The sequence below is a fragment of the Tamandua tetradactyla genome, chromosome 23, assembly GCF_023851605.1.
Source record: "Tamandua tetradactyla isolate mTamTet1 chromosome 23, mTamTet1.pri, whole genome shotgun sequence".
NCBI classification, from domain to species: domain Eukaryota; kingdom Metazoa; phylum Chordata; class Mammalia; order Pilosa; family Myrmecophagidae; genus Tamandua; species Tamandua tetradactyla.
The window spans coordinates 32722459-32828955 of NC_135349.1; the positions used below are offsets into that span (position 1 = coordinate 32722459).

A 106497-nucleotide genomic window follows, 5' to 3' on the forward strand; every position below is an offset into this window, starting at 1 on the left:
CAGCTATGCACATCCTGATGGGGATTTGGGAATCCCCCCCAGCCACCACCCATGACTTTTAGTAAAGTCCTCTTCCAAGGAGGGAAGAATGTGGAGGTCCTTCCAGTAAAGAAGGAAGAAAGGAAAACATCTGGCACAGATACACAGAGAGAGGAATGACATTACGGGATTGGCTTGAAGAGTTATGGAGGGACCGGGCCTTGGAGAGTGGGGGTAAAGTGTGGGAGAGGGCTGAGTCCATTTGGTTTCATTCTTTGTAAAAAGTAATACCATCACTAGGACCATGCCATGCAACCTCAGAGGCATCTCTGTACACTTCCCCAAGGGCTGCGCTGGCCACGGGGCAGAGGTCGGAGGTCAGTTCAGACCGGCGTGGTGCGCCTGTTGGCCGGATTATTATGCAGTGAATCTTTGAACTCTTTGGGAGTGGAATTGTGGAACTGTAGAAAAGTGTGGTCCCGGTCAGAGTTGAGGAGGGTCCCCATGGTGATCTTTGAGGGGTCCCGGGAGAGGGTGAACATTGAGATGTCAGTGGAGGGGATGGTGTGGAAGCCTTTGCTGATGGGGGACAGGTCTCGGGATCTGGGTTCTGTGGAACGAGAACTCGACCGCCTCCGGAATCTATACCTATAGGGTGGAAGGCGGGCAAAAGTAGACTTCTTCAGGAACTCCGAGTGGGATTTGGCACGTAACTGCTGATGTTTTTCAATATAGATGTGCACAGCCACCACTCCCACAATTTCTGCAATGATGAACGAGAAGGCTCCAAAATAGAAGGACCAGCCATAAGAGTAGCTTTTTTTGGAGTCACGTTGCCCAGGGTCTCCTGCATTTGCTGATATATAAACTATGATGCCGATGATGTTGCTTAACCCTATGAGAAGGGAAGAAAAAACCATATCGTTCATAAGCCCCAGAGGTAACTGTTACTTTTAGTCTTGAGATATCTATAGAAAATATGGAAGTAACAGGGATAGAGGAAACAACAGATGGGACATCCTACCGTAGTGCTCTGCTTATATGGTCTGTTTTTTGCAAAATGAAAAATTCTGCTCTCAGTCCCAGGTAGTATGTATTAAGCTGAAAAATATATCCTATTCCTACAGTAATGCTGGGCAGAACTCAGAATGCATACATTTTCTCTTTACAGGCAGTTTGTTCTATCAACACTTAGTCTTCAGCATTAAGTCATGAGGATAGTAAAATGAACAAGATACAGGTCACTGCCCTTGAGAGACTGACATGTAAATGCAATTACAGCAAAATGCAATACAAAATGTCTACCAAAGACATACATAAAATGGCTCAGGAGCAAAGGGAGAGAGAAGGACTAAGCATCACTTTGAAGATGAGGTGACATTGAAACCGGTTCCTGAAAGTTGAGTTGGGGTGGGTCAGGAGATGAGAGGCTATTGACTTGAAGGGTAAAAGAGGAACTTGAGAAGACTTACTAGGGTCCTAGCATGGTGGATTGGGAGATTGGTAGACACTTAAGCTAAAATAAGAGAAGCAGTAGAGAGACCAGGTTTAGAGAAAAGGAGAAATTTGGGTATACTCAGTAGTTAGAGGTGTCCAGTAGGCACATATGGGTCCAGAGCTGTAGTTGAAGAACTAAAGAACCTATAGAGAGTGGACAGTAGTGTACCAAGTCTTTTTATCTGCATAGAGCAAAATAGTGCTCTAGATTAGAAGTTAAGGAACATGAAGTTGTTGTCCCTAATGGGCAAAGACTCTCCATTTAAACTTCCTTAAGTGTCCATTGAATAGCATTGGAAAGGGTTGTTCAGCTCTATGGAATAGTGAGAAGAAACAACATAACTTTACAGCACAGGGGCTATGTTCATCTCCGGCCTCCTTTCTCACATTATTTCTGTAAAGGGGAAATGTCCTTTTTGGTCCCTTTGCTTCAAGGGTCTCCACCAAGGCTTGGTCCCAACAATGACTCATGGAGGTTGGTACCCCAGCCAGCAACTACTTGCCCCCCAATAAAAGCTGCCTGTAGTGTGTCAATAAATAGAGCATGTCCCAAGACCTGTTGGTAAATAACTAATTCCGGGAGCCTCCTGTATCTCCTCTCCATTCGTTGGATATCCTAGACTCCTCCCAGGGACCCTCAAGTCCACTCATAAATGGTTAAGGTTTGGCAGAACCAGGGTTTCGGGACTCTGCTCCAGTGCTATCATTCAGATTGGCTGGTACAAACACATTAAGGGTTATTAATATTTGGAACATGATTTCTGCCTGTATTCTGTGTAGGACTTGTCCTGGGGGCTTCCCTGTCTTTTATTGGCATTTGCAAGCACAGCATTCAGCAGGTAGACAGTGTGTCCTAACCACTGAGCTGTTTCTTCATATGGGGATTGACACTGTCAGTCCTGTGTCAGGTCTTAGGAAACCACAGAATGGAAAATGGCTTCTCTTCCAGGCTGTCAATTTGGCTTGAAGATTAGTAGAGAAGACACATAGTTTTATATTAAAATGAGCATGGATATAATAAGGAGGAGAAAGGAGAATTCACATGAATTTTTAAGTTTGAATGGGAGGCTGATATCAAAGACATATCAGCAAACTGAAGGCTACTTCTAGCAATGCTCCCTGATTCCCCAAGGACATGGTTTCTCTCTCCTCAATGAGCAGGACAATTTTGGCAGCAAACTTTGAGAAGCTCCGAAAGGAGGCCTTGAGAGGAGGAAGAAAAAGTTCAAAGACAGGATTAGATGTCAGACAAAGTTAGAGGACGAAGAAAGCCCAGTTAGCTGCAATTTATGGGGTGCTTACTCTATACCAGGCACTGCACAAAAGGCTTTGTGTGCATCATCTCAATTAATCATTCCAATAAGCCCACTTAAAAAAAAATTACCTCCATTGTACAGATGAGAAAACTGAAACATAGCGAAGATAAGTAATTTTTTGAGTCTATAGATCTAGGAAATGGTGGAGATGGGATTTGAACCCAGGACTGTCCTTTAGCCCCAGGTGGATTTAGATTTCAACAGCAAGGCGCAGGAAGAGTAAGATGGGACCAGGCAATCACTGTCTCCCAGCCACCAGCCCATAAGCAATCTGAGAGCAGTACTAGGTTCTTCTTATTCAATGCTATGGTCCCACCCCAAATCCTAGTCCAGAGCTTGATGCATAGCAGCAGCACAGTGTATATTTGTTGAATAAATGGATAAGTTGGATTGACATAAGAATTAAATAGTATAATAATGGTATATAATAACAGCTACGCTGTATCGAGCACTTACTATATACTGAGCACTACTCTAAGCAACTCAGTTAATCCTCATAACAACCTCAAAAGGTTAGTCCATTATTATCCCTACTTTTCAAACGAGGAAACTGAGGCACAGAGAAGGTAAGTGACTTGTCTGAGGCTACACAGTTGGAAAGTAGTGCAGCCAAGATTCATACTAGGCAGCCTGGCTCAAGGACCCAGGCTTTTAAGCATTACATACACAGTGCCTAGGACGTAGTGGGTGCTTAGTAAAGGGCTGTTGATTGCTTGCCTGAAACCACAGAACCTTAGTATAGCTGAGCACAGAAAGAGCCTGAGAGAATGCTGAATCCTCCAATCCTTTCTTTCTTTGCTTTTTAGAATCCTTTCTTTTTACAGGTGGAAAAACTGAGGACCTTAGAGTTCCTTTGGAAGATTAGTGGAGGGTCTTGGATTAGACCCCCAACTCCCCTCAGGGCTCTGTCCATTGCCCCACTTTTCCCAGTTTTCAAGTGTCTAATCAGCCCACCATCTCACTCTTGTGAGAAGAAAGTTGTTGGTGACACATTCTGCCTTAACAATCCCCTTGGGGGACAAAATAATGATCTCCAGTTTGTAGGAAACTCTCATGTCAGCGCAACACATCATTCTCTGGGTCAGTGAGAGCCCAGGGGATCTGTTCAGGGCCACCAGAGACTGGAATGTGCCTCAAAGTCAAACAAGTCCCTGGGTTTGCCAGTTCTGAGCACAGTCGGAAGCCCGGGTTGCCTTTTGGGCCAACAACATTCCTTGAGGCCAAATGGAGCTTTCTCCCTGGTCTGATGCTTGAATTGGTTTCCAGAAACTCAGAGCGTAGTGCAGTCCAACTTCCTCATTTTAGAGAAGGGGAAGCAGAGTGGGGAAGGAACCCAAGCCAGGTCTTAGAGGGGGCCAGGGTGCTGTGCCTCAGACTTCTGATCTATATTGTTACTGTATTTCTATTACTAAAGAGTAATATTGGGCTTTTTATGGCGTACTTTTCCTCACAGTGACCCTATAAAATATAAACCATTAATATTTCCTATTTTACAGTCAAGGAAACTAAAGTATGGTGTGGGGTGGGGGGCTAATAATGTGCCAAGATCACACAGGTGGAACCAGGGTTCAAACCCAAGAAGCCTGGGTATAGCCCCAAATTCTTACCCACCATCTTATACTCTCCTCACTGTTCTCACTCCAATAAATCTTCTACCATTTTTGCTCAAAGTTTGAATGTCATCAACAAGAATCAAGACCCTTGTCCCCACCCTGATTTTTGCTTCTCTGAAGTTTCCATCCAGACTTCATCGATCTGGCTGACAGCAGTGAGGAGAGATGGGAAAGAGATGAAAGGAGGGACGGAAACCCGAAGGAAAAAGAGGAAGAGGAGGAAAGCAGAGGGAGGCAGGAGATAAAGGGAGACAGGGAAGGCAGAGAACAGGACACTCTTCAAAGACGGTCTTTCAGTCCCTTTGCCACCCTGTGCCTTCTTGAGGTCAAGGCGGCTTGTTGGTTATGAAGTCTTCCCTGAGAGCATCCGGGGCCACTGGCCTTGCCTTGTTCCCAGAAAGGCTTTGGAAGATGCAAGGATTTGAGCACTCAAAGAGATCAAGTGAGTCCCATCGGACTTCACTTACAGAACACACTTAGAGAAAACTAGCGAATGCATACCTCAAAGAGCCAGAGATAGTGTGTTCACCAGCCCAGGGGAACAGAAAGTTGGAAATTGGGCTCCTTAAAAACACCGCATCGGTGCCTCGGGCTTCCTGCACACACACAAACATGCACATGCACACACATGCACACACACAAACCTTCTGTGCTGTCCTTCCCCATATGTGTAAGTACATACTTACACACCCTCTTGTTAGTCAGTCTTTCTCTCAGCTGGCCCCACCACCCTCCCTCTTCCTCCACTTTCTTTCATGCCATCCTCATCTAGAGTTTCGTATCTTCAGTTCTAATGACAGTCTCTTGGCCTTTCTCTAATACAAGTTGAACCTATTACCGCTCTTTCCCTGGAGGGAACCCCGCATGACATCGCTTTTCCCACTTGGTTTGGTGCTTGGGGAGATCTCAGGGCTGGGGCCACACGCTCACCTGCTGAGACAAAAAAGATGCCGGCGCTGAGGATGACGTTGTGCCTGCTGCGGTGGAACTCGCTGGCCGCCACGCAGAGCCCGCCAAAGAACAGCAGCGTGACGCTGAGGATGGGGAAGACACTGGAGGCCCGCACGGCCCCTGCGGAGAGAAGGAGAAGGTTCTGCCTGCACCCAGCTGGGCCCCAGGACCCACCCACCTGCGGGAAAACAGCACATAAGCGGGAACAACGAACCCACCCGGGCCACGGACGTGTGTGGTGACCAGGGCCCCGGGGCTGGAAGCCCCTCCTCCCCTCACTGTTGAATGCTTGGCAGTGGCCATCTTGGAAGTCTTAGTCATTTATCCTTGATTTTGTGTTTTGTAGGTGAAATCCGATGGGACAGTGCTGCGTGCACTGGGGACTTGGAGCCTTGACTCACACCTGCTCAGGACAGGCTCTCAGTTGCCCAGTTCCCCACAGTGACCACTGCTGCCCTCTGCTTCAGACAAGGGCCTGAGCATGGACATGGGAGGGCACAGAGTCAGGCACAAACCCACAGGTGCAGTGCCTGTGGGGATCTGCTTTCAACCTATAAATACCCCCATGACTGAAGGAAGGTGACATTAAATAGCAACTAAAAAACACCGACACAGGTTGGGGGGAGAGAGGGTAGAAGAAGGGAAAAAGTTTCTCCCCCCCTCCACCTCCCTGCTCTTTGGACAAAGGTCCCAGGGTTTTTATTTTGCACTGAGCTCTACAAATTATGTAGCTGGCCCTGCCTCCAAGGACTCCCATCAGACTCGTCTATTCATCAAAAGGCAGAATCCTTCCCAACACGTACCTAGAATTGCAGAGTATGGAGTCTGGCAAATAGTATGTGTTTAATACCCATTTAGTCACTGAACGAACAAATAGATTTATTTACTCATTGAAAAAATATTTATTGAGCAACTACTAGATGCCAGGCACTGTGCTGGGTACTGGGTATGCAATCAGAGGAACTACTTGAAATGTTTTATCAACCAGCAAGGCACAGCAGGCCCAGCCCTTCAGAATGCACACTGGCCAGGGGGCAGCAGCAGGGTGAGGACCCTCATTTTAACTCGACACATGCTGGACATGGAGAGGCCCAAAGTTCATGGGGGCCGGACCTTAAGGTCGGAGACCTGGCGTTTACTAACCAGTATAAGAGTATTTCAGTATTTTAAAATCTGCTATGTCCAGGCCAGACTAAATCAGCTGAATATCAATTCTGTATTCAGTGGTGTACAAAAGAGCCAGAGTCCCTGTCCTCATGGAGTTGACCTTATAGAGAGGCCAAACTAGTGGCACAATTTGTGGAGCCTCATGCAAAACAAAAACATGAAACCCCTTGTTTCAAAATGATGAAGAATTTCAAGGCAGCAATAGCAAAGCAGTAAACCAAGTGTGGTGCCTTCTAAGCCCAGGACCCCGTGTGATGGATAGTGTTGTCATAACCCAAAGGAGAGATGATGGTGGCTTGGGCTTGGGTGAGTTAGAATAGGATATATTTTGAAAGTAAAAGAATAGGATTTGCTAATGGGTTGGCTGTGGGGTGTGAAGCTTGAGAGGACTGAGGATGACTCCAGTATCTGGTGCTTGAGCAACTGCGGGCATGGTGGTATCCTCGACTGAAATAAGGTCCATGGAGAGCAGGTGCTGTGTGCTGGGGGAAAGGCCACCAAATTCACTTTTGGCCATGCTGAGCTTAAAATGTCACACTACTCAATGTCAAGGTTTTGACCCCACATTCATCATGCATTTTCCTGCGTATCCAGCTCTAGATGTTTTTATTTGTTCAGAGGTGCTAAGGCTCCACCCCCGTGCTCTTCCCACAACCCCATGATTCTTTTTTTCAGTCTCATGAAAAAATTCCCTGGCAGTTTGGAAACTGATGTAGCCAGTGGGAATTAAGTGGGAGGGATGATGGAAGAGAACGGGGGTGGGGGGTGGGTGAGAGATAGGAGCTGAGAGACCACAAGGATGAGTGGGTGCAGTAAGGGGGGATAATGAGGTGGGAAATTCACTTCCACGAGAAATTAGAGGAAGAGTCCTTGCTTTTGTTTGCAGATGGCCATCCCAAATCTCCCAATGCGGGGTGGGGGGAGGGGTGCTGGGCAAACCAGAGTCCCAGATAATTGCCCCACCTCCCACCCCTGGGCTGTGTTGGTGACTGGGGAGGCCCTTCAAACTGCCCAGAAACCCAAATGGGAGAAATGAGATTTGGGGAGAGAAATGTGGCGCCCTGGGGCGTGATTGGATCAGTCCTGGTGTCTGCCAGTCACCACCCAGGGGGGTGCAAATCTCTGCTACCAGGCAGGCCTGCAGACAGCAGGGCTGGCTCCGGGGTTCCCTCAGCCCCCGCACCGCGAGGGTGGGCCCCTTGGAATAGGCTGTGCGTCCTCAACGGGTCATGGGCTTGGCTGCTGGCATAGGAAATTTATAATTTCTAAATATTTTTACCTCTGACCTGTGGTTTTCCATTTGGACCCTTGGCCTGGGTCCCACACATTTTAAGGGTGGATCTGCCTCCCATGGTTTCGAGCACCATCTTAGAACTTTAAAACAAACCTTTAAAGGGGTCATTTGCATTGCCCATTGATGGGAATTGTTTGAAAATTCTATGTAGTGAGTTTCTTTGATTGAAAGAAAATGCCTGTTTTATTCTCCCCTTTATTTCAAAGGATGACTAACTTTTGAAATGTGCCAGAAAGAAGTAATATGAGCATTTGAAGCAGTTGAATGGTGCTGGTTGTCAAAGTGCATATTTGAATATGTGTGGATAAACGTAAATGTATCCTGCTTGCCGTGCAAATGTGGTAAACAATTGATGGTCAGATCCCATTCTTTCTTTATTCTGCAGAAGAGATGCGAGCAGATCCCATAGGCTCTGGCCATAAGTGTCTGTGACCAACAGGGCACCTTCCTGCAGTCATCCTGTCCTAAGCTGGTTGAAATCTACCCTGTGTATGTTCTAGCCAAGCAGACATTCTGGGCTTCAAGAAGTGGGGACAGAAAAGCTTGCTCGAGTGTCATTCCTGGTATCTGAGAAGGAGTTTGTGGACCAAAAGCTAATTTATTAGGAGCTTCCAGTCAACACAACCTGTGGGCTAATAAAGACTCTCTTGGAGGCTTAAGCTATAGCCCACGCCAAACACCACGCGAGAAAGAGGAAACAGCAGAAAAATCAACGTGCCGAGTCTCAGTCCCACTTTCGTCGTGGTCCCAACGGGCACTAAAGGCACACGCTGGTCTGCCCAGGAGACCCCTGCAGGAACGGGCCCCTGGTCCTATGCAGCTGGGTCAGGGATTCCAAACTTCCCAGCAGGAAATCTCTGGGGTGGTGACGTGGCCCCCCTAATCTGAATCTGATTCTACGATAATTGATGAAGAACAGGTGGGAGATGGGACGGGGCTGAGGCGGGATGAAGGCACAGCGGCATCCCCACCTCCTGGGGGAGGGAAAACAGTGTGCTGGAGAAACAGAGACCTCCTGAAATAGCTTAAAATCAGTCTTGCAAGTTGTGAAACAGAAGTCACGGTTCTGTTAGTCTCCAACAGGGCAAACATCAAAATGCTTCGTTCAAGTATGAAAAACAAAGAGAAGATGAAAAGCCATGGGTCCTTTGGCAGCAGCCCATTGGTGTGGCTTCAAAGCCACTGTCTTTGAGGAAGTCCAAGTAATCTGTGTCAGGCCCAAATTTTCTCAAACTAGATTTATAAATGGGCCCTTTAGTCCCCACACCAAATGTTTTTGAACTGCAGGCGTAAGGGATTTGGATAAATTCTAGGGGATGGATAGCGGTGAAAAGCAGAATGGTATGTTTATGATTAGAGGCTCAGATATAGACCCACCAGCCAATCTACAGACTGGCAAGCACAAGCCCCCCAAGGATGGAGCTCAAAATGATTTTAATCTTAAAAACACTCTCTTTGAACTATAAGTCACAGACATCGTCTGAATCAGACAATTTCTATTAATTTATAATAGTTTTTAAAACCGTAAGTTTTATACCCCCTAGTATTAAATTAGTCATTGCCTTAAAACTTTCCTTTCTAGTGATTTTGACACACATTGTTAGTGAAGAAATTGCATGTATTTCCCAAACCAAGTTGTCTCTGTGCCTAGATAGACTTAAGGTCCAAATAACCTTTGGCTTTTGCTATTCACATGCAACAAAGAAGAGCTAATATGTATTGCTTCACTACTATGTGTTGGGCCTGGGGCTAAGTGCAATGGGCATAAGTTAAAATTAGTTAAATAATTAAATTAATTATTTAATTTTCATGATCCTGCCAGATAGAGAATATTATAATCTCCATTTTGGACCCAGAAGAAGAAAATTAAGAGAGAGATAAAGCAACTTGCCCCAAATCCAACCCAGCTAGTAGGGAATCAGCTCAGAGTAAAATTGACCAGACGCCTGGGCTCTTGTTTGAAGCTGCTACACACGACTGCTACCTGTTGCAGATGTGTCAGTCCCGTGTCCTATCCAGGCTACTGACCTTGGAGAAAACCTGAGATACTGGCCCTGCCCCAGTAGGATGGAAATAGAAGAGAAGTCAATTATTCCCCAGGCCTTGCCACTTAGTGCCTTGCCCATTAGCACTTCAAATCAAGTCTCTAGAGGAAGGTGAAAACTCATATTCAAGTTGAAGAAAATTTCTTAGATTTTTTTCTAAGGAAGCTACAAAGAATCTTTTAGTTTTGACTCATCTACTTCTTTTTTTCTTTTCCATTTCTATTCATTGACATTAAAGAAATTTAGATATTAGAGCCACTCAAATGTCTCTGTCTAGTGTCAAAAGTCACCCAAGTTCCCTTTCACTTTTCCACTGCTAGGGATGGGTGCTGCGGAGCTGCAAACTCAGAGGAGCTGGGGGATGGCTGGGTCTTCTTCCCTCCCCCAGGGGAACCAAGAAGGCAGGAGCTTACGCAGCAGGTACTCGGCTGTGTCCTGCTCGTAGTCAGCATCTTCAGGGAAGTGATCGATTTTCTTGCACACTCCTCGGAAAGCCCCTGTGGAAACAAACCCGATTCTGAGCCAGGAGAAGGGGCAGAGCCCCTGGGGCCCGGCTTGGATCCTCATCTTCCAAATCCTTCAAGATCCAAGACTATAAAAGGAATTAAGAAAAAAAGTAAAGTAAAAGACATTTTCTGCTTCCATTGCATGGTGTTGGCATCTACTTAGAAGCATGAAGAACTATGAAGCATAATCACCCATAAGAGGCCATATTATCTTTTTTTCCACCAATCAGTAAAGGGGAAAAAGAGGAATTTAAGTATATTGATTTATCTTCCCATTCTACAGATAAGGAAAATGCACATAAGAATTTTGCTTGGGATCCCAGAGGGAGAGCCAAATTCCAATCCAGATCTGCTGAATCCTAGGTGCAGATTTATTCAGGAATAAATAGCCCACTTTCCCCGGTAATGCTCATATCTAACAACTGGACCTTCCCCTACCCATCCTTTCTCCCGTCCCCCAGGATCACAGCTCACCATCTTTTGCTCCTTCAGCAGTCACAGGATTGCTATGGCTCCCTCTTGGGGGGAATGACCATCAGCCTTTGCTTCCTTTTCTTTCTTCTGCATTAGCTTGACTTAACTGGTTTTGATTGTTTGATAATCGGTAGGTTTTTGTTAAATAGCCAATTAACCAATCTTTGGGGCAGTTAATGGCTTTGCCGCTTCCTCTAAATGACAGTTTCAGAACTTCTTACCCCAACATAACAGAGAATTATGCAGCCCCCTTGGAAGGGGAAGATGACATGGGGGTGAAGGGCAGTGTGGTGTCATGGAAAATGGGCACGATTCATAATCAGAGTTGGACTTGTATTTCAGAGTAGTTATTGTATGAATTTCATAAGGTCATATGTAATATGAAGATGAGATCATATCTGCAAAGTTCTAGGAACATCATAATGATAGCTGACACTCGTCAAATGCATCCAATGGGTGAACCATGCAGCTGAAACCTTAAGTGCATATGTATAGTTTAATCTTGTCTGCTGTCTAGGAGGTAAGGTTATTAAAATTGACATTTCATGATGAGACAACCAAAGCTCACAGAGGAGATCATGATGCCACAGCTGGCAAGTGGTGGATTTGATAGTCAAACCCAGGCTCCAGTCTGTACTTCTCACCATTTTACTATGAATGGTAGCCTTCACTATTCTGTTTTTTGTTAATAATAAAAATGCCTTCTGTTTAACCCTTAAGCAGGGCTCCAGGCCAGTGTGTTCCACAATGAATGAGATGGAGCATTTGTGTCCCCTTGGTTCCGATTATCTACTCACATGCAAAGAATGGACAAAGCAAGAAGAAGGTTCTAGAAAGAGGATTCAAGGACATTCTTGGTAGAAAGATGAATCCATAACTTCTTCTCTGATGTTGAAAAGAGGCCTCCATTTTTGTTATTCAGATTTTATAGTCTCATCCACATATTCCTGTTTGTTTTTAAGTCCCAGCCCTTCTGGTTGGCTGGCTGATGAGATAATAAGTGAGAAAAGCATTGAGTACTTACTGTACACCAGAGACCATTTAAAGCACTTTACATGTTTTATATTCCTTATCTCCCAAAACAGCCTTATGAGGTTCCTGGTATTAGCATCCCTAATTTACAGACGTGGAAACAGGTTTAGCAAAGCAAATAACTTGCTCAAGGACACAACCAGTAAGTGTTGCACACTCAAGCACGCTGGCTCCAAAGCCAAAGTTCTTAACCACTATTATGAATTGAACTCTCCTCAGGAAGCGCTAGATTGTCAGCAGAGTCCTTTGTCAGGTGGCTTTATGATAATTTTGTAGTCCAGTCACTGCTATCAGTGGTGGCAATAAACTGGACCAGTGGTTTTTCCACCAACCATGGCTTTTCCATGAGTTATATCAGGGGAAATAGGACAGGGCAAGGGGTGGGTGGTGGGACCACTGCACTGTTTTCTGTTTTATGTACTCCACAGAAAATTTCATAGGAAAAAGAGGTTCAGCTGAAGATGAAATGTGAGCACGACTAAACCAGCCCAACCAGAAACATTGCAGGACTAAGGAGCCGTAGCAAGCCTGCATCTGCTGTGAATTGGGCCTTACCCAAGGCAGCCAAAGGCAGCTTGAAAATAGAACCTAGAACCAGAAAACACCAGTAATGCCTGGAGAAACACTAGCCAGTTTGTTTTTTTAATTGTGAAATATAACATATATACAAAACAGCAATAAATTTACAAGTACATTTTAACAAGTAGTTATAGAAAAGATTTTAAACTTTGGTATGGGTTACAGTTCTACAATTTTTCATTTTTTCTTCTAGCTGCTCCAAGACACTGGAGGCCTAAAGAAATATCAACATAATGATTCAGAAGACATACTCATTTGTTACATCCTATCTTCTGTCTTATACTCCTCCTTCTCTTTTATTTTTCTTTTTTGTGAAAAATAGCATATATACAAAAAAAGCAATAAATTTCAAAGTAAATCGCAACAATTAGCTGTAGAACAGATTTCAGAGTTTGGTATGGGTTATAATTCCACAATTTTAGGTTTTTACTTCTAGCTGCTCCAAGGTGCTGGAGACTAAAAGAAATAGCAATATAATGATTCAGCACTCATACTAATTTGTTAAACCCTACCTTCTCTGTATAACTCCACCACTTGCCAAATTTTAATGGTCCTAAAGCAGGGATAGCCCACAGTCTAAATCTAGCCTGCCACCTGTTTCTGTACAGCCTGTGAGCTAAGAATGGCTTTTACATATTCAAAATGTTGAAAAAAATTAACAGAAGAACATTATTTTGTGACTTGTAAAAAATATATATGTAAAATTCAAATTTTCATGTCCATAAATGAAGTTTTACTGGAGTGCGGCCATGCTCATTTGTCTACATATTCCCTAAGATGGCTTTTGCTACAATGTGAGAATTTGATAGCTGTGATAGAGACAGCAAAACTAGAAATATTTACTATCTGGGGAAGAGTTTGTCTAAGGTTTAAAGGTGTCTGTCCTGCAGGGTGGCACAAACTGTGAGAACAAAAGTGGAAAACAAAGAGAAGTTTGGGCCTTCCTGGGACCTAATCTAGTCTGGTGCTTCTAAAGCAGAAGATGTCAGACCTCCAGGGCAAATCTGGGTTGCATGATGTTGTGTTTTATTTTATGGTGGTTGTTGCTGTTGTTGTTTTATTGTATATTTTGTTGTATTTTAAAAAACTAAATATGTTGCTGAAATTTAGAAATCAGAACATTTTGCACAGAAATCTGGATTTACAGTTTCTCTGGAAAAAAATGGGGATGTGAGCTCTCCAGTTGGCAAAAGTCCCCACCTGGCCACATGTTACTTGCCTGGCTCTGTAGGTATTTGAGTTTGCAACACCTGAATCAAAATGTATTTAGTAAGAGCCCAGTCTCTGGAGTCATACTTAGGTATGAATTCTGACTCAGTCACTTACTGTTCTAGTTTGCTAGCTGCCGGAATGTAACACACATCAGAGATGGATTGGCTTTTAATAAAAGGGGATTTATTTTGTTAGTTCTTCAGAGGAAAGGCAGCTAACTTTCCATTGAGGTTCTTTCTTATGTAGGAAGGCACAGGATGGTCTCTGCTGGCCTTCTCTCCAGGTTTCTGGGTTCCAACAACTTTCCCCGGGGTGACTTCTTTCTGCATCTCCAAAGGCCTGGGCTGAGCTGTGAGTGCTGAGATGAGGTATGCTGAGCTGCTTGGGCTGTGCTACGTTGTGCTCTCTCATTTAAGCACCAGCCAATTAAGCCAAACGTCATTTATTGCAGCAGGCACGCATCCTAGCTGACTGCAGATGTAAATCAGCAACAGATGAGGTTCATGTCCATTGGCTCATGGCCACAGCAACAGAACTAGGTGCCTTCACCTGGCCAAGTTGACAACTGAATCTAACTACCACACTTACTTACTAGTTGTGGGACCTACAGTGAATTATCTCTCCAACCTCAGTTTCTTCTTCTCTAGAATGGAGAAAATAATCTTACAGAGTTGTTACTGGGGAATAATTGAGGAAGTAACATTAGTTACAGCGCCAGTGAAGCACCTTATGCACAACCTTTTTTTTTTTTTTTTCATGGGCAGGTATCAGGAATCAAACCCAGTTCTCCGGCATGTGCACAACTTTTAAAATCAGGTAATGATGTTGTGTTAGTTAGATTCAGTTGTCAACTTGGCCAGGTGAGCATACCTAGTCTTGTTGCTGCAGACATAAGCCAATGGTACATGAACCTCATCTGTTGCTAATTACATCTGCAGTCGGCTAGGAGGCGTGTCTGCTGCAATGAGTGACATTTGACTTAATTGGCTGGTGCTTAAATGAGAGAGGGCAATGTAGCACAGCTAAGCAGCTAGGCATTCCTCATCTCAGCACTCACAGCTCAGCCCAGGCCTTTGGAGATGCAGAAAGAAGTCACCCCGGGGAAAGTTGTTGGAACCCAGGGGCCTGGAGAGAAGACCAGCAGAGACCATCCTGTGCCTTCCCACATAAGAAAGAACCTCAGTGGAAAGTTAGCTGCCTTTCCTCTGATGAACTAACAAAATAAATCCCCTTTTATTAAAAGCCAACCCGTCTCTGGTGTGTTGCATTCTGGCAACTAGCAAACTAGAACAGATGTAAAGCCCTTACTACTGTTCCTGGTATGTACAGTAAGAACCTAATAAATTATAGCTCTTACAACCATTGTTTTTGGCAGATATTTAGGGCCAGAAGAGACTACTGGATATTGAAATGATATTGATCTTGACTCCCCAGTACATTGTAATCTTATTGACTACAATTAGAATGTAAACAAATTGAGAAAAACATATTTTTCTAAGAAGTGATAATCAGAACTTCGTTTGATTATGGACTGGTTTGATGCCTGTCGGAAGGACGCTCCCTTGATAAGAATATTGATGACCAGAGTTCTGAGGCATCAAAACCCAGTGGAAATACCACTTCAGGGAGTCTCAGGTAGATGCAGATTGATACCCGCTCACTCTGGCTCCTGTTTCCAGTGTCAGAGCTGTGCTAGAGGATTGCTGCTGTCCTCTTACCATGACCGGCACCTCCTGCCAACAGCTTCAACCTTCCAGGTTGGACTGGCTTGGCCCTCAGGTCAATGACTTCAGAAACTCTTCTATCTTTCACCTTTAAATGGGTGGTGTGCCCTTGACTTAGTAGTTGCAAATTGGTTGTCTTGGCAGTTTGCGATTAAGCAAACAAATAAATGGCATCAAGCATCCAAACTATAGTTTTGCTAAATCTGCTTTTGATTTGCAGTGTTTTCTCAGGTCATTTTATGACAGATTTACAGTGCTTATAGAGACACATTGATTTCATGGTGAGATCAAGAAAGCAATATATAAAAACAAGGAATCAGAATTTCCCTGAGGAAAAGTCCATGCTGGAAAGGAAGCTGTTGGCACCACAAGTCATACACTCATCACTTTTCAAAGTGAACTTGGCCATTCGTATACGGAGCATATTGCGATCTCCCAGAAATAACCACTCTTTAATGTTTCTGTATATTTCCTTCCCGGCTTTCCCCCCAACATTATCATATGCAAATGGTTCTACAAAATTGGGATCACACTGTTCTTCTTCTTACTTACATTTTTTAAATGGGTATTTCCCCATATCAGCAAATCTAAAAAAATGTAATGGAGTTCGACTTGCCCCCAAACTGCAGAGGATGGAACCAAGAGAGATGTTGAAAATACGTATCTTGCAAGAACAAGTCACAATGCAGAGACAAGCCTTTTAGCAAAGACCCTGGGACAGAGAGAGAGGCAGAAACCAGAAACAAGAAAAACCAGGAAAAAGGTCATGGAAGTTAGTCTGGAAGACAGATCCAGTGAGTTTAGGTGAGATGGGATTGGAACCTGGGATAGGGTAGATGTGAGAACTGGGCTGCAAAGAGTGGTTTATTAGGCTTTGTTCTCTCTAGCCCTCTCTCCTCCCTTCCTCCTTTTCTCCTTCCTCCTTTTCTCCTTCCTGCTTTCCTTCCTTCCTTCCCTCCTTCCTTCCTTCCCTTCCCCAACATTTATCAAACAGCCTGTTTTAAGTATTAGGGATTCAAAGCTGAACAAAAAGGAGACGATGCAGAATTTATTTTCTAGTTGGGGACATGGGCTATATAATTAAATGAACAAGATAACCATGAATTAAGGAAAAAAATCAGGGTGATGTAATGGTGACAGTGTATTCGGTAGGAGCACATGGAAGGCAACTTTGGATCAGGGAAGGCTTCCCAGAAGAAGAGTCATTTGATCTTGGACCTGAATAAAGAGAAGGAACTTATTATGGCGAGTCAGGAGAAGGGCTTTCGAGGCCAAGGGAGCTACAAGAGCCAATGCTGTGAGGTGGGACGAGCTTGGCGTGTGTGAGGAACAGAAAGAAGGCCATCAACTGACCTTCTGTCTGTCCCATCACCACAAGCGTCTCTGGAATACCTAGGTTTCACGTGGTCCAAGGGCAGTTCCATGTCTTTCTTAAGGTTGGGGGCATCCAGGGGTCAGCCAAGGTTGGGATGACGTAAAGGATCTTCATGAGCCCACATAAATTCCAAAATGCAAAGGCGAGTGGGGCTAAAAGAAAAGTGGTACTTCCAAAATGCTTGAGATAAATCTGGGGTTTAGCATCCCCATCCTAAGTATTTCCTTCCAGAGCCCACCAATATGGGCAACCAGTCTGATTCTGGCAAATGCCTATCAACACTCAGATAGGGGGAATAAGACTGCTCAGTTATGAACATTTACAAACACACTGGATTTTTTCAGTCTGGGGGAAACATAGGTTGCCCCTTCTTCAGCAGACGTGCATTTGACCCTAGAGGAATTGTGCAGTGTAGTTGTAAGAACACATACTTTGAAGCCATCAGTCTTCAGTTCAAATTCTTGCCCCACCACTTACTAATTGGTTGGTTTGATCTCCTTGGACAAGTTTCTTACTCCTCTGTAGTAAGTAGGTAATGCCCAAATTGTCCAGAGTATCAAAATAAATAATTACATGATCCAAGAGCTTTTCAGAGATTTCCCCAAAACTCTATGAAGCATAATGGAGATACTGTTTCTCTGTAGGGAAAGGTAAAGTTCTGGTAATGGATGGGGGTGGGGTGGGGATTGCAACATTGTAAATGTGATTTATATCACTGAACGGGATATGTTTCCATAATTTTTCTTTAAAAGAGACAGTGATAATTAGATGCAATTCATGATCCTGGACTGTGTCTATGTTTTTTGGGTATTTGTTGCACATGGGCAGGCTCCGGGAATAGAACCTGGGTCTCTGGCATGGCAGGCAAGAACTCTGCCACTCAGCCACTCTTGCCTGTCCTGGCCTGGATCTAATAAGGAAGGAGAAAAGGCTCAAAAGACATTGTGGGATATATGAAAAAATGGGACTATAAACTATAATAAACTGTATATCAATGTTAAATTTCTTGAACTTGATAACTGTACTTAAGTTAGTTACATAAGTGAATATACTTATTTTTAGGAAATACACATGGAAGTATTAAGTGTTCAAGAGGTATGGTGTTGTGCAATGCTCATAAAATAGTGATAGATGGATAGATAGAGAGAGACGATGGATAGACAGATAGATAGATGAAATGATATGACAAATGTGGTAAAATGTTAAATCTGTGGATCCTGGGTATCTGGGGGTGGAATATATTGGAGTTCTCAGTATGGGTTTGGCATTATTTTTTAAACTGTCCTGTAAGTTTGAAATTATTTCAAAATTGAAAGTTAAAAGACAGCCCCAAGAAGCAGGCATTACTATTAGGGTGCTCATAGGGTAGGGTGAGAAGCAGGAGTTCTGGAAACAGATGGCCTGGATTTGAATCCCTGCTCTGCCACATACTCCCTGCATGACTCTGGCCTAGTTACTTAACTTGTGTGGGCCTCAGTTTCTTCATCTGTAAATTGGGAATAAAAATAATACCTACTTCATAGGGTTGTTATGGGGATTGGAAGAGTTAATATTTTTTTAGTGCTTTAGAGGGATGCTTAGTACATACTAAGTATTATGCAAGTGTATGCATGTACAGAAATATATTCATTTATATATGGGGAAACTGAGGCATAAAACCAAGGTCTTTCTGACCCCAGAGCCTCAGTTCTTAGCAAAATCCTCTTACTCCTTCTAACATAGTCTTTGGCACTGAAAAGATTGTTAATAGGGGGCAGCTTTGATGCCATTATCTCTATTTGGGGTGGGGTGAGTAAAAACCCATGGGAAGCTGGGGACCTTCACACAGACACATACACCCATGCAGACCTGTAGATGAGTTACATGTATGTGTGTATACACAGATGAGGACGCCGAGGTGCCATCACTCACCAAAGGGAACTGAGCTAGACCATCTTCTATGCCAAGTTTGGCCAAGGGCCAGACCCAGATTTTCTGAGTCATCTGAAGGCAGCTCTGCATTTAGTGTCATTGGCCTCAAGTCAAGAAATGCTGGACCCAGAGCAGAGATATCTGAGAAAGTGAGACCATCATCCAGGGCCCAACTTTCCAAGTTTCCAGTTTTGAAGAGAGATTCTGAGTCAGGGGCAGCTGCTGCCAGAGTGTCTCAGAAATAGGGGTCTTTCCTCCCTTACCACTACTTCCAGCTCTATGGGAGGAGAGGGCATCAGCAGAGCCTCTCCATGGGTCACCTCTGTGGATCCTCCAAGGTCACCTCTGTGGATCATGGGGTAGCATGAACGGACAAATCTCTACTCGGCCACATATTAACTGATGGCCCTGGGGCAGGCAGACTTTGGTGACTCTGGGTCTATATTAGTCAGGGTCTCTAGGGAAACAGAACCGACAGAAGATATCTGAAATATTATGAGATTTTATAAAATTGCTTCACACAACTGTGGAGATGCCCAAGTCCAAATTCTGTAAGGCAGGCTGCAAGCTGGGAACTCCGATGAAGCTTTTCAATGAATCCCCCAGTAGAAGCTGGCTGGCTGACCGAGAGATGAAATTCTGACTGCTGAAATCATCACTTTTCCTTTTAAAGCCTTCCACTGATTGAATGAATTGCTGAAGGCAATCTCCTCAGTTGATTGTAGATGTAATCATCCATAGATGCAATCAACTTACTGATGATTTAAGTCCCTGAAATGTCCTCACATAACAATTAGGCCAGTGCTTACTTGATCCAACAACTGGATGCCACTACCTGGCCAAGCTGACACATGAGCCCCACAATCACAGGACCTGTCTAACCTACCAAGTGCCTAACAAAGGGATTTTACTTTGGAGCTGGCTCCGGAAAGTTACCCTGTGCTCAGCGTGAGGATGGGCACTCAGTGACCAGAGCTGGTCCAGCCCAGAAACAGGGCCGACCCAGTGTCCAGAGCTTGGCCCCCTTCCCACCCATGAATCCAGCCAATGCAAACAAACCCCAGGCCTTAAAAGCCCGGCTTAGAGCTCAAAACTAAGGCCAACTGTAGACCAGAATCTATGTCTAGTGCTTTAGATCTTTTGTCAAGTTCCCAACGTGATTAACTTGCCTTGAAATATCAGGAAAGGAGAACAAATATCAAGGTTTTTTAAGCCCCAGGAATACTGGGTTAAGAAAGCAAAAATAACTATGTAACTAAGAATGTTTAGATTACTGGTGGCATAGCAAATCTTTGTTATCTGAGGATAAGGATGGCTTAAAAAAAAAGTGGTTTTCTACATCAGTTGCACATGAAATTACTTGGCAAGGGAGAGAGATTTGAAAATACTGATGGTTGGCTTTCATCCCCAGAGATTGTCATTTAATTAGTATGGGCATCTGGAGTTTTCAAAGTTCCCCAGACGATTCTAATATGCAGCTGAAGTTGAGGACCACTGTTTTCAGGTGAGGACACTTATGATAAGGGCTATTATTTCATAGAAAATAATTAAGTCCAAAGATGTGCTTCCAATTTTATCTTGAATATGGAATTATAATTTTTGAAAATATGTTCCTTTAGTCTCATCTTTTCAAACTATGCACTAGGGTAATCAAAACAGTAAGTGATGTTGATATTTTGGAACATACATTTTCTGACAAAATTGCATGATGGCTTGCTATGAAATCTTTCACTTGCCATTTAACTTTCAAGCAGGAAAACAAAGTGGGTCATTTTTGCAAAATATAATTGAATACGTCATCTGTTTTCTCAAGTGCCTCTCCTAACCTTTAATATTCAGATCATTCAGTGTGCCTATTATATCATCATTGCTATTGATTTTCTCTTCTTCCATTGTAACGTGCCTCCTTCTGCCAAGTTTCATTTACCCATGGCTTGCACGTCATTTCAGCAGTTCTTCAACACCCCTCACTTCCATGACATAAAGTCCCGCATATTTTGCTAGAAATGCAATCTCACTTTGCAATCATTTTGCCTCATATTTGCATTGTATTGTCACATGTTGACAACAGCTGCCAAAGACTGTGAATTGCAGAGTTGGAGTGTTAAAATGTGGGGAGGGGGCGGTGGCTGATTAGGGACTGGCTGTATGAGTGAGCAGGTCGTTATGCACATATTCATGTCAAGACAGACGGTGCTTGCCCACCCAGCCTTGCCTATGCAGGGATTTGGATAACGAATTCATGGATAATGAGGACCCTGAGCTAAACTTGGTCTTTCTGAGCAAGATGAAGGGCTTAGGGTATCGCCATTATACGTTACCACTTCTAATAAGAGAACCCTAGGTGGGAAGAAGTTAATGAGAAATAAGTGTCCTCTTCTGATGTAACAGAACTGCTGTGATGCACAGCCTGATACGTTCTTCTGTTCGGCAGATGTCTATTGTGTTGCTCATTTTGTTAGACACTGCCCTAGGCTCTTAGCACTTATCAGTGAACAGGAGACTGTGTTCCAGACCTTAAGGCTGTTATATTCTGGTGCGGAAAGATCTAGAGTGAAAAAATAAATGAAACAAATGTTTTAGTAAAAAAAAAAAGGTCATTTTAGTAGTGATAAATACCATGAAAATAATAAAACTGGAAGAGATGCCATGAGATTGGGTAGACAGGAAAGTCTTCTCGGGGAGGTGGTCTGAAGAACAACAGAGAGCCATCTTCAAAAACATTTGGAAGAGGTGGATTCCAGGTGGAGGGAACCACATGTGCAAAGGCTTGGAGGAAGGATGACACTTCAACTGATTCAAGACTGAAAAAACTCCAGGGAAACTGGAGCAGAGAGAGTGAAAGGCAAAGTGGAATAATACCAGGGCGGAGACACAGTGTTTGCCAGATCACGGAATGTCAGGGCTGTATGGGTTGAATTATGAACCCCAGCATCTCACAAATGGGGTTGGAAAGCTTATTTGAAAATAGGATTATTACAGATGGAATATGGTGAATTAACATGAAGTCATACTGGAGTAGCATGGGCCCTTAATCCAGTATGGGTGGTGTCCTTGTAAGGAGAGATTAGGCTATACACAGAAAGACAGAGAGAGGAGCTGGCCCTGTGAAAATGGAAGCGGATGCCTCAATTAGCCAAAGAACACTGGGGACACTGGAAGCCAGGAGAGACTTAAGAGAAAGCACGGCCCTGCAAAGGTCTTGATTTCAGAATTCTATCCTCCAAAACTGTGAGAGAATAAATTTCTGTTGTTTTAACCCACCTCGTTTATAGTACTTTGTTCCAGCAACCCTAGCAAACCAATACACAGACCATAGTCAGAACCTGGAAAGGAACTTGAAGTACATGAAAAATACAATCTAATTTACAGTTTTAAAAGATTTCTTTGGATGCTGGAGCTTGCAGAGGGGCATGAATGGGAGTGTGTCTTCAGAGGAACCACCGAAAGCCATCTTGAGCCCTTTGAAGAAATAATGGGTGGGGGGTGGGGGGTATAACAGCAGCTAAGCCAGAGTTAACCACATCCAACCAGAGGGAGATGCCCAGCTGAGTGAGTTTCTTGCCTAAGAATTTAATTGGGAGGGGTAGGCTATTGGTGCTACTTGTCCTTCTCTGCACCCAATGTCCTCTACTTTACTTGTGAAGAGCTGGGTGTTGAACATAATGTGACCAGCCCACAGGATGGTTTTGGGTGATTTGGGGTAAAATGTTTTCCCTTGTCCTTAATTATTTAGTTAATTGAGGGCCCAACTAGAACACCAACTCTGCTCAGACCCCTAGATCCCAGATCCCAGCCACAGACCACAGAGCCAAGAGCCCAATCCAGTGCCCAGTCCATCCCAAATTTCTGCCCCAGCCTGAGTCCAAACCCAGAGCCTGGAGTCAGAGCCCCAAGTCCATCCTGTCCTAGCTTAGAGGTCAGAGAATATTCTAATTCATCTTTGTAGCCCTCACATCCCACACAGTACCTGGCTCCTCACAGGTCCTGGGGCAGCACTAACCAATTAGACAAAATAATCATGTGCTTAGGATATCAGTGTGGAGGGGTACAAAAGGAAGAGAGAGAGAGAATTGGAAAGTATTTGATGTTTGACATTTACGAAAAAGCGTTGAAATAGCATGGAAAAAATCAGAAGTTTGTCAATCTTATTTAATAGCTTAGTATTGTTATTTTAATGTTGGATTATCTATGAGGGTGGAGTGGGCATCATGATCTTTTGAGTACTGAGAGCTACTAAAAGCCTTGCCTCTTGCTTTGATGACATTAAATAGTCAAGAATTTATCCCATTTTCAGACTATGAAGGCTGCTGTGGCTGTGTCAGGGACTCTGGGAAGAGGGTTGGATGAGAGTAAGGGCACCAGCAGTTATTCCTTTACCTCTGTTGCTTTTACATGGTTCTCCCTCTCTTATAAAGGTGTCTGGAGAAGTTGAACCCACCTGTATGCAAATCACTTGGGCTGTTATTTACAAAAAAGAAAGCACATTCCCAGGTCACATACTTAATGCACTGAATTAGAATCTCCAGGTGGGGGAATGATAGGGGGATGAAAATCTGCCCTTTTAACATAGGCACCTCCAGGATTCTAATGCACTGAAGAGTTTGAAAGTAATGGTCTGCCTCAAGGAGGGGCTCCAGCCTCTGTAGCAAGGAAGCTCTTCTAACATTGGACAATCAGATGGACACATGAAACCATCATCAAATCCAGAAAGGATTTGGCCTCTGTGACTATCTGAGAACTTGGCTGGAGGACAGCAAGGTGGGTTCAGGGATTGGAAGGGTTTATGGGGATTGTTATCCCCTCTCAAATGATTTGGCATTGAGGCTACACAAGACTGGTTTGAGGTCTTCCAGCAAGTGAACCTCACAGCCAGGGTGAGTCCTGAGCTCCTGACCCTAGCTATGAGTACAGAGCAGACTCATCCCCTGCAAACAGACTTTAAAATTGTTTCCAAAAGGAGGCTATGATCAAAGTCATGGGGTGCACTGACAGACAGAAGGACATTCACCCTGCTGCTTTCAATGGATGTCTTAGTAGTGGACCCCACCCGTTGTTTTCTAGATCCTGTAAGTAGCATGTAAATTGCACATTTATAATGTAATGGGTGGGGGTTTGGAGTTCAAGAAGTTAGTTCTGAAACCCTATTTTGGGACTTTCTTTACTTAAAAAAAAAATCCAAAAGAGTGGGGAAAAAAGGTGATGTCTCAACTCCTGAAAATCCTGGGCTTAGATTTCTGACTCCTGCAAACCCCACAAATGCCACGCAAAATCAAACCCACCAAACTGTAGCCTGTCTTTAGCTGTCAAGGCAGTGAGCCACACTTTTTGATATTTTGTGCTATTCTGACTGTGCTCAATCAGAAGTGAAGAGACAGGCCCTGGGTCTGCTCCACGCTAGCCTGGACTGCCCATTACAGCCTTCACTGGCCACCTCTGCCCAGCACTAACAGATTTGCTCCCAAGCAAATCCATCCTGGGCTCTGACATTTATCCAGCGTCTTTTACTCTCTTCTATTCATTAAGCATGGGTAGTTGCCATGGCAACCATTAACTGCACCTGACATCCAGGAATAGTTCTGGCTTTTTGAGCAAACACCACACTGGGATTTAATTCCACGAGGTACAGAGCCCGGTTGCCTCGTTCTAATCTGCCTGGCCATCTCGATGTCCTCCCCTGAATCCAAGCCACTCTCTTAGGGCCCAGGGCAGAAGAAAGAAAGGTGGGGGGTCTCCTCTTCCAAATCCCCCATTCTTTCTACCCTCATAGTCACCAGAATCTTGCAAGTTGAGAAATGATGGTGGTATGGCGGGGTGTGTCTCTAGGTGGGGTGCATCTAGGGAGATGGGTAGTGTGTGATGGGGTGGAGGGGGGCATCTGGGGTTGTTAGAGTTAGTTGTAAATGTGTTCCTGAGCAAAGAGAATGTAAATGGGTATTTGGTGCCTGTGTGTGCATGTGACCACATGTGACCACATGTGAGTGTGCTGTGAGTGTGCGCTGGTTTGTATGGGTGTGTGGTTCCTACACCCTCTCGCATTTGGTCTCCTCTTACCTATCAAGTCCTATCTCATCCCCATCACCACCTCACTTACTACAGCCTACAGTGGTGGTTCTCAAACTTAATGTGCATGTTGCCAAAGCTGCTGAAATGCAATATACCAGAAATGGGCTGGCTTTTAACAACGGGAATTTATTAAGTTTACAAGCCTATAGCTCTGAGGCCATGAAAATGTCCAGATCAAGGCAATAACTTCTTCCTGAAGACAGGCTGCTGGGGATCCTGGACTCCTCTGACACCTGGCAAGGGATGGTGGTGTCAGCAGGTCTCTCCCTTCTCTTATTGGTTTCGTTGCTCCCAGTTTCTGGCTTCCTCTCTGTTTCTATGGCTTTCTCTCTTAGCTTCTGTGTCTTTCTCTAGATTTCATCCTCTTAAAAAGGACTCAGTAAGAAGATTAAGATCCACCTGGGGCATGCCTTACCTGAAATAGCCTAATCAAAAGGTCCCACCCACAATAGGTTTACACCCACAGGAATGGATTAGCTTTAAGAACATGATCTTCTGGGGCCCTTTCAGCTTCAAACTACCACATTTATTATGGATTTAATGATACGACTGTTTATTCCACTATAAATTCCAAGAGAGCATCTCTGTCTTGTTTGTTGCTGTCTTCTCAGTGTCTGGCACATAGTAGGCTGAATGAAACACAGGTTGTTAAGTAAACAAATAGACAAACAAAAAGATGAGTATTTAGCATTTCCTCCAAGAATAGAGTCTTTTCTAGGCTTCTTTTCTTTGCCACACTTAAGAGCCTCCTTTTACTCCAGAGTTTTCCTGAAGCCTGCGCCCCCCGCTTACATCTTTTCTTCTTTCCTCTCCCAAGACTATGGCTATTATTCCTTGGGACCCATTCCATAGAGACTTGCATCTCCCTCCATGAGGAGGATGCTCAAGTTTGCAGTATCTTCACCGCTTCCTCACCAACAGTAGTGCTGCCACCTGCTGCAATGAGTCTCCTGGATATACCAACCTCCGTTTCTGGCCTGAGTCCCAAGCCTGGTACCTACAATCAGATGTCATTAGTGATGCTGGTCAGAATGAGGTGGCAGTGGGATGTGATGGCCCCATGTTGACCACAAAAGTCAAGATCAGTGCCTATGTCAGGACTCTGGTTGGGGTCATCTGGTCTACCTGTCTGAGGAATAGTCATTCTCCTTTCTTCTGGAAACTACCCTATTCTGCTCTATGGAATGACTCCTTTTCTCTTTAGCCTAGGGGTTAGGGGTTGGGAAGAGAGGCTGAGCCCTTGGTCAACTTCAAATGTAGGCATGTGATTCAGTCACAGTCAATCAGAATTCTAAATTCTCCTGGCTGCGGTTGACTAAAGAGTGGGCACATGGCCTAAATTTGGCCAAACAGCACATTCCACCTCCCAGACCAGAGTTATTGGCTCAGGGTAGTCCTAGAACCTTGGCTGGGGTGTAATGCTATTTTCTATTGGGTTCCTAAGTCAGAGGGCTGGAGCTGGAGCTGTTAAGGATACCCCTTGAAGAGGGAAAGCTTGAGGGTGAAACCAGTACAGAATGTAGACCTGAGAGGCGTTTAAGGTCTACTCTTGAGACCATCAGCTGAGTCACTGGATTCAGACATGCTTGAATCACATGAACACCTGGATATTTCAGTTACATAAGTCAAAGACCTCTTTAGCTGCTTAAGCTATTATGACATGGGTTTCTGTCACTTGCAACAGAGAGTTCTTACAAATATAGGATCACGTTCTTGGAATGCCAGCATCTACTATTTGTTAAGCACTAACTATGTAATAATAATAATTTTAAATATTGTGTGTCAAGCCCAGTTCTAAGTACATTACATCTAACCCTTTAAGGTGAATATTATTATTATTATATCCATTTTATTTATGAGGAAACTTAGTTATAGAGAAGTAAATAACTTGCCCAAGATTACTCATCCATTATGGGGCAGACCCAGGATCTGGTTCCAGAGACCATGCAAGTACCACCATCCCACCCTGCCTCACTCTTGACTGTACTTACTGTGCTAAGTGTTGGACACACTATTTCATCCTCACACTGCACCTCTGAATAGAACAGTTCTTGTTATGATTATATTACAGATATGCAAATTGAATCTCAGAGACGTTAAGTATCTTGCCCAATTCACACAACTAGTGAGTGGCCGATACAGAATTTAAATGCAGGTTTTTCTGATTCTAAAGGCTGATTGTGTTTCCATACTGGGACTGCTGTTGTATGGCACAAAAAGCATCCCTTAGATTACCCTTGGGAGCCGTGGGGAAGGACAATCAACAAGTGGTTCTGGACAGTGATCAGAGTGATGAAGAATTTGAATGGGTTGACAGAGGGGGATGATGGAAGAGGGGACCATGTGGCCTGATAGCTGAATGGGGAAAGAACCAGCCCATTTAATCAAGAGCGCACACTCCAGGCCAAGAGAAGTGAAAGCACAGGGTCCTGCGTGGGAATGAACTTGGTGAATCGAGATACCCCAAGGAACAGGAAGGAACCAGGAGAGTTGGGGTGGGGGGAGTCAGAGATGAAGGCCAAGAGGTGGGCTGAGACCACTGGAGGGAGAGCTTTGTGGGCCATGGAACAGCCACAGAACGAAGCTGACATTTTATTCTAAGTATGATGGGGCTTCTAGCAGAGGAGGCAGCTACTCTAGGATGTACATTTTTAAATGATGTCTCCAGCTGTAGGGTGTAGCAGTCTGTAGGGGCAAGCATGGAAGCAGAACCAGCCAGGAGGCCATGCATTCCCTCATCCATCCATCCCAGTGAGAGTGAGGGCCGCTTGGTCTAAACGGGCCACCTTGACATGGGAGAAGGGTTCTGTTGGACTAATACAGTGGTTTGAAGGCGGAACACCAAAGACTTGGTGCGTTGGGCATGGGGAAAAAAGAGGAATCACAAATGTCTAGGTTTTTGGCTTCTGTGATTGGGCAAAGAAATGAGATGGAAACAATGGGCAAGGAACAGGCTTAGGGAGGAAATTAAGTTCATTTGTAGAAGAACATAGTGACATTTAGTATATACCTGTGTTTATGGGCTGAGATCTGTATCTACTAAAAATATAAAGCAAGAAGATGTGCTGGATTCAATTCCAATCCTACCACCTCCTTTGTGACCTCAGACAGTTTTCTGTAACCAAGGATGTGTATCTTTTCAATAGATTTGGCTGTTATTTTTTGTCACTTTGAGAATTAAATAAAATAATGTTCATAAAGCACTTAGTAAGGTACCTGACACATACTGAATACCAAAGAAAAGTTGTTTCATTCTTCTTTCCTCTGCCCTTTCAGCAAAGGTAACACCTCTGTTTGTGTATTGTTATTTGTCAATATCCATCTGTGAAGATGGTTGATCTTGACTTATTAAGAGTTGCTGTGATCCAGCCTCAATGCCGGTGCTTTAAACCGACCTGGGATTGCATCCTCACTCCACCACTTAGTAGCTGTGCATCCTTGGGCAAGTTATTTTACCTCTCTGAGCCTTGTTTCCACATCTTTAAAGCCATCCTCAGAAGACTATTCTGAGTATTAAAGAGACAGTGTAAGAACTAAAAAACCTTGGAAACATCTTGGAAGATCCTTAGTAGGGGAAGGGTTGAATTAATTGAGGTACAGCCATACTGTGGAATGTCAAACAGCCACTGCAGACAGTGAGAAAGCTCTGAATACATGGTGTGAGCAGGAAAGACAGTCATAAATGATATCTATTTTAAAAAAGTTAAAGATCAATATGGAAGGCCTCATTCCATTTCTATAAGACAAAAAATATGTATATGCATGTGTGGTTTATAAAAGAAGTGGTGTCCTTAGGAGTTGACCAGTACACCATCTGAGCAGCTGTGTATGTTATTCCATAGGCTGATAGCTAACTAGATAGATACAGATTTAGATACAAACACAGTTATGGGCATAGATACAGATACTGGTACGTCTCTTTAAGCCACAAAAAGGTTGGGACAGTTACTTTCAACAGTAGTCCAGGGTCATGGAATTTGAGTGGCACAGAGGTGGGAGGATTTTTGCTTCTTACTCTTTTTTAAAGTAGATTATGAGTGAGTTTTGTTTTTCAGTCTCTATTTTCCTATATTTTTCAAATTTTAGAATGTTCAAAAACAGGTAATATATTAGAAAATATTTAGCAGAACAATGCTTGGCACAAAGTTCTCATGCTAAAGGAAAAAAAAAAGGCCATTAAAGGAAGAAAGGGGCAATCAAGAGTGTGTTTGGCGGGGAGGGGGCAGATTAGAAGGTTCAAAGAAATTGTAGTCATGAAGTTCACAGCTTGGCTCAGCGGTTTTCTAGGGTGTACCTGAAGGTGATCCGGGGTTCCTTTAGGTGCTAATGAGGTCATAGAGCTATTCACCAGTGCTGCCTGCACTGCTGCATTTCTCTGGGGTGCCTGGAGGGTGTCTTCTCTTTCTCAGCTATCTAAGGAATGATGCTGAGGTGAGCTGGAAAACTACCTGAGGCCTCAATGTTGTCATCTGGAAAATGGGGATAATCATAGCACTTAACTCTTAGGGTTGTTGTGAGGATTAGGTGAAATTTAATAGGATTTTAATATCTTGTCTGTGGCATGATAGCTGGCACAGAAACCCTCAGCTAGACTAAGATTCGTGTATTAGGGATAGTGTCATTTCTCGGATCTGTAATCCCTTAACCAAAATTCTGAAATCCTAAAAGCCCTGAAAAATTAAAAATGTAGTTTATCTGGCAGCAAAACTATGAGATCATCACAGGAACTCATTTAGTTGGCGGCAAAACCTGCCTTGAGCTGATCTGAGAAACTATTACAGTCTTTGTTAATCTCACTTGTTGGGATTCCTTATATGTTTTGTTGCAGAGCAATTAATGCATTTGATTACAGAGAGCTGCCCCAGAGGTGGGAAAGCATATATGTAAATGTACCCTATTGCCTTCTAACCACCAAAACATTCTGAGCATATGTCTACAGCTACAGCCAGGCCCCTGCTCCCCAACTTTTTCCCTGTCTTTATAACCCATGTTATTGTTAGTCTCCTTTAAATAAGCTAGCTTTTTAAAAAATTAAAAAAAAATTTTTTTTATTTTTTTATTTTTTTTACGTGGGCAGGCACCATGAATTGAACCTGGGTCCTCTGGCATCGCAGGCAAACATTCCTGCCTGCTGAGTCACCATGGCCCACCCTAAATTTATTTTAAAAGGAAACTTTCTTTTTTCTTACTTTTTATTCTTATTATTTTTGTCTTGGTGTTTTTGTTTGTTTGTTTGTTTGTTGTTGTTGTTGTTGTTTTTGGCATGGGCAGGCATCAGGGATCAAACTTGAGTCTCCGGCATGGCAGGTGAGAGTTCTGCCTGCTGAGCCACGGTGGCCTGCCCCTTGTTTTATTTTTTGAAAGAAAACTTTCTAACCCAACTGCAAATGGAAAGCTAGTACCCACTGGTGATAAATAGAAGGCCACTGTAAAAATAAATACAACGGAAGCAAGATCGTGTTATTAAATTCCAGCTAGATACTGTGAATTGAAAAAGAAATGAATTTCTTGCCCTGTGGCGAGATATTATTGACTGCCCCAACTGGGTACCCGGGTCTGGCCACAAAGGGGGCCGCCTGCAGCCTACGGCGCCCCCTGCTGGTGGGGCCGTCCTCTAGGCATCTACCAGCCAGGGCCGAAGCGGCTCAGATGTTCCATGGCACAGGGGGCAGCATGATCAGCCGCCCTTGGTCATATGATTAGAGCAGCAGGAGTGGGCACAGAGCCTCCCTGCCCCTACTGTCACAGAAAATTCCCTCCAGAGCTGTAAGACCCTCAGGTCATGTTGCTAGAAGGCTTTGCCTCCAAGGCTCCGTGGTAGAGTAGGGATCCAGAAGTCTGAAGTTGGTTTTGCCAAGAAGGCAGGACGTCAGGGGTTGGGCACCAGGCAGGGAGCTGGTGGGTGTGTATCCATTCATTCGAAAGTATGTGTTGGTTATATTGCATAAGTGTTTCTACAATTAAAAATAAATAAATAAAAATAAAAGGCACTCTTTCGATTTGACAATTAAATGCAACCCATGATCCTGGGATTTGATCTTGTATAGGAGAGAAGGCCCCAAAGGATATTATTGGGATATTTGAAAAAATGGGATATGGACTGTGTTTTAGCTTCCTTGGCTGCTCAAGCAAATACCGTGTAATGGGTTGTCTTTAACAATGGGAATTTATTAGCTAAAGGTTTTGAGGCCAGGAAAAAACCCAGATCAAGGTGCCACCAAGGTGATGCTTTGCTCCCAAGGTGATGTTCTGGGGCTGGCGGAAAGGGCCGTAGTCCTGGGCGCCTCTGTCACATCGCAGCGCACACGGGGCCTCTCCTGGCCTCTCCCTCCTCTTCAGGTTCCACTGACCTTCAGCTTCTTGTTTCTTGTGGCTTTCTCTCTGAATTTCATTTTGCTTTTAAAGGACTCCAGTAATAGGATTAAGATCCATCCTGATTGAATTGAGCCACACTCTAACAGAAGTAACCTCATCAAAAGATCCCACTTACAATGGGTTCACACCCCCCGGGATGGATTAACTTTAAAAACATGTTTTTCTGGGGGACAGAGCACCAAACCACCACGAACAGGGAGCTCTATATCAATGTGAAATTTCTTGAACTTGATAATTGTACTTAAGGTAGTTACATAAGTGAATATCTTTGTTCTCAGGAAATGTACATGGAAGTATTATGTGTTCAAGGAGCATGATGCATAAAGCTTACTCTCAAATGTTCAGAAAATTGATAGATGGTGGATGGATAGATAGCTATGGGTGGATAAATAGAATGATACGGCAAATGTGGTGACATGTTAGCATGGGTGGATCTGGATATCTGGGAGGGGGCTATGGCAGAGTTCTCTGTATGGGGTCTGTATTATTTTTGCAACTGTCCTGTAAGTTTGAAAGCATTTCAAAATAAAATTTTAAAAGTATATACTGAGTGCCTACTATGTGCATCTTGCAGGCAACAGGGATGCAGAAGAAAAAAGTCCCTGCATTTGTGAATGTGGGAGAGAGAGAAGAGTGAGAATGTTTCTGCCTGGGAGACGTGTTATGAAGGAAATAAACAAGGTGCCAAGATAGATGGCCACAGAGTGGGGCTAGGGAAGTCTCCCAGGGAAGGAGACATGCGCGCTGAGCATGACTGTTAAGGACAAGAGGGAGGGCAAACCCGGCATGGGGGCTGGAATCTTGGCGTCCGATGAGGGCTTCCCTGGGACAGTGTTTCTCAACCTGCAATGATTCTCAGAATCACCTGGATGACGTGTTCATGCCCAGATTTCTGACCTGCATTCCCAGAGATACTGGGGAAGGATCCAAGCTTCTTCACTTCCAAGCCCCCAGGAGAAGCTGATGCTGTTGGTCTTTCTGTTCTACGCATCCCACCCTACTCTGCTTATAACACCGGCTGCCCCAGGAGCCACTTGAGGGGAGCTCTTCACCTTTTCACAGCCACTGGTGCCATGTACAAAATTACAGATGCTTCCCCACCCCTCCAGGGTACAGAGTGACATAGTCTCACTGGGCCCTTAAACCTGTAAACACCCAAGATGGCGAAACAACGCTGTGTCTCCGTGGTTCTCATTTTGCCAGAGTCATTCTATGGCCTGAGTAGAAATGAGGAGACGTGCCTTCTTCAAGGTTGTGGCTCTGGTCTCCAAAGCAGCCCTGCTGGGACCTGCCTGTCTCACCCACCCCTACTGACAGCAGCTCCTGTTTGGGTTCTTGGAGCAGGCTGAGGAGCACATCCAATCCCCTCCTTTCTATCCACCTCACCTCCCATCCCCCAGGTCCTCTGCCATGCACCGGTGTAGTCCAGTGGCCTTAGAGTGGGCCAGCTTAGCTTAGGCTCAGAATCAGCCAATCCTGAGTTTGAAACCTGCCCTGATCTCTTCTTACTCATGTAACCTTGGCCAAATTATTCAACATTTCTAAGCTTCAGCTTCCTCAACTGGAAAAATCAGAACAGTCAGCTGTCTTAGTTTTCTAGGCCTGCTATGACAAATACCATACAACGTATGGGCTTAAACAACAAGAATGTGTTGGCTCACAGTTTGGAAAGCTAAATGTCCAAAAAAATCAGGGGGTCAGCAAGACCACGCACTCTCTCGGAGCCTGTAGCATGCCGGTGCTGGCTTGCAGCAGTCCCTGGGGTTCCTTGGCTTGCATCCCTGCCTCTAACACGTGACCTTTCCTTTCTAGTTTCTCCTTCTCCTGCTCAGTTATTCATATCTCTGTCTAGATTTCTTCTATTTATAAGGACTTCAGCCATATAGATTAAGGCACACCCTGATTCAATTTGGCCTCATCTAAATAGGACCTTTAAAGCTTGCCACCTTAACAATAATGTCTTCAGAGGTCCTATTTATGAGGAGGTTTATGCCCATAGGACCTTGCAAATCTGAACACGTCCTTATGGGGTCATGATTCAATCTTCAACACCAGTTAAGTGAGATAATATAAGCAAGGCTTAGCATGTCCCTGGGACATAGGCCACGTGGGCAACAGTGATGATGATGGCAATTATGTGAGCTGCTGGGTCACCTGTGGGACCCCTCTACTCGCAGGTGCTCCCCAGCCCGAGAAGCTGGCCCTGCTGTTCACACTGCCCTACATACAATAGTGGGCATTTCCCCCAATATGTGACTCCTTCTCCTTTTCATCTATATTTCACAGGGAAGATACTACAAGTCAGAGAGATAACTCCTCTAAGTGTGACCCAGCTACGTAGCCAGGTGGAATTTGAACCAGTGTTTTTTTTCAAGATGCCTGCCATTTCCACTCCACACGGAACCACCACACAGGGATCTGAGGGGATGCCGGACAAACCGGGCAGAGCTATGCCGCCCACTCCCCTGGAGCCAAGAGCTGCCAAGGTGCAGTCTGGGTTCAGGATGGGAGGCTCTGGGGCTGCAGTGGTGGCATGGAGCTTCAAGGTGCCTCGGCTGGGGCTGCTGCAAGGAGGTCTGGGCAGGTGCTCAGAGCACCCGGAAGCCACAGACGGATCCATGGGTTAACACCCCAGCAAGCAGCACGGCCGTCCACTCTATGCTAGCTCCGTGCGGGGAAGTGGAAAAGCAGGCCATGACCTTCCCGCGGGAGTGTTCTGTCTCCCTGGGGAACGGACACAGACTCACAAAGAGGAGCTCCACATTCAGATCACGCAGAGACTACTCAGGGTTCAGGGGAGCTCTGTGCTGGTTTGAAACCGTTATGCACCCCAATTGTGGGTGTGACCTTTTGATTAGAAGGAGATGTGACTCCACCCATTCAAGGTGAGTCTTAATTAGTTCACTAGGGGCCATTAAAAGGGGAAACATTTTGGAGAAAGCTCAGACACAGACATTTGGAGATGCAGAAGATGCCAGAAGCCCCAGGAGATTCCAGAAGCTGAGATAGCCATAAGAAACAAGGATGCAGATGCTTGGAGAGAAGACATCTTTGGCCCCAAGAGATGCTAAGCGAAGAGATGAAACGCAGAGTTTTGCCCTGGAGAAGCTAAGTGAGGGCCCATAGAGGCTTAGAGAGAAAACCACTGGCATCAGAAGCTGGAAGCAACGGAACCAGAAACAAAGACTAGCAGACGCCAGCCACATGCCTTCCCAAGTGACGAGACATTGGCCTTTCTTTGACGTTAAGGTATCTTCTTCTGGATGCCTTAGTTTGGACACTTTTAAGGACTTAGAACTGTAGGCTTGTAGTTTAACAAATCCCCTTTATAAAAGCCATTCCATTTCTGGTATATTGCATTCTGGCAGCATTAGCAAACTAAAACAAGCTCCCAGAGAGCTTCAGTGTTTAGGTTGGGTCTTGAAGGAAAGGATGAGTTCCACTCTCAGCTTGAGCACTGGTGTGGGCAGGGATGGGGTATTCAAGAGCTGGCACAGCCCAGACCAATGGGGAGGAATCTCACCAGGGACAGGAAGGAGATGAGAAAGGAAGATTGAGCCAGCTCTTGATATTCTGCAGAATGGACAAAGCCCAAAAGTCTCCTGAGATCCCCCAAATTGGGAAGTCTTCAAGACTGTGTGGCTTTGAATAAGTTACTTACACTCTCTGAGCCTCACTTTCCTCTTCTGTTAAATGGGGATAATAGTACAAACCCTCCATATTTGCTGTAGGATTAAAAGAGACGATGACTGTAAAGGCACATAGCACACTGCCTGGCACATAGTACATGCTCAATAAATGCTAATGATGTTGATGAGGAGAAGGAGGAGGAGGAGAAGGGTGATGATTAAAGTAGGAAGAAGTGAAATGGCAGGTGTGTTCTGACAGCTGAAGAAGTACATCTGAGAAGTTCAAACCTCCCTTCTTTGGATTCGGAAAAGACCTTTTTCTCCAAATGTCTAGGTGAGATACAGAGATGGGTAAATCTTAGCCAAAAATACGAAGTGAATCAGCACTATGACAATGTGGCCTGGCTCAGGATAATCTCTCAATGAATCCTCATTGAATTAATGGATTTCCAAAAATAATTCTGAGAGGCGTTGAGGAGGGGCTGGGCATGCTGACTTAGGAAGTGGCAGCAGGAACCGGTGGGTTGAAAGCTTGTTGCTGGAGCGATCTCCTTTGGACCTTCAGGTGGGCAAGGCCACACCCATGTTCCAGGATCTTCCCTAAGAAACAGGTGGGGAGTAAAAATAACCTGCAGAAACCCCAGCTTCCTTACACAGAAGCCCGAGGGACCACAGTCCTGCAAACGCAGGGACTCCGGCTTCTCCGTAATCGTCATGCTCAAAGCTCACAGCTCCTATTTTCCACCCCCCATTGCCTACCTGGGTTTCCTGACTGTGGGGGCTTCTGGAAATGGAGGTGAAGGGGAGCGTGGGTTGGGGGAGGAGGTGGAGGAAGAGAAGGAGGGAAGGAGGAGGAGGAGGAGGTGAAAGTCTTTGGAGAATCTGCAGAGTTTCAGAATAAAGCTGCCACATGTCTGCTGGGGAGTCGGTGGGAATGCAAGGACATATATATATCTATATGTGAGGGCTGAGGCGGCCCACACATGCACAGCATTTGATGGTTAATAAATCCCATCAAATGCGCTGGAGAGTGAGGAAGAGCCCTCTCTAAATTCACCCAGGCACCCTATCTTTTCCGCATTGGGGCAGGCGGTGGCGAAAGCTTAAGGCTGCTCCAAACCCTTCGAGCCTGGGCCCCCATCACCCATTGTCGCTGGATGCCCCAAGGGCTGAGGGGGCCTGTCCTTGGGTCAGGTGGGCCTCAGGCTTGTGTGACCTGTGTGAGGCTTGGCCTAACGGTCTGTGGTTGCTGTCTTCGTATTCTTAGTCCTTTTTGAACAAAGGCCTTGGCATTTTCCCTGCCACCGCTGGCACACCCCTAAGCCACACGAGGCACAGAGGAGGAAGGCTCTGTTTTTGGGTTTTATATGACATGCTAGATGCATCTTTCTAGCCAGTTTCATCTTTAAAATTGATTCGGAAATGTGTAGGAAAATCGAGACTTTGAAAATAAGAAAGTGCTGAAAGATTCTTTCACAGCTCAGGGTAGGAATCGTGAGCCTCACTTCTGGAGCCGGAGAGCCTGGATTCCAGTCCTAGACCCTGTTGCTTTAAGCCATGTGACCTTGGGCAAGTCCTTCACCTCTCTGAGCCTTGTCTTCCTCCTTGGTAAGACTGAATATGCTCATAGGATTATCTCAAAGAGTTGTTGTGAGAAATAAGTGAGTTCATATATGTCAAGGTCCTAGAACATTGAAGGTTATATATTTCACTATTATTTAAAAATGGGCCAATTATTATACACACCGTGGTTCTAATAGTTATTGAGTGCTTCCTTGATGCCAGAAGCAACACCATAAGATACATACTATTATTATTGCCCGATTTTTTGCAGATGAGAAAACTGAGGCACAGAGAGGATAAGCAACTTCGCAAGGAAGCACAGCCAATGAATGGTTGATCTGGGCTTAGAACTGAGGTCGTCTGGACTTTATACTCTTAGCACCATACTCCTCTTTGTTTTGCAAATCTCCACGACAGGAGCAGGGAAACAGAGTGCTTTGATGGAGAGGTGGGAGATGTTGAGTTCCATTATGGACATGTGGAGTAGGAGAGGCTGGTGGAAAACCGAACGGAGGCGGCAAAGGAGCCAGCTTCGTATTCAGACCCTGCTAGTGCTGCAGCCCCTCAGCCACGGCACGAAACACAGCAGGCTGCGGTTCCCCACTGCCTGCTAGTCCACAGTCCCAGCCACAGATGCTCAGCTCCATCATTGCTTCTTGCGGACACCGATTTCATATTTAGAGCAAATTGGCAAAGGCTGACTCACATTTCTTCAAATCAACCTCCAAATAGTTCAGGTCCAGGGACACATAAGGTGATCGGTCATGGTGGAAAATACCTAAGTCTGAGGACAATAGTCCTGGCCTGGAGAAGCTTCACCTCTCCCCTGGGCCTTCACCCACTGTCATTTGATTCACTTATGGAACACTTAAAAGCACTTAGCATATGCAGGCACTTTAAAAAATCACTTTCCATTTCATTAACAGAAATACTATATTCTTGTCCCCATTTCACAGATGGGAACACTGAGACCAGAGAGGTCAAGTACCTTGCCTCAGGTCCCACAGGTAGTAAGAAGCAGGGTGAGGAAAATCAGACCCAGGCAGCCTACCTGTAGAACTTTGGCTTTTAACTTTTGCCTGAGACTATGGCTGAAAGTGGCAGCCCAAGTGCCTTTGGCTAGTTCCCTGCTTCCCAGCATAGAAAACAGCTTGAGAATGCCCTAAGGACTGGGTCCCTTCTGTCCAGAATGGGGAGCTGCCCCAGGAAGTATGACCCTGAGTGGTCCCTGCTACTTGCTGCCTGCAGTGTGTCCTGGAGGAGGATCTGTTTCCATCTGACCTCCCGTCATCCTCAGTAGCTGCTCTGTGAAGTCGAGGCTGTGTAGACTGAGTGGCTCAGGACTCTGTGTAGGAGCCAGGGAAGCTCTTATGTTGTGTGCACATTCCTCTTTGGGGAGGAGAGCCCAGGATGGCATCCTAGTGCATGGGCTCTGGAGTCAGACTGCTCAGGATCAAATCCCAGCACTACCACCTACTCACTGTGTGACCTTGGAAAAATCAGTTAACCTCTCTGTGCCTTACTTTATCTGTAAATGGGAGATAATAATATATATTTCAGAAAGTTGTTGTGAGAACAGAATGAGGTAATACATGTTAAGTGATCAGAATGCTGCCAGCCACATAGTAAACGTTATCCAAGCATAGCTGTTTTCATCATTGGGTCTTCCTGATCTCAGAAAAGTTCACTGCTTGATATCTTTCCCTCACTCCCGAATATCCGGTTTGTCAGCAGGTTTTGTCAGCTCAGTCTCCAAAATATGCCCCTGTTTGGAACACTCTTCTCCCTCATACAGGTCCGAGCCACCATCATCTCTTCCTGAATGACTCCTGGATCTGACTACGTGGTTTCCCTGCTCCCAGTCCTGCTCGTTACAGCTCATGTCACTCTCCTGCTCTGAAGCCTTCCAGAGCTTCCCACCCTATTTAAAACAACACCCAATGTCCCTGCCAGGTACCTGAGGCCTGCCGCGACCAGGGCCCCATCCACCGTCTAGCCCTCAGCTCCCACCTCTTCCCCTATTCGGTCACTAGGCCCCAGCCAGGCCCACAGCCAGTGAAACAGTGGCGCAAAGCTCTGATTGCAAGCACTTAACTACAGCTCTGTACCTCTCTATTGTGCCCAAAGTTAAGGCATTTGAACAAAGTGTTTGAATGGGAAAAGAAGACACCAAGCTTTTCCCTGCCTCAGGGCCTTCGCACATGCCTTTTTCTCTGCCTGGAGCGCTCCTCTCACGCGGCTGGCTTCCTATTCCCACTAAGATTTCAGCTCATATGTCACCTCCTTAGAGAGGCCCTCCCTGCCTTCCCACAGCAGGACATGAGCTGATTTACTCTCTAAGATCATTACTGCTTTGTGGAGAAATCATTACTCACACAGCATGTTTTTGCACTGTTTTTACCAAGTCCCACCAGGCATCAGGCACCCCTGTGTGAGAGTACGTGAACTACAATTCATCTGCTCATTCAACGGGCATCGTGCTAGGAACTGTGTGCAAAACCAAGATGAATGAGTAATGTGTCAGCCAGCCAGGAGGTCACAGCCCAAGACACAAGCTGATCTGGTAGTTTTCTCATATTGAAAGCGTTTCACGGCCCATAGTTCTCTGTAAAGAGTGAGGGCGCTCATAAATGTGTATCAGCTGGTATTTTCCCCAATGACCCCTAGGACCCAAAAATGGAGTGCTGCCATCCTGAAAGTTAGCATAGCTATGTAGAATAGCCAAGTAACTGAGATCAGGCCTCAATTTGTTTACAAAAAAGCCAGTCTGGGTAGGTCTAAGGTAAATTAGAATGCAGGATTAAAGAAAATAGTGAATGTACTCTAGACCTTCAGTTACTGTCTGAGATCAATGGCAGAGAGGTTTATTATGTCTACAACCTAAATTTCCTGTAACACATAATCTAAATGCTCATTTGAACAACCAAAAACTCCTGGAGTCCAGAAAGGGAAAAGGCCTTGTAATTCTGTATAGCTTAATATTATACCTGGATATATCTCAGACTATGGTGGGCTGATAATTTAAAAATATTGATAGAGTCCCTTGAGGATCTGAAGGGGAGGGGAATTCTATGTTTAATAGTTATATATAAATATATGTTTCCATACGTATATATTTAATAGTTCCATATGTAAGTATATGCATATGTGTGTGTATGGAACTATTAATGGGAAACACCAGGTACTCTCTCAAGCATTGGGGACTCCCAAGAACATAGGCTAAGTCCTGGATTTTGGGGCTTGTCCTTATGAAATTCATTTCTGTAGTGAAGAAACTAAGACGAACCATTATGACACCTAAGAGTTGCTTCCAGGAAGCCTCTTTGTGCTCAGATGTGGCCTCTCTCTCTCTCCTAGCCCAACTCTGCAAGGAAAATTTTTGCCATCCCCTCTACGTGGTACAAGCCATTCAGGGATGAAAATCTCCCTGACAATGTGGGCATGACTCCTGGGGATGAGTCTGGCCCTGGCACTTTGGGATCAACATAGCTTCCCTGACCTAAAGGTAGAAAAGAAATGTAATAAAATAAGGCATCAGTGGCCAAGAGAGATCAAATGGAATCAAGAGGCCATTCTGGAGGCTACCTTTATCCAAGCTTCATTAGATAGGGCTGATTGCCAGGGTTTGCTACACCCCAATCAATATCCCTCCTGTTGACTCTTGAGACTACCTAGGGCTCAAACTGAGACTTTATAAAGGTTTCAGGCATTAGGTTTGCCTTCCTGGAACATACAATTCCAGGAGGGTTCCTAGGTGATAGAAATCCTGAAACTCAGAGGGACCAGCCTTTCCAGAACAGTTAATTAATTACATGCCCTTATCCTTTAGTGTGGACACCACTTCTGAACATGAAAAAGTCAGAACAGGCATGCCCAAAGATCCCTATAGATTGGGAGAAAGATTAAAGGAGACGGCAGAGGTATAAGAGAAAACGGGATTTAGCAAATGAGTACGGCTGATGAACCATTTCTGAGCATTTACTATGTGCCCCCAGGAAATAACTCTATTTTCTGAATTAACTCACATAACCCTCACAACAACCCTATGAGTTGTTGTTCTTATTTTGAAGATGTGGAAACTAAGACATTGAGATGTCAAGCAAACTGCCTGAGTTCACACAGCCAGTGAAATAGTGGCACCAGGCTCTGATTGCAAGCATTTAACCACAGCTCTTTACCTCTCTATTGTGCCCAAAGCTAAGGCATTTGAACAAAGAGTGTTTGAATGCAGAAAGAAGACACCAAGTAAATGGTATTTCATGCCTAATACGTACTGAGTGCTTTCCATACTTTATATCTTTTACTCCCAACAGCAGCACTGTGAGGTAAGGGAGGCTCAAGAGGTTAGGTAACTTGCCCAAGGATGCGGCAGCAACTGTCAGAACCCAGTCTCAAATCCATATCTCCTGGTGCCTATTTGAGCAACTTCATGCTTTTTTGTTGTTGTTGTTGTTGTTGTTGTAAAATATAACATATATACAAAGCAAAGAAAGAAAAAAAGCAATAATTTTCAAAGCATATTTCAACGGTAGTTACAGAACAGATCCCAAGTTTGTCATGGGCTACCATTCCATCATCTTAGATTTTTCCTTCTAGTTGCTCCAGAACACTGGAGGCTAGAAGGAATATTAATATAGTGATTTATCACTGATAATATTAATCAAGTGCTCCCAGTGGGTTCAGGCCTGGAACAGAAGATGTGGGAATACAGAAGCAGGTAAGACACGGCCCAGCTACATGGAATGCTTGTAGAGATGGTAGAGGATATGGACCACAGTGGAGCCATACAAGGAGATGCGTATAACCCCATCCCGGACAGGTGTAGGCACCAAAGGTTGGCATGGGGCACACCACGGGGTGAGTCTTCACCAAACCCCCACCACATGTAGTCATTGCACTCTGACCAGTCCATTTCATGGGTTCTTGGCTCATCTATTCATTCAAGCAATATTTTCTGAGTGTCCACAAAGTCACAGGCTCTATCCCATGTCCAAGCGTTTGGACACAAATAAGCATTGGCCCTACACACAAGAGTTCAGAGTGTGGTGGGGGCATGAGACCTATCAGCACACCAACAGCTCGCTCAGATGCAGATGAGAAAATACAGGCCTTGTACCACTGCACTGACAAAGAGAGATTCTTCTACTGCCGGAGGGATAACAGCTGCTCCTGCTCTAGGAGATACCACTTCACCACCCTGAGTCAGAAATGCAAAGATTACAATGAGCCTCCACCCATCATAGGCCGGGCAGGATCTTCCCTGGCCATACATTCCCTGAAGCCATTTTATTATATGTTTGGATCCCCAGTTCTCCAGAAGGTGCACAGAAAATTTGTGGGGCTTGAACTTCTCTGTCCCTTACTTGTTTTCTGGGTTCGGTAATGGAGAGATGCACAGGTGCAGTTTACAGTAGAACATAGAAGTTCACTGTTCTTCCTTCTGTTGTCTTGGGTTCCATTGCCCATGACATAGACCCTGACACACAGATCTGCATGCCAGAACTCTATCGGGGATGAGCTTCCGGGGACAACCCCCAGAGTGGGTGAAGGAAGCAGGATTGCATGGAAGGATGAATTGAACAGCGATGCAGCCACTACCGTGGACTCAGACAGTCCTGTGTGGGCTCTAAAGCTGAGATGGCATTTTAGAAATGTTCTGAGTCAAGGCCAGGAGACTGGGACTTTGTACCTGGCATTGACTGGCCCTGTAACGTGGGATGCCACTGGGAAAGTCATGTGACCCGGGTTGGGGCAGCACCCTGGGCTGAGGGTAACTCCCAGAGAGGGACTCAGTTCTGAGCAATCAGTAGGCACAATCCCAGCTGCTGGGAGAATGAGGGCTTAGGAGAGATCTTGTCAGTGCACCCCAGCTTCAACCACTCAACTCAAACAGACCAAGCGAGGTGCCCGTCCTGGCCCCACTTCTTACTAGCCAACCCACCAGAGCCTCACTTTCCCTGTCAGCCTCTTAGAGCTTGGGTGAGGGCTGAATGAGGGCACAGAGGAAGCTCTAGCACAGGGCTTGGAGGTCATTATTGAAGTCATTAATATTAATGATTAATTCAAAATTAATGAGGGTTCATTATTATTATTCTACATGATCACACAGAGTCTCACGCTCACAAACTGCAATATTCATGTGTCTAAGCAGGTTAGGGGTGGGGTGGGGTGTCCAGGAAAGTCTCTTACAGTGGGGGACAATTTACTTCTGAAGAAGGTGTAATAGCTGTCATACAGGTGAAGGAAGAGGGCAAGGGAAGTATAAAGTAAATGAACACAATGTGGTCTATATATACAATGGACTATCCCTCAGCTGTAAAAGGGAGCAAGTTCTGATATGTGCTATAGCATGGGTGAACTTTGAAGACATCATGTGGGGAGAAATAACCCAGACACACAAAAAAAGTATTATATGTGGTCTCATTTGCTAGCTGCCGGGATGCAGTCTACCAGAAACAGAATGGCTTTAAAAGGGGGGTATTTATTAAGTCGCAAGTTTATGGTCTAGGGCCGGGAAAATGTCCCAATTAAAGCAAGTCTATAAAAATAACCAAATTAAGGCACCAACAAGAGGTTAAGCTTCACTCAAGAAAGGGAGATGAAGTTCAGGGTTTCTCTTGCAAGTGGGAAGGCACATGGCGAACATGGTGACGTCTGCTAGCTTTCTCTCCAGGCTTCTTGTTTCATGAAGCTCCCTGGGGGCGTTTTCCTTCTCCATCTCCAAGGGTCTCTGGCTGTGTGGGCTCTCATGGTTCTCACAGCTCTCAAGCTTTCTCCAAAATGTTTCCTCTCTTAAAGGAGTCCAGTAAACTCATCAAGACCCACCTGGAATGGGTGGAGCCCCATCTCCCTCTAATAAAAGGTTAATACCCACAATTGAGCATGTCACATCTTGTGGAGATAATCTAATCAAGTATCCAACCTACAGTACTGAATCGGAATTAAAAGAAACAGCTGCCTCCACAAGATGGATCAGGATGAAAACATGGTTTTTGCAGGGTAAATAATCCTTTCAAACTGGCACAGTATGGTTTTATTTCTATGAAATACCTAGAAGAGCAAATTCACAAAGACAGAGAGTAGATCATAGGTTATAAAGGGCAGGGAATGAGAGGTAGGGGTAATTATTGCCCAACATTTGCAGAATTTCTGTTTGAAGTGATGAGAAAGTTTGGGTACTGGATGGCGGTGATGGCAGCACCGTGTTGCAGATGTGATTAATGCCGCCCAACTGTATAACTGAAAGTGGCCAAAATGGGAGATTTTGAATTGTCTGTGTTACTAAAAAAATATTTTTAAAAAATAGATAGATGGAATAGTTCAGTGTGAAAAAAGACCGTGACTGCCAGACAGACCACATCTTTTGGGGTCAGCACCAAACACCTCCCCTCCTTTACCCCCCACTCCGGCTGTACAGGAAACTGTGGCTTCGCAGCCTTCTCTTCCCCAACACTGACATTCAGCCTTCTCAACTTGCTCAGCACGGCTGCTCCATCAGCCAGAGGGAAAAGAAGAAAAGTCCAGAAGAAAGAATAGGAACCCCAGGTGTTCACAGGGCTAAATAGAAACTCAAAGAAATCCAAAGGGCAGTGACCACACAGCAGCTCCAAGAAAAGCCCACTGGTGGGACAATTCTTGCTAACGCGTGAAGAGCTGTGATGCAGCTGGACGAGTGACACCAGGGGCAGAGACCAAAGCTACCTGGGGGGGTTCCACAAAGGGCTCCCACTAATCGGACCTAGTAAATGCGCCAGTCAATTGCCTCCAGGCTGAGAAGAGGTTGGGAGGTTTGAGGTCAGCCTGAATCCATAATTTTTTTTTCTTTTGCTCATTGTTGACAGTTCAGTTTCTGAGAGCCCCAGTCCCTGGATGCCCCAGAAAGGATGTGTGTGAAGATTATTGAAGGAAATTAATAATTAATTTATCAACCAGTTTATTCAAGTATTAATTGAGCATCTAGTATTTGTCAAACATTGCTGTACTCACTGGGCTGCTGAGACAGTGTGGTAGGCCAAAACTTTCCAAAAATCCCCAGTCTGTGCTGTTAGAAGTCAGGTTAGTGCACTACCAGACCTGGCGCTGGCCAGAAGAGACAAAGGAAAAGGTTCTGGGGTGCCTGACAGGAGCTGCTGCTTGATGTGGGAGCTGCTGTTACATGGGTGTGCTCAGTTTGTGGAACTTACTGAGCTGTATGCTTATGATTCATAAGTTTTTTCCGGATGTATGCTGCATTTTAATAAAGAAAGGTTAAACTTCCGGAGAAGATGGCGGCTTAGTAAGACGCGCGGGTCTTAGTTCCTCCTCCAGAAAAGCAACTAAAGAAACAGAAACAATACAAAACAGCTCCCGGAGTCACGACAGAGACCAAAAAAGACAGCGTACCCCATTCTGGAACGGCTGAACGGGTAGGGAGAATCCGCTGCTGTGAGATACCCGAGGGGTGCACGTTTTCCCGGCTGGGGTGGCTGGCGTCTGGGGTCCCCTCCACGCACGTGGCTCCCCGGTCTGACTGGGAACATTGGATAGCGGGGCCCTCCCGTCACGCTTGGCGTCTCGGGCCAGCTGGGCAATTTGGACCGGCACTCCCCCAAGCCACGGCCAGCGGCCCCCGCCCCCACGCGCGGTTTCCCGGGCCGACTGCCCCGCAAACAAACGACCGCCACGAGCGCCACCTACTGGGCAGGAAAAGAAAAACAGAGCCCAGAGATTCCACAGAAAAACCTTTCAACCAGCTGGGTCCCACACCCAGGGAGATCTGATCAAATGCCCAGACACCAGCAGAAAATAATGGATGGCGCTCGGAAAATTGAAGATATGGCCCAATCAAAGGAACAAACCAATAGTTCAAATGAGATACAGGAGCTGAGACAACTAATGCTGAATATACGAACAGAAATGGAAAAACTCTTCAAAAACCAAATCAATAAATTGAGGGAGGACATGAAGAAGATATGGGCTGAACAAAAAGAAGAAATAGAAAATCTGAAAAAACAAATCACAGAACTTGTGGGAGTGAAGGACAAAGAAGAAAAAATGGAAAAAACAATGGATACCTACAATGGTAGATCTAAAGAGACAGAAGCTACAATTAGTGAACTGGAGGATGGAACAACTGAATTCCAAAAAGAAACAGAAACTATAGGGAAAAGAATGGAAAAACTTGAGCAGGGAATCAGGGAACTGAATGACAATATGAAGCGCACAAATATACGTGTTGTGGGTGTCCCAGAAGGAGAAGAGAAGGGAAAAGGAGGAGAAAAACTAATGGAAGAAATTATCACTGAAAATTTCCCAACTCTTATGAAAGACCTAAATATACAGATCCAAGAAGTGCAGCGCACCCCAAAGAGAATAGACCCAAATAGGCGTTCTCCAAGACATTTACTAGTTAGAATGTCAGAGGTCAAAGAGAAAGAGAGGATCTTGAAAGCAGCAAGAGAAAAACAATCTGTCACATACAAGGGAAACCCAATAAGACTATGTGTAGATTTCTCAGCAGAAACCATGGAAGCTAGAAGACAGTGGGATGATATATTTAAATCACTAAAGGAGAAAAACTGCCAACCAAGACTCCTATATCCAGCAAAATTGTCCTTCAAAAATGAAGGAGAAATTAAAACATTTATAGACAAAAAGTCACTGAGAGAATTTGTGACCAAGAGACCAGCTCTGCAAGAAATACTAAAGGGAGCACTAGAGTCAGATACGAAAAGACAGAAGAGAGAGGTATGGAGTAAAGTGTAGAAAGAAGGAAAATCAGATATGATATATATAATACAAAAGCCAAAATGGTAGAGGAAAATATTATCCAAACAGTAATAACACTAAAAGTTAATGGACTGAATTTCCCAATCAAAAGACATAGAATAGCAGAATGGATTCAGCTTTAAGACAAGATAAACTTATGAACCATGTAATAACATGGATGGACCTAGAGAATATTATGCTGAGTGAATCCAGCCAAAAACTAAAGGACAAATACTGTATGGTCCCACTGATGTGAACGGACATTCGAGAATAAACTTGAAATATGTCATTGGTAACAGAGTTCAGCAGGAGTTAGAAACAGGGTAAGACAATGGGTAATTGAAGCTGAAGGGATACAGACTGTGCAACAGGACTAGATACAAAAACTCAAAAATGGACAGCACAATAATACCTAATTGTAAAGTAATCATGTTAAAACACTGAATGAAGCTGCATCTGAGCTATAGGTTTTTGTTTTGTTTTGTTTTGTTTTGTTTTGATTTTACTATTATTACTTTTATTTTTTTCTCTATATTAACATTCTATATCTTTTTCGGTTATGTTGCTAGTTCTTCTAAACCAATGCAAATGTACTAAGAAATGATGATCATGCATCTATGTGATGATGTTAAGAATTAATGATTGCATGTGTAGAATGGTATGATCTCTAAATGTTGGGTTAATTTCTTTTTTTCCGTTAATTAAAAAAAAAAAAAAAAGAGAAGGGATAATTGGAGATGAAGGGATACAGACTGTACAACGGGACTGGATATAAAAACTCAGAAATGGACAGCACAATACTACCCAATTGTAATGCAATTATATTAAAACACTGAATGAAGCTGCATGTGAGGTATAGGTTTTTTGTTTTTGTTTTTTTTGTTTTTTTTTCTTTCTATTATTGTTTTAATTCTTATTCTGTTGTCTTTTTATTTCTTTTTCTAAATTGATGCAAATGTACTAAGAAATGATGAATATGCAACTATGTGATGTTATTAAGAATTACTGATTGTACATGTAGATTGGAATGATTTCTAATTGTTTTGTTAATTCTTTTTTTAATTAATAAAAAAAAAAAATGGACAGCAAAAAAAAAAAAAAAAAAAAAAAGAAAGGTTAAAATTTTCTGAAAGCTCTGAATACTAAAAAGATGGTGCCCTTTCCCATGTGTAATTAAGAAAAAAAAATCCCTATTCTCAACATATGTATAAGGAAGTCCAACAAATTCTAGGTTTTTTTCCCATGATGACTACTTTGATAAAATTTTGAAATATCAAATCTCATTTAAAAACTTTTTCTCTCTCCACCTCTCCCCATTCGGACATTTTTTATAATGTTCTTACCCAAAGAACACGCTTAGTTTTGTCTATAAATCTAGCTCTGTCTTCAAGGAATTGAAATTCTTATGAAGGAAAACAGCCATTCCATAAGCAAAGGAACACAGAAACAAGTTAACTACAGGTGGCAACACATGCTATGAAGGAAATAAAACAGCCCAATGGGATGCTGACCTGTTGAGTGGTAGGAACCGCCTCAGGTGGAAAAGGAAGGTCTCACCAAAGACTTGACACTCAAGAAGAGTCCTAGGTGATGATAAGCCAACCATGAGAAGAATAGCTTTCTGGGCAGTGGGAACGCAAGGGCTGGGGACCTAAGAATTCTCCAGACTATGAAAACAAGGCTGACAGGGCTGGAGTAGATGAATGAAGTGGAAAAGCAATAGGTGACAAAACTGGTGAGGAGAGCAAACCACAGATCATGCAAAGCAGTTGTCTTGAACCCTGCTTGCACCTTAGAACCCCCTGGGGAGCTTTAAAAATATACCAGCACCTGGAAACCACACCACAAGATGAGGCCCAGGCATTATGTTTTTAAACTGGGGTTTGTGCTGTTGGGGTGAAAACCGCTGGTGTGGAGCCTTGTAGCTAGAGCTTCTTAAGCCTTCATGTGCATCTGAATCACCAGAGGATCTTGGTAAAATGAAGCGTCTGGATTGGATTGGATTGGATTCAGTAGCTGCATTTCTATGAAGCTCCCGGGTGATCTTGGTACTTCGAAAAACAGAGTTTTTAATTGTGATAAGGAGGCTTCTCCCTCCTCCCTCCCCCTGCCCTCTTCAGGAGCTATGGGAAGCCACTGGAGAATTTCAAGCAGAAGGACAGCATGACCTTGTAGATGCTTTCAAAAGATTGCTCAGACAACAATGTGGAAAATGAACTGGCGGGAGAAAAGAGTGGAAGCTGGAAGACCAGTAACGAGGAATAAAAAGGGAAGGCTGAGTCATTTCTCTTGCTTTCCATGTTGCCTGAGACATTAGGGCTCTGGACACCGGGCTGGCAGGAGAAGAATTAGAAGCTTACGGACCCCAACCCTCAATCCAGGCCTCCTCCCGATGTTACCTCACATACTCAGAGCTCTCTCAGGAGGAACAGTTCATCTGGGTGATAGCTTTCACACCCGTGTCTAACCAAAGAGACACAGAATTAGGGAAGGAAGAAGACTAGAAAAATACGGAATTGTTTTCAAATGCAAGAAAATAATCATTAATGTGTCAATTTTTCTGTTGCCAATTAATACTGTTTTCTTGGGTGAGACAATACAGTCTGTAACGCCAAGATGCAGGAAGGAAGGAAGAGGCCTGACATCTGCCATGTGAGCAATAACTTCCCCTTCCCACTCTCTGTCTTGGAAGAGGCCTCTAACCAATCTCCGCAGCCCTGAGATAGAGTCAGAAGTTCCTAAAAGCAAAGAAGCAATGAAGACTGCAGAGGAGAGATGTAGTTGGGCAGGCAGAAGCCTTTCTCTCCCTGCACACACTCTGTGACTGTTTTGGCTGTGGGACAGCATAGCTCTCCCAGCACTGCAGGGGGAAATTGACTGGCTCGGGTTGTTCTGCTTCTAATGGTTTGCTACGTTCCTGTGATAATTCCTCAAACTTTAGAGAATCTAGATTCCAGCTTGTCTGGAAACTCATCAGCCCAGGAAAGAAATAAAAGCGAATGTTTTCACAAGAGAAAATGACAAATTGTTAACCAGATTTTCTAGCATGTGGGGCTCCTTTGAAAACGGAAAGGTATTCATGGCCCACCCCCCGCCCACACACATACACACATAATTGATTTGGTAAATGCTATTTCTTTCTTTCTTTCTCTTTTTTGATTTTCAAAGTACACTTCAATAAGTAGACACAAAACAGATTTCGGAGTTTGTTAGGGGTTACCATTCCACTATTTCAGATTTTTCCTTCTAGTTGCTCCAAAATACTGGAGGGTAGAAGAAATATTTTTGTGTGTGTGAAAAATAACATATATACAAAAAAGAAATACATTTCAAAGCACATCGCAGCAATTAGTTGTAGAACAGATTTCAGAGTTTGGTTTGGGTTGCAATTCTACCATTTTAAGTTTTTACTTCTAGCTGCTCTAAGATACTAGAGACTAAAAGAAATATCCATATAAAGATTCTGCACTCATTCATTTGTTAAACCCTACCTTCTCTGTATAACTCCACCATCAGCTTTGATCTTTCCCCCACTCTTTAGGGGTATTTCAGCTATGCCCATTCTGACTTTTTCATGTTGGAAGGGGTTGTCGATAATATGGGATGGGGGATAGAACTAGGTGCTGCCCTGGAGAGGCTGACTCCTCTGTATTTCAGGACTCATCTGGTCCAGGGACCAATCTAAGGTTCTAGGTTTCTATAATGTTACCCTAGTGCATGGAAACTTGGTAGAATCTTATATAATGCCCTAGGTGCTCTTTAGGATTGGCTGGAATGGTTTTGGATGGGGTTTGGAAAGTTATGGTAGGTAGCAATGTCTAACTAAGTGACCTCCAGAGTAACCTCTTGCCTCTATTTTAACTCTCTCAGCCACTGATACCTTATTTATTATACTTCTTTCCCCCCTCTTGGTAAGGATGGCACTGTTGATCCCATGGTGCCAGGGCTGGACTCATCCCTGGGAGTCATCTCCCATGCCGGCAGGGAGATTTTCACAACTGGATGTCATGTCCCATGTAGTGGGGAAGACAAAGGTTTCACCTGCCGAGTTGGGCTTAGAGAGAGAGAGACCACATTTCAGCAACAAAAGAGGTCCTCCAGAAGTAACACTTAGGCACAGCTACAGGTAAGCGAAGCTTCTCCACTACCTACCTAAGCTTTACAAGAGCAAGCCTCAAGGTCAATGGCTTGGCCTATTGATTTGGCGTCCCTAATGTTTGACACAGTATCAGGGGTTTCCCTGGTAGTAAAATGTAATAGTTCCATATATTCTCTCCCATCCCTGCAGGGACTTTGCTAATACTTTTTGATTATCTTCTTAATAACTCTGGGTTGTATCCAGGCATTACATTAAGATGTACAGGATTAAAGGCCCTCATTTTTATTCTGGGTTCCCTGTGTTTGGATTGTTTAAATAATCTACCCAGACAGGTTGGGTTAGATTATGTGCTATAGGAAATTTAGGTTCTGGACAACATAAACTTTTCTTCCTTTGGTCTCAAAAAGTAGGTGAGTTTCTAAAATATGGACAATGTCGTCCTTACCCCTGTGGTCTGAATTACCTTAATACTGACACGATTGGCTTCCTTCTAAATGCCAAATTATACATACACAAAACAGCTTTTCAAAATCCAGAAATAATAATTACCACTCCACACTAAATGTGACTGCTATAAGGGCTTACAATCTAGGCCCCTGTTTTCTTATAAGTATTTTCTAAATGAGACCATACAATAATTGCTCTTTTGTTTCTGGCTTGTTTTGCCTCACCAAATGTCCCACAGGTTCATTCACAATGTTGCATGCCTCACAACTTCATTCCTTTTTGTAGCAACGCAATATTCAATCCTATGTGCATATTATCATTTGCCAATCTACTTCTCAGTTAGTACTAAATGCTTTCTATTAGCGAGAGAGTACAGACACCAAGGCCCCAAGTGGCAATCTGTGGGTTTTATCCTGCCAGAGGACATAATTTGGTTGGCTCTTATAATGTTTTGGGAAGATTGATAATCACAGTCAACATTTAAAAATTGCCAGAGTCCACACAAAATTTGGGATTTGGGGCTTCTTCCCCCGAATCAGAAGGCCTAGCTATAGTTATGTCCACATTCTCGCAACAGGCCATGTGATTTCCGGTTTGCCATAGTCCTCACTCACCCACTTCTCTCATTTGTAACCTTTCCAGCTTCTGTAGACATCTGAGTTTGTGACCCTTGTATACAGACGCAAGAGCCCATTGCTTGCCCCACAAGGTCTGTGGCCCACACATTGGGAACATACAGACTTGCTCTTTATCTGGGACTTAAAAACAAATTGGAAGCAGTTCAGATAATAGGGCCTTAGTCGTAGCTCACAAGAGGACTATACGGAGTGAGAAATAAACATACAGAAGCAACCACAGCACTTCACCCGGAGTTACCGGGCAGGGTTCTCAAAGCAGATGAGTTGTGAACACAAATACTTGTGGGTTTTGATCCCCCCAGGCAAAAGGAACCGCGTTTCTCAATCTGGCATGGATGCATCATTCTATCCTGTGTGTATAATCAACTTGATTAGAATCTGAGTGGCAGCAAATGGGTTCAGGGCACCCCCTCAAAAAAAAATGTTCATGGAAGGAAATATGGCAATATAAATCAAAAGTCCTTAAAATGGGGCGGGCCGCGGTGGCTCAGCGGGCAAGAGTGCTTGCCTGCCGTGCCGGAGGACCCCGGTTCGATTCCCGGCCCCAGCCCATGTAAAGAACAAACGGACAAACAAAATATAATAAAACAAGAAAATGTTTGAAAATGTTTCCCTTTCTTCCTCCCTTCCTTCCTTCTATCCTTCCTTCCTTCTCTGTCTTTCCTTCCCTTCCTCCCTTAAAAAAAAAAAAAAAAAAAAAGTCCTTAAAATGTGCTTAGTTTCAAGATGAGGAAAAGCGAGAATGAATCATATGATACTGGATTAGAGTGGGAGATATCAGGATGAACTCATGTCTAGTGTGATAGAAATATAGATCAGTAAATATAGAAAAATATAGACATGTCTATATGCATGGATTAATATACACATATTTCTAGCTCTGTCCACTGAGAGGACCTAGATTGTGATACCCGGTAGCAATGAGTACACCCAGTACCCAGATCTTAGTTTTAATACAATTCTCCAATGAAAGGGGAAAGGGGAGATAATGCTCAATTGGTATAGAGTTTCTCTTTGGGGCAATGGGAAAGTTTTGGCAATAGATGATGGTGATGGAGGCACAGCTTTGTTCATGTAGTTAACATCACAGCTTTGTTAATGTATATAATTAATTGCATATTTAAAAAAGGATAAAAAGGGAAATTTAGGTTTGTTTATAAATTACCACTTAAAAAATCTCATAGAACTGTACAACACAAGAAATGAACCCTAGTGTAAAAGTGGGCTAAAGTTAATAGCATAATCATAAATATAAACATAATCATAAATATTGTTCTATCAGTTGTAAACAAAAATTCCACACTAATGCGAAATGTTAATAATATGGGAAACTGCATATAAGTGTGGGGTATTTGGGGAATTCTACACTTTCTCCATGGTTTTTCTGTAAATCTACTACTTCTCTAATAAAAAAAAAATAGAGCAGTATGACATATTTAAGGTACTGAAAGAGAAAACTGTCAGTCAAGAATTCTTTATCCACCAAAACTGTCCTTCAAAAATGAGGGAAAGTTTAAAATATTCACAGATAAACAGAAATGGAGAGAGTTCATCAACGAGAGATCTGCCCTATGAGATATACTAAAGGGAGTTCAGCGGGGTGAAAGAAAAAACAGGAGAGAGACTGTGGAAATGAAAATTGTCAGTAAGGTAACTATAAGGGTAAAAAGAGACAAAAATACGACATGACATATAAAAAAAATGAAATAAAATGGTTGAAGTAGCTACTGACTGTAATATCATTGAATGTTAATGGATTAACTCCCCAATCAAATGACACAGATTGCCAGAATGGATTTTAAAAATAGGATTCATATCCATCTATATGCTGTTTACAACAGACTCACCTTAGTCCAAAGGACGCAAACAGGTTTGAAAGTGAAGTGTTGGGAAAAGACACTCCATGTAAATAGTAACCAAAAAAGAGCTGGGGTAGCGATACTAATATCAGACAAAAAAAGATTTTAAATGCGAAACTGTTACAAGAGACAAAGAAAGACATTATATGTTAATAAAGGGGGCAATTCACCAAGAAGAAATAACAATTATAAATATTTATGCAGTTATCTAAGGTGCCCCCAAATACATGAGGCAAATACTGGCAAAACTGAAGGAAGAAATAGATATCTCTACAGTAATAGTTGGAGACTTCAATATGCCACTCTCATCAGTAGATAGAATATCTAGACATTGACAGAGGATCAATAAGGAAACAGAAAACTTGTATAATGTGATAAATGAATTAGACTTAACAGACGTATACATAACATTGCACCCTGCAGCAGCAGGATATACATTCTTCTCAAGTGCACAAAGATCATTCTCAAGGAAAGACAGGGTGTTAGGTCACAAAACAAGTCTCAATACATTTAGAAAGATTGAAATTATACAAAGCACATACTCTGACCATAATGGAATGAAACTAGAAATCAATAATATGTGGGAAACCAGATAATTCACAAATATATGGGAGCCAAATAACATACTCGTAAACAATCAGTGGGTCAGAGAAGAAATTGCAATGGTTGGAGATGAATGGAAATGAGAACACAACATATCAAAATTTATGGGATGCAGCAAAGACAGTGCTGAGAGGGAAATTTATAGCCTGAAATGCCTACATTAAAAAAGAAGAGAGAGCTAAAATCAAAGACTTAACTACACACCTGTAGGAACTAGGAAAAAACAAGCAAACAAACAAAAAACCAGAAAACTAATACCAAAGCAAGCAGAAGGAAAGAAACAAAGATTAGAGCAGAGAAAAATTAAACTGAAAATAAAAAACAATAGACTCAACAAAACCAAAAGTTATTTTTTTAGAAAATCAATAGAATTGACAAACTCATAGCTAGACTGACAAAAAAAAAAAAAAAGAAGACGCAAATGAATAAAATTAGAAATGAGAGGGGGTGATATTACTATTGACCCCACAGAAATAAAAAGGGTCATGAAAGGATACTATGAGAAAATGTATGCCAACAAATTAGACAACTTGGATGAAATGGAAAAATTCCTAGAAGCACACTAACAACGTATACTGAATCAAGAAGAAACAGAAGACCTCAACAGACTAATTACAAGTAGAGAGATTGAATCAGTCTGAAAAACCTCCTAAACAAAGAAAATCCCAAAATCAAACAGCTTCACAGCTGAATTCTACCAATCATTCTAAGAAGAATTAGTACTAATCCTGATCAATCTCTTCTAAAAAATTATAAACCTAACTCATTCTATGAAGTCAACATTACTGTATGCCAAAGTCTCCATGGAAAAGAAAATTACAGAACAATTCCTCTAATGAATATGAGGTGCAAAAATCCTCAACAGATACATGGATATCGAATCCAACAATACATTAAAAATGTTGTACACTATGATCAAGTGGGTTTTATCCCAGTTTTGTAAGGGTGGTTCAACACAAGAAAATCAATTGATGTAATATGCCACAATAACAAACAAAGGGGGAAAAAAACACATGATCATTTCAATTGACATAGAAAAGGCATTTGACAAAATCCAGCATTCTTTCTTGATAAAAAACCCTTCAAAAGATACGAGCAGATGGAAACTTCCGCAATATAATAAAGAGTATATATGATAAAATCTACGGCTAACATTGTACTCAATGGTGAAAGCCTGAAAGTTTCCCTTTAAGCTCTGAAACAAAACAAGGGTGTTCATAGACACCAATGTTATTCAGCACTGTGCTAGAAGTTCTAGTGACAGCAATTAGGCAAGGAAATGGAATAAAAGGAAACCAAACTGGAAAGGAAGAAGTAAAACTTTCACTATTTGCAAATGACATGATCCTATACATAGGAAGCTCCCAAAAAATCTACAAAAAAGCTCTTAAAGCTAATAAACAAGTTTAGCAAGGTGGCAGGATGGAAGATAAACATGTAAAAATCAGTAGTGTTTCTACACACTAGTAGTGAGCAATCTTAGAACGAAATCAAGAATATCCATTTACAATAGCAACGAAAACAATCAAATATCTAGGAATAAATTTAACCAAGAATGTAAAGAATCTGAGTGCAGAAAACTGCAAAACTTCTAAAAGAAATCAAGGAAGACCATTTATTTAAGTAAGGACATTCCATATTCATGGATTGGAGAACTAAACATTGTTAAGATGTGAGTTCTACCCAAATTGATCAATAGATTCAATGCAATCCCAATCAAAATTCCAACAGCCTATTTGCAAAATTGGAAAAGACAATTATCAGATGTCTTTGGAAGGCTAAAGGGCCCTGAATAGCCAAAAACATCTTGGAAAAGAAGAACGAAGTTGAAGGACTCACACTTCCTGACTTTAAAGCACATTACAAAGCTACAGTGGTCAAAACAGCATGGTACTGGCATAAGGATAGATATGTTGACCAAGGGAATTCAATTGAAAGTTCAGAAATAGACACATATCTTTAGTCAATTGATTTTTTATGTCTCCCTACATATGTGTTCCTGTATCTATACATACACACACACAGAGGCAGATATGTGATATGTATATCACAGGAAATTTTATTCACAACATTTGGGGGGAGGAGAGTGCATGGGATGGGAATTGAACCCTTATCTCCTACATGGCAGGCGAGAATTCTACCACTGAACTACTTGTGCACCCCAATCAATTGATTTTTGACAAGGCTGCCAAGTCCACTTAACTGGGAAAGAACAGTCTTAGAACAGATGTTGTAAATGTTTGGAGATGAATAGAGATGATGGTAGCACTTTGTTGTGACTATAATTGGATATCCATATTCAAAAGAATGAAAGAGGACCCCTATCTCATACCTTATACAAAAATTATACATTTCATTCTTATACAAAAGAATAAAAGAGGACCCCTATCTCACACCTTATACAAAAATTAACTCAAAATGGATCAAAGACCTAAATATGAGAGACATAAAACTCCTAGAAGAAAATGTAAGGAAGCATCTTCAAGATTTTGTGGTAGGCAATGGTTTCTTAGAATTTACACAAAAAAGCGCACGCAGTAAAAGAAAAAAACAGACAAATGGGACCTCCTCAAAATTAAAAACTTTCGTGTTTCGAGTGACTTTGTCAAGAAAGTGAAAAGGCAGTCTACTCAATGGGAGAAATAGTTGGAAACCACATATCTGATAAAGGTTTAATATCCAGAATATATAAAGAAATACTGCAACTCAACAATAAAAAGACAAACAACCCAATTAAAAAATGGGCAAAGATTTGAATAAGCTTATTTCCAAAAAGAAAATATAATTGCCTAAAAACCACATGAAAAGATGCTCAATCTGACTAGCTATTAGGGAAGTGCAAATCAGAACCATAATGAGATATCATTTCACACCTACTAGAATGGCCACTATTAATTAAGAGAAAACCTCAGGAGTTCAAAAGGACGTAGAGAAATAGGAACACATTCACTTCTCATGGGAATGTAAAATGGTATAGCTGCTATGGAAGACAGTTTGGCGTTTCCTCAGGAAGTTAAGTATAGAATTGTCATATGATCTGGCAATCCCTCTACTCTGAAAGCAGGGAGGTGCACAAACATTGCACACCAATGTTCACAGTGGCATTATTCACAATTGCCAAAAGATGGAAATAACTTAAGTGTCCATCAACAAATAATGGATAAACAAAATATGGTATATGCATACAATGATCAACCTTGAGTATACTATATTTGTTGAAAAACAGATGTAAAAGAACAGACAAATATTGTATGATCTCACTAATACAAACTAATTACAATAAGCAAGCTCATAGAGTTAGAATCTAGAATATAGGTTACCAGGAAAGAGAATGAAGGTAGAGAATGGGGAACTGATGCTTAATTTGTGCAAAATTTTTAAATGGTTGATTGTAAATGTTTGGAGATGAATAGAGATGATGGTAGCACTTTGTTGTGAGTATAACTAAGAGCACTGAATTATGTGTGTGATTGTAGTTGAAAAGAGAAATTTAGGGTCATGTATGTCACTAGAAGGGGAAAAGAGGATAAAGCATGGTATTATATAAAATAGTGAACCTTGTTGTGGACAATGACTGTGCTTAATAGTATTGAAATAAGAATGTTCTTTCATGAACTAGAACACATTTTTATATACAAGGTGCTAACAATAGGATGGCACATGGGAAAAAAAATACGCCTAATGCAAACTGCAGACTATAGTTAACAATCATATTTTACTATTCAGCAATCGTAACAAAGGTACCACACCAATGCTAAGTGTCAATATTAAGGGGGTATAAGTGGTTTGGGGGGGTTTCTTTTTGGAGTAGTGAAAATGTTCTAAAATTTATGTGGTGATGAATATTTAACTCTTTGAATATAGTATTCAAATTGTACAGTTTGGATGGATGGTATGGTGTGTGAATATATCTCAATTAACTGCTTTAAAAATATCAAAAAACAAACAAACAAACAAATACAAATAAGAAGTGAAAGTTCTTAGGTCTAGGGCAGAGAATACACAAAATGAATCTGGAGCATTTTTTAGTGCCGGGAATCCTAGGAAGTGCTCAAAATGCAAACAGAGATATGTCAAAGAGACACAGTTAACAACTAAAAGAGTACCCAGTGGCCAAAGATGGGACCATTTGAGTGACAAAATAAATTAACGTAGTATTGAATTATAGCCCAAAGTGTAAGATAAATATATATGAATCCATATTAATATAAATAAATGATTGACTATTTAAGTAAATGGGGAAGGATAGACAAATCTTCCATACAGAAGAATTCTAAATAAATATGTAGATACTCCCTCTTCAAGGAGGGGCAGCATAACTCCCTCCTCCTTAAGTGTTGGCTGCACTCAGTGAATTTCTTCAAAAGAGTACAGTACAGAAAGGGAGGAAAAAGAGTAACTTTACAGTGGAGAGACTTGACAGACACTACCTGAGTCAACCAACACCAGCCCTGATAAGTCATGTAGTCAGCATGTGACCTTGATGTGATGTGGTGAGAATGAACTTGACCTCTGGGGTCGTCCTCCCCCAAGCCCCCAACCACATCGAGGTGAATTCTGCAACGTACCTGGTCAGCATTCCTCGAAACTGCCATAAAAAATGAGGAAAGTCTGAGAAACTGTCACAGGCTGGAGGAGCCTAAGGAGACATGACAACTAAATGTAATGTTGGATTCTGGATGGGATTGTGAACGGCAAAAGGACACTGGGGAAAAGCAAGGAAATCTGATTGTAGTCAGTAGGAGTGCATCAGTATTGGCTCATTAATTGTGACAGATGTATCATATTCAAGTAAGACCTTAAAGGAGTAATTGGGATTATCTGTGAACTCATAATATCTTTATAACTTTTCTATAAATTTAAAACTTATCTAAAATAAAAGGTTTAGTTAAAAATATGCTAATTTTTTGACTCAGTAATTTTAGTTCTAGAAATTCCATCCTAAAGAAATTATTATGAAGGTGTGAAAGGATTTATTTATATTTATATAAATATATATATAGTTGCAAATATATATGTGTATATGGCTATTTTTTAAATTGTAAATAACTTAATAACAGGGGAATAAATAAATGTAAATAATTTATGATATATCAGACAACGAAGTTCTATCCAGTTGTTGAATATTATGGTATAGAATATATTGATGTGGAAAAGATATCACAATGTTTTCATAAACGAAAAAAGTACATTACCAAAAACTCCCAGTATGAACCCATTTTGGTTCAAAATAAGGATAATTACAAAAAGTAGAAAATGTAAATATGCATATAAAATATATATATTTTCTGGAGTTATCTCTGTGTTAAGAGAATACAAGAATAATTACTACTTTTTACTGTCAATCTAATTTTTATTTCCTAAGTTTTCTATGGTGAATATCTATTGCGTCCTTGGTGAAGAAAAAAGCAATTATTTTTTTTTAAAAAAGCAATTATTTAAAAATTATTTTTAAAAAAGCAATTATTAAAATATATATATATATTTTTTTCAAATAAAATTAAAGATAGTCACAGGTCTCCAGACCCAGGCTGGGCCCCTACTTGGCCCCACTGTGACAAGTTGCTTTGGGGTCAAAACCAGTCTTGCCCCTCTCCCAAGGCTACTAGAAGAAAGTAAGGAGGTCCTTTTTAATGCAATGTTTTTTTTGCTGACTACATCTGGGAGTCTGGAGAACAGTGAACGAGGCAGCTGGTGTGGGAGTGGAGAGATTCTAGAAACCTACAGAGATCTACTCGTGCTTCCTCCCGAGTATCAGTCTCTGCTCCCTTCCTTAGGTCATTCTCAGAGGTTGGCGTCTCAGAGGCTGCAGCAGGTTAGAGCTCAACTGCTTAAACTGCAGCCCAAGAGAGGCTTCTGTGTGTGCTCAGGCTGCTGAGTCTGGGGGATACTTTCCATCAGCGAGATAGTAGGTCTTCCATAAACACTTGTTCAGTGAGTGCATGAGCAAACAAATGGGCCCGTTCTCTGTTCTGGGCTTCTCTCATTTGCAGGTCCAACCTGAGAAGGTTTTTGTTTGGTTTTGATCTTGGAGGCCCTCTCCCTGCAGCCAGCATCCTCACTCCGCCTGCACACTCAGCTCCTGTCCCCGTTCGTGGGCCAGTTACAGATCAGGGACATCCACAGCCCTAAAATGACTGGCAGACTCTGAATGAAAGCTGAAGCTCTCTCTGGTCCAGGGCATCACCTTCTCAGGATTTGTGGCCCACGTGGGTATCAAACAGCCCCACCTCCTGTCCTTGATGATGGTTCAAGAACACTGGTTTTATAATAGAAAGCTGTGCTCGTTACCCAGACACAATACTAGCTGACAGGAATACCAAGGAATGAAAAGTTTAATTTATTTAATATCTTCACTCAAGAGGAGAGAAAAAGAAAACATATTTCAGGGAACCTGTAGATCTTGAAGCATCCCCAGGATGAGCACACATCCCTAGCAAGCCCAGAACTTCCTTTCCAGAGAATGATTGAGGAGTGTCTTCAGAGATAACAGCAGTATTGCCACAGCCCCCTGAGCTTCTCCTTTGCAGCTCTTATCTCAACGGTAATTGATTAATTTTTTTTGTGTGTGTGTGCACAGCTGTGTGTCTGCTTTCTCAGAGGTTTTTCTTTTTCTGCAAGAGAGACGGTTGATATGTAGTTCTGGAAGAGCTGCAGGTTCAGAAGACAAATTTACAGAAAGAAACGAAGGTGCAAAGTTACAAACTGGTCCAGCCACTGTTGTGGGAGGGTGAAATGAACCCCAAAGGCAAGTCATCAAAACAGTGGAAAGAGACAGAACCAGAGCACTGGCCTGCTGGATCCTGCCGTCCTGAGGGCAGAATTGGGCATGAATCCTGTCTTACTCTTGATGTGATGTGCCTCATGTGAAGTCACCCTCCTCTTAGAGGCAGCAGAGTCTGGTAATTAAAGATGTTGGCTCTTGAACCAGATAGTCTGGGTTCAAGTTCTGGCCCTGCCACTCATTAGCCGTGACCTGGAGGAGTACTTTTAACCTCTCTGCGCCTCAGTTTCCTCATCTGTAAAGTGGAAATAATCCTAATATGGACCACAGAGTGGTTTTTTTTAAGGACTAAAGGAATTAATGTATGAAACATGCTTGGAACAATCACTAAGTGACTCAATAAAGGCCAGTTGTTTTTATTATTCACACGTTACAGAACCTGGCTGCCTGGGTAGAAATTGCACTGCTTCTAGAAAATGAGCCTTAGCTGCCATCACCTCCAGTAGTAGCTAGTTGAGAATCTTTTGGAGTGTTCCTGTTCCCCAGTAGGGATGCCAGGTGGCTTGGCAGAATGGAGTCCCACCTCGGTGGCTGTTGTGACTTAACATAACCTCTGGAGGTGCATCTGGGCTTCATTTCAGGCTGCAAATCTGGAGAAAAACCAACTGAGCACTTGAACCTCAGGCTGTAACCTGAAGACTCCTGAAGAGGGCTGAGAAGTGGAGATCTAGGACTTGGCCTCTGGAGGGCGCTCCTAAGCAGCCATCACTCAGCTCGGACTCCGCATTGGCACACTTGTCCTCCCCCCATGCAGGTAAGGGCAGTTGCCTTTCGTACCTGCTTCATCACTCTCTCTCCAATGCCATCCCAGGGCTTGGCACCCAGGGAACACTCAACAACTATCACTCGAATGGATGAATGAATGAAGTATTATCAAAATCCTTCTACACCTAGCCTCTCATAATAGCGATGTGAAATATAGAGGGCAAGAATTATTTTTCTAATTTTGTCAAATAAACTGTCACAGGACTCATAACCAGCAGGACCAGGATGAAATTCTAGGTCTCCCTTCCCCTATCGTAGATAGAATGACTCCTTGTTCTATCTATTATAGCATCCTGCTTCCAAAACATCGTTGTTTGGCTGTTTTTCCAGGAGTCAAGTAGAATATGGTTTCATCATTGTTGTCTGCTCAGACTTGTTGGAGTGTATAAGGTCACTTGACCTCCTTCCCAAGAGTCCCCTGGCTATAAAGACAATTATCCCCTCCAGTGCCCTGGAACCTGGACCTTCTGCCCCATCAGTGCAAACAGACTTCTCCCTCAGCCTGCGGGCAGCATAAATGAGCAGCGGTTGGGAACCCGCGGCTTTGGCACAAGGTGGCTGCGCCGCCAGCAGTCACCCTGTCACGTCCCTTTGTACTGGCCAATTCAGGGGGTTTCTTATTCCCCAGCCAAGAGAATGTTTGCCCCGTTGCCTAGAGGGGAAACATCCTGGTGCTTTCTTCCAATGCTCTGTCTTAGCTCTCTGAGAGTTGCAGATAAGCAAAAGGAAGCAATTTTGCTCCATGGGTTTGCCTTCCTGCTTCTGCCTATGACCAGGTACGGAACAGGTAGGCTTGTGTGAGGAATACATCTTTTTCAGAAGCAGTGAATTTCCTCAGAAGGGAAATAAGGCAAGAGCAATTTTCTATGAAAACACATTCTGCGGCTGAGGTAGAGGCTGAGAACATGGATGAAGACAAGAGACAAGAGAATTGGAAGCTCCTGAACCAAGGATTTTTTTTTCTACCCATAAAGTTCCCAGTATGGACCCCAGAGCTAGACATCGTGTCTGCGAGTGGATTGACTTCCCCTGTCTGGGACCTCCTTCGCACTTTTAGCAGCCACTCAAAACATCTGTTCACTGATGCTGGACGGGTAGTTTTGTCTCTGAGGTCCTCAGCTTTTTCAAGATGCAACTGAAATACACCAGCTCAGAAGAGCAATCAAATATCAATTATAGAGTATTTCCCTGTCAGTTGTAAAGGGTGTCCAAGAAACTCATGACCAATAATAGTTTAAGTCCTGGAGTGTGCAAATGATGTACCTTTAATTTTTATAAAGGAGAGCTGGTTCTACTCTCCTTCCATTGTATTTTGATAAACTTTCTTGAGTGGGAGGAGACAGAGGGGAATATACAGCTCTAATGTTATCCATTTTCAGATGCAGACACCAAGGATCCTGGCAGTTCCCAATAACTTAGTCAAAGATCTCGCCGTTGCCAAGTTTAAAGCCAAGATTCCGAGGCAGGCAGTGTGGCTCTCCAGCCCATGCTCTTACCTGGCTGTCAAGTAGAGAGACAAGGTTAAAGAGAGTCACAGAATAACACCAGTGTTGAGGAGCCCTTCAATCCTCTCATTCTGTGAAGAAGGAGACAAGGATCCAAAAGAATATGATTTATTTCAAGGCACAGAGTAAATTAGGGGCAGACCTGAGGCGAAAGCCAAGATTCTGGCTCTTCCAATAGAGAAGGTTTCAAATATTTTCTTTTCCAGGACGTTTAAACCCAAGGGACAAGAGCTTCTTGACTCGGGCAAGGACGTAGGTCCACAGAGGCCAAGATCTGAAAGACCACATCGACCCAAGCAATCATCCAGATGTTCTCGATCGCCGGATGCTTGGCTCCAAATAGATTATACATCCAAGTGATCAAATAAAATATTTCACTTTCTTTCTGCTAGCTCCCAGGTCTTCTAATCAAACACTTTGTTCCGGTTTTCCTTTCTAGCACATGGGTCTCCACATCCCCTCTGACTGTTCCTCGTTTCCCCTCGTTGCCTGGAGTAGTTTAGGCTCCTTTCCCTAGTCCATTTTACAGGATTACTTTTTGTTTCATTCTGGCTTAGATTTTACCCAAATTTCTTAGGACTGACTCAAAGGAAAAAGCATTTTGTTAAAATAGCTGCGTTGCTTTTAAACAATTTGTCCTCCTACTCACTTTTTCTTTTTGGAAGACAGAAACTGAATATAGATTTGTGGGAGAGAGATAAAGAGGGAACTAGAAAAGAGGAGTAGAGAGGAAGGAGGGAAAATGGTAGAGAGGCTAGGACGAGGGGAGGGGAGAGGAAAGAGGTGAGAAGGAAGAGCAGAGGAGGGGAGGACCAGGCTGAAAGGAATGTGAGCTTCAGGGGTGATGCATGGAAATTAACCAGGACCATTTTCCATCTATGGCTGTCTACAGGCTCTGACTGAAGACCAGGCCTTGTTGATGTCAGAGAGGAATAAATGTCCAGCTCCCCACTGACCCACTATCCCTAAAAATGTAGTTGAATTTAACAAAAGGAAGGAAGGAAGACCCTTCTCTGGCCACCTGAAGACGGCCTGGGGAAGCTGGTAGCCTAAACCCAGAAGGAACAGGCACAGACTGAACTCAACGCCGGAGTTCCTGTGGACTCTACTTCCCCCTCCATGACGCCCTATGAGGAACATTGAAAAATTGAGCAGGTTGGCACAGTGGGAGGTCAGTACATGCATATTCAAATCCCTTCCTTCCAGCTCTAAACTTAGCTGCCACCGTGCTCTTCCTCAATGTCTTCCTCATCTGCTTGCCCAATTATCCGCCCCACCTGTGCCCAGAAGCCTGCCTCATCTGTCACACCCGTGTCCCTACCTTATCAATAACCACTTTCCATCTCTCTCTCCACACTGGCTCATCCTAAACAATCTGTTCCATTCTGCCTTTCTTCAAAGTTACATCTTACTAAACCCTTTCCTGCACCCCCTCCTGCACCTCCTCCTGCACTCTCTTCATTTCCATTCACTTCTCTATAACAACAGGTAACGATTAGATTGGCTTTACTGTGTTCTGCACACCCAGCATGTCCTAATTAATTTAAGTCTTATTACAACTGTAAGGTATGATATTGGTATTAGTATTGTCCTTTCCCTTTTTCTTTTAATAGATGAGGAAATTGAGGCACAGAAAGGTTGAACAACTTGCTCAAGGTTACTCAGCTAGTATAGGAAGCAGACGTTGAACCCAGACAAGTTTAACTCCCTATGCCATGCTTTTAACCATTAAGCCATAATAACTCAACCCTATGAATCTGGCTTTCACCAACAAGATTTTTCTGAGGAAGATTCAGAAATGGCCTTTCAATCAGACCCAGCTCCTTATAAGGACCCTTGTCTTCCTCTTCTAAAAGATATTGCTTTCATCCCTCACTTGAATATCAGTTTAAGCCTATGGGTTTGTACTCAATTGACAAGAAAAAATAGTTATACTTGAACATTTTCTGGACAGTACGTTCTTTAAGTGCATTGCCAAACAGTAGTAATCACAAGTATAGTTGAGAGGAGCAATATCCGGAAAGGGCTGCAAAACATTCAGACCATCCACTTTCCCAGATATTCTGAAACTAGAACAACAGCAACAAATTACAGTGATGTCAACAACAGTCACAAAAATAACAATACGCCATTCAATCCTAACTGCATGCAATGACTATGCCAAGTGCTTTACCAATTATCTCATTTAACTTCCATAAGAATCCTATGGAGTAAATACTATTGTTTTGTTCCAGAGAAGTGAAATGATTTGCCTAAGGTCCACAACTACGAAGTGGCAGAGCTAGGACTCAAACCCAGGTGTGCCTATTTCTGTCAACCCCCTAAATATTGTGTAAAATTGCTTTGGAGATTTTGCCATTAATCCATGTTGAAGATGCCATGTTTTGCTGTAAAAACATCATCCTCTTAGGAAGGAAGGCATTCCTATCTGATTTTTAGGGGAGTGGTGTTTATCTACAAATTTTAAATTTTATCTATTTGACTACAGTACATTGAACATTTACGCAAGTGGCTGGCATGATGATGCACATTTCACATGTATAATTTCATTTTACCCTCAAAATAATACCATGGCTTCACTACAAGTGAAGAAACTCAAACTTGGCAATATTAAGTATTTATACAAAGATAAGCCATGGACCCTGTTTGTGAGTCCAAGTCCACTTAGCCATGGTTTTCCTGCTATTCTTAGCACTTTGGACATGCAATTAAATGACCTGGCTTCTCTTTAGTTCAGGGGCTCCCAGGAAGCTTGGTTTATGGCCAACTTTATGAATCACTTTAGCAGGAATTAATGCATGTTTAGACTCATTCTTAGCTTTTCCTTCATTAGCCCCAGTTAAAAACTAGCCTATCATGTCTTATTTTGTGTACTTAGAAATCTTCTTAAATCATCTCTGGAACAAAATAAGTATAAATCAACAAATAAATAAAATACTAATTTTGAATTAATGTTCTGACACATGGTAGGTGTTCCCTAGATCTATGATGCTTTTATCCAAATTTCACTTCTGCCTTGCTAGCTTCCAAACCCCTCTGATCCTCCAGGACTGGGCTTCCCTCCATTCTTAGTCGCTGCCCCAAATCTCTCTCCTTGCCCTTGAACTTTCTCTACTGATAAATTACAGCCAACATCATTGACCCCTTCCCATGTTCTCAGTACCGTGCTAAGCACTTTCCAAGAATTAGCTCACTTGATCCTCATAGCACCTCCATCAGGTAGCTGCTGTCCCCACTTTACAGATGAGGAAACTGAGACACAGTGGAGTTGAGGAAGTTGAGTAGGAGCCTACCGTTTACAGGCAGTGGATCTAGGTCTGCAAACCCAGGCAAGTCTGGTTCCACAGCCCAAATCCTTAACTGCTGTGCTATGTTACCACCCGCCATGGGGGCCCTTTGGAGGGTAAAGGGGAAACCTTCATATTCTGACCCTAGAGTGGCTCTGAAAGCGAGCTCTGCAGGTAGCTGGAAGGGAAGCCGGGACCCTGGCAAAAAGGGCTTCCTGCAGTGGGCAGCCACCCACTGTGCGTAGGGCGCAGGCCCACGGGCTCATCAAAGCCCTCTGAAATGCAAGGCTCCCACTCTTGTCAAATCGAACCAGCTTTGCAGATTGCAGTTTCAATCCTGCCAACTTGAAAGTTTTAGCATTTCAGCTGTTTCAGAATTATAAAAGCCTACAAATGTGAAGGTGCTTTTTTTAGAGTTAAAAAAAAAATGTGTCTTTCCCCACCATCACATAACAATCTGAAGAGAGTTTTTTTGCAGATTCTTGCCAAATGTGTATTTTTAAAGATTGCATTTGGCCTAAGACCAGGAGTGGAAAATCTGAGAGGAACCTTGAGGAAGTTCTAAGGTACATTCATAGAGGAGGAGAGGGGAACCTCTTTCTTTTCTGAAAAGCCTTAAGTCTACTGGGGTGGAAGCTGTGCATTTCAGCTTTTTTGCCATCTTTATTGACAGTGGTTCTTTAAGATGCTGACACTTGTGCTAGCTGGACGGCCCAGGGGACGTGTCACCTGCAACTCTGGCCAAGGAAGACCACCCCTGCTGCCTGAAGAGCTCCAGCCTGACAGCAACCGTTCCAGAAAGCCAGATGGTCTTTCGGTGGACAAAATTACCACACCAATTTGCACCAGATCAATTCTCACTAATTAAGTGTCTGGTGTATGTCTATGTGTGTGTGTGTGTGTGTGTGTGTGTGTGTGTGTGTGTTTATTTGTCACAGACTCTTCCCCAGTGTGAATCAGCTCAATCATCATTTTTGCAGTGTTTCAGCTTCAGATTGCAAACATCCACCAACAAATAGGAGCCTTGCTTTCTAACGAGCTGGGGATGTGTGGAAAATAGAATCACTCACAGTAATAGTGAGCCACAGATGTTCCATGGAGGCAGCAGGCTGTGCCAAGCACAGACGGTATATGCGGCTACGAGACAGGATGTGGAATCTTGCTGTGAAAGTGCTGCCCACAGGGCCTTCAGACACAAAGACAGGCGGGGATGGGATCTGGTTTCTCTTGACCTTTTTTTGCAGCTGCATAACACTACATTTGCAAGGGTTTCAGACAGTTCCAGGTTTAATTCGAATAACTACTGCTAAGGCCTTTATTTCCAAAGCAAGGGTAAGAAATGGTTCCAAGAATCAGGCAGACTTGGGTTCCAATCCTGGCTCTATCATTATTAACTGGGTGCCCTTGACAGGTCACGTAAGCTTTTGGAACCTCAGTTTTTTCATCTGTAAAAGAGCATAATAATAGGACTGACCTTTTGGTTTTTGTGAGGATTAAATGAAACAGTGCAAATAAATCTCTTCGCATAGGGCGTGCTCGTAGTACCTGTACAGTCAGCAATAGCTATCATCAATATCATCCTCCTTTCCTCCTCATCATCATCATTTCTAGCTCTAAATTCTAGCAAAGTGATCTTGACAAGCCCATGTTTTATTTTCTCCCCTATAAAATGGTAATAATTATGCCTGCTTCACAGGGTTGAGTTAGCGTTTAAGTTCCATAACGGTCCTGACACATATAAATGTGAATTCCTTTTCCTCCTTCCCTTACGGGGCCTCGATCTTACTTTAAAACACTCTCGGATTTAATTATTGAGCATCAATGTTTGAAATACTATTACGCACATTCCCTCAGTGTCCTGTAAGTGAAGAGGCACAGACATTGTCCTGTTCCCAACATTATGATGCTCTGGTAGGTAAAACAGGACACTGAGTAAGACAGTTAGGCTGTCACAGAGACCACAAGGCCTAGAGAATTTCAGGAAAATTGCTCAAGGTTAATAACTTGGTTTCTAGCCCAGGTCTTTCTGACTCCAAAGTCTACAGCTTCAAGCACAACTATTTATCGCCTATCAGGAGAGCATGGAGAAAAAATCAAGGCAAGTATTCCCGTAAAAAATCTGCAGTTTCTTTTTTTGATTGCTTCATTTATCTGCCTGGAGAAAGAAAGAACAAGGGAGAGAGACAAATAGAGAGAGAAGAAAGCGGAGTTGCACACAGGAGCAAACAAACATATTAACCAAAGCCTCCCGAGAGTCACAAGCTCACCCATTTTCCTCCAAAGAGAAAGCTCTACCTGGTAGAGGCTCAATGCACGTGCCTGATAAAAGTATATTCTTCCATCAGTAGGAGGTAAGGCTTGACCTCTGTCGTTGTTCAAGGTGAATGTCAAGTTCACATTACCTTGAGCTCCAAACAACCGTCTCAGCAATGGTATTCTTACATTAAAGTGAGAGTAAAATGAAAGACATTCACTTAAAGCACTAGCGTATTGTGTGGGAAACGATTGTTTTTATTGTTCTCAGAACAGTGTCCCCTGGGGACCGGCATGGTGGTGGCCACAGGGAATGCCTGGGACAACTAAAACTCGGGGCTCATGCTTGAGCTTCCAACTCATTCTAGGGAGTCTCATTTCAAGGAAAAACTCTCTGAATTTGTGGGAGAGGGGTTATTTTAATAATTGAGATATTTGGTTGGTTAACCTTCTCCCCTTGCTACAATCTTTTAGAACAACAATCTGTCGATATCAATTAAGATAAAAACCCTACCCTGCTATTGATTCAGCAATCACATTTTTGGTAATCTGTTCCATAAAAATAAAAGCACCAGTGAATGAAGAAATATATATAAAATTCTCCCTCCCCCCCAAAAATTTAGCCTGGAAACAAGGTGAATACCCATAGATAGGGAAATGGTTGAGTGAACTGAAGTGATTCCATTCCATGGAGCATTATGTAGTTATTACAAAGATAAATTAGATCTGTATCTATCAACCTGGAAGGAAACTCATGATATATTAAGGGACAAAAGCCAGTGGCAGAGTAATATCTATCAGGTGAATCAATTTTGAAAAAGTAAACAGCCCCCATTCCCATGTGCATGTGTTCATGTGTTTTGAATATAGAGGAGGGTGTGGGGTGAGGTGGGGGGGCGATGGAACTAGAGCAGGGCATATTATTACTTCTTTTTCTATTTTTGGATAGTTTCACTGGTTGTAGTGAACACATATTACTCTCGTAATTTTGGAAAAGGGAACTTAAAGAACCTGCATTTACAGATTTAAAAAAAATAATAATAGTGTGAGGTAATCGTGTGATATAGGAAATCATATAAATAAGAAAGAATTTCCCCGATATGTAAGTCCTAAAGGCAAGGACCACATCTTTGCAACTTCGCATCTCCAAGACCAGCATAGAGTAGACTTTCAATGACTGCCAGACACATGAGTGAATAATATTTGCTCAGCCAGAGTTAGGGAACCTGTCTCTTCAGCAACTCTGTGAACCTCAAGTGGTTTAAACTCAGATAGACCTTTCTGATGGTCATCACGCTTAGCTATTTCTTTACCACAGAGCTACGTCCTTGGACTTTTTCTGTCCTCTGCTTTTATCAATGACATGGGTGAGAATCAAAGTGGCAAGCAAGTCAATTACATTGGCAGATGATACTCAGCTGTGAGGTCTAGTGGCTTTACTGAATGGCAGTTAGGATCCCAAAAAAAGATCTTTTCACATTAGAACATGTCAACCTCAGCAAGGTGCAATCTAAAGTCTGGATTTAAAAATCCCAAGAGCAGAAACTTCTTGCTCAAAATGGTATTTGGCTAGCTGCCTTCCCAGCTTCTTAAAAAATACATGGAACCACAGAAAGAGGTGAAAACTCACAGTTTAAAAATTGAAGACTAAAAAAAAATTGAAGACTGAATGACAAGTTAATTGCATAATCTTGAAAGAAATGACACCAATTATAAATGCAGTTGGAGATGAAATGATAAAATAGAGGTGAAAAAAATTTGGAAGAAAAACTACAGGCATAGTTCAACTCTATACTATACTAAAACATTTGCACATTTCTATGAAGTGAATGGTTTTCTACAGAACAAAAAATGACTTCATAAAAAGCCTAGATAGACATTAACCCATCAAAATATGAAAGAAGTTGCCAAAGAACTGCTTTCAGAAAGTCCCCAGGCCCAGAGGGTTTTATAGGAAATTTTCCATGCTGTTTAATGTGTTTTAAAGCATAGAAAACCATTTCATCAAGCTATTACAATTTTGATATCAAAATCTATTGAAAATAACAACCAAAAAGCAAGCTACAGACTAATTTCATTGACAAATATGTAGGGAAAAATCCTTAATTATATTATAGCAAATCTATTTCAGGTTTATATTACCAAAAATACAATATGCCCCCAAAAGTTTTAGTACGAGAAAGAAAAGTGGTTTCTAGTGTGAAAGGCTTCTTCTATTAACAAGTCAAAGGGAAAAAGCCTGTAATCACAATAGGTGAACAAACAGTTAAACCTTCATACCTGGTTAAAATTCCTAGTTAGCTTGACAATGATAGAAACATCCATAGCATAAAAAAGAGAGCCTATATAAATCAACAGCAAATACCATGCTCCTTAGTGGAACCCTGGAGCACTTGTACTTTAGAAGGAGCAGAAATCACCTAAGGAGTTTGCTAAAATGCAAACTACAGGGCTTGTATGAATACTAGGGTTTATATAAAGGTACTAATGTTTCTAAAGCATTAGAGGCCAACTGAGAGGCATTACCATTATATATAGGAGCAAATCCACAATTAAAACAAACAAGAGCAAGGAAGAAAAAGTTGTTTACCTGAAAAACCAAAAGACATTAATTAAAATACAGTTTGCACTAATAAGAAAGTTACAAAAGCTAATAAATAGATAATTATAGATAATGGCTTCCTCACATACCAGTAATACTAACCACATAGGAAATATCTTGGAAAACATCACCCATTAGTATTAATAACTGAAAATATAAAAACTCTCTAAAAATAATATACTCAATAAATGCACGGGATTTGAACAAGGAGAATGTCAACATTTCTTCAAAAGACATAAAAGCAAAGGTTAATAAATGGGAGAGATACTCTATTTTTAAATGGGAAGGCTCAATGTTCTAGAGGTATTGATTGTGCCCAAATACGTTTTTAATTAAATTTTTACTAACATGCCATTTTTTTTCCTGGCAATTTGAGACCTTGGTCAGAAAATTCACTGGGCAATAGAAATATAAGGACTAAGCAGATATTGATAAAGAAGTATAAGGAGAACATGCTCTTCTAGTATTAAGAGTCTTAAAAAGCTACATTAATTCAAACAACAGTAGAGTAGAATCTCAGAAATAGGAATATAGATTAAAATAATAGAAAGTTCAGAAATAAATGTATTATATATGTAATATGTATACATATATGTGTGTGGATTTAATAAAAGATGTAAGTCGTAATTCAAATAAATACAGTTGAAGTCACTGAGGGCAACTTTGTGTCCAAGTTCTTGGGACGCCCATATATTTCCTATAACAAACACAAGAGGAAAGTACCAAGGATGCAGCCCAGAGGTAAAACATTCAGATGAGCCTGTAATAAGCCCAATACAAGTCTCCAGGTCTGTCTGGCTTCCTGAACATTTACTAAGGTCTTAGGCTACATTATTACAGGGTCGGAAATGACTGGCGTGGGGTCCTAGTTCCCATCCCGCTGTTCACTTGATGTTTGACTTTGAGCAAATCATTCAATTAATTTAAACCTCATTTTCCACATTGGAGAATGAGGATAATGCTCCCAGGACCTGACTCATTCATAAAATGGTTGTGAGGAAAGATGAAATCATGTATAAAAGCCTTCTGTAATCGTGAAGTGTTGAGCTCACAGATATCTGGTAGCCCTATTCTAATTTAGGGCCGTATAATAGTGTATGGATTAAGAGCAAGGCGCTGATTGCATGATGGCTGCATCATCTGGGAATGTGATTTCACCTCTCTGTACATTTTTTTTTGTCATGGGCAGGTCACTTAACTTCACTGTATCTTGGCTTCACTTGACCAAGACTGCCTTAACATCCTCTTAGACTGCTCTAACTACCCCTTAGCTTGACTAAACTTTAGACGGACTTCTGACTCCAGGCCCCTCCCCGTTACCCTGGTCTTTACGTTATCCAACCACCAGGCAGACATCTGACCAGAAAGCTGTATATCTCCCTTATCCTTTCTCCTGGGCCTTACGGGAATAACAACAACAAAGAAAAACGTTCCAAACCAAGTGTCCCTAATCGCAACCTCACCAAATCCCTTCTCACCTGTCTTAGCGGAACCAAACAGTCTTTGCTGCAACCTCAGTAATTCAAACCCTTCTACCCTCTGATACCTTTTAATTAACCCACTTCAGCCTTTAAAATGCTTGCCGTCCTTTGCTTCAATGGAGTTAAGTTTAGACTTGGTTTCTGTTCTCTCTCCCCTGCTAAAGCAGCCCCTGAATAACATTGCATATTTAACATTGTCTGGTGCAGTTTTCCTTTGACATACTCATCGTTAAAAGCATGATTTCAGTAGTGCCTACCTCATAGGATTGTTATGAGAAGCAAATAGATTAAGTCTATACATTGTTTAAAACAAGTCAATATGTTTGTTATTTAGTATCAAATTACCTCTGGGTATCTATGCCTCACCCACTCCAAGGTAGGAATAAAAAACCAGACCTAAGCTAAGCAGCCCTGTGAGACCCCTTGTCTCCAGTAATTGTTTGAATAATGGACATGTAATCATGCTGGATGAAAACATAGAAGAATATAACCCTGAGAACTGCTGTTAGCCATTTTATATCCATGAGTCTACCATCCATTTCTCCAAAATGGAAATCTACAGAGAGGTAGAGAGAAGAGAATGGTGAAAGAATTAATGCACTTGTGAATTTGATCTCTGCATCAAGTCACCTCGACTCTTCAGTTATGTGAGCTCATAAGGGTTTCTCCTTTCTCCTTAAGTCAGTTAGAATAGGATTTTCTGTCCCTTGCAGCTAGGAATGCATTCTGGGTGATACAACAGTGTTATTGTACTATTATGATCTCAGCCAAAACGTTCCCAAATTCTCCAAAACGGACTGGGTCTTGTTATTAGCAGTAGCTCGGCACCTAATACACCGTTCATCCTCAAACAGTATGTGGTCATGCAATTATGAAAGCGTTCCTTCAGCCAAATGATGGACATTTAAGGAAGAAAACAACGCTGCCCTTTTCCAAATTCTGGTTAAGAGCACAGGACTAGAGACAAGTCAAGGGCTTCAAGCGCATGACCTTCCAGCAGCTGCCCAAGGGCTGGAGTGGAAATTAGCCAGAAACCATCATTTCAAATTTCAAAAGGTCACCATTATGAAAGGATTTTTTAATGTTTACCCAAAACCAGATGACAAGTCAGAGTGGAAGGAATGGGGTCTGAAATGATGGTTATGTACAACTTGCTTTCCACGACCCAGTAAACTCTGTCTGTGCCCAATTAGAACGGAAGTGACCTCCTGATACTGCATTCACACTCTTAACATCAGTTCATTAGTCATACAGAGCCTCATCTCATGACCTTTCACGGTTGCCTTTATTAGAATTAACAGAGGTTGGGATGTACATATTTGACTATCCCCTGATCAAAAAGTACGGCCTTCTACATGAGGAAGCAATTATACAAGACATCCCTCATGAGCCCTAGACTACTGATACTTTCACTTGAATGTTGAATAGAAAGCTGAAAACTCAGTATTTTCAAAGCTGAACTTACCATATCCCCCCATAAATTTTCCATCAGTAAAAGACATTGCCACCAGCCCAAAGGTGAAAGTCAGAAACACAGAATTTGTGTTTCAAAATTCAAAATCTCTGAATTTGTTCTCCCTCACCCTTTATATACAACAATCAGGAAATTCTGTTGAGTCCAGCTTTGAAGCATTTCCCAAAGGGAGAGCCAATATCTCCATGGCTTCTGCCCCTCCTTAATATGGGGATCCGTCACTGTTCCTGGATTGTTGCATTGGTTTCCCAATTGCCTTTAACTATTCCTCTTCGACTTTCTCAATCTAACACCACACTCCAGCCAGAGTGAGCCTCCAAAATGAAAATCCAGTCATATCAGATGCTTAAACTCCCATCTTAAACCTTACAAAGACTCCCCATTGCCCATAGAGTAAAGTCTAAGTTGACAGGTTTTCCAAGAATCTGTATAATATGGCCCCATCTGCTTCTCCAGTGTCAAATCTTGCCATTCTCTGCATTCATCCCATCTCCGAGTTTGTACTTTGTTCTAATCAGTACTGAACATTTTGGTTTCTTTATTATACTCTGCTTTCCCTAGCTTCCAGGCCTTTTTAAGGGCTGGTCTATCTTTCTGGAACATTACCCCATCCCTTCATTTCTCTAACTCCTGTTCATCCTTCAACTCTGGTAAGATTTGTATTTTTCTTTTGGAAGATTCTTCTCAGTCCAGGAAGGCAGCTTGGCGATTAAATGGGAAAGTCATGGAGTCAGATATCTTGAGTTCAAATTCTGTCTTGGATAATAGCTACATATGTGACATTGGGCCAGTTACTTAACCTTTCTGTACCTAAGTTTTCTTATCTTTAAAATGGGGATAACGAACATTGTTAAAAAGGGTTTAATGTGATTATGCAAGTTACTTAGCATGGTAGCTGGCACATAAAGTCTCAAAAATGTTAGATGGTATTATTATTACGGCTATAATTGATGCTCCCAAAGGCTCTGTCCTTGGTTCTATTCTCTTCTTATTTTCCACACCCTTATTGGAGGTTCTTATTTTCACTCAAAGCTTTACCTTTTACCATTGACAATTTCCAAATGTACATTTCCAGATCAGATGTCCTTCCAAACTTAAGGCATCTTGTCTTACCAGGGTTATTGCAAAAGCTTCCTGGCTTAACTTCCTGCTCTACTCTTACATCTCTAAAATATGTCTCCACTTGGCACAAGACTATACTTTTATTAAATGTCAATTCAGATCACTTCGCTTCTCTGTTTAAAACCCTTCAATGGCTTCTCCTTACCTTTAGATCGGAGTTTCTCCAGCTCAGCACTATTGACAGTTGGGGCTGGATAATTCTGTGTCTGTCCTGCACATTGCAGCATGTTTTGCAGCATCCCTGGACTCACCCTCTAGGTAAGATACTAGTGGCACATCCCTAGATGTGGCAATCCAATACATCTCCAGACATTGCCTAATGTCCTTTGGGGGGAAAGCATACTGTTGAGAACCACTGCCTTAGAATATACTGCAGGTTTCTTATGATAACCTTCAAAGTCATTCCCTAGGTCATATGCTCATCCTTAGAGTCAGGACTGGAGGCAGCTCTACCCAAACCATATAGACTGAGGATAGGGAGAAAAGAAAATTAGAATACTGTTACCAGAGGAAGGAGGAATGGATGTGGGCTGTCAAAAAAAAAAAAAAAAAAAAAAAACAAGAAACAAACAAAAACAGACATTCCTTAAAGCATATCCAGGTCTTCCTTTTATTTTCCATTTTTCTTTATAACTCAGGGCTGGGTAAATGGTGCCAGGGAAATGTTCATTCAGTGACTGCCCAATAGTCCCTTCCATTCCCTAAACTCTCCATCCTCAGACACAGCCTCTGTTAATTATAATTTAGTAGGCAGCCAAATTATAAATTTAAACTCATATCCATAAAAAAAAAAAACTGAGGAATTGCCTCCTATGTAAGGAAGCTCTCCACAGATCAACTCTTTGTGGAGTTTGTCCGCATGCAAACACAAAGACACACGGCGTGACTTGAAGCCCTGTCAAATTTCATACGTGCAGGATGCATTTTAATCAGATTCCTCTTCCAGTGCCTGTTGAAATCTCACGTTGCCTCTTAGACTGTTCAACGATGGCTGAACAATGGCTTAACTTGGCTACAACCGAAAAGGACTCAAAAACAGAGAGACCAGACCCCTCCAGGGAATCATGTTTCAACATCCACTGGAGGAGCAAAAGCAAAACTAGAAGGAATCTTCTGAAAAAAGTATGAAAATGGTTCCTCCAGTTTCCTCAAGCACTTGAAGTTTATACAGAATTAAAATATAGCTTTAGCAGGAGTGTGAGGATAGTTTAGTGGTAGAATTCTCCTTGCCGTGGTGAAGATCCAGATTCGATTCCTGGCCCATGCACTTCCCAAACAAAGAAACAAGCAAAACAAACAAACGAAAAACCAAACCAAACAAAAATTCAACAAATGGTGCTGCAATAAGGGGATATGCGTGTGGAAAAAGAATGAAATGTGACCCCCCGCCATACAGCATACAAAAGGAAAAAACAAACACTGCTTTAGTAGCTGTCCTTAAATATTTTGGTCTCAGGACTCCTTTACACGTGAGCTTTTGTTTATGTGGGAAATATCTGTCAATGTTTCCTGTATCAGAAATTTAAAAATTTTTAAAGTGTGTATGTGTTAATTAATTAAAATGATAAACTCAACTACACATGACATATTGAAATAAAATAACTGTATTTTCCAAAACAAAAAAATAGTGAGAAGAGTGGCATCTATGTTTACATTTTTTGCATATTTCTTTAATGTCTGGTTTGATAGAAGACAGCTAGATTCTCATGTCCTGCTTCTGTACTTAATCTGAAATGTTGGTTTGGTTGAAGTATACAAAAAAATAATCTAGCCTCATGCAGATATGCGGTTAGCAAAGGGAAGAGATTTTAATAGCATTTTCAGATAATTGTGGATATTCTTCTTTACTACTACACTAAAAGTCAACAAGTGGTTGCTTTTTAAAGGCTAATTATAATGGGGCGTACAAAACCATATCAATTAACTTTTCATATTCCAGTATATTAAAACCCATTGAATGGATATTTTATCCATGCATTATTTTGTAACATCATACACTGGTCATTTGGAACATATTAGTTCACTGAGTCATACAGATCTGCCAAATGCTTGGCACATTTCATTACACAATATTAAAAAGGCACATTTGTTCAAGGGGGCAGATAAAAGTTTTCCAAAATTGTAATTTTCATTTGAAACCCTGAATTGGCAGCAAATACTGTCGATTGCTTTCCTCGAAGTGACAGGCTCACTTAGCTCATTTTTGAGAAAATGTCTGCCAAATACTCACATCTGAATAACCATAATTTGTCTGTCAATCCTTCTCTCAAATAAATATGGTGTTTCATGATAGAAAGTAGCTAGTTCAGCTGGCAACTCATGGGCATGAGTGCTTTCCTTAAAAGCATTGGTGTACTTTGGTTTGCAGCAGAAAGACTTCATGTGCACTTTCCATTTTGTGACATAGAATGTTAAGAGTGATGTGTCAAGGTTTGAAATTTAATAAAATTAATACTTGCGTATGCTTCATAAACACATATTGAAGTGAAACTAGCATTTTCTTTCACTGCGAGTGAATGGCGTTAAAGAACACACGGTCTCCTAGTACGGTTTGATGCCATTGCCTTGATTTGTGCTAAAGTGCCAGCATTCTTACCCATCATTGCTTTTGCAACATCGGTGCAAATACCAACACATGGAAAAGCACCAATAACATTTTAGTTTTGCTATGGAAATAGTCTTGCCTTTGCAGGCTCCCTAAAAGTTATCTCGGAACGCTGCCATTTACCCTAGGTATTGACAGACCACTTTGGTGAATGCTGGTTTACAGAATCAAAATTAAGGTCATGGATTTTCAGATTTTAGAAACCTGTTTGAATACCGCCTTTACCACTTGCTAGCTATGAGAATTTCCCTGAGTTTTCATTTGCTAATCAATAAAATGGGTATAATACAACATAGGCCTCTCAAGATGAATAAATGAGATGATACATGTAAGTGCTCAATATGCATTCATTGTTATTATTTAGTAAGTATTAATGGTTCCCCAATGAGACTTATCTGGAGAATATTCTGAAATACAGAATCCCTAAGGTTTTGACCAATTTTATTTCTCATTAACAAAGAATCTGGCCCAAGCCCAATCACCTAAAGACCCTGATTTTTGTTTCCTGGTAGGGTCTCCATGGCTTGGATCATTGACTATGCTTCAGTCTTCCCTGGGACTACTGAACATTCTTGGGGAACAATAGTGCAGAAATAACCAACCCCAGAGGATTTCTTGTTTGTGATGGAGCAAGTGCAGATGGGAAGATTCTGACTAATTTGGATCTTACAGGAATATAATAGTAACCTACACGAAACTGGTATTTAATGTTCTAAGTGCTTTACAAATATCAACTCATTCAATACACAGCATGTACACAGTAGGTACAAGGATAATCCCCATTTTATAGGTGAGGAAATTGAGGCTCAGAAAGGTTAAGTAACTTATCCAAAGTCACACAGCTGTAAAGGGTAGAACTGGAATTTGAGTCCAAGCAATCTGGCTCTAGAGGCTGAGTTCTTAACTACTACACAGCTCTGAAGAAACAAAAATAATGGGGGAAGGAGTGATTTAGCTGGAAAGTTGCTTTTTCTATCAAGTACTTGTGTTTAAAAGCCTAATTTTACTCTTACATGATGCAGTAAAAAGCCCTTTGAGTCAATCAGAAACTCCAGGAAAAATGGAAAACTTCACCAGAAAATCCAAATGTGATGCAAACAAATATACATGATTTTGAGCAACTGGTTAAGAAAGGAGGCCCCATTTGGACAGTTTCTTTTGGATGACACCGAGACTGTGATATTGAAACCACAAAGAAAGAAATGTAATCCTAGAAAACAACCTACTGCGCATTGATAAAATAATATCTATATTATCATCGTGATAAAGCTCATTGGTTTTCAAATTTCAGAATCAACCAGTAGCTCAAGCATGGAAGACTTCATTATAGTTATGGAATAGAATGTAAATGGAATGAATCCTGACAATAAACAAGTAAAAATACAACTGACAGACATGGGCAGGTGGAAGGGGAAAGGTGGGTGACTGCATTCTACAAAGTAGGAAGCTAAGAAACTGTAACCAAGGTGGATAGAAAAAGAAAGTAAGATTTATGTTATTTAGAAAGATAATCAATACAGAGGATGGAGTGAGTCAGCTAAATCCTCACCTATCACAGCAGGAAGTCAATAGTTTATATAAATCATGAAATGGAGATAAACATATTATTCAGAGCTATGGAAGTAACTACCAGAAGAATGGAATCAACTATGTTAAAAAAAAAGGATGTTGTGAGAGCAGGACTGGCAGTTGGGAGGGGCAGGCAATGGATCACTGCTTGTCATTACAAGCCCTTCTATTTGATTTGATTTTTAAAATAGTATGCATGATTAAATGTCTTAATAAATTGTAAGATAATATTTAAAAGCTTTTGAGTAGATTATGAAGAATTTGAATTTGCAGAGAAAATATAGCCTCTCTAATCTCTTAGGCTTAAGAGAGCAGAAAACCAGGGAAATGATATTTATTAGATATTCATCAAGTTGGAAGCAGTTATTTTGGGGAAGGGGGATGAGATTGTAGTGAGGGTACATGGGAAATCTTGCTTCATCTATTTTTAAATTTTTATTGAGAATGCGCTTTTGTATTACTTTTATATTAAAAAGTGATTTGATTAAGAAAATATAATAGGAAAGATATGCCCCCTCTAAAGAACATGATAAAAATGAAATATGTAAGGCTTTTTAAAAAAAGAAAGTTCAAAAATAAAAAAAAGGGATAAATGTGTAATGACTCCATTTGTCTTCATAGATTTCTAGATGTAGGATATTTTCTTGTTCTCTTTTCCCTCTGCATAAGTATGAGAACCCAGGAGATCTGAATTCATTTCTGCACCAACCCCCAGCGTCTAGGAGAGGTCAGTTCTCCTCTGTGTGTATGCTAACACAGCGTCTGACACGTAGGACACACTTAATAAACATTTGTAGGCCAGGAAACACAGGCTGGAGGCCCCCCAAATGCAAATCACTCACTTCACATCTATTAGCTCTCCAGGCTGAGAAGGATCTGCACAGGAGATGTCAGCATGAGCTGCAAAACCCAGCTATGGGTTAGGAAGGGGCTGCCTAAAAGAAGCCATGTGCGCTGGTTTGAAAGGAAGTATGCCCCCTAAGAAAAGCCATGTTTTGATATAAATCCCATTTCTTAAAGGTAGAATAATCTCTATTCAATGCTGTATGTTTGAAACTGTAATCAGAACTGTGAATGATGCGATTTAGTCAAGAGTGGTTGTTCAACTGGATTAAGGGATGACATGTCTCCACCCATTTGGGTGGGTCTTGATTGGTTTATTGGAGTCCTATAAAAAAGGAAATATTTTAGAGAATGAGAGATTCAGAGAGATTCAGCCAGAGCAACACTACGAAGCAGAGAGTCCACCAGCCAGCGACCTTTGGAGATGAAGAAGGAAAATGTCTCCCGGGGAGCTTCATGAAACAGGAAGCCAGGAGAAGATGCTAGCAGATGATGCCGTGTTCGCCATGTGCCCTTCCAGATGAGAGAGGAACCCTGACTGTGTTCGCCATGTGCCTTCTAGCTTGAGAGAGAGAAACCCTGAACTTCATCGGCCTTCTTGAACCAAGGTATCTTTCCCTGGATGCCTTTGATTGGACATTTCTATAGACTTGTTGTGATTGGGACATTTCCTCGGCCTTAGAACTGTAAACTAGCAACTCATTAAATTCCCCTTGTTAAAAGCCGTTCCATTTCTGGTATTTCCATTCCAGCAGCTAGCAAACTAGAACACCATGACCCTAAGTGCTTTGCAAGATTCGGTATGCATTTATAACTTCCACATGCCATCTCTCTCTTTTTTTTAAACCTTTTTTGTTGTTAAATATAACATGTATACAAAGAAAAAAAAGAAAAATGCACTAGTGGCCAAAGAGAGGGAGGGGTAATGGTATATATGTATTTTTTCTTTTTATTTCTTTTTCTGGAGTGATGCAAATGTTCCAAAAAATGATCGTGGTGATGAATATACAACTATGTGATGATATTGTGAGCCGTTGATTGTATACCATGTATGCAACGTTCGTATGTTAAGAATGTATGTGCTTGTACGTTCTTGTATCAAAAAACTTGGAAAAAAAGAAAAGAAAAAAGCAATGATTTTCGAAGTACACTTCAACAAGTAGTTACAGAACAGATTCCAGAGTTTATTATAGGTTACCATTCCACTATTTCAGAATTTTCCTTCTGGCTGCTCCAAAACACTGGAGGCTAGAAGAAATATATTTTTGCTTTTTTGTGAAAAAATAACATATATTTTAAAAAGCAATAAATTTCAAAGCACATCACAACAATTAGTTATAGAACAGATTTCAGAGTTTGGTATGGGTTACAATTCCACAATTTTAGGTTTTTAATTCTAGCTGCTCTAAGATACTGGAGACTAAAAGAAATATCAATATATGATTCAGCAGTCATACTCGTTTGTTAAACTCTACCTTCTTTGTATAACTCCACTATCTCCTTTGATCTCTCTCCCACTCTTTAGGGGGCATTGGGGCTATGCCCTTTTAACTTTTTCATGTTGGAAAGGCTGTTGCAATAGGGGGATAGAACTAATTGATGTGACTTCCACATGCCATCATTTTTTCACACCATTTTCCAAAGCAGTAAGGGACCGTGAGCTTGTCTTTAGGGAAAAAAGGAAGATAGTGCTGAAGAGATGCTGTCCCACTGTACCCTGTCTTAAAGAAAGATGGGCATGGGGTGGGGTGAAAACTTTAAAAACAAAATGCAAAGTTCTTGTCTGTAGGAAGCAAAGGCAGTCACAGGACAAGGAAGTGCTTCCCTCCAGGAGTCAATAATGCATCTGAGGAAAAGACTTGGACATGGCAACCTCAAAGACATGTCATTCTTAGTCTCAAAATTCTCCAGTGGTCTCCGGTTTATTCAGAGGAAAAGTCAAAGTCCTTTCAACTTTGTATAAGGTCATCTCTGATCTGGCTTCCAGTATCCTCAACTGTCTCGCCTCCTTGCACCCCACTCTTCAGTCATACTTGCTTCATTACTTTTACCTCTAGGTCTCTACACTTGCTGTCCACTGGCCTGGAATGCTCTTCCCGCAATGAGCTACTTAGCTTGTTTCTTCACTTCCCTCGTACTCTGGTATAATTGTCACCTTCTCAACGAAATCTACCTTGATCGAACTATTTACAATTTCATACTCATACCTACCCCAGCACATCTTCTTTGCTTTAGGACACTTTGGTAGAAGTCCAAAATACTGGGCTAAGACTCTCCATTTCCTAAACCTGAGATGTCTCTGCAGCTGTGCACCAAGGGACTGTAATCAGAAAATCATCTTGGTGCATGGTCTAAACCTAATTTCCCTTGCTGCAGAACTTATCTCCTGGAACTCCACCTCTGCCATCTCCCCACTGCTCAGGAGCTAAGCCATCACTTACTACAGGGTGAAAAAGCAGAGAAGCACAATTATTGGGCCGTGCAGCATAACTTTGCTTCAGATTAACATCATTGTCTTTAAATTAAAAAGATCTATCAAATCAGATCTTTTTATTTTTCACTAAACACCCTATAGCATTTCAATCACATGGCAGACTCACCTTTGGGGAAAAGCAATATTTTGAAAAATCAGGACTTACGTGATAATATATATATTAAGGCACTTAAAGCTACTGAATTTGTTCTGCTGTCCTGTAATTTACAAGGGGTCACAATGATTTGCTCTAAATGTGCATCTTTATTAACTTCTCTATGGCAAAACCAATTTCCACAGGTAACAGTAGAATTTTATAATGGAGTAGGTAATGGAAGATACCTCAACACTTAGATGTGATTTTTTGAATCACTTTAACAGGTGGATAATACTATATTCCAGGACAGCTATTTATGATGCTGAGCAGCATATGCTACAGAATACAGTGGTGGAAATTCCATTTCCTAAACATACAGGTGACCAAATTTATATATAGAAACTTAAGCACAATGGATGCAAACAGTGTCTGTTGGATTTGTGCACAATATGTCCACATATCATGTATTTTCTTTATTTATCCCCTAATTTTAAACTTACGATATTGAAGGACTTTTAAAATCAGATAATTGAACTATTCTGGATGAAAAAAAATTGGAAAATACAGATGGAAAAATAATGTTGAGATTTTCAAGACTAGAAAGTAGATTCCCTTAAACTACAAGTTGCTGTATTACAAACAACTGCAGCCCGAGTTCCAGAATATATTACTGAGTGTGGTTTGCAAGCATTTAACAGCAGATTAGTGATCGCTAGGGCTTAGCATGGGCTCATAGGAGAAGTTCAAGGTAACTGAATTGCCCTCCTTCTAGCCACAAACTCAGTATATATTTATTGAGCTCCTATTATGTGCAAGGCTTTTGTCCAAAGGGTTCTAGATGGTGATTTTGAGAATTGTGGTGGATAAAGAGAAATTGGATGGCAGCAAGGTATTTTATGATATTTCTTACAACATGCAGGTTAAAAGGTATGGACTGACAGTGTGAAGCCTAACCCATCTCAGTCTCATCTCAGCTGCCAATTTTGTATCTAGCTTTGCTCCAGTTCAAGGTCAGTAAGAACCAGGATGATGGGTCCTGAGTTTATTGCATGTGGCAAGTATCTGGTGCTTTTGAAGATGGTCTTCGTCTCTGACGCCACAGGGGGATTAGGCTGCAGATCCCCTATATAACACAATTATCCACGTCAGAAATCAGAGTGAGGGAGACCTCCAACTCCTGCCTGACACAAAGACTGAAGTTCAAAGACGTCAAATAAATCATGTGTCCAAGCTCACTGATCAAGAAGTGAGGCAACCATGAAGCTAACAGCTTTCCCAAGTTTGCGAACAATTCAATGTAGGAAATGCTGGAATCTCTGACAGTTTGCTCACCTGTTTCTAGTCAGACTCATTGGGAATGAAATGTTTTTTCCTCTCACTCCCAAATGACTGGTATTGCCCTCTTGTCTTAGTTTACATAAGGTCTCCAGAAGTGGTATTTCTTTGCAGCTTAGTACTACAACGTCTAAAGGTTGTTGGCACTGCCATTTCTGTCCTTTGAACTTGCCTTCTGGATTTGGAATAAAACTTTGCAAAGGTGGGGTTATTTTCTTTTCACCTTATTCCCAAACATTGAACGGTTCCAAGCCAATGGGTGACACCAAGCCCTCTTTGATAGGGGATGCACAGGTCAAAGAAGATCCACCCCACCAGGTCTAGATTCTGAAAAGGCAATACAATGTGGTGGTTAGGATGAGGCTTTTAGTGCAGTTTCAAGATTCAGCCCTGCCACCACTTGGTGAAGAAATATTGTACAAGCTATTTCACCTTTCTGAGCCTCAGACTTCTTGTTAGTGAAATAGGGCTACTAGCTGCACACAGGGCTATTATGAGAATTAGTTGAGCCTGTTGACATTAAGCACTTAGCCAAGTGTGTGAGCTATAGCTAATGAAAGATGATACACAGTAGGGGTAATAATCATGGATTCTGGAGTTTGGGTTAGAATCCCAGCTCTGCCTCTTTCTAACCATGTACCTCTCTGGGTCTCCATTCCTTCATTTGTATTATGGACTTATTAGAAGCATTCACCTCTTGGAGAAGTCACAAGGATTAAACAATGTTTGTAAAGTGCTTCACTTAAAACAGTGTCTGGCATATAGTAGGTGTCTATTAAATAAATGAAAGAATGAATGTTCTGGTGCTGGCACAGAAATGAGTATTCAAGCTGGTACAATAGCTGAAGCTTGGCACACAGTAGGTGTTCATTAAGTGTTAACTATTTATTATTTTACTATTTCCTTAGCACCTCTTTCCAGGGTTTTTATGGCTCACTGTCTCCTTATACAGTTTCATGGAAGCAGCAGCCAGGCTCCATATCAGCATCTCAGCTGCTTACTGATCCCAGGAATAAAGGCAGACTTAACCCTGGGAGTAGACCCCCTCAGCCCAAACCAGGAAGTAGAAGACTGGGGAGTCTTCTGCATCATGGAAAGCTGTCTTAGACTGGGGAGTTTCTAGTACTAGACTTTGCTATCACTCATCTGCATAATTTTAGAGCAAGCTTCAGTAGACCCTCAAAATATTAGCTGAATCCTGAATTCTCCTTCTCCTCCTTCAGCTCTGGTTTGTTTGTTTTTTTTTCTCTGAATTTTCTCTGTCTCTTCTTCCCCTTGCCCCATAAATGTTAGCGCTACTCAGGGTTCTGTCATTTCCCTTCTTTGCATTCATCAGTTTTTCTTTGGCATTTCTTATGCGCTTTCAATTCTTCAGTTACTATCTGTGTTTGGATGATCCTAATTGTCATTCCAGGTTTCTCATCTGTCCTAAGCTCTATATTATTGATTCTTAATATTTTGGGGGTATGAAACTCTCTCCAGAAAAGTACCCACTCATAAAATACTTTTACATGAAGGTTTTCATGAACGTACTGAACCGGATCTGTAGAATAATATAGATGAGTCCATCTATTTAGATTTCCAATATCAGCTGCCTCTTCTAGACCTCAACTCCTTCATTGTTACTCAGTCTAATTAAAATCATGTCTTATGATTTTAGGTCTTATGAATCAGGTCTTATGGACCTTCAAATATCTCTCTAGTCACACTTTCTTTTCACTGCCAGTAAGAACACTGATTTCCAAGGCTTTCTTCTTTCGCTGCCCTAACAAATACTGTTCCCTGTTTACCAGATGGGGTCTACATTTCCCTGGAGCCCAGCAGAGAGTGTAAGATCTCACGGATTTCAACTTCTTCATGTCTCAAGAAGGGGTTAAGAGTCACCTGGAGAGGGTGGGCCATGGTGGCTCAGCAGGCAAGAATGCTTGCCTGCCACACCAGAGGACCTGGGATCGATTCCTGGTGCCTGCCCATGTAAAAGAGTTACCTGGAGAAAGAATCTTGAGGAAAGAAAAGAGGGCTCAATAGAATGCATAGTTAGATGAAGAGTCTATGATAAAAAGCAGGTAGTGCAAGAAATAAAGCAATTCAATACTCCTGGAAAAACAGTATTTCTAGAAATAAAATGTCAATATAGCAAGAGTCAGCAAATATTTTCTTACAGAAATACAGTAAGCATTTTAGGCTTTGTGGACCAAGCAGCAAAATCAAAGATGCTATGTAGGTAATTACATAACAAGAAAGAAAACAAATGTCTATGAATTTTTGCTGACAAAATTCATAATTTTTTATAGATTCTGAAATTTGAATTTATTACTTTACATATCATGAAAGATTATTCATCTTTTGATTTTTTTCAACCATTAAAAAATATAAAAATCTTTCTTGGGGGGGGCAGTACGATGGTGGCTCAGCAGCAGAATTCTAGCCTGCTGTGTTGGAGACCTGGGTTTGATTTCCAGTGCCTGCCCATTGGGAAAAAAAAAAAACCTGTCTTAGGAAGATCTAAATAAATGGAGAGATATTCCATTTTCATAACTAGCTCTCCAACTCAATATTGTTAAGATGTCATTCCTTCCCAACGTGATCTATACAGCCAATGCAATCCCAATAAAAATCCCAGCAAGTTATTTTGGCGATATCAACCAACTGATTCTAAGGTTGGTATGGAAAAGCAAAAGACCCAGTATAGCCAACACAATACTGAAAAAGGATAAAGTCAGAGGATTGACATTACTTGATTTCAAGACTCTATAAAGTTACAGCAATAAAGACAGTGTGGTATTGGTGAAAGAATAGACAAAAGATCAATGAAACAGAATAGAGAGCCCAGAAATAGACCCATATAAGTAGAGTGAACTGATCTTTGACAAAGGAGCAAATGCAATTTAATGGAAAAAGGATAGTCATTTTAGTAAATAGTGCTGGAACAGTTGAACATCTGCAAGCAAAAAAAAAAGAATTGAGACACTGACCAACTTTTCACAAAAATTAACTCAAAATGGATCATATACTTAAATGTAAAATGCAAGACTATAAAATTTCTAGAAAGCAACATAGAAATTCTATGTGACCTTGGGTTTGGCAATGAGTTTTTATCTACAACATCAAAAGCATGATCCATGAAAGAAAAATTAAAATTAAAGTTCTGCAAAATCTACTGTTAAGAAAATGAAAAGATAAGCCACAGACTGAGAGAAAGTATTTTCCAAAAACACATAGCTGATAAAGGACTTGTATCCAAAATAAAGAAAGAGTTCTATAAACTCAACAAGAAGAAAACGAATGATCTAATTAAAAAGTGGGCAAAAGATCTGACAGATACCTCACCAGAGATGGAAAATATGCATATGAAAAGATGGTCAATATCATATGTCATTAGGGAATTGCAAATTAAAACAATGAGATACCACAACACCCCCATTAGAATGACTTAAAAAAAATGACAATACCAAATGCTGAGGAGGATGTGGAGTAACAGAAACTCTCATTCATTGCTGATAGAAATCAAAATTATATAGCTGTATTGGAAAATAGGCAGTTTCTTACAACAGTAAATATAGTATTACCATATGATCCAGCAACCATTCACCTAAGTATTTAACCAATGAGTTGAAAACTTATGTCCACCCAAAAACTTGCACATGAATGTTTATAGTAGCTGTATTTACAATTGTCAAAAACTGGATACTACCAAAATGCCAAAGGTGAATGAATAAATAAACTGTGGTACATCCTTACAATGGAGTATTATTCAGTGATAAAAACTGAGTTATTAACCGCAAAGAAAGACACAGATGAACCATAAATGCATATTTCTTAGTGAAAGAGACCAACCTGAAAAGGTAACATATTGTATGAGTCCAACTAGATGATATTCTGGAAAAGGCAAAACTATAGAAACAGTAAAAAGGTCAGTAATTGCCAAGAGTTGAGGGAAGGGGGAGAAATGGATAAGTTAAAAAATAGGGGATTTTAGGCAACAAAACACTACTGTATAATATTGTAATAGTGAGTAGATGACATTACGCATTTGTCAAAACCCGCAGAACTGTACAACACAAAGAGTGAACTCTAATGTAAACTATGGACTTTAGTTAATAATTGTATGTCAATATTGCTTCATCAGTTGTAACAAAGGTACTGTACTAAAGCAAGATGTCAATAAAAAGGTAAGTTGTGAGTAGGGGAAAGGGGATTTATGGGGACTCTCTGAATCATCTGTTCAATCTTCTGTAAAACTAAAGCTGCTCTAAAAAATAAAGTCTACTACTTAAAAAAAAAAAAAAGCCTCAGCTCATGGGACATACGAAACTACGCAGTGGGCCAGATTTGGCCCATGGGCTGTGGTTTGCCAATTCCTGAGATATAGTTACACATTACAGTAATATATATACATCATTGAGTTTTCAATTTTTAGAATCACAGAGACAAAGTGTGGATGACATATATCCTGTTTATTGATGAGCCACAACCTAGTCTTAGTATCAACATACAGCAGTTTTATTTTGCTGTTCATCTATGTTATATTGAATCCTTCACTTCCTTAATGATATTTTGGGCAGATTTCATAACTCTCCACTTACTTTTGGTTGTTAAAACTTCCGGTTCTGCTTAAAACTCCCAATTGCATATCTGATTCAAAGCTCTATCTGTTCTCCTCGCATATTTAGACTCTGGATTATTCAATATCTTGTGGCAGAGAGCATGGAGAAAGAAAAGGCAAAATGTCACTTCACTTAACTGTGTGACTCGTCTGTGATTACTTTTTCTTCAGCTAGCACTGATTATTTGCGTGGTGGCATCTACATGTTGACCTTCTTGGGAAGGCTCATGCATGGGTTATTTGGAGGGCCTACTGCATATTTCCCTGACACAGGAGATAAGTCCTTAGCCCAGCCTTTTTTTCATCCCACTTTGGTTCACACCATTGGCAACTCACCACTTCTTGGTTCTGGGATTGCAGCTGACTCATACAGAATCTTGCAAAAATTTTTAAAGGTCCTCCTTCCTTTGGATGGATGTACTTCCTACAGTGCATGATTTGGTAAGTGGAGCATGAGCCGCCTTTCAAGCCCCTACAGACCCCTAGGCCAGGTAGCCTGGAGCAGGGCACAGCCACACAAACATCGTGCAGCACTGGTTAGCTTCCTCTTACCTAATGGGCTGCTCTCTTGGGTGGGATACTGACAAAACGATTCAAACTCAGCTATCTACCACCATTCCAAACAGGCTACCCCAAAGCCATTCCATCTCTCAGCTTTGCTATTTCCCTCCAGCTCTCTCGCTGAGGTAGGCACATGAGAAGTTGAGCAGTTTGTTGCTTAGGCAGGTGTTCAGCCCAGAAATGAGATGGAGCCTATCTTCTGCCCAGGCACTTTAAGTCTTTTTGAATGATTCTCCTTGGAGCCACAGGTAACTAATATAGGAACTAAAAACATTGGGAAGAATGGGTTAAGGGGATTAGTGGCTCAAGAAGGAGTAGTTATAATTTATCTTAGCAGGAAGTCAATGGCTAATTTGTAGAATTAATAAGTCAAGAACTAATGGCCAACATATTATTTAGAGGCATGAAGGAATGGATGAATTGCCAGGAAAATTGAAACAGAAATAGTTGAATGTGTTTGCTATATTTGTCTCCCTTTTTACAGGTGAGGAAACTAAGGCTCAGAGGTCAAGCACCTTCCAAGTTCTCACAGCCAGGAAATGGTAGGATCCAGGTAAGAATCCATGTCTACCTGACTCCCAAACCCCTGATGTCATCCAATATTCTCTGTGATCTCTCATAAATTATTAAAGATCCATTTGCTCCCAGGGCCTCTATTAAAAAGATAGTGGGCTCTGGCAAGGTCATGGTCATGGGTAGAGGGGTAGAAAGGGGCAAGAAAACAACCTGGGAGTTTTCCAAGCTTTTCTTTAATCTCTGAAACATTGGTTTCATTGGGGGGTACTTCTGCTGTCAAAGTGTAATTTTCAAATAGTTAAAAGCCTTATTAATATATAGCGAGTTGGAGCCAAGCCTTATTTAACTCATCAGTGAGGGAGTTAGCAAAATGACAAAGCTGGTTCAAAGGAAACTATTATATATTTTTTTCAGTGAAAAAAATTCTGAAATAAAATTGCTCAATTAGATACAAAATGAATTACTTTCTTAGATGGCAATAAATCCACAACATTTAGGGTCCTCTCCGCTACTGAACAGAAACCATTTGCCCTTCTATTGAACAAAAAATTCACTTGCATCTTCCCAATTTTTTGCAAGTTTAACATCTAATTAAACAGCAATTAGGTCAAATCAATTATTAAAGCTAAGTCAAACAAGGTCACATTCCCCCAGAGAACAGAGCACCTTCAGGTAAGCTTGTTAGACATTGCTGTACATTAAAAGGAAACAGTCATCTTTTTTTGTCCGGTTTCCTTGTTTTACTTTTTTCCTGACACACACTAGTAACCACAATAGACACCCAACCTGGGGATCTGGGTCACTTGCCTCTATTCTAATTAAGAAGATAAAATTTCCAGTGATGAAACAAACAGTAGTATTTTCAAAGATTCTATTTCCTATAATGGGTAGAAGCCTAGACTCAGAAGGTAAAGACCTGGGCTTGAGATAGCAAAAAGAGGACTAGGTCCTTTCTGCCCATGATGACACATCTAGGAGTAAGATTCAAAATATTTAACAACCAGTAGGACATGAGACCAGCTAATCGGACTGGATGCTGCCATAGGGCTGCCTCGGGGTGGCCCTTGATGCACCAGGTCTTAATCCTTCATTTGACAGATCGTAAGGATGTCTGGGAGGTCCCAGGAAGGGCTAAAGGAGCAGAGATGGGGGTAGAGGGTTGTTGGGGGACTGGCGCCAGATGTTAGGTACTGGCAGGTAAGGAAGTATTGTAACATTTTAACAACTAGTGCGGTTATGTGACCCTGTTCTAGCTGAATAACCCACATGCTCACATCTTGACTTCTACCCTCAATCCTGGTCAGCCCCACAAACACAGGTGTGCTACCAAGTTCGGGTCACTCAACTTCGTTTTGCCTTTAGACTCCATCCCACCTCTCTCTCTGTCTCTTATCCCCCTCCTGGTTCTTAAAGGAGAGAAGAAAGAGTGCAGGGAAAGGAACAAGAAGGTCAAGAGTTAGCAAAAACAGCAAGAGAGAAATCTGGCACATTCTGTACCCACATCTAAGGGAAGATCCAGCATTAATACTAGGACTGGAGGAGCAGAAGTGACTACTTGGTGCTGTTACTAAGTTCTAGGGATATAGCACTGCCCTAGACAGACAAGAATCCCTGTCCTCACAGACTTTTATTTTGCTGGAGGGAGGTAAGCTATGAATAGCATGAGTTAGCCTATGTGAAAGCACTCACCACAGAGTCTGGCACATAGGAAATGCTTAACCCATGTGATGTCCTTCTCTGGTCCTTGTCCTCAATCACATCCTTGCAGCTTCCTCAAAGGCTTCTGAATGCATAAATAAAGCTGGAACCCCATCTGGCTGAAAAAGTCAACCATCTGGAGGTTCGGAAATATAGGGGAAACATCTAATGACTGGATCATTTTGTTCTGCTTTTCAGCCAGATGTTTGGTGTCATCTGTAGGAGGAATAGCAGTTTGTTGAACCTCTTTTTCATAATTTTGTTTCCCATCCTAAAATTCAAAGTGAGCTTTCTTTGCTTATTAGGTAATTTAAAAATTTTTTTTACGTGGGCAGGCACCAGGAATTGAACCCGGGTCTCTGGCATGGCAGGTGAGAACTCTGCTTGCTGAGCCACTGTGACCCACCTGTTGTTAGGTAATTTTTTTAAGGAATTGAAAAAGTGACTAGTGAAGAGCAATTCAGGAATCAAATTTGGATTAAAAGGGCATTTTAGATCATTTCCAAGGCTCAAAACTGGCATCTTCCAAATTCAGTTGGAAGGGGTTGGTTTGGCTGACAGTGTTTTTAAAAAGTTGAATTAATTGTCAATATCTCAAAAATCAGGGGATTTTATATAAAAATCCAGACATTTGGCTTTCCTTTGTTTGGAATATTGGACCGCATTTGGTGCACATTTTCCCAGGGCAAAGATCAACTCAAGCCAAGTAGTGGTTGTCCTTTGACTGGGACTTATCTCTCCCCGTTTGCCGCAGTCCCCACCACTCCTCATTGCTCCCACACTGGGACCTAGTTTCAGTGATCTCTTATCTTCTTAAATCTAATTACTCCCCCTCCCCATAGAATTCAGTTATGAGAACTGTGAAGTGCTTGTTTTACACTTTACATTACCTGCCAGGTCTGTCTGGACATTTGGATTTATTACTCCGCAATCTTATTTAAAGTTCTCATTTTAGAATTGGGTAAACTGGAGTGCAGAAGAAGAAAGCAACGTGCATACTTCAGTAACTGTTAGTGACAGAAATGTGATTAGCACCCAGGGTTGCTTGCTAGTAGTCCAGTAGACTTTCCATTTTCTAAATACACTGCTTTGATTGCATCTAGGACTTCAAGAGGTTTTCTTAATAAGAGAATCATATATTGAACGTGTTCTCATGCAAACTCACACGGTGCTGTTGAAAACACGCAGCAGGTTGGGGTACTACTTTGTGAATGCTTTGCATGCTTTCCAGATAATGAGTCAGGCATTCGTTTTGGTTTCCCAGTGTGGGTGTCTCTACATAGGTCGATTGTTTTTTTCATTCAAAATGTGTCCTTTGCTGCCTCTGAGTTTGTGCTTGTCTGGTGGCTCCTGCACCCCTGCAGATGCTTCACAGGCAGGCTGACTGTTCTGAGATCTGGGCCTTCTGAATGGAAAAATCCATATGTCTGGATATTTCTTGAGCTAACATTTGTACTGATAGCAAACTATTAACCGAGCATGAATTAATGTTCTCTACAAATACTCTGAGAGGCTGCATGGCCTAGGTTATGGATTGCCTGGGTTCAAATTCCAGCTCTGTTGCTTTTAGGTATGACCTTGGATAAGTTTATATAACATCTCCAGGCCTCAGTTTCCTCACTTGTAAAATAAGAATAATAACAATACCTACATTGTTGACCCTCTGTGAAGATAAAAGTTAATTTTTCAAAATAATTAGAACAGTGCTAGCACACAGTAATTGATACATATAGTGACATTCTTGTGGGTTATAGAAATGAAAATTGGAAACAACCTTTCTCTCATATGATGTGATTCCCAGACCCATATTCAATGAATATTGGTTTTGACATTATAATTGTTTGGAGGGGAGGCCTTTAAAAATTTCAGATTCCAGAGATTTACTTCAGACCTATGAAAGCAGGGAATCTAGGTGTGCAGTCTGAGAAGCTATTTTAAAAAAAAAAAGCTCCTCATGGATTCTGATGATTAGACAAGTTTGGGAACAATTGATGTCATTTTCTTATACTTAAATATCTTTGGTGGGGGAAAACTCACCATTCCTAAACCTTCCCATTCCACATTGGATAGTGATTTATATTAAGGTAAAATCTATTTTCCCCTAGTTCCTCTTTCTGCCCCCTTGAGGTCAAACAGTACATTTCAAGCCTCTCTTCCATCTGACAGCCCTTCAGATATTTGCAGACAGCTGTCATGTCCCTCCTGAGCGTTCTCTTCTTTTGGACAAAATAGCCACATTCACTCACAGCTTTTAAAAAGTATGGTAGAACTAACTCTTCTAATTTATCCTTAAGAAAATCGAGCTACAAGACTCCCTAGTTGCCCTTCAAGTCTTAAGAGACCAGAATATGAGGATATTGAGGCTCTGGGATAGACAGAAGATGTTGAATGCAAGACAGCTGTAAACTTTCATTCCAGCAGAGGATGGAAATACCTGGGATGGATGCTGCCTAATGCATGTCTTCCCATGCAGAACTCAGAGGCTCTAGCAAATTCCTTGAGCACTTGATGTATTCAGTACAGGAAGACATAAACATCTTTGCTTCAAATTTCAGCCAAGCTCATCTAGGTGTTGGTTTTATGGGTGTATACATAACTAAAAAGTCATCATGAACACTGATATTTGTATGTCTTACTGTATCTAGTACTTAAAAAACTGTAAAACAATTATAGCTGGGCTAAATTTTAGGGAATCTGCAACAATTTTCACAAAAGGATTCAACTGCCTTAGGACACATCTTAGATTCATTCAGTTCCTTCTTTTCAATTCTTTCTTGATGCAATTTTCACTTCTCCTACTAAGGACAGAGAATTACTGGATGGGGTTACAATCTTTGTTCAAATTGTGGGTGTAAGGCACAATGTTGGAGGGAAAAGAAAGCATTTTTTGAGAAATTCTGGACAAGGGTTCAGGATTTTAGTTTCTACTATTGCTCTGATAGATTTTTTTTCCCATAGAGCATGATGGAGGAAGCCAAACATCAGTGCCATTTTGGCTTGAGGGGAACCCCAGGGATTTTTAAATGCCATCCCTAGAAACATGCAGACCTCAAAACATTAAGCAAACCAAAGATTTGCAAAAGGTAAGCTAATTCTTTGTTGACCATCTATGAAAGGGAATCCTGGAAATTCTCTGACGTGAATGACTTCACCATACCTGATCACAAATGAGCATATATGCTAATATTTTTGTCAAAGTTTGGAAAAAGAATTGCTAAAGAATTTCTCTCCATTTTCTAGATACTGTATGAGCATTGGATAGTGCTAATTCAAGGCTACCTGTTCCAAGATAAACCAAGATTAATAAACGGAGGGCTGGAAATGGTAAATGTCATAGCCAAGGTCACACAGAAAGTATGGGGCATTATCCAGGTCTTCTGACTTCAAGTCAGTGGCCTTTGTTGCAGTTGAATAGCCTTTTCATGCCTGGGCTTCCCACCAGTTGCAAATTTGCATTGGAAACAGAATCTATGGTAGTAGTGCTTCAGTCAGGAGAGAAGTTGTTCACAGTGTCAGGACATGGGAAGAAGGCCAGAGAATGATGCAATATTACACTAGCAAGTGATGTCATAGCATGATTTCCTAAGCAATTTACATAAATGCAAGTTCCCAAGAAGCTCTGACAAATGCCAGCCAGTGGGAATGCAGGAATGGAGAACCAATGGCAAGCAGGGATGGGGAGCATAGAGGAAACCCAGATTTACTTGCCCATCACCGTAACAAGCTCCTCAGACTCCTCAGAAGCCTGAGAAAACTCTCTATTGGCCCTCTAATTCAGTGATTCTCTCAGGCTTCCAGGCTCCAGAGAGCCTTAATTTTCTTCTGTATCTTTCCATTTACTCCCATTGACATCAGGCATTGCCCGGTGATGGTCAGCATGACTACCAGTGTGGTGAAAGCAAGTTTAAAAGGGGGACAGGCCACCCAAGAGCTTAACAGTGTAAGATTGGTCAGTCTTCTTAATTATCATTTATAAATAATCCTCCAATTTAAAAAATTTAGAACCAATAACCTGTGGTTATGAGAGAACTGATCTCATGGAAATATCTTGGCAATGTATTTGTTGGGTTTGGAGATAATTTATGAAAATGTACAAGTGGATACTGAATATGAAGACTTCAGTTTTGTTTTTATCCAAAATATTGAAACGTTTTAATAAGAAAGTTTTCGTAAAATTGTGTGTGTGTGAAGGGTTCACAAGAACTGGTTGTCAATGGAAGTTCATGAAAATATCTAGGTAGACCAAACTCAGAAGAAACTGATTAGACCTTGTTGAGAAATAAGAAAATAGCTCAAAGGGTGCCAGACCAATTCAGGGAGTTTCTTTCTCTCTTTCCCTCCCTTTCCCCAATTCCCCCACTCCACCCTTGCCACTAAAATACAATTTAAATGGAGCTAAAGATCCTATATCAAGCAAAAGATCAAAGCAATTCACAATATACCGAGGAATTTTGTATTTGAAGACTTTTCTCAACTGCAGAAGCTACACAGAATGCCAAGAAATCTTATATTATGAAGCTCATTCCAGAAACAATCAGCAAAACCCAACCCCTTCATCCCACACAGCATCAGTCTTGCTGGGAACAGAGTCTGGACACCTGCGCATTCTCAGCAATAATTCGAACTGTTCCTCTTTCCCCATCATCACCTCGATCACCCCAAACACCCACCAGAATATCAGAAACTGGAGCCATTGAGAGGAATTGTAAATACCTTCTAGGCAGCAGGTCCTCCACAGCCCTGAATGGGTCATTACTTCTTCATTCTTCCTGCTGGTTTCGTTATCACTTGTAGATTTAGTCCTGCACACACCTCTGGAATATAACCAGTAGTCCGTGCCCACTGCAATGGTCATTAAACTAAAAGCTGCGAAGGCTCCCACAGTGGTGATCAACATCTGGATACCTCTGTCACACATCCTCATAATTCTTCATGGTACTCTGGACGGCTGGGGGTTGGAGGGGGAGGTTCAGTACCAGAGGGGAAAATCACTCTGCAGCTGGGTAACCTAGGGCAGGCTCTTCCAACAATTCGGGTCTCCTTTTGTCGGCATCCACAGGGACTTTGGGAAAGCTGGGATTTCCTGTCTGGAGCTCTCTCCAGTTCCCCGGGTCGCCTATGGCCCTCGGAAGGGTGCAGGCTCCAGGGGTTTGGTCCACATCACTGCTGCCTTCTGAGGCTCCCTGGGTTCCTTTCATTCCTCACGAGCTTGGTAAAGATGAGGGTCCGTGCAGGACATGGCTCCGGAGCTGGGAGCTGCCAGCTCGGTTTGAGATGCGCCTGGCTCCTCACAGCCCCGGGAGACTCAAAGCAAAGAAATCCAGAGAGGTCTGTGTGTGTGTGCGTGCGTGCCTGTGTGTGCGAGCGCGTGTGCTGGGAGTGAGGGCGGATGGCAAAAAATAGCACTGCTGGGAGGCGAGTCGCTGAGAAGAGTGTTCACTGCTTCCCCAGCCTCCCAGGAAAGCTCTCCGCCTGCTCCCGACACCCCCGCTCAAACTGGAGAAAAGACAGTCCTGGGGCGGGGGCCGGGCGGTTTCATTGGAGGGCAAAGGTCTGCGGTGCTGAAGGGACCGTTCTCGCCTGTTGCCCCGCCTCCACCTTCCCAACGCCCAGGCGTTGAGGTCCGTGGTGCTGAAGGGACAGCTCCTCGTCTGCTGCTGCACACCCCCGCCTTTTAGCGCCCAAGCTGGAGACCTGGGGTGCTAAAGGGACAGTCTTCCCCCTTCACCCCCGTCTCTTCCCAGGCCAGCCAGCCGGTTCGGCTCTGCCCAGTCAAGCCCACGCTCCGCGCAAAGTTTCGGGAGCCCAGGGTAGTCAGCACCCCGGCTCCTTGGCATTTCAGCACGACCCTGTCCCTCCGCTCCGGGAAGGGTTAAGGAAAGGGGAAGGGGAAAGAAGCCCGCAGCGCACTCTGGCGCTCTCTAGGCTCCCACCCAACGCGGCGTTTTTTCCCCTCCACTGAGCCAGGCAAGTTTGCCTTTTGCCGCGGGCGCCTTCAAGCCCACTGGGGAGAGAAGACCCGAAAGACCGAATCTTCTTAAAGGGAACCGCGGCCCCGAGAGACGGTTCTGTGGCTCACTTGGGCGTGCAAAAAGTGCAGTACAGACACATCTGTGTATAGTCTATCTCAATTTGGTTCCCCAGAAAACAAACCAATATGTCTACCCTCCTTTCTCTGTACACGGGAGACAACTGCTCAGATCAGACCCGGAACTGCTCATGTACATTTGACCATATATTCCTAAAAGAGGCAGATGTATATAGACTCTATTTTACACATTTCAGGGACTTCGAGCAGTGAGTGTGAGATTATGGTCTTGCAAAGCACCTCTTAAATATTCTAACACTCCTAAATTTGCGGGTCTGGTGGATTAAAGGTGAGGGTGTCACTGAAAATGTCAAATCCTTTCCAAAGGTCCCTGGGTTGTTAATTTGTTAACATCCAAATCAGACCACGAGGCAGGGGTAGTTAAGTTTGTTTTCCTCGTTAGTCCAAAGTGCAAATGACATTTCTCACCTGAAAGCTAATGAGCCACTCCCTTGAAAATAGCCAATGTTGCAAAGAATTGGCATTTAACTAGCTTTTTATTTCTGTGTATTCGGGTTTATTTGTGGGCACACACTGAGTTGACTAAGAACAGATCACATAATTGCCCTTATTATTTTCTTTTCCCTGTGGCCTGATGTGCACAGATTGAGTGTTTGGGATTGAGGTTGCATAGACTGTGTGTGCAGTCCCTTAGATATGCTCACAAGCAATTGTAGAGTTTGTATGTTACTTAACTGGGCTAGAAATGTAATGGGAAATAATCTCTGGCACACATTGCCCTGGTGCTATCTCTGGCTATCAGTCTGAGTATCAGCGACATAATGAAGAGTTTTCAAATGCAACTAATAACTTCTCAGTGACGTTGCTACTTTTATTTTGGTGTTAAGGTCACTTAAAGGCTGGTTCTTGGTGTTAGATATAAATATAAGTGCATGTAGTGGTTTGAATATAGTTATGATGTGCGTGTGTTCGAATGTATACCTGTGTTATGTTCAATTTGGTTATGAGTTCTGAATTCCTGTGAATTTGTTGCAAAAGTAAAGCAGATATGTGAACATATTTAAATACCAGCATGTACTTTTGTGGGTCGTGTGAATGTGTTCACTACAAACGTATAGCTTTGTACATGTGTGGGCATGCATGCATGTATGTGGGTATAGTGTAGGTTTGAATATGTAGGTGTGTGCACTTATATGAATTTAGCTGCATATGAATGCGTCATGATTCACAAAAGCTGATTTGTGGGAAGGAAGTAGAAATTCTGAAAATTTAACAAATCGCCAAAAAGGAACAATAAATTTTGGCCCAGGACCCCAGCTAGTCATACCAAAGAAGAATGGCAGGAGATAATGGGGAAGATGCACCAGATCTTCAACAAATTACTCAGTGGTTTTTTTTTTTTCCTAAAAGGAACATTTGCCTTTCAATAAAATTTCTTGCCTTGATTTTAAAATACTAAATTTTAGGAAAAAGTCTCAAGTAACATGGAGATGAAATTGGTCTCTCCTGGGAGGTTTTATTAAATTAGTGAAACATCCCTTTTCTATTCTCAGAAACTTAAATAATATGAAATAATGACCAAACTAGCTGTTGCAGAGTCTGGTTAACTCTTCTCTTACTCCAGCGGGGGTGAGAAAGGACTTTCCTCAAAGCAGGACAATGCTGATGGAAGCTCGGGGGACTTTGGACTTAGGGACAGTATGCCCCAGTCATTCCATTTAACAGACACAGGGCAAAACAAAAACAGCTCCATCTCTACCCCTCATTTCTATAATAGAAGCCCAGATCCTCAGAGTGTGGTGTGCTGGAGGTCCAGCAAAAGGAAACAGGTATCTAGGTAGAACAGAGGGAAAGGGCCAAGAGCTCAGGCAGATGAGTGTGACAATCATGGGTCAGATGTGGACGATCAAGCTGAAGAGGAAGAAGGGGCACCCATTTCAAGAACGGAGCTTTCTACTGAGTGTGGTGCCAGGCGGTCTGGTGAGGCAGGATTGCCCTTTGTAATTCTGCCCAGGGCCAGTGCTGATTACAGGGTGTGGGAAGTCTTGAACCTGCATTTGGAGCATGTCAGAACACCTGACTGGAGTGGGAGTGAGGAGGAAGGGAAGTCGTCAGTTCGTTGTTGATGATGCCTCCCCACTTACTAGGGGGTGACCTCATCCTTTCATTCAATCGAATGTGTAGGTTTGCGTACACAGTGCATGGAGTGTGCTTCTCAGCCTAGGTATAATTGCTCCTTCTCACCACCAGAGGGCTCTTTCACCAGATTCGTCAGGAACCCAAAAGAGTCAAAGCATCCTCTTCTTTCACTGATAGAGCCAAACTGTTTCCCCCTGTGTTTGTTGAGGACCCTCTCTGATCCTACTCAACTGGCAGGAGACTGGGAGTTATTTACATAGCTTGAATGATGTTTGATTCTCTTATTAAGGCTCTTTTCCCGCCACTAGGCTTTTAGTGGTGTAGCTGGTTTGGTGTCTCTACTTGTGCTTTTCATGTCCATCCTGCCATTCACCCAAGTTACCCCCACCTCAAAAGGTTTCGGAGCCCCTTGAACATGGTTGAGTCATTGAAGGAGGCATGCTGACAGCTGATTCAATTCGATACATGCTTCCTGGGCACCTGTTATCTGCAAGGCATTCTGCTCAGCACTTTGGAAGATACAGAGACGTGGTTTCTCTCTCCAAGGAGCCCATTATATAGTAGGTGATAATTTATTAGTATATTTTGGCTGTAAACAGCAGAAACTCACTAGGACCAGCTTGAGAAAAGAGGGAATTTGGCATAAGGATGGGAGAGTGTTATAAGGAACCTAAGGGCAAAGATACAATCAGGCCTCAGCAAGGAACTAGAATCAAGATAGAAAAGCTATCAAGAGTCTTGAGAATCACCACATTTTTTTACCTTTGCCTCCTTTTATATTTTTAATTTAAAATTTGTCTTGTCTTTTCTACTCAGGTCCTCAAGATAGAAGCTAGGATTTGAATTTTTATGTCATCTATATTCAAGAAACCCACGTGGGTCAATTTGGGCAGTTTTACTACCAAATTTAAAAATTACTGGAGAAAAAAATCTTTTTGGCCTCACTTGTGTCATGTGCTGTCTCCTGGCCCAATCAGCTGTGGTCAGGGAGGCAGGGTCATGTAGTAGACACCTGGCCATCAGGACGAGTTCTTGCGAGTTGGGGAAAGGAGAACAGTTCCCAGAGAAGGAGGACTTCCTATGGTTCTTCATAAGACGCCTCCTGATCCACCTTCGGAGCCATTCTGAACACGATGCCCATTGGTTCAGCAGAAAAAGGTTGTCATGAAGATAAGACAAGCTAACCTTAGGGGCTCAGAAGATACGGAAGCGCTCTGCTAGAAGAAGTACTGGGCCAGGGGTAAGTGATACAGAGCCAGTCCCATCTTTTGTCTGTGCTCTTCTTCCAATGAAGAAGGATGGGGCATGTGCTAAAAGAGAAAAATCCTTCTGAGGTAGATGTGCCCACATTGGTAAAAGTCAAGGAGATGATAAAAATCAAACACACATGGACTGAATAGTGAAGTCCCTGCCATTTTAAAATTCCCCCTTGATGTTCTCCTTATGCTCTGTTTATTTGTATTCTACTTTCAGATTCAGTCTATAGAAAAAGCATGAAAAACTTAATATGGTGATTAAACACATCCTTTCATCATTATTTAAACTTCAGCCTTACTAACCTTCTTTCAGTCTGTGAAACCCCATAGACTTTCTCTTGCACGGTCCTATTGTCTAGAAAAGTGAATCAGTTAGATGGTTGTAGAAGGAGGGAGGTATGTTACCGTACCATATCAGGGTGCAATATCCTGATATTACAAAGAGCATAGCAAGGGCTAGTTTCTATGGTTAATAGAAGAAGAACCAGGGGTTCAATTATGCTATTAGAAGTTTCAAAGATAACCAACAGAGGAACTAAAAATATTCTATAACTATATTTGAAGGGGAAAGATTGGGATGAAGTGAGCTAAACTAAGTCTGAAATGGATGGCTGTGGTTACCCTTGAGGAGAAGGACTGGGTGGGACAAGGACAGCTGCTTCTCATTACAGTCTCTTCTACACTATTTGAGTATTTAAAATCTTGTGCATGTATATTCTGATACACGTCAAACTGAATTAAAAAATAAATGAAAACTGTAAGCTACATGCCCCTGGCCATCTCACCCAGCCCCCTCCTGCTTCATTAGTGCAGAAATGCCAGGGGTCAACTGTGATTCACCCATTTATTTGCTGTGCCTTGAATGCTCTTCCCTGAGGTATCCCTTTCGTAAAAGCATTTATTTCGCTTTCTCCTGGAGTTGGTTGTACTCTTGTGATGGCAGTTCTCTGTTGTCCTGGTCTCCTCCTACAGCTTTCTCTGATTTCTGTCTTCTCTTTATAAGGCTCCCAGTAATACGGATGAAAGCCCACCCTCCCTCAGCTGGCCACACAAGTAGGTTCTTCGAAGATCCTATTCATGAATGAATCCACGCCCTGACCCATCTTAATATTTTCAAAGATACTATTCACAAATACGTTCACCCCCATCGGAATGCAGATTAAGACTTGAACGTTTCTTTTGTTGGGTACGTGTTCAATTCCTAACAGTCATGAATCTTCTGGACACAGTTGACAGCAACTGTTTAAAATGACTAAAAGTAATCAGTCAGTGCATGTAACTCAAAATTCCAAAGGTAAATATCCTTAGGCTTAGCTGTACCCAGGGCCTCAAACCTTGGCTTCTCTACATCTTGGCCCTGCCTTCTGCATTGGCTCTATTCTCTGACTGGCCTTCTTCTCAAGTGCCAAGAGATCCTGGTTTACATTGCATACTACCAGCTGAGCAACTCCAGCAGGAAAAGAACATCTCTCCACCAATGGTTACGATAAATGTCTTGGAGCTAGTTTCTCACTGACCCATTTGGTTCATACCTACCTGAACCTGTCATGGTGGCCAGGAAATGGAATTCACTGATTTTTCACCTTTGGACACACATGGAGGAACGTCCACCTTACCTTAAGCCAGGTAGACTGAGAGTGGGTTAAGGTGAAGATTCCCTAGAGGAAATCTAAGATACTGTTGCCAGAAGAAGGATGAAGAAATGGTAGGAAGTAAAAAAAATAACAGGTGTTCACTGTGCAATATAGATATGCAGATGTCAGCTCAAACTGGGCCTTTTAGCCATGTTAGAGCAATCAAATATTTATCAAGACCCACTTATTTACCAGGTACCACTCATTCTAGGTACTGAGAAGACAGCAGTGAGCTTAACAGATTCCCTGCCTCTAAGAAGCTTACATTGTAGCCAATAAATACATAGCCTACTACCTTCATTTTTTAGGGCTGCCATAGCAAAGTACCACAGACTGGGTAGTTTAAAACAAAATAAACTTATTGTCTCACAGTTGTTGTGCTGGTTTGAAAGGAAGTATGCCCCCTAAGAAAAGTCATGTTTTAATATAAATCCCATTTCATAAAGGTAGAATAATCCCTATTCAATACTGTATATTTGAAACTGTAATGATATCATCTCCCTGGTTGATGTAATTTAGCCAAGAGTGATTGTTAAACTAGATTAAGGGACAACATGTCTCCACCCATTTGGGTGGGTCTTGATTAGTTTCTGAAGTCCTATAAAAGAGGAAACATTTTGGAGAGAGACATTCAGAGAGAGCAGAGAATCCTGCAGCACACAAAGCAGAGAGTCTATGAGCCAGCAATCTTTGGATATGAAGAAGGAAAACGCCTCCCGGGGAGTTCATGAAACCAGAAGCCAGGAGAGCAAGCTAGCAGATGATGCCGTATTCACCGTGTGCCCTTCCAGCCGAGAGAGAAGCTGACTGTGTTCACCATGTGCCTTTCCAGATGAGAGAGAAACCCTGAACTTCATCGGCCTTCTTGAACCAAGGCATCTTTCCCTGGATGCCTTTGATTGGACATGTCTATAGACTTGTTTTAATTGGGACATTTTCTTGACCTTAGAACGGTAAACCAGCAACTCATTAAATTCCCCCATTTTGAAAAGCCATTCTGTTCCTGGTATGTGCATTCCAGCAGCTAGCAAACTAGAACAGTTGTGGAGGCTAGAAGTCTGAAATCAAGGTTGGTAGGGCCACGTGGTCTCTAAAACCTGTGGAGGAGAATCCTTCGTTGACTCTTCCAGCTTCTGGTGGTTTGCCCACAGTCCTTGGCTTTCTTTTTTTTTTTTTTTACATGGGCAGGCGCCGGGAATCGAACCTGGGTCCTCTGGCATGGCAGGTGAGCATTTTTGCCTGCTGAGCCACCGTGGCCCGCCCAAGTCCTTGGCTGTCTTAGCCTTCCTTGGTTTGCAGCCGCAGCACCTGAACCTCTGTCTCTGTCTTCCCATGGCCGTCTTGTCTGTCTGCATCTCTTCTCCTCTTCTTATAAGGACAGTAGTCCTATTGGATTAGGTCTCACCCTAATCCAGTTTGGCCTCATCTTAATTAATCATATCTTCAAAGACCTAGTTTCCAAATAAGGTCACATTAACAGGAATGGGGATTAAGATTAAAGCGTATCTTTCGGAAACACAATTTAACCCATAATATCAAAATAATGTAGGTAATGATAAGTTCTGTGAAGAAAGTAAAATTGTGTAATGGGACCTGTCATTGAGTATGTTGTCAGCAGAAGGCCTGCTTTAGGTTGCATGGCCAGGGAGGGGGTTCTCTGAAGAAATGACTTTTGAGTTGAGAAAAGTACATAATGGATGAGGAGTAGCCTAATAAGAGGTTCTAGGGAAAGTATCCCCAGCAGAAGGCACATTGGGTGGAAAAGCCCTGATGCAGGAGGGAATGCAGCATTTCAGAAGAACAGAAGGGATAGTGTAGTGAGAACCCTGTGAACAAGAGGAAAAATCACAGGGAATGAGGTCAGAGAGGTGTGCTGGAGCCAGAATATGCAGACCTAAATGGCCAGGGTGGAGAGCTTGGATAGTATTCTTTAACAATGTGAAACCATTGCAGGGGAGTAACACTCTAGCAACTGAGTGGTAATGGACTTTACAGGGACGAGAGTGATGGCCAGAAGATGAACCAGGAGGCTGTTGCATTAAATCCAGCTACAGATATTGGTGTCTTGGACTAGGATTATTAAGGAATATGACTTTCTCCCAAGGGCTATGGGGAACATTGTGCAAAGATTTTAAGCAGGAAGTCGCATGATCAGAACCATATTTTAGCGTGAGGCTGGTAATTAGCGCCTTGGCTCTGCTCCATGGGATAGAAATTATAGCGGAGACTCAGAAGAATGCAAGAAAATGGTAGGTTCCTTTGGCCCCAAGTTCTCTGTGGGCATTTGCTTTCCTTCCCACATTCCACGTTGAGGTATAGGTTTGCAGGCATGGGCTTCTCTAGAAGACCTGGCTAAAGAACTAAACTCACAGTTACCCCTACTGGCTAGAGATCCCCAAAAGTTGTCCTGACACACTTAACCAAAAGAACTAGAAAATAAGTCTTTCTTCACCTATAGTCCAAAACAGTTTGGGGAGAAAAGCTTATATACATATATGTATGTATATATATATATACAAGCACAAAACACTGCCCTTGGTGCATGGCAGAAAGTATTGTAGAGTATGGGGTTCAGAGTCAGCGAATTTGGGTTCGAGTTCTAATTTCATCACTTGCTGTGTGGCCTTGAAAAAATATTTGACTCTTCTGTTTTACTCTTGCCTCATAAATAAAATAAAGATAGAAATAGCACCCATCTCTTAATAGATTATAATGAGGATTACATATGATAATACATATAAGTGCTTAACACTGTGCTTGGCATATAGTAGCCACTCAGTACATGTCAGCTGCAGCTATAAATAAAACATTGATGTCAAAGAAGCCAGCTCTTTTAATGAGATTTGTTTTAATCTGCCATCTTCAGAATAATTAATGGCTGACGATTACATGGTTAATCACTTTCCTTGAGACTTGTGCACTAGGAAAACAAAATGACCCAAGTGATATTTAGAGTTTCAAAAGGTGACTTTATTGAGAGATGACATAAACACTTCAACAGACAATGAAAAGGCTTAAAACCACTTTGGAAAACTTCCTAAAATCAGGGAAACAGGATGTGGTTTGGGGCCTCTTCTGTTGGCTTGGAATGTTGGCCAAAGCCCCAAAGCTAAACCAATAAGCATGAAATATTCCTACAAACAGCACCAAAGAGCTGCCAAATGACCCCCTGGGGTTTGTTAAGAGATGGCCAAACAGGTCTTGCAGTCCTCACTCTGATTATTTCATCTAGACTATACAGACGGAAGGTTGAAGTTCAACAAAGTGAGGGGAACAATGTGTCATGGGACTCAGAGAGGGTATTTTTGGCTTTTCTTATCTTGTCCCTTTGGGGAGGAAAAGGTGACTCTTCCCAACAAGCCCACTGAGAAGTGGTCCAATCAACTCCTTGAAAGGATTAGGGATGCACAAGAGGTGAAACTGACACCTCACTCCCTGTCCTGCACTTGCAGACCCGTGGAGACTCTGAGCTAGTGCTTAAAGCAAAGTGCTGGACCAGAGAGGGGGTCCTTGAGAAACAGACAAGTCTGTCTGGTGCACAGGGCATGCGAGAACACACGGACATAGCAACTGGTACCCGGTTGTCACTTGAAAAGCTATGAAGGCAAAAAGCTGGCTGGATCAGCCCTCCATCACAGCGTGAAGAGAGAGGGCATCAAGAAAGCAGCACCTAATCCCAAGCAGGGTTCCTTGGTGCAAAGATGAACAAAGGACCAAGCAGATGTTAAGTAAAATATCCTCACGGGGTCATGCCTACCAGAGAACAGTATTGAGCTGTCTGCATCCGAATGAGAACAACCAAAGGCCCTACCTAACTAAAAAGGTTGTTGCCCCTTGCCCTCCATCACCCCTCTTTGCCTCAGCTCCAGAGGGGCCAGCAACAGGAGGGGAAGCAGGGGAAGCAAACAAGGACATCCCAGCTTTCTCCCTTTCCCACCAGTCATGATTAGGCTTGGACTGGGGGAGGGAAAGGTTTTGAATTGAATGTGAGGTTGAAGTTTTGATTTCGACTGAATTGAACTTTAAAAATCTTTTCATTATGACAAATTTCAAATATGTATTAAAGGAAAGAGAAAGGTGTAATGAATGCTCTTGTGTCCATTACCCAAATACAACAGTTATTGACTTACCAGAGCATTATT

At 42.1% G+C, this 106497-nt stretch overlaps 1 protein-coding gene across 1 annotated transcript; it reads right to left on the minus strand.

The window, feature by feature from the left end:
* Positions 1–362: 362 nt before the first annotated feature.
* On the minus strand, positions 363–96201 carry CACNG3 (calcium voltage-gated channel auxiliary subunit gamma 3). The gene is made up of 4 exons (XM_077140257.1): positions 95991–96201; positions 10276–10359; positions 5336–5476; positions 363–874 (listed from the first exon to the last, which is right to left on the minus strand). Exons 1-4 carry the CDS (start codon positions 96199–96201, stop codon positions 363–365), a joined length of 948 nt encoding a protein of 315 aa, XP_076996372.1.
* Positions 96202–106497: the final 10296 nt, after the last annotated feature.

Coding starts and splice junctions, on each gene's coding strand:
- CACNG3 (XM_077140257.1), bottom strand. CDS start 96,201: ATGAGGATGTGTGACAGAGGTATCCAGATGTTGATCACCACTGTGGGA. Junction 10,360..95,990: donor GAGGACCTGCTGCCTAGAAG/GTATTTACAATT, acceptor TTGTTTCCACAG/GGGCTTTCCGAGGAGTGTGC. Junction 875..5,335: donor CATCTTTTTTGTCTCAGCAG/GTGAGCGTGTGG, acceptor CCCTTCTCATAG/GGTTAAGCAACATCATCGGC.